Source organism: Protomyctophum bolini (assembly GCF_963924005.1).
Source record: "Protomyctophum bolini genome assembly, chromosome: 4".
Taxonomy (NCBI): domain Eukaryota; kingdom Metazoa; phylum Chordata; class Actinopteri; order Myctophiformes; family Myctophidae; genus Protomyctophum; species Protomyctophum bolini.
The window spans coordinates 45,275,211-45,396,203 of record NC_137865.1 but is presented as its reverse complement, the minus strand read 5'-3'; the positions used below and the strand labels follow the sequence as shown (position 1 = coordinate 45,396,203).

General features: G+C 43.7%; 1 protein-coding gene across 1 annotated transcript; it reads right to left on the bottom strand.

Annotated features, from left to right (window-relative positions):
- Positions 1-13,000: 13,000 nt before the first annotated feature.
- spon1b (spondin 1b) lies at positions 13,001-84,548 on the bottom strand. Its single transcript, XM_080761553.1, has 16 exons — positions 83,683-84,548; positions 81,762-81,868; positions 70,019-70,152; positions 65,098-65,171; positions 63,621-63,740; positions 63,049-63,197; positions 34,236-34,300; positions 30,103-30,304; positions 24,734-24,874; positions 23,547-23,622; positions 22,043-22,228; positions 20,605-20,775; positions 19,819-19,986; positions 19,069-19,227; positions 17,548-17,844; positions 13,001-16,313 (listed from the first exon to the last, which is right to left on the bottom strand). Exons 1-16 carry the CDS (start codon positions 83,909-83,911, stop codon positions 16,159-16,161), a joined length of 2,433 nt encoding a protein of 810 aa, XP_080617679.1. The 5' UTR covers positions 83,912-84,548; the 3' UTR covers positions 13,001-16,158.
- Between the last annotated feature and the right edge of the window lie 36,445 nt (positions 84,549-120,993).

The window sequence follows — 120,993 nt, the reverse complement described above, 5'->3', positions numbered from 1 at the left end:
ATGAAAACCAAAAAAGAAAAAATCAAAAAAAACAATTGACCACATTCTAAAGTACATTCACGCCTAACCTTTTTAACAGCATAGCCAAGATGTTTGAAATAGATTAAACTAACAGTTGAGTTGTCTTTGTCCAACTGCAGTACGCAGACCAAAATGTTGACTTTGTCGAGTGTGTGTGAAGCTTCAGTACTGTAACAGTCGACTCTGTGTGAATATGTAGATAGATCCGCCTATTAGACTAACTAACAGATTTGATAGACAGGTATAGAATTGGGATGGACAGAATTGGACATTCCTGTTCAAATCAACATTGTTGAAATAGTTCTTCGTCTGGTGCACTTCAGATCAGTGTTGATTTCGACGACTAACAGTAGACAAAGAATGTCCATCGACAGTACATCTTTTTCACTAAACTAAACTAAACTAAAACTATATGATGACTAAAACTACATTTATTGAGAAATTTGTCAACAATTAAATAAAATATTAGGAAGGTACTAGTGGAGAAGAGATCCAGTACAACTAAAAGTCATTTTATTATATAGGTTGTATGCTGAAAATAGCTCATTAGGCAATGTGAGCTTTTAGATCGGATATTTTCAGCATGCAACTAAGCCTTAAATCATCCATTACGTTACGACGCCATCAAGGCCTGCCAAAAATACATTCTAGTCGACTAAATCAACTGTATATTTAGTCGACTAAAACTAGACTAACTAAAAACATTTCAGATGATTAAAATGGGACTAAAACAGAAAGAAAATGTATTCAAAAGACTGACTAAAACTAAATCAAAATTTTGCTGTCAAAATCAACACCGTTTCAAGATGGCTGACACAGAATCCCAGCTAGCGCTGTCATGGAAATGTACGGTTCCAAATCATCGCTGTCAGGCAGAAACCTTGTATCTCCATATTTAACCCATTCTGACCTGAGATCAGATTCATACGAGGTTTCCACTGGGACACACACTGGGTCTGATTAACCTATTCTGACCTGAGATCAGATTCTAAAAATGTCAGTCGTTCTTTGATTTTTCAAAAATAGCAGACCTACAAGCTCATAGCGCGCCACTCGGTGGCGCGCTATGAGCTTGTAGATCTGCTATTTTTCAATAGCTAAAGCATGACATGATGCTAGAACACCAAAATGGGTGCCCGTTCAGAATGGGTTAATCTTTATGTTTTCTTAGTGAATAAATGCCATACTTTTGTCATACAAGAGTGTCGTACAAAAACAGTTAAAAAAAGTAGCAGAGCCGCAAGCTCAAAACGCATCGTGACATGCTGCGAGATCTGCTATTTAATTTTATTGGTTAATTATTTGGTGTGTAGATTTCATTAATACTTTTTATTGGTTCAATATTTAACATTGGATCCATTTGGAACGCAGGTTACTTTTTTTTCCCCATTTCCTGAAAAGTAACAAATGAGGCCCCCAGAGCGGCTGGCCAACGCTGAAGCTGCCAAATTATACTGCAAGCGGGCGTTTTTTTGCCCGTGCATGTAGGCCTAGTACAGCACGAGCTGGGGTTTAACACGGAGAGCTCGTTAGCACATCCGCATTTTGGCCACCAAATGGTCATTTTTTCACAAAAAAAACGGGTCCTTCAATCGCCACCGAGCAACTTCCATTGAAATTAATTGTGGGGGTGGCGCTGTCCACTCTCTCTCTAGCTTATATACGACTCTCTGGGTGAAAAAAACGTTTCGATGCGTGACCCTCAGGACGGCGTGTTGCCATAGTAGCAAGGTCACCATTTCACTGAACATTCCAGTGGCTGGTTGTGTTGGGAAAGAATCCTTTCCAGCTCTCCAGAGTCACACAAATACATGTACGGTACAGTACGTGTGACCCCAAGCGACGTGCTGTCATAAATCAAAGTAAGTAAGGCAGCATTATTAACCCATTCTGACCTGAGATCAGATTCATACGAGGTTTCCACTAGACACACACACTGTGTCTGATCAACCCGTTCTGACCTGAGATCAGATTCTAAAAAATGTCAGTCGTTCTTCGATTTAAAAAAAATAGCAGACCTACAAGCTCGTAGCGCGCCACTCGGTGGCGCGCTATGAGCTTGTAGATCTGCTATTTTTCAATAGCTAAAGCATAATATAATGCCAACACCAAAACGGGTTCCCGGTCAGAATGGGTTAAGTGTACCAAAGGAGCACACTTGCTATATACTGTACAGAGACGGACCGTTTCTGTGCATTTTTCTAGTCTTTGTGCGAGGCTCCTCTCACTGAGCCGTGCCCCAAGGACACAGTGAGGGGGAGTGTGTGAAAAGCTGCTGTTGTTGTTGGGATGGGAAAATGGTCGGACAACATGTTTTATGTGTTGCATGTCAATTCGTCTTTTGGTGATTAAAGGGTATATGGACAAAATAAGAGAAAACACTGGCAGTATAGTTTATACCGATTGTCTTTTTGCTCTGTAGCGGTTTGGCGCGTTGCTTTTTCCTGAAAGTTTCATTCTTCTAACTGCGGAGGACATCATTTGTATAGTCTAATGACATTTTGACAAGCAAGCAGTGCTTTTGAATGATTTGGCGTTATGAACCACATTATGTCCCTAAGCATCCCTATTCGTCACAGACATGATAATATAGGCAAACATTTGCCAACATACGTATAACATATACAGTACCAGCTCTACAAGCTCACAATGCTGCAATGCACAATGCATTGTGAGCTTGTAGAGCTGGTATATGTTTCCCAAATGTTCGTTGACTTGTAGTGAGCTCGTAGATTGGATACTGTATTTTCGGCAAAAAGATTTTGAAGCCGATACTTGTGTACTTTTACTCAAGTAAATGTTCAATTCCGTACTTTTACTTGTTACAGAGTATTTCTATACTGCATTATTGGTACTTTTACTTAAGTAAAAATAGTGAGTACTTTTTCCGCACCACTGATGATCATTATGCTCCACACAGAGCACCAAATGAAGACTCATGCCCTTTTGACTAATGCGTTAATGTTCTAGAACCCAAAACCCAAAATGTTCAGATAAATCCCATTAAGAAGTCATTTACATTCGTGTAGGGTGCAATTGATTTGACTGGACCGGATCCTTGCTGATAACCCGGGCTAGATCGGTACCAGTTCACTGAAATGTATTTAAAACAGTGGTTCTCAAACGTTTTCTTGTCAATATGCATTTGGCCGCAGACCCCCAACGGAAACCATTTTGTGCCAGGGACCCCCACAAGAAAAGATTCAATTAGGCCTATTAAAAAATTATTATTTGGGGAAGGGGAAATAATTACATTTTGAGAATCACTGCATTAAACCATACCTAACAAACCATTTATTTTGAGGACAGAGGAATAGCGGAAGGAATTTTATAGTATTATTTGAATTTCAAGATAACACCAGATTGTTTTGACTTTGTATTGCAAATTATGATTTGTCCTGTGTTCCTCTTTACAGTGCATGCGTCATTTTTGTTGTGAGATGTTGCCATTTTTAAAGCTTTTCTTTGTTGTGAGATACTGTACTAATCCTATTGTAAACACAAAATGTATTATGAAACCATGGCAGACTGTGTAAATTGTCTATTCAGATGTTATTAATAAATATTTCTATATATAGTACCGACTCATTTTATATTAAAAGTGTGTGTGTGTGTGTGTGTGTGTGTGTGTGTGTGTGTGTGTGTGTGTACACTGTGTGTGTGTGTGTGTGTGTGTGTGTGTGTGTGTGTGTGTGTGTGTGTGTGCGCGCGCGCGCATATCTGTTTGGTATTGAGAGTGAGAGAGAAATTTCACAAGAAGGAAGGTACAAAAAAAGGGGGAGATCCAGTTTTTTCCAGTTTAAATGTTAGTTTAAATGTTTTTAAAACATGCACTCGTGCAGGCACATACACACGCACACACGGATTCCCGCACGGGCAACCAAACATCTACCTGCACTCAGACTCAGCCAAAGAGCCTGAGTTATCAGTTCCTGATAACTGTTTTTTGATGACTCATTTTACTCCAACACAAGACAATAGCTGTTGTGGACAGCTATTGTCCACAAGTTTCAAACTGATTCATTTAACTCAGACAAACAGAACCAATTATGAACAAATTACAAAATATATTTTCATAATTGTATGATCCACATGACATTTCATGAGAACTAATGTGAACTAAATAGTACATTTTAATAACTACGACTAAGTACTTCATGGGGAGGTGAAAGCTTCTGAGCCGGTGGCCTCAAACGATCTCATACAGGTTATTATACAGGCATATAAACATGAGTCCAAAAGAGCAGTGTCTATTGTGTACAATGCCTTGGTTTCAGCTATAGGACTAACTCCACAGAGTACATTAAAACTAATTGGGAAAAAGAGTTGGAGATTACCATCACTACAGAGGAATGGGTAAATATGTGCAAAACACAAATTACGTCTACAAAATCAAGAATGTGGAGAGAATTCTGTTGGAAGACAGACACCTAAATTAAGTCAGTACAATTGAAAACAACAATGTGGCCACAAGGAGGCGGGCCACGCTCATATATTCTGGACTTGTCCCAAAATTCAGAAATACCGACAGGATATCCACTCCACCTTGGAGACCATTCTGTGTTTTTAAGATACCTCAGACTTGTTCCTTTTTATTGCTGGGAAATATCCCTGAAGAGTTTCTAATACATGATAAATATTTAATCAAGATCCACTTAGAAACGAGTAAGAAAGCGATCACACGACACTGGTACCAACAGGACCCACCAACGAAAGAACATTGGATGGACATTACTGAGGAACTGTACGTTATGGAAAAATCCCACACGTGTGAACTGACTCACTGAGTGGTGCAATTCTCCCCCCCCCCCCCCCCCTCCCTCTCTCTCTCTCTCTCTCTCTCTCTCATTAGAGACACAGCACTACCCCTCTCTCTGTTTATGGCACCCCCTACTGGTATAAATAAGTCACATACTCATGCTCATTTACACAGGTACACAGGTACACACCGGACATTGCTGGTTGTAGGAGTGGTTGCACCACTCAAAAACTAACATTCATACTTAAGACTACAAGAGGATAAGTTCTATAAAAAGTGCGAAAAGTGGGATCTATTCTTTCAGCCTATAGCGATAATGTATGAGGATTTCAATGAATGTACCCTGTAATGTGAAAAATGCAGCCTTGTTTTAGTTTTTTCCTTTTCTTTTTTGTATTGTCTTTTTTTTGTTGTCCTTGTCTTTTCATCAATAAAAAATAAGTGAAAAAAAAAATATATATATATATTTGACAGACGGTGTCACTCACAGAATATAGCCGATCTCACAATGCATCACCTATACAAAGAAGTGAAAGAGTTGAAGATCAGTATATGGAGAGCGCATGGCAAGAAGTGAAAAGGCTGATTCAGCATTGTGTCATTACAAATCAGCTTGTAGAGCACAGGATTAGAACTATGGTGACTCTGAATAGACAGACATGGGAATGGAGTGCATGCATAATTAATTAAATCAAATCCACTTCTGCTTGTCATAAATACCTTGTTATGAACTTTCATTATTTTTTCAGTGCCACTTAGCTGCTCTTTTCATAGCCTCTGACCTGGACATGCATGGGCCTCTGAGAGAACTTCTGGGAGACCCACCCCTGTGTCAATTATCTAATGTGATCCTGGGCTCTACACACCCTCCACCAACCTGGGGAGAGCAACGGACTTGAACTCATGCTTCCTTTAATGTACGAGTGTCCAAGTTGCTCCTTTACACCTGACAGGGGGGAGTTTCCCTGGTTGGACATATAACGCGTGGAGGGAACACGTTATTCCAACCAGTTCCTTCCCCCTCCATCAGGCGCCCCGGCTGGCCAGGGGGAGGCAGTTTAGAGACTAGGATTACTGCATGTTTTTTGTGAGGGTACCTACCCTGGGGGACACGGGGAGAACACGCAAACTCCACACAGAAAGGCCCTTCCGCCAACCCCGCCTCGGGTATGGGCACTGATGACGCGGAGGAGAGAACACGCCGCCAGCACCCACAGCATCCCCAGCGGGAATCGACTGTGCCACCGTGCCCCCCGGGAGACCCTTTTCTAATCACTCAAGAACATTGACATTTGGGGCCTTATTTTAGTACCTTACCCCTTGGGCCCTTATCCCTAGATTTCTTTGCCTTTTTTTTTAGCCCCTCCTATATACAGGTTTAATGTTTGTTTTCAGTTCAATGTTCGTTTTAAAAACACCATTGACAATGAAGGGAAAATTTACGTCATCTTGTCCCAAACACAAACATTAAATCCCATTAACAATAAAGATCATTTAATATTTTAAAGTTTGACATCATCATTACATCACCTAATCATAGCATGATGAGACTCAGAGCGCCCCTCACTTCACACGGGTGTGATTTTGTTTTTACTATCTTGAAAAACATTTTAAAATTGTTCAAATCACTGCCGAAAATAGGGCCATTGGTGTATTGAGAACAACTACACTCAACATTTTACATTTGCAGCAAATACATTTTTGCACTATTCAGCGCTTGTGCATTCCAGAGACCCGCTGCAACATATCACTTTGATATAGGCACTCATCTGAAGATCTGCTCCATGGAACAACAACTGAATGTGTGTCATTATAGTTAATTACAGTTAAATTAATACAGCACTGTTTCCAGTCCAAATTGAGTAACTCAAGAGGCAAGAGGCAGCCAACATCAGAGCCTTAAAACTGTGTTGTCTTGTGCCAGTTTAGTTAACAAAATGTAATGATGGCATTGGAAATCCAAAAGAAACAAGACCAGCAAGACCCTAAACACTATAGGGAGTAAAGTAAACAAATTGCATAATAGTATCAAACATTTAAGCGTTTAACCTTCTTCTCTTTTCTCTGATCATTCGCCCAGTTGACTAAATAGATCTGCATAACGCTGGCGGTGAATTAACTGTGACGTGTGCTGCCTGCATCGCTATGGATATTTTCCACACTTAATTGTTTCCGATAGCGGCTGGCTGGCTGGCTGGGTGCTAGAGAGCCATTACAACCAAATGAATCTCATAAAAAAGTATGCACAGGATCCCAAGATGTGCTGCAGCACGTTGCCATGAGACACATTCATTCAATGGAAGAAGTAGCAGCTGCTCTTCTTCGTACTTCTCCACAATGAGGAACACAAATGAAATGTATTCACATATCACCTAAGCAACCAGAAGGTAGGTTGCTTAGGTACTGCATGTATAGACCGCATGTAAGACTGGTGTGAATGAGCTATTTGAGACACATAAGTCTGGTCTAGACACCTTTTCAGTTTTGCTTTGACATGCTGAAGAAAAGAAAATATAGCTGCCAGTGTAGCTCTAATAATGCAGGAGATGAGGACAGACATGCGGACGGTGGTACTACAGCACAAAAGGGACTTTACAATGGCCGTCCAGGTAGATGGAATCATCATAGTGCATTTAAGGATTCATTTGTGGTTCAGTACGTGCGTTGGCTACGCAGTGTTGCACATTGTGTGTGAAACTGGAAAGCTGTACTGTACCTAGGAAGTCCAGGTCAGGAGACATTTAGGCCAGGTTATAACGAGGAGGGCCCGGGGATGTTAAAGGAGAATCTACTGTAGTGTGTAGACTATGGTCATCAGCTGCTGCTTATTATGCGGGGCATGTGAAGAGTGTGCGTGCGTGAGAGACAGACAGAAAAGACAGAGATGTTAAATTCTATTGAATGGAGAGAGAGAGAAAGAGAGAGAGAGAGAGAGAGCACAACCGAAAAGACAGAGATGAATGTATGAGTATTATTTTGAATGGCATGATCATAATAAAATGTTAATCAGGGTGGATAGAGTACCACAATATTCCAGTCAAGTCGAAGTACTTGACTTAGTTATTACTCAGTCAAGTAGAGTACGTTTCACTGCTGTTGACTTCTACACAATTACTACCTGGAACACAAATGGGAAACAAGACTAATAAGGTCTAATAAGGGATGCCATTAACTGAACAACCAATGAACATGGAGTGTGAAAGTGGTGTAGTAGTGTGAGAGACACACACACACACACACACACACACACACACACACACACACACACACACACACACTCTCTCTGTGTTGGGTTTTTCTGTTACTTGTATTGGAAATTAAAGAGGCCTATGCAAATCACAGAGGCCACACACACACACCCCATGTTTGCACGGCGGCAGAAGCAGCAGCAATAAACAATAATTTATGTCTTACCTATATTTGGGAGAAAGTGACTTAATTCCCTTTCCCCATGAATTGATCCAACCGGTCAATAGTTCATTAAATGAGTTACACACACACTCTCCAGACTCCAGCTCAAATATGGTGCAACCATTAACATGTTCCTACTTCCTGTGTCACACTTCCTGTTACAAAGGTTCCTACTACCTAAGCAGTGTACACTTGTTTAATACTAGACAAAAAACAAAACAAAAACAAAAAATCTATACTGGCCACTGCCACTACTAAAATCCCTCCTTATACAGTACAACTCTTGATAGTGGAAGTAGAATTACATAATTCATACAGAAATATAAGGGTCGTCCGGCAGTAGCGTTGAGCTGGTGGAGCAGAAGTATACTGTTCGTGGCCTTGAGCAACACACTTAACCACTACCGATGATGTTGGTGCCTTTACATGCACTGTGGTGGGATAAAATAGACCTTTTAACGTAAAGTACCATTACTTATAATAGTGTACTGCAGCTGGGCTGGGCTGGGCTGATTTAAAAGAAATTGAAAATGAAATTCATCTTTTGTTTTACTGCCCATTATATGAAGAATTAAGACATGTATTATTTTGTAAAATGACAACCATCTGTGCTGACTTTTTCTGGTTGGACTATGAAAAACTGGAATTTTGTTTTAGGAAAGGTACTTTTGCTTTGGCAGACTTTTTATGCAGGGCGTGGGAAATAAGGCAGAATGTTTTGTTTGTGTAAAAAAAAAAAGAAAAAAAAAGAGGGGAATATCAACAAAACATATCTGTTTATTGTACACAATGCAATATTGAATGCAATGATATGGTGTGTCCTGTAAGCCCATGTGGGCTGGGCGCCTTTGGTGCATGACACAAAAATAAAGAAATCTATCTATCTGTGCAGTACACTAGGTCATATGCCAACGCTGCTTTGATATAACAAGTGGTAAGAGATAAGAACTATAGAATTCTCCAGGACAGACGAGCCCTCTGTCCTGCTTCGAGGGGCGTCCCGACCAACGAACTGATGTGATCGAATTTGATTCGTGATGTAACAGGTCGTATTTGCTTTTATTCATATTCTTATGCTGTTCTTATTCATTTCAGGGGTTATACCCCCCTAACCACCAGCTCAGTGGCCTTGTGGTTGGAGTGTCCGCCCTGAGACTGGGAGGTTGGGGTTCAATCCCCGGCCGGGTCATACCAAAGACTGTAAAAATGGGACCCAATGCCTCCCTGCTAGACACTCAGCATCAAGGGTTGGATTGGGGGTCAGTCCCTGCGACATACTAGCGTCATGTCCTGTCAAATCTGTGACTTGTACATCAAGCTGCCTCACGCTACAGAAACAGGAGATAGGCTCCTGCCCTATGGGCCTCATGGCTCGGCAAGGCTACTTACTTTACTTACCCCCCGTGTAGTCAATAAATCTATGCCAGTCTGAGGCTAATCTGTACCCCTGAGTTCTGCCTTTCATTGTACTATAGAATGATTGAATAGATGCAAGTCTTGGAGTATTGGGTAATCTCTGTATATGTATTTGCCACTGGACCTTAGGATAAACAGAACACACTCCCGGTACCGGTACTGGCACATCAACTGTCATGCAGGTTTCCTCCACAATCAGTGTATGAATGTGAGTGGGTGACTGGGTGTGTGAATGTAATTCACATTCTAAAAGTGCGATATTCATGCATTTAATTGTTTTGCTGTTAACTTGTTAACTCCCTGTTAACAAAGAGTTAATATCTGGCTTTGTTTGTTCTTTCCACTCATGCTGATGTGTAGGTGGGTGGCAGTGTGAGCTAATTTAAATAACACTCCCACACACTGTTGCTTTTTATATCTCCCGATTCCCGTTACCTCATTTTGCTGTTACACAAGCAGAATGAAAGATTTGGGTAAGGCCATGTTCTCCTCATTGAAATCAACCTACAGTTTAACCAATTTAAACCAACAGCGCTATACTGTGAGTCTAAGGAGGACAGAGACTGCTGGTCAAAGGGACATGTGTCCTCCTTGCCCAGAATGTTTGCCCTGTAATCCAGGCAATAAACCGTAATCAACGGGTTACGGGAAGATACCTTTCATCCATCCATGATCCATCCATTAATTCTTAGTTCACTTTGTCTGAGAACTCATTAACAAAGAATGCAGTGCTCCACGCTGCTCCACTTTCAGAGTCTCATCTTAATGGAGTCCAGTGTTGCCAGACGCCGGGAGAGAAATAAGCAACCAGGTCTATGAAAACAAGTTCAACGGAAGAGACTGGTTCACACACCTTAAACCTATACATACATTGGCTATTTGAAAATAGCCAACCTCCAAGCTCACAACGCGTCGCAACGTATTAAAAGGTGGTGAAAAAACAAAAAAACGAACAAAAAAAGCTGCTTATAATAAGCCGACATGGCAACACTGGTCTATTCCCTGTGTGTGTTTGATCTGTCTCTGATTTACAGCCAGGCAGAATGAGATGGGGGGTGGGGGTATTGAGTTCACTCCTCTAGCAAGAAGCAGCACTTAGTTCAAAGAGCGGCAAACAGGGTCACTTAGTCTCCAACCACAACACCGCCAGGGGATTCCACCACGCATCGCACAAACACACACGCACAAACAGGAGCATGCATGCGTGCGCGCGAGCATGAACGCACGCACGCACGCACATAGCTGCTCTAGCTGTAGTGTTGCATGCTAATGGTATCACCATCTAGCTCTATATCCTCTTCCTGTCACACAGTGAGTTATGGACTTGTTTGTGATCTGCAAATGCCCCCCCCCCCCCCCCCCCCCCACACACACACACACTAATACGTCTCCCCCACTTGAAAGCCCAGGCGATTCTTTACAGTAGGGTCTAGCTCTCGGTCGGTCCATAGCTCTAATGCGTTGCATTTACGCATTAGAGCTATGGACCAGAGCTACTGTACAGTAGGGGGTCTAATGCCAAGGGTCATCTTCTCTCATGTCGTCCCTTTGTAGTCTCAGCAAAATATAGACACTGTGCAGTGGCAGCGATAGATGTACTGTAGGGACCGGGCCGACAGATGAATAGGAACCGGGCCCCGGACCACAGGAACCATGTAATGATGTGAGGGAATTATGGAAAGAGGACAGATCCTGCTGTTCTGCTGTACCTCTGGGTACAGCAGAACAGCAGGATCTGTCCGGGAACTGCCCATAGATCCGAACTAGGACTGAGACAGTGATGGGTGCAGAGAGTAGCCTATTGGGGGCGGCAGTGGATCAGTGGGTAGAGTGGCCGGTAGAACAGCCGGATGGGAACCACAAGGTTCCCAGTTCAATCCCGGCTGGGCTCCCCCAGAGTTGGTGTCGAAGTGCCCTTGAGCAAGATGCCCAACCCCTAATTGCTCCCGAGGTTGGTTCCTTGCATGGTTTCCTCTGCCGTCGGTGACATGTACGAATGTGTGTGTGTGTGTGTGTGTGTGTGTGTGATGCACAATCTATGTAAACTATCTATGTATAGCGCTTTGGATAAAAGCGCTATATAAATGCACCATTTATCCTTTTATAGCTGTGGACCTGTGGTATATTGTATGAGCATAATTAATGACCCCATTTGCCATAATAGTCACCTGCAGGTTGCAGTGCACCGTTCCTTATAGAGCGCCGAAGTCCTGACGTCACTCGCTCATCCCCTGGTTCACGGAAGTAATCTCACTACGGAGAATAACACAGGGTCATCTTAAAATCACCAAAAATAAACAAAGTGAAATTGTCGGGGAGGTGGCTCTGTGTCGTTTATGAAAGTTTTCTCCGTTTTTCAGTTCTGATTCTTCATTATCCATATGAGTGAAACGGCCGGGATGAAATGTTAATTTTTCAAACACAGTTCTTATACGAGGCGATCTAAAATCCTCCTATGGGGATTATAATGCAAATAATAAAGTACATGAACCCGTGGACTTGTGCCCTCTACCGATATCGACGTCAGACTTGGGTGCTCTATAGTAGAAGCGAAGGAGTGACCTATACTGAGGAGGCACAGACAGTATAGGTCAGTACATAGACAGAGAGAACGGCTGATGAGACAGTGACACTGGACAGAAAACAGATGGCTAGGCAGGCAAAGAGAGCAAGAGAGACACACAATCAAATCAATATCTCTAAAAAACATTACTTCATAAAGTCACCGTCTAGCTTGTCCCGAGGTAAACCTTTGTCTTATAGCTCTTGGTGTAGCAGATCCCAGATCACAGTCCCAGAGAGCTGCTTGTGCACGAAGCCGTTTGTTGGAGAAATCAATGTCTAATTGTGTGACTATTGTATCATGGTGACATTATGCGCTGATAGTTCAATCCACTACTCAGCGTGCTGCACAGCATCATTCATAATTGATCGTTAGTAGATAAAAAGCTATTCCCCTTTGCTCTGCATTCATTATTCATGATCACACTGTACACATAATACAGTCTCTTGAAAAGTATCCCCTGGCTGGCTGTCCATGCTACACGGCATGTTATGGCCTCCTTCTCTGACACACAGCAGATTATTTAAAACCTAAGAACACGACGTACCCCAACACAAATAAGCACACCAAAACTGTTTCATTCCTGAAACACAGCTATTGTGTTGTTAATCTGTTGCCAACAGCAACACAGCCAGGAGTGCCCACCCCGACCGTGCAAAGGATATCTCACACTTTTGTCTCCATCTAGTGGGAGCAACGTGTAATCACAACAGAAGCACTGTCATGAGAGAACATGTGGCCGTGGCGAAGTCCTACAAAAACATGGACAGCCAAGGTGTTTTACAACTACAGTAATGCTAGAACATAGCACAATGTATTGTCCAAAGACATTATGATTCTCACATTTACCTGTTTATTGTAAAGACTGTTGAATACAAAAAACAGAAAAAAAACATGGTCAACATGGTACAGTATGGAGGCTAAGAAAGGTAAGAAAGGAATAGGCCTGGGAACATAAAAAGGGAAAAAAGTCAAATGTACTAAACAAACAAAGTGAAATTCTTATCAAAATACATACATAGATATTACAGTATAATATGCAACCTAGTATTTGAAGGGGAAAAAATGTCTCGTCTGCGAAGCACTGCAGTGACGACAGCTGAAGAAACAAGTCACTTTGTCTCCAAACAGTAACAAAGCTCAGAAACATCAAATGGTACGTAATGTTTTTTTTTTTTTTTTTTCACCCAACCAAGTCAGCATAAAACAGTCTACTCTATTGTCAACTTGATGAATTAAATTCACAACATGTTTCATTACAGTCAGCCTCACTTCACATTCTCAGACATTACTGTGCAGTTCAGTTAGCCTGGAGGATGTGGGAAGTGTTTATACAATATAACACATTCAGGCCCATTTTCCACCAGGGTTGAACCATTTTGGTTATTTTTTCCCCCGCCTAATATTGAACAAGTTCAGAGTGTTTCCACTGAAAATGAATCGGTTCAGAACGCTAACAGTTGGTTCGGAACTGGAACCCCAAAAAATGGCCGCCGCCGCCGGTTCCATGAGAGCACCAAGGTTCCAAGAATCTAGAATGGTTTAGTCAGTGGAAAAGGGGCCTCAGTGTTGGAAAGTAAACCAAGTACATTTACTCAAGTACAGCACAATAAGTACAAATTTTTAGGTACTTTTATTTTACTTGAGAATGTCCATTTCTCAATACGCTACATCTCAGGAGGAAAAAAATATGGTACTTTGTACTCCATGGTATTTGAAAACTTTTAGTTACTTTGTAGATTTAGGTTAATAATACAATAACATAACGTATTCCGAAATAACTGCTTTGCAGATCAGCTATTACGGAAAAGGTTGTAAAAAATGTGTACATTTACTTGTAAAAGAGTATTTCTACGTTGTGGCGTCGCTACTTTTACTTTTTACTAAAAAGGGTCTATTGGTTGCTGTTCCATTGTAGCAAGTGCACTAGCACTTGCCTAGTGACCTTGAAAGGCATCATAAACAAACAGGCTCAGGGCCGTGCAGAGAGCACTTGAGCCCTCTCAAGTGCCGTTTATGATGCCGACTTTTGGGTTTGATCTTTTTGTGGGGTCCGTCGTCCCTTGTGCCATTTCACATCATAAATGTAGTGGGCCTACACGTTGGATGTGTAATACTAATGGAGCACGAGCCATTAGCATCAGACACAATAACTTGGCCCATGTCACTAAAAAAAAAAGCAATATGTTCTCATTACAATGTCTTTTTGTAAACATTAAAATATATTATATTGATATTTCTTTTACAGCCTGCCATTTGTTTTTTTTTGGGGGAAAAAGGGTCACTTTGAGGCAAAAGTGGCTTCTGTACATCATCTTTCAGCAGTCGGCCGTTGTGTAAGACAATTATGTCTATCTGATTGATGAGCCGAGTGAGACGGCTATCCTAAGATTAGTGCTACATGAGCTGAAACAACAGGGACACAGTAGTACAGCATATAGTATTAAGAAATGTATAAAACACATGTATTTCATTATATAGTATGTCTGAGTATTTGTGTGATAGTGTTTTAGTAATTACACAGAAGTGCCATTTAAAAGTGTTGGTTAGAATAGATAGTATAGTTATACAAACTTCAGTCTTTTGAGACTGCTAACTTATGCCTGGTATATATTATACAACTTTACGCCAGAGCATAGTGTTTAAACAAAGCTGAAATCTGGAATTTATTTTAATGAGTAAAAACACTGTGACCAATTTGTATTGTATATTAATATAATATCACTAGCACATAATGCAGTGGTCTCCCTACTCTTTTGTTTATACCCTGGTGTCGGGTAGGCCACCTGCTTGGTGGACAAGTAGTGTTGTCTTTAAAAATCTATCTATCTTCAAAAGTTCAAATCCCAGGTGTTACGGTTTCACTTTTCCAAACTTATGGATCACAGCTTTACGAGGTGCGACTTCTGAATATCACTGCTCTTTCTGTTCCTAAAGGGTGTGTCTATAGCTAGGCAACTACAAATCTCAGGGAGGGACTAATCATTTCAGGACTCCCTCACAACTTTTCACGATTCCAACATCTCCGACTGATGAGTGTACCATGAGGTCCCTAGTTTTGGTAGCCAATCAATCTGTAGCACACTGAAATAAGTGTGCTGGTGGCTGGCTCTGGCTGGCACGGCTCAAGTCGGCCTTGTTGAGGTACCAAAAACAAGCGCTTGTCTTCCACAGCCATAGTAGGGAAAACAATACTGGTGCCTCAGAGCTCTTTGAGGGGGTTCCAGGGGGTCCCTAAATTATTGATAGTTATGAACCAAATGTACCCTTACAGGTTACAAGAGTTATGGGGGTCCGTGGCCAAAAGCACACCAAACCGGGGGGTCCTTGATATTAAAAAAGGTTGACAACAACTGATATAGTCTATAGTCAATGGGTGGTGATTTTCTTAAATTATGTGAATGGAGGCAGAGGAAGAGTTGCAGTCGTGATATTACTCTAGTCTAGTAAATTATCTGCGACAATAATCTCTGTGTGTCCTCTGTTGTCCCTTTTCCATATCCCATTGTAGAAACTAATTTAATCTCATGAAAATATGACATGTACTTTCCTGAAAAGGTGCCAGGATTTTTTTGCAGGTCACTATTTCTGGGCTATTTCTGCTCTGGACTGTAATTTCTATAATAGTTTGAGTAGACAACAATCTATCGCAATTAACTTCCTCCCTTTTCCTCATTACCTTCCATCTTTAATCATCTCCTCCGGTCTTCTCTGCACTCCTCTCGTCTCTCCTCCATGTTCCAATGCTCAGCAGAGTCACTGCAAATCCCCCATTAACCTGGTGTCAGGTTCATTTGCTCCCCAACCGTTTACCTGGCCTTAAAACACAACTGCATTATCTTCATCATCACTCTCATCATCACCATCATCGTCGTCGTCGTTTTAACCACATACTTTTGATAACTCATAATCATATACAGTAATATAAGAACCCCCCCCCCCCCACACACACACACACACACACACACACACAACGGAGTGGCTCTTCCTAGCAGGGATGCACATTACAGGCACGGATCTCCTTCCTGTCCTTGCAGACCGCCGTCTGAGCTCTTTTCTTCACCACCATGAAGCGCTCCTGGATCCCCCCGGAGCAGGGCTTGGTACAGTCCGTCCAGCTGGTCCACGGCTGCATCCTGCAACCTGAGGGCGTACCAAGAACGCCGCTGAGTTAGTAGCAGTGGTCCAAAGTCACTAACTACATTTACTACAAGTAAGACGCGCAAACGCGGGAAGCGAACGCAGCTCGTACATATTTGGGGTTTTTTAAGATTTTTTTTTAAGTTAATTTTTTTTTAAGTTAAGTTTTTTTTAAGTTAGGTGTGTATGTGTGTGTGTGTTTTTTGTTTGTGATACAGCTGCGCCCTCTGGTGGCGGGCAGGTGGTGTAACAGCGGGACAGACAGACAGACACACAGACAGACAGACAGACAGACACACACAGACAGACATGATCTGCTAGATCTCATAGTTAGTGCTCACTGCGTTCGCAACAAGTACTGTACTTACGGTACAGTACAATTTTGAGTTATTTGTAATTTTAATTATTTATATTATACTTTTACTCCACTACATTTATTTGCACAGCTTTAGTTACTAGTTATTTTGTAGATTTGGATTATTACTACAAAAACCTACCTCAGCCACTTCAGCCCGATATATGTACATTTCGGGCCATTTGAAAATAGCCGATCTACAAGCTCACAATGCGTCGCATCATTTAACATTTTATACATTTGAAAACTTGCGAAGTGGGACCTTTTGCATAATGAGTACTTTCTACTTTTCGTACATTTTGATACCAATACTTTTGTACATTTACGTATTTTAATTTACTTTTAATTGTAGTATTTCTACATTGCAGTATTGATACGTTTACTTAACCCATTCTGAACGGGAACCCCTTGCATCATGTTATGCTTTAGCTATTGAAAAATAGCAGATCTACAAGCTCATATCGCGCCACCGAGTGGCGCGCTACGAGCTTGTAGGTCTGCTATTTTTGAAAAATCGAAGAACGACTGACATTTTTAGAATCTGATCTCAGGTCAGAATGGGTTGATCAGACCCAGTGTGTGTCCAGTGGAAACATCACATGAATCTGATCTCAGGTCAGAATGGGTTAAATAAAGAATGTGGGTACTTTTTCCACTACTGTGAGTTAGTAGGGACACAACATTGAATGACAGCAACGTACGGTAGGTATCACTACAAACAACATATTTCATTTATTTTCGTCAATCAATCTCTATCAAAGTCTAGAGTGGCCGCTATACAAAGTTATGTTTATCACGAAGACAGGAGATCAATATAAAAAGCAATCAAATCGCTAGTAAAAAAAAATATTGTTATAACATTATTCATCACACAACACTGACCTGGCTGCGCCTCCACAGCAGCATCTCTCCCCTGCTGTTTACCCCTTCTTCTCCTTTTCCCACCTCCTCCTCCTCCTCCTCCTCCTCCTCCTCCTCCTCCTCCTCCTCCTCTCTCCTCTTTGGTTTTTGTGCGGCACTTCCTGAGCTTGCATTTCTTCCTCTGGACCCCCTCGGGACAGGGGCTGCCCCCGAACCCGGGCTCCAGTTTCACCATGCGGCTCCGGATGGCGTGGCCCTTTCCACACGACTTGTTGCACTCGGACCACTCGGACCACTCGGACACCATGCAGTCGACGGCTGTCCGGGAGGCAAAAGAAAGTAAATAATAAGGCCTGATTTATGTTTTGTTTTTTGCACACTGGTGACATGCATCCGAAAATAGGTTATCTGTTTTCTTGCAACAGTGCAAAACTGTTGCACATTATAATTAAGCACATTGAGTGCCGCCTGGTGGACATAAGTGGTGGTGCTTGGGTGCCGGGTGATTTTAGGCTATTCCACTATGACGCATCTTCCATCAATGCTACCGAGCTAAAATGACATCCACCCTTGCTCTAGAAAACACCAATGTTCCCATCGCGCTCACCGGATAACCAGAAAAGACCTCCGATCTGTTCAACACCACGGACAGCGCATTAGTTTCTGAGAAAAAAGCGTGCAAAGGCGTAGCCTAAAACAGAAGCTAAGGGCTATTGAGAAAAAAGCAGTGCGGGGGCGGGGCCCTGGCAACCGTGCATAGCAACCGGAGCGGTTCCAAAAATGAATCACAGTGAGGCAATGCTATAGCGAACGCCTTAAGACGAGCCTGCTCGTCATCTGTACCCAGTCATTAATTTATAGGACAGGTAACATAATTATACTCCTTTGTCCATTCTATCGTTTCATTGATCCGTACGTGATTTGGAAAATATTAATAAAGAAACTTTGAGAAAACAAAATAATAATAACTTAAGGGACACTTCACCCTTTTTGCAAAAAGATATATGTTAATGACGTTTAGAAGCTTTAGATCACTTTCCTGGGGGTATTTATGTGTGTAATATGTGGTTTTAGATATTTTAGATTGTAGCAGTGAGCCTGTTGTCTCTGATGTCATGGACACTGGTCTCACTACCTTCCTGGACTACAATTCCCATAATTCTTTGGTGCACTGCTCCTCCTTGTTGCTAGGGGGGAGAGCTGTCTTACTGAGTCAACATGTAGTCCAGGAAGGAAGTGAGTCCAGTGTCCATGACATCAGAGACAACAGGCTCACTGCTACAATCTAAAATATCTAAAACCACATATTACACACAAAGACCCCCAGGAAAGTGTTCTAAAGCTCCTAAACGTCATTAACATATATTTTTTTGCAAAAAGGGTGAAGTGTCCCTTTAAGCATATAAGTGGTAGCCATATGGAGGACGATGAGAAAGAGGTCTTAAAACAGGTCAGTAGTAAAAATCAACCCCTGTCTTTTACCGAGTACGAGATCTCATGTGGAGTCACTTACGACACTCGGGCAGCATGCATTTCACTTACGACACTCGGGCAGCATGCATTTCTCCGTCTGCTCCAGCTCCTCCGCGCAGTCCGACGCCTCCGACTTCAGCATCCTCTGCCGCCTGCGCATGCCCACGCCGCACGTCACGCTGCACTCGCTCCACTCGGACCACGGAGAGAGCATGCACGGAATGGCGTCTGCAACGCCAGGCAGCGCATGACGTGGATTGAATGTATGCATGAAAACATTTTCCTTTACCCATTCAGGACGGGAATGTTTGAAGCATTATGTCTTTAGCTATTGAAAAATAGCAAATCTACAAGCTCATAGCGTGGCACTGAGTGCCGCGCTACAAGCTTATAGATCTGCTATTTTTGAAAAATCGTGAAAATGTCGTGGTTATCTTGGAATATATATTCTTTCAGAGCAAACTTTTTTTAACTCAGTGGCTGGATGTTAACCGCAAGGTTGCCAGCTCGAACCCAGGCTCCCTCAGAGATAGTATAGAGGTGTCCTTGAGCAAGACACTGAACCCCTAATTGCTCCCGATGTGCAGGTTGGTACCTTGCATGGTTTTCTCCGGCATCGGTGTACGAATGTGTGAATGTGTGAATGTAATGCACAATCTATGTAAAGCGCCTTGAATAAAGGTGTTATATAAATGCACCATTTACTATATAATATGCACCATGCATTACTCCTTGAACGGTCACATCAGGGTTAGTTTAATACGTTGGTTCCCTGGCAATGGCGTAGTAGTGAGTGATATCCAATGAATGTCTACTCACGACAGTCCGGCATCATGCATTTCTCCACGTCCGTCACCTCAGCTTTACACATAGATCCATCTAAAGGAGGCATCTTCACCATGCGCTCACGCCTCCGCATGCCCAGGTCACAGGTCACACTGCAGGGGTCCCACTCGCCCCACTCCGTCACCACACAGGTACTGGGTGCTGTCGGAAGGGCGCGCACACACGCACGCACAAACACACACACGCACAAACACACACACACACATATGTCAACTCGACATATTGAGCAACAGAGGGAGAAGGAGAGAGAGAGAGAGAGAGAGAGAGAGAGAGAGAGATGGATAGATCATAGATAGATGCAGTGGTTTCACAGCAGTGGTTATAATAATAATAATAATAATAATCATCATATCACCCTGACAAGCACTTGGAATTGTAGGAGTTGAGGCAATACATTGCGTTTTAATAGATAAATATTGCGAAAATACTTTTCAACTTTCTTATATTATTTGAACATTTGGCCAATGTTTGACCATGTTTTGTTGATTACTTTTGATGCAATGATGGTCTTATTTCATTTCTTTCAGTTATTAAAATGGTCTTAAAAGTCCTTAAATTATCACTTCACTGTCACTGACACCCCACCCCCTAACTTTGAGAACTAGTGGTTTACAGCATACAGTATCTGTGTGTGTGTGTGTGTGTGTGTGTGTGTGTGTGTGTGTGTGTGTGTGTGCGCACGCTCGCGTGCAAAGAGGCATGCACACATCTGCGCAGACACTCACACGACAACGACACTGTGTATCCCCAGTAACTCACAGCATTCGTCGTTGACCACACACTTGTCCGTCTCCTCCGTGTGGAGGTGGCAGAGGGAGCCGTCCTCCGGGTACTGCTTGATGTAGCGCTCTCTGGACCTCATGCCCATCCCACAGGACACGCTGCACGCAGACCAGCTGATCCACTCGGACATCATGCAGGTGGACGGCTCTGCCCGCACCGAGCCACCGGGGGGGAAAAGAACATTGGACATTTGAACAACAAAAGAAAATCCATTTCGACTTTCAAATTGGCTTCTTGTTGTTGACATTCTCCACTCAAAGCTGTGACCGAGAAAAAAAAGACAACAAAAAAAAAACACAAAGGGTGAATCCAAATTTCACTTGGATTTTTAATCAACATCAGTGGGTCAAACCCCCCCCCCCCCCTCCCTCCCACTCTCTCTCTCTAGACTGAAATCTCCAATGCTTACGAATGGTGGCATACTAAAGCAGAACTAAGTGAATAATTAATAGGAGTTTAATACAGTTAACACTGCCCCAAATTAATATTAATTGACCATTATATTCTCATGATGATCAATCTCCCAGTGCAAGCTATATGAGAGCACTTAATGAAAGCAAAGTCTGTCTCCGTTGTGCATCTTCTCCCCCCATTTGCCCTCCTTTTTTAATGTCTCCACCAGGCCGAAGGCATGGGGAGAGAGTATGTTTTGCACTCCGTCTGTGTGTGTGTATGTGTGTGTGTGTGTGTGTGTGTGTGTGTGTGTGTGTGTGTGTGTGTGTGCTTGTGTCTGTCCGAGTGTCCGTCCGTCTGTTATCAGCTAATCTCCGGCAACATTAACCCAGTCGATGCCAAATTTGCCTATCAGAGTATGGGGTCAGAATCCCATTGGCTTAGGCGGCGATTCAGAGTATGGGGTCAGACTCCCATTGGCTTAGGAGTAGCCAATCATGACTACGTCGTTGTTAAAAACTGGGCTGTTGAATGCCAGGTTTTCACCTGGCAAAAAGAAATACAGTAAAATGATGCATGTTGCGACAATAATAAGAGTGCATGGATGGGTGTGTGTGTGTGTGTGTGTGTGTGTGTGTGTGTGTCTGAGAGTGTCCTTGAGCAAGAATAAATAGTAAAGAAGAGTCAACATGGACCCAGCCAGGTCCCAATTAGCCTGGGGTCCACCTATGCTTTCTATGGCATAGGCAGCTCCCGGCAGGATCCTACGGGATAATCTAAACGCAGCTGTGTGACATGAGACTAATTAGTTGGGAGCGACAGAGAGAGAGAGTGTGTGTGTACGTGTGTGCGTCAATTTAACAAAGGTGCAGACGATCAGAAATCAGCAGAGAGAGTGATCAACGTTTGCGCTACTCTATGCCCGAATTGAAGTGGTCTCAGACACAGACTTTTAATTTTCTCTCCCTGGAAATAAAAACGTCTGGGTTTCGGCTCGGCCAGGTCCCAGTGGGATGCTTACCGTCCTCTGCGCTGCAGCCGGGGCCCATGCATGGCTGGAAGTCCTGCGTGTGGGGGCAGGGCACGGTGAGGTCCAGCTGGGCTTTCAGCATCCTCTGCCTCATCCTCCGGCCTTTGTCACACGTGGCGCTGCTGCACGCGGACCAGGGAGACCAGCTGGAGTAGATGCACGTCTCCGGTGTGTCATCTGGGGGGGAATTGTTTCATTTTCTTCAATTAAACTGAAAAGACAAAACTGAAGTATGTTTCTGGAGCCATGGGAAGACTGAAAAACTGTTAAAACGTTGGTCATCATCACAGAACTGAAAATAAAATGTTTGATGAATGAATGAATGAAACGAGAGCAAATATATATATTACCGGACGAAAAAAGTACATTCGTCATGTTCAGTAGACTACTGTAGCAGACTAGCGGTGTCTTTATAAGTCTCTCTAAAAACAATCGATCAGACGACTGCAGTTGATTCAGAGCGCTGCTGCCGGAGCTATGGGTCTTTACACTGGCTCCCTGGATCGACTTCAAAATACTACTGTTGGTCTATAAAGCTTTCAATGGTTTAGGTTTAGGTCTGCTTTCCGTCCCTATAGAATCAAAACTAAGCGTGTTCAGTTTTTATGCACCATCACATATCGTGAACAAACTGCCAGGAAATTGCAGGTATGCTGCAAAACTGTTCTTTTAAATCACAGATGTTTTCGGCTGCCTTTCATTGAGATAGTTTTTTTTTTGTTATTCTTCTGCACTCATTCTTCAACTCACAGTTTTTTCTTTATTTTATACTTGGTTCATAATTGGTTCTGTGTCCTGAATAGACACTTTATTAAGGAGATAATGCATTTCACTTATTTTTTCCTTCTCTTTCTTTTTACTGAATTCAAATAATGTGGTATAAATGTAATTATAGTAGTAGTTGTAGTGTAATCTATTGAGAAAGTAGGAAGACAGAGACAGTGACCGGGAGAGGTGGAGGGAGGGGAGCTGAAGTGATGTGACCAAGGTCCAAAACCGTTCATCAGTGAAGAGGACAATTTTTATGAGACGAGGGACCAAGGGAAAGAATTCTGCAAAAAAATACAAAAAAAAAACCCTGGCAATTTCTTGCACCACAGCCCAGGCTTCTTAATAATAGTAGACACAAGCCACAAAGGTACAAAGAAAGACTGCTCCATCACAATTAAGGCCACGGACTCAATTCCTGCAACCAATAATTACATGTCAATCAATGGTGTACTATTATAGTGCCCCGAAGAAAGACCCAGACTCCATTAGTGTTGAAGTCTGGGATAAGAGACCCTCCGCTCTAAATACCTATGATGTAATTATGGATGCTTACAGCATTATACAGAATACGGTAACAAACAGTAAAGTATAAACACACACACACACACACGCACGCACGTAATTGCAGGATGTGGTTGGTTAGTCAGACAAACATCTTATACAATAATCTAGGGTGTGTGTGTGTGTGTGTGTGTGTGTGTGTGTGTGTGTGTGTGTATTGTACCGTCCTCCTTCTGCTCCTGTCCAATGTCGGCTACAATGTCGTCCACTGTGTCTGGCACCACATTACACTGCTCTCCCTGGGAACGAGCGAGCACACACGCACGCACACACACACGCACATTTTATTAGGCACGACTGTCCAACTGCATGTTAATACTTTCCCCCCATTCACGAGTTAATTGATTGGAGAACAGCTTCCCTCCCAATAACGAGTTACACAAGTTACGTTTTCATTGTTTAATTCGCGTTTTTAATACGTTTTAAGACATACAGTACAGGGTTTCCATCGCTTATTTTCCAATGCCGGAGCGGTTGCGCAAAGACCAACCCGGCAGCACTGTTTAATGCAATTTATTTGTGCATGTAGTACGTAGTATTTTTGTTGACAAAGTTGTAAATGTCAACAGTATGTATATCCATAACATAAGCAAGCTAGCAGACAATACACTAGTTCTGTCTTTCATTCATGTTATTATTATTATTTTACCTGATCATCTTCTTCATTAAATACACTATAGTTTAAGCTCGTCACATGAAACTCTATACCGTCATATGCATACATCTGTTGCGCGAATTATCAATTATCATCATGTGTATCAGATTGTGAAAATATAATAATAATAATAATAATAACAATAATAAAATGATTGAAAGACAGAACTATAGTGTATTGTCTGCTAGCGTGCTGCTATACTGTTGACTTTTACAACTTTGTCTTAAAAAAACGTATAACAAACACAAATATATTGCATTAAACAGTGCAGCGGACAAGCGATTACACCATTTTAAAGCAGATTTTCATGAAAAGGAACGATGACGTTGGCGTGGTCGTTCTTGGAAGCTTAGTGAAATCCAGGCAGTTAACGTGGCATTGCGATGTCATTAATTCCGCAGTCAAACTGTAGAAACGTACATTTCTACTCAGCCAGTTGCATGGCAGCAGCTCAATGCATTTAGGCATTCATGCATATTCAAGACGATCTGCTCCTGCAGTTCAACCCGAGGATCAGATTTGGGACGCAAACTGATTTAAGTGACTTTGAACGAACGTGGGATGGCTGTTGTTGGTGCCAAATGGGCCCTACAGCAGCAGACTCCTAGGTGGGGTTGGCAATGTACACACTATGCACCCACCCACACACACACACACACACACACACACACACACACACACACACACACACACACCTTCCTCGCAATCCGTTCCACCAGCACCCTGGCTAGAGGAGTGATGGGCCCTCCTTCGCGGTCATAGAAAGGGCTCTGTGGATGATCCAGACTGGTCAGCGGTCTGATCTTCTCCTGAGGATTGGTGGGACTGTTGGGGGCCTGAAAGAGACATGCAGGAGTTGTTGATGGTAGGGCCTTTTGGCTTCACAGTTCAAAACTTCAGAGATGCACTATACCTTATAATTTATTTTTCATCCCCAGGACCCAAACTAGTGAAAATAGCAGATCTACAAGCTCACAACATGTCGCTTCGCGCTGCATTGTGAGCTTGTAGATCGGTATTTGCACACTAGGCTACTACTTAAACATTTGTTTTCTAATTTGTTGTAGTAGAAAAGTGGAAAAAAATGGGATCCCACACACTGTCTTCACTTACAGCATTTTATTGAGCAATGTTTCGGTCGTTCGGACCTTCATCAGGCCTGAACGACCTTGAAATCTTGAAATGAAAATTTTAGATTTTTTTAAAGTTTTGAAATAATAATAAATAAATAAAAATAAAAAATAATCTCCGCGAGTCACAAATTGGTCCCGACCCAATGTTTGTGAAACAGTGATATAGAGACTATACTGAGCCATCAGCCATCTGGTCAGGGACCTCTCATCTCTTTGATGTCACTATGCATAATGTATCCAACACGGATACATTACTCTTTAACCCATTCTGACCTGAGATCAGATTCATACGAGGTTTCCACTGGACACACACTGGTCTGATGAACCCATTCTGACCTGAGATCAGATTCTAAAAATGTCAGTCGTTCTTCGATTTTTCAAAAATAGCAGACCTACAAGCTCGTAGCGCGCCACTCGGTGGCGCGCTATGAGCTTGTAGATCTGCTATTTTCCAATAGCTAAAGCATAACATGATGCTGACACCCAAAATGGGTTCCCGTTCAGAATGGGTTAATAAGAGATTGATGCCATTGTTTCCTGCATGATGTGTGAATGTGCATCCCCCCCTCCCTCCAATCATTAAGCTTTCAAACAAACTCTACGGGAGACGGAAACAACAAATGGACTACTATAATTAGCCATTCTCTTTAAAGCCCATTCAATTCTTTGTTGTTGCAAGTTTTAGATCCAACTCTCTGTTTAATATATTCAGCAGCACCAAACTATGAGAATCTGTCATTTTACCCAACCATGTAAAGTGTACACTAGACTCAGGGGTGTAGCACCACATTCTGGGCCCTGCAGGGACAAGGATTCACGGTGGCGGGGTTGGATCGGAGGTTCTGGACAACTGGATAGCCAAACTACTCGCCCGGCAGTCCCTCGAGTTTGAAGTCAGTCGGTCCCAGATATGCACAACATGCCATAATATGAGCATTAGTGGTCAGATCTGTGGCTCTGGACAATCGGATCTCTGACTCCATCAGCCCTTGTCCCTATCTCTCCATTTATAGAGGCCTTAACAGACGACGTCACACTGATAAGCATGCGCGTGCAGGCCGGCAGCACAAGAACACCACCTCTCATAAGATGCAATGGAAAAGTTCTAGCTCCACTCTTTTATCGTATTCTAATTTCTCTCACGCTTGAAATACTGTATATAATCCATTGGTTTCTGTTGTGTGTGAACAATAATAGCAATTCAAAGCAGTTGTCCTCAAAACCACACCTCCAGTCGCTGTCACAAGAACGGGAGGTGCGCTTATGATCACGGACGGCAGCAGAGCCTATTTGTGCACGGCTGCACACACACCTGCAGCCCAACAAGTATAATTTATGTTTCGTCCCGCGATGGTGTCACGCACGCAGACCTCTACGCTCACAACAGTGGCATCCGCGACGCGATGTGAGCTTGTATATCAGCTGTTCTCTGCATGCAATACTGTTGCACAATGAAGTATAAATGTCTCCTAGGGTGCACCTCACTAACGACACACAAGAGGAGGTTGACTGAACTGAAACCAGCGCTCCCCTAAACAACAGGTTTGGAGATCTGTTGGGAATTGAAACACCCGTGCAGTTTCTAAACAAATAATTGGTCTATAATACAATAATGAATAGGAACGCCACTCTACATCTACACCAGTAGATGGCAGTCATTCAATGTCTTGCACACCGTGTGCAGTCTACACTAACATACATCTATGTGTCGCTTGCACAGCCACAACAGGCATAAAGAAGTGGCAACAAATGATGGATCTGTAATAACTGTACTCTATTAGAAAAAAAATCCACTTTCAGAAATACATGAAAGGTTCGTGTGCATGAGGAGTGGGAAAATTACAGTTTGCATGAGGAGTGGAGCATTACTAGCCTGACACTCAGTACTGAATTTTCATTTCGGTTCACAATATATTTTCTTAATGGGCTAGCGATTCAGGGCTGGAGGCAGGCTAGAGAATTACAGTTCTAAAATGTCCCATTATGTTGTGAAATTAGGTTGGATTGACATTGACAAGTTAAAAGCTTTCTTAAAATGTAGTATATGACGGTCTCAGACAAAGAGACAAGAGAACATGATAAAGTAAATGGGTTTCTATTTGCCGTTTGTAGATTTGTGCTTTGAATAACCTTTCCAAAGCCAGCTGGTTCATGTGGGAATTCTGCATATATCTTCTATCTATAAATGCACCAAGTCTCTGTCTGTCTGTCTGTCTGTCTGTGTGTGTGTGTGTGTGTGTGTGTGTGTGTGTGTGTGTGTGTGTCTGTGTGTGTAATCCACATAACTCGACTTAGCCCCACCGGCTTCAAATTCGACACGCGCGTTCCACACCACAGCAGGGGGTGCAGTGCCCGGTATCGAGTTGGTCGGACCCACGATTGTCCATAATGGAGCTGGCCTGTTCTGACCTCACAACACTCCATATTTGGGCATGCCTGACACAGAACTCCATAAGCTGGCTGCATATACTCCATATTTGGGCATGCCTTACAAAGAACTCCATATGGGCATAAAAAGGGAGACAGACATAATGTCTGGGTGGGGCATTCATTTCCAACCTGCATCGTTCCAAGTAGGCCAGTGCTACCACGGGCACCGCTCTCTTTTTAATCAATTCACAAAACACAACATGTTCCATTGTTATCATGTACCGGTAATGCAAATGCCTCTTTAGAAACCTCAATTTATTGTACTGACGATAACCAGTAAGACGCGCAAACGCGGGAAGCGAACGCAGCTCGTACATATTTGGTTTTTTAAAAGATTTATATAAGGAGTCCCCAAAGCAGCTCCATATATGGGCACAAGTTGGACCACGCCATCACAGTCATGTCACCATGACTCAGCCATAACCATATAAGGAGTCCCCAAAGCAGCTCCATATATGGGCACAAAAGCGTGACACACAGACATACAGACACACGGACGGACACACAGACATGATCTGCTAGGTCTCATAGTAAGTGCTCTCTGCAATCCGCAATAATTCTCTTTTCATCTGTTATTATTTACCGTTCCAAATGTAGAAGGCAGAATACCCTCTCCTCCCCTATCTGTTCTCTAGTTCCTGCTGTCCATGTCTTTCTGTCTGACAGTCAAGCTCTCTCTCTCTCTCTCTCTCTCTCTCTCTCTCTCTCTCTCTCTCTCTCTCTTTTCCACATTTCCACCATTCCTTTAGTGGTGGTGCAACAATACTGCACGGCACTGCACTGTATAAAAGTTGACATTTTGTACACATTTTTGATTTGAACAAGAGCAGAAAAAACATTGGATAAGTACCATAATGTAAATATTGCAACTGGAGACTCCAGGGAGACACGGTGTCCTGCATAGTACAGCGCAGTGGTTGTTTGTTTTTACATTCCAAAATATATTCCAAAAATAACGTGCATATTTCCTGAAAGAGTAAGGTGCGACCCATGACTACTCACTCTGAATTCCAAAGGGAACGCAGTGCACTAACCCAGGTTGCCTTCAGTATAGAGTACAGAGCACACAAGGCTAGTCATGGAGGTGTAAACAAACACATCCATCTTCGTAAAATGACAACTGACACATTGAAAGAGGGGCTTTTATTTTCCCCCCAATGCCTGAAAAGTATTTACTCTCTCCTCAAGAAAAACTGTGTCATGTAGCTATTTATTAATGGCAGTAATCTCAAAACAATTGGCAAATATGGAAGACCGTCTTCCATTCCAAGGACCAGACAAATAAAGATAGATTGTGTGGTAGAATTGTGCTCGCTTGCAAATCAGGGCAGGCAGAAAAAGATCTTTCAAGTTTAAGAGTATAGTGGCCTAGAACACTAAACCCAGATTCACCCAGACAATTATATTTTTGTAATTGTCTCCACCAGGCCGAAGGCACTCCGTCTGTCCTTCCGTCCGTCCGTTATCAGCTAATCTCCGGCACCGTTGGCCCGATCCATGCCAAACTTTGCACACACACTCCCTGGATGCCAACGACAAACCTCTGCCCCAAATATTCCTCAACGACCTGTTATAGCGCCACCAGGAGGCCACAACCTGACCTGCCCTGGTGGAGACCTGTGCCGATTGGCATTATTTGGCATTATTTGTCGATTGGCATTATTTTCATAATGTTGCTGATCTCTGATCGGATGGGTCCGATGCAGTGACATCATAGAAGGTAGGTTTGTTTTCCTGCCCACTTCCCTGATTTTTTTCTACAGGCAAGTGTTCGGGTGAATTTCACCTGCGTTTAGTAATGGAGTCAAATCCCATACACCAGTCATGATGAAATATTAAAGAAGAGTACCTCAAGTTGCCGTGTATATATTTTAATGAGAAATGTTATTAGGGAATATATCACATTGGGTTTGACAAAAGTTAAGTTTTTAGTGTTCTAGGGTTAAAGGGAAATATGCAGATATAATTGTGTATACAGATGCCCTTGGCACCATCATTGTGTGAGCAGATTCAAATTTTTGTTTTGTTTTACAAAGATTCTTGTAACCTTTCTTTAACACCAATTCAATTCTATGTTCAATTGTTCATAATTAAACACTGACTTATCTTCATATAATTGGTCCTCACTAATGTTCACGATAAAATACCACCATTGTTTTCTACTCAGTCTGTGTCTCATGGCATTTTATCATGAACATTAGTGAGGACCAATTATATGAAGGTAGGTTGAAAAGTGGTGAAGTGGTCCTTTTACTTAACAAAAAAATATTGCAACAATACATTCTTAACAGAACTGTATTGCTTACTTTTTCATCACCATTATCTTGGTTATAATTAGCATGTCCAAGTGCAAGTTTTCATAATTGTTTTACTGATAAACTTCCGAGACCAGCTCTTCGGCGTCAAGAATAACACGATTTTAGGGGGCATTTCTTAGCGCTAGAGAGCGACAGTCTGATCCCTGAGCTGGTAAAACAGCAGGTTAAATGTAAACACAGTACCTCATATGTGACGCCACTGTCTGTCCCTGCGTCCCAGGGTATGAGTTCTGTCTCCAGACGCTGGACCCAGCCACACTCCTTGGTACAAAGATCCTCTCCGGACAGCCCCACGTTCCAGTCAGGGCTGGGCCCCAGCATGGTGAGGAAGGACATCAAGTGACGGCTGCGGTCCACGGAGAACTCTGCAGAGGGAGCCGCCCGTCTGGTGACGGTAGCGGTGGGGGTTCGGGGTACAGAACAAAATGGTAGAGGTTAGGGTTGGGGGTACAGAACAAAATGGTAGAGGTTGGGGTTGGGGGTACAGAACAAAATGGTAGAGGTTGGGGTTGGGGGTACAGAACAAAATGGTAGAGGTTGGGGTTGGGGGTACAGAACAAAATGGTAGAGGTTGGGGTTGGGGGTACAGAACAAAATGGTAGAGGTTGGGGTTGGGGGTACAGAACAAAATGGTAGAGGTTGGGGGTACAGAACAAAATGGTAGAGGTTGGGGTTGGGGGTACAGAACAAAATGGTAGAGGTTGGGGTTGGGGGTACAGAACAAAATGGTAGAGGTTGGGGGTACAGAACAAAATGGTAGAGGTTGGGGTTGGGGGTACAGAACAAAATGGTAGAGGTTGGGGTTGTGGGCACAGAACAAATGGTGACGGTAGCGGTGGGGGTTGGGGGTACAGAACAAAATGGTAGAGGTTGGGGTTGTGGGCACAGAACAAATGGTGACGGTAGCGGTGGGGGTTGGGGGTTGGGGGTACAGAACAAAATGGTAGAGGTTGGGGTTGTGGGCACAGAACAAATGGTGACGGTAGCGGTGGGGGTTGGGGGTACAGAACAAAATGGTAGAGGTTGGGGTTGTGGGCACAGAACAAATGGTGACGGTAGATGTTGTCACTGAAACGGTTGACGGCGTGATGTTCGGCCACAACGTCACGTCACCCAATAAAGTATGGCACACAGATGATTAAGAATATAACAATACTACAGGTAAAATATATCATATTTATCATAAGTATCCTATATTGTGAGTAGATATTTGGAATAATAAGAAGGAGGTACCTAGCTAAAACACTGGGCTCAAGTTACAAACCATTCACAACTCCCTCCTTGGTGCTACAGTAGGACAGACAACCAGTTGTGTTGACTCAATGCGTCAACACCGCCCCCTCCTCGTCTAAATACCTCCTAAATATAATCGTTTTATATGACCTCCTAAAGTGGTTAATGTTAGGGCTGAGTTGCACCTCCTTACTTAGTCCGTTCCACAATTGGACTCCACAAACTGAGATGCACATACTCTTCGATTTTAATTTAACACAGTGTACTTTGAAGTTAAATTCTCGTCTTAAATTATAACCCCCCTCTCTATCACTGAACATTTTTTGTAGATTACCTGGTAAAATATTTTTCCTTGCTCTAAACATAATTAGTGCAGTCTTATATTCAACAAGGTCCATTAACTTCATGATGTGTGATTGTAAAAATAGTATATTGGTGTGATCCAGATATCCTGCCTTGTTGACTATTCTGATAGCTTTTTTTTGGAGGATGCATAGTGGTTTTAGATTACTTTTATAGGTGTTTCCCCAAATTTCTACACAGTAATTGAGATATGGTAGGACAAGCGAGCAACATAATAAATGTAGTGATTTATGATCATTACTGATTAGGCTTGCTAATTCTACTGCTTTGCTACTGGAAAAGAAGTGTCCAGCAGATGAACTCTAATCAGGGAATCTGAATATAATTAACATGTGTGTTGTTTGTGTTGTGTTGTGTGTGTGTGTGTGTGTGTGTGTGTGTGTGTGTGTGTGTGTGTGTGTGTGTGTGTGTGTGTGTGTGTGTGTGTGTGGTTTGTGGTATATGCAAGAGAGGGAAAGAAAACATGATGAATCAGTAATTGATTCATATCTACAGTACTTCATAGATGGGGTTATAGGGTCCTTTCCACATCGTATATATGAATATTCAAACAATGTCATTATAGAATAACAAAGAGGAAGGTGTTGCACAAGTTAATCCTAAAGTTATAATTAATTCACTGTTGCATTCAGAATGCAAATTATCGTTGAGTAAAAAGGGTGTAACATCATCATAATTGAGACTTCAACACCACTGATTTACACTTACAGATCTCACATAATCGCAATTATGTTTGTGTAATATAGTCATAATCGTTTAAAAAAAAGAAAAAAAGCTGGAATAGCAGATCAGCAGCTATTTCCGCTATTTTCTAATCTTTGGGAAAGTATAGAATTATTAAATGTGTCTGTAGGAGCCATGAATTGGTTATTATGTTTGGTCTATGAAATGAGTGGGCTGTCACTGGTGATTAACGTGGATGATTGACGGGCATAGGGGCAGACCCGATTCATTCAATACCTCACCTACTGCATAGTTAACCTGCTTCACACACAGTGAGAGAGAGGGGGTGTGTGGGAAGCCGCACTTTTGTTGACCACTTTATACCGCTTATTTTGCTTTCTTTTATTTACTTTATTTACGTTTGATCGCTGTGACTACTTTGCTTTATGTTTTTTGAGCACCCTTTGAGTTATGCACCTTGCTTTAATAAAACAACTTGAACGCATTGCTTTGGACCCACAGCGAAATCCTTTTGTTTGCGGAGCGCGTCTGACAACCTGGCCCATCCCATCGCCTCTCAGCCACTTATTCATACATTAAGGCTCCTGTAGTCGCTCAACAGTGTCAGTGATTTCTTTGTATGTTCAAGTTATTGGTCATTTGCCCAGTGCAAATTATGAAGCCTAAAAAAAAACTAACAGAAATTACATTTGTATTCTGTTCCCATGTTCAAGGCCAAAAACACAATTAAACTATTGTCACTATGTGTGACAGTTAATCGTCAACTTAAGTTTGTAATGGTGACAGCCCTGCTGTTAGTCCAACTGTCACACAAGCTTTGAGGTCTGGTCTGATTGGCCAGATCTCAACGACCTCTGCCATCGGACAGGAGTCCAGCTAAAATGGGCAAAAAATGTGCCCATCTCTTTTTATTATTATTAATTCTTTTATAGTTTTTTATTGTTCATACCAGCAGCAGATGGTCACAAAAAACAGTATCTCGCATAAGGGAGAAGACAAAAAATGAGGGGGTACAAACATATTTCCTCCTCCTGCCACCCACCCATCCCCCCCCCCCCCCCTCCGCCCAACAGTGACACTGATGAGTAATTGGACAACAAAAAAATAGTACAAAAATGAGAATAGAGTTAGCTTTGTTCTTCATAGGCACTCCTCCCAGTATACCCTACCTACAGCCTCCATCCGCCTACACTGCGCATGACCAAACCTGCCTCAGACTAGAGCACAGGCCCATATGCATATTTTCACCTCAACCTGCAGTCAGTGGGTGAACACTAAGCAGTGAGTATTAGAGAAAGAGGGGAAAAGGAGAGGGGAATGAATAAGTGGATGTATGCAGATGTAGAGAATAGGATACGAGCCTGGTCTGCTATCCTATTAGCAGACCAGGAATGATCCTCCATTCAATTCAATGAAATTCATTGAGGGCTTATGGTACGGGAAATAGCCAATAATGCGCTTTTGCACAAAATAACACCTAGACCTCTTTGTTGGGGACGTAACGACTACAAATAAAGGTAAGAAAGCCTTTCAGTATGGAGTTCTCCTTTAATGCGTGTGGGTGGTATATGCAAGAGAGGGAAAGAAAACATGATGAATCAGTAATTGATTCATATCTACTGTACTGTACATAGTTGGGGTTATAGGGTCATTTTCACACCGTATATGAATATTCAAACAATGTCCCTCATTATAGAATTACAAAGAGGAAGGTGTTTCACAATCCTAAAGTTATAATTTATTCACTGTTACTATCTACAAGCAGATCAGCTATTTCCGCTATTTTCTAATCTTTGGGAAAGTATAGAATTATTAAATGTGTCAGTGATTTCTTTGTACAGTATGTTATACAAAGAAATAAGTTATTGGTCATATATCTGCCCAGTGCAAATTATGAAGCCTAAAAAAAAAACTAACAGAAATTACATTTGTATTCTGTTCCCATGTTCAAGGCCAAAAACACAATTCAACTATTTGTGTGACAATGAATCGTCAACTTAAGTTTGTAAGTCCAACTGTCACTGAGGGATACTCACAGGTTGAGTGGCTGCCATGCTGGCCACTGGGCCTTGGTTTTAATGACCGTCAGCACTTCCTCTCCCTGCAGAGAGAGAGAGAGAGAGAGAGAGAGAGAGAGAGAGAGACGGATAGAGAGACAGAGAGAGAGAGAGAGAGAGAGAGTGAGAGTGAGAGTGAGAGAAAAAATAAGAGAAGAAAATCAAGAAATGTACATCAATGCGATAAAGAATACAGGCATAATTAAAGGGCCCAAAATGGCACATTGCCATGACACGGTGATCACTGTAATTACAGGACACCAAACTGTTGTCTACTTTTCAAAAGCCAGAGAGCGCATGCAGGGAAATTATATCCATTATCAACATACTGTATACAGTTTCTGTGTCATAATGGCCGTTGGTGTGTCTCTCCAAAAGAGAACCCAGCTCTCTAACAACACACAAACGTAAGCCACTCCATTGCATCTGCCTCATGTGAACACTTAGACTGCGTTGATTAAACTGCCGTGTTTCAAGCCTCCCTGCTATTTTTAAGTTTCCTTTGAACAGCCACTGCACCGATCGCCGAGTTGTTGTTGTGAAAATCCACTTTAAAAAGTATTCCATAGAGGTCACAACAACAGACGGGACAGCGCACGGCTTCCTGCACGCCTCATATCCCATTCTGTCCGGTGGAATGCCCGTATGACTTAATAAAACTGATTATAAACGTGGATTAAACAATGAAAACATAACTCGGGCCAACTCGTGAATCGCAGTGAAGCCATTCTACAATTAATTAACTCAGGCAAGTCGTGTTTAGAAGTCAAAGTGTTAATGGACAGGCACACAAGACTTTATATAAGAATGCCGTGGAAGCACAGTGCTTATTTGCTCCAATAGCAGGGTGGTAAAATGATGAATTCCGCAAAAGATCTGATTAGAATTTATTCAATTGAACAGTCTGAATATAGCCCTTTCTAAATAAATGAGGCCCCTCCACACACAGACAAAACTGGCAGATAAGAGACTGAAAAACAAGATACAACAAAGACAAAACATTTGATGGTCGCGTGCGCGCACACACACACACACACACACACACACACACACACACACACACACACACACACACACACACACACACACACACACACACACACACACACACACACACACACACACACACACACACACACACACACACACACACACACACACTTTTGCTTGATTTGCATCAATACCTTTTCCTGAATGCTTCAGGACATAATCTGTTGTTCCATCAAGAAGAGATGGAAGAGGAAGGCAAGGGAGCAGATAGAGTGAGAGGAGAGAGAGAGAGCGAGGGATGACAACAAGAGATGGAGATGAAACAAAGGTTAGGAACGAGGAAGGAAAAAAAAATGATAGGCACACGTCCGCATCAAAAAGGGAGTGAAAGAGAGGGATGAGGGGAGGACAAATTGAAGAACGGGCACAAGCTGAAAAAGCAGGGGAGAGATATGGACGGAGGGCAGAACAGACAAAATGAAAAGATTTAATGAAGACCACAGAGACGGCAGGACGGAGGACGGGGGGGACGGGGGGGGGGGGGGCGCTGGGGGGAGGGGGAGGGGGAGGCGCAGCGGGGGAGAGAGGAACGCGGATGCGGAAAGTTGATTAGAAGGAGAAAAGAGAAGGAGAGGACATAACATAGGAGGAACCACGCACGCACGCATCGAGCGGGGCGGGCAGGTCGGGACAAAGAAGACAGGAGCATGCTGTGCTGCTGGAGTGATGTGCTGTAGATGATAAGAGGAGCCAGTGAGATTCTGAAAAGGTTAGAAGAGAGGAGCGATGGGAAGCTGAAAAGGTTAGGAGGGGAGGAACAATCTAGTTCGAGCTTAGTAACATGTCCAACCTACAGCATGACCTGCACGCGCACGCACGCACACACACACACACACACACGCACACACGCACACACACACACACACAACCACCCCTCAGTGTTCCTGGTACAGTAATTGGATTCCACTGTGGTAATACTCCTTCATACTAGAGAGAGAATATTTGGTCGTTAGTGAGTTTTTTTTTTCTCATTCTCTGCGGGGTGTAAAACATCCGCAGCAGCCGACAATGGAATACTACAGCAAACTACACTCCTGCGTGGAAAGAGAGGCAAACACAAGTACTGTACCAATCAACAGTACGTTGATGATACTGTATGGGGTTTAAGATCCTAGAGTCAGTGAAATGAAGTCACCCGTTACTGCATCTGCCAGTAGGATACAGACAGAGAGAGAGAGATGTAGTTGCTAACAAACCTATGCCGTCGGCCGACTGCTTCAAATCATATCACCGTGCCATCATGAAGGACCGCCCTAAAGTCTTAAATCTCCCAAATTGTTTCCGCACAGTTTCAGCAATAACACCGGCGGATATCTCAGATTGTCTGGAGCGTGAGACACAAGTGAGATACAAGAAGATTGAGAGGCAGACAGACAGAAAGACACGCACAGTTAAATCGAGAGAGAGAGAGAGAGAGAGAGAGAGAGAGAGAGAGAGAGAGAGAGAGAGAGAGAGAGAGCGAGAGCGAGACATATATAGAGACAGACAGAGAGAGAGAGATATCCAAATCCCTCACTGATCTCAGCTCTACCCAACGTTTCACTCCATCACTTTGGAATAAAGTTGTGCCTGGAGGGACGTGGCCCACACATCATTGTCTTTCTACACCCATCCTAATGAAGGCTAATGATCCTGTAGTAGACTTTGGGGGAAAGAGTTTCTAATGTCTAAATGCGATTACAATTACACAGACGCTATGGGACAGATGGATGAATGAGCTACACCACTGTAACTTGGGGAGATATAGATCAAATATAATATAGGCAAAGACGAATGGCGCACGCACACACACACACACACACACACACACACACACACACACACACACACACACACACACACACACACACACATTATTGTAGTCTATGACATAAACCCTTCAGTATAATGTGCTCAGTTATACACTCCCCTCAGGCTGATTGTTGTAACTGTGATGAGTAAAATATCAGTTTATGTCATTCTATATACAGTAACAACATCATAAACATCCTATCCCCACTGCAGAGCAACACATTGGAGTGTGATATTTTCATTTGGTTTCAACCGGTTAATTGGCAGTAAAGGGCTTTGCTGTCTAAATGTTCTATTATTATATTAAAAAAAGAATCATACCGTAGCCAAGCAGCTCAATAAATCCAACACTTTGTGCATTGGTATGCTTAATTTACACTCCTACGACTTTGTCACACACCAAAAATAGCAGATCTACAAGCTCACAACACAAGCCTGTATATATGCTCTATTGTGTGTCTATCTGAGTACTGTGTCCGAGTATTATCCTCACCAGACATCGTCATTTTTGGGAAGGTGCAATGACTAGAAGGTGGGCCACTACGCAGACCGTACACATCTACAGTACCAAACACCAATTTAAGACCTCTTCAATTAGAAGGTACTGATTTTAAAATGGTGCTTTCTAAGGCTTTTTGTGCTCATCTTGTTTTCCACTCTTTACTGCCAATTATTTTCTTTTTTTGCTCCCTGAGATGCAAAGGTATCTTTGCATCTGCGTAGACAAGAGTTCCACCTCACTGTTACCTGTAATTGTGTTGTGACAATAAAGTTGATTGATTGATTGATTGATTGATTGATTTGCCCATATACTGTACTGTGTGTGATAATAAGACATGGTTTGTGTTGCGTCTGTGACCCTGGCTACCTGTGTCCCTTTTATGCATAATTGGAGACCTCTGTATTGTTAGTCCTTGTCCCTTTTATGGCCGTTTATTATATATACAGTATATAGAGTGAGTGCCAGTGCGCCAGTGTAGGGGTACAGTACATAGTGTAGACAATAATGGTGACGGGTGTTATGTTTAGCCTATAGTATGCATGTTAAATTAGATGACATTGCGTTGCCGTAATGTGTGCGCGGGTGCGTGTGTGCGTTAACCTGAGGCTGCAGGTAATCCATCACACCAGTGTCAGATCATAATGGGTGACATATTCACCTGGGGAGACACTGTCCCATTAGTCAGCATGGATCACTGACTGCTGTGCTTTGTCTCGTCAGAATTCTCTTCACGAATGGAAAATCATGAGAATTATCATGGAATAATATGAGCCTTAATTAACTGTTATTAACTGTTCACTCTGTCCGTGCAGAACATGTCACATACACTGTATGTATTTTTATCCTATACTGTATCAGTATGCATAGTGTGTGTGCTTGACACATCTTTTCCTATGTGCAACCATACGTACTGTATGCACACTGTAGGTATCGATAATCACTTGTATTTGTTTGTCAGGGAGTACACTACACAGGAGCCTGCCTCCTTTTGTGTGTGTGTGTGTGTGTGTGTGTGTGTGTGTGTGTGTGTGTGTGCGTGTGTGTGCATGCACACATTAACCTGAGGCTCAGGCAATTCATCACACCAGCGTCAGATGTGACACTGTTTCCCCAGGTGAATATGTCACACATTACATTAGTCAGCATGGCTCACTGAATGCGTTTTGCAAAAATCCACCTATAACACGTGCTACATATAACAGGCCAATGGGAAAAGGGTGCGATATATTCCTCAGCCTATAGTAGGAAAGTCCGTAAAAGATTTCACGTAAATTGCACACTCATGATTTGAGGCTTTTTGATCAAAACGGGCCAAATCCTGCAAACTTTGAAAGCCAATGTTAGCCAATTAGGATGGAATCTGAAATATCGGACAGATCCGTCTTGAACACATGACTATAGAGATAGTCATGTGTTCTTCTAACGTCGGCCTCCTGGTGGCGCTATAACTGGCCGTTCTGGAAAATTTGGGGCAGAGGTGAAGAGAAGAGAAGAGAAGAGAAGAGAAGAGAGAATTTGGGTGTAACAGTGAGAAATAATAGCTGGAGCAGTGAGACGGGGGGGTGAGACGGGGGGGGGGGGGGGGTGGGTGACAGTGAGTATATAGCAGTAGAGTGGAATGGAGAGGGTAGAAAAGGAGGTGGGGGGGTCAGAGTGTGAGTGAAAGTCCAGTAATTGCTTTGCCCTCGGGCCGAGCTGGGCGGTCGCTCAGTCAAAGCTATAGTGATGAATTCCATGCCCCTGGTTCTGCCCTGGGAATAAAGTTACTCTTCACAGGGATTTGTGTTTATGACCGCTGGAACGAACCAAGAAAGAGGCTGCAAGGACTGTTTAGAGGATGGAGGGGCGAGGAGGCGAGAGAGAGAAAGAAAGAAAGAAAGAAAGAAAGAAAGGGAGAAAAACCAAGTGCTAAGCGCCTCCCAGAGCTGCTGTTAAATGGATGAGATGAGCCGGAGGGGATGTTTGGACAGAGAAAGAGGGAAAGACGGGCGAAGTGGGAGGGGTGGCGGGCAATGCAGCCAGGGCAGATGAGTTCCATCAAGACCTCTGACCTGTCAGTAACACATTGCTGACAGCAGTGGATAGTTTAGCTGGCCCCGAGGGCCCGCCGAGGGCCACGAACGTGACACTGGTGAAGTCTGAGGGAACTGATATTACAGTGTCATTTAAGTTACAATTGGATAAATTAAAGCAACAACAGATCATTTTAAATGACGGAATAAAAAATATATAAGAAAAGGGCACATTTGAGAAATGTCGGAAAATACAGCTCCAAGCAGCGCCAAGGTAATACATCCATTTCTTATTAAAAACCGAGGAAACAAGGTTTCCAGTCCAGAGGTAACATGAATGAGTTCGAATTACCAATGTATTTAGGAGAGAAAATAATCACGAGGCAATGTACAAACAAAAGTTCCTTTCTCTCTCACAACCAAATGACAAGCTTGGCATAAGAAATGGCATAATTATGCAGATCAGGCGTGGAGCGAATCCATATAAGACACAGTGACACACATCCTCCGGCCAGGTGGCTTACTCTGGCATATAATAATGTTATATACATTTTGGAAATGTTGTTTCCACTTTCCACCATTTCCCATCTACTCAAAAGTTGTTACTGAGACATTGACTGCATGCCACGATTGTTTCAGTCTCTGTCCGTTCATTTATTTATGCCACGGGTATTTTAAAGTGAGTTGTCTTATTCAAGGGGCAGAAATGTACCCTGGGCCTTAACTGGAAGATAGCTCACAGAAAAGCAATCCTATCACAGACCGCGACCAGCGACGCAATCAGAATCGGACGTAAATAAAGCTCATTTTGATTAGAATCCGAGATAAAAGGGTGTTAAGATTTCGGCTATCGATCAAGTCAACGAGGGGGGAACCCTGACGGACCAACCACTTCTGGTTTATTTCCTAGACGCACGCATGGAATCCTCTTCGCGTTTGAGTAAGGACGCTGTGTGATTGTCCAGTGCAAGGACGCGCTTTTAATTGGCCTGCAGTAGCCACTTTGAGTGGCGGCCGCAAACGCATGATTTACTATTCTGTCCATATCTGTTCGCAACTCGAATGGGGCATCATCGGTGGTGTCTCTCGTGGCTCAAGTTCGCTTTATCCCCTACTACTAGTAGGGGATTTACTCAAACACGAAGAAGATTCCATGCTAGCCTCCTAGACACGGACAGAGACACTGATAGACAGCTGATAGTAAAGCATGATCTCAAACTGAATCAATATAAACCATTAAAAGACAGAGATCTCCGTCCATAGCAGTTGGATTTGGACTGTGTAAAGGACTAAACAAACCTTTAAAGGGGGTTCATAATAGCCATACAGTACTGTACCGTATACACTTCTGATATTGATTATGTGCTAGCCAAGCATTCCCTGTACAAAGCCAGCCCACAGACAACAGAGTGTATCAAAGCAGCCTTGGAAAATATTCATTACAATGATGGAACAACGTACAGTATGGTATATAATGTAACTCTAGAATACAAGCTCCTGTGGATTTCTTTGGTTCATTCCTGGGCATCTGGACTATAATTATCTTGTCACAGGACATGATTGGTTATGTTGATAAAGTAATTGTTTACAGTGACATTGTACTGCCCCGAAATATAACTGCATCCAAGCTCTGTAATGAAGAGGGACAGTATACTCGCATTAAGACGCAGCCAGCGATATGGTATAAACTCACATATCAATAATGAGCAAGGTGAAGGTCCATGTCCTGATGATGCCTCATCATCCACAGACTGTTAATCAAAGGAGAAGTACGTGGAAGATAAGGAGAGGTTGTCACGATGGAAGGCGTTAAGGTTAACGCATTTTGAGCGGGAACCCCTTTTGGTGTATATAATTTAGCTATTGAAAAATAGCAGATCTACAAGCTCATAGCGCGCCACCGAGTGGCACGCTATGAGCTTGTAGGTCTGCTATTTTTGAAAAGTCGTTAAAATGTGCCTCAAATCTTTCAGAAAATTGTCATGATTTAGAAAAGTATTTTTTTTTTTTAATTTCAACGTCAGAAATGAATGGGTTAAAGTGGTATGAAGAAAGAAGGCAGTAGGAGAAAGAAATGGATCCATCGAGTGTGATTCATAAGAGGGTAACTAACAGCGTAGATTGGTCAGGGTGGTCGTAGTCTACTCATTTGTTGGCAGTGTAGAACTGAGGAACATCAAGAGGTTTGGCTCCTCGTGGAAGGAACCACCTCATTACAAAGACGCCATTGTTAAGTCACCTGATGGCAGTGATGGAAAGTAACTAAGTACATTTACTACTACGTACTTAACCCATTCTGACCTGAGATCAGATTCATACGAGGTTTCCACTGGACACACACTGGTCTGATTAACCCCATTCTGACCTGAGATCAGATTCTAAAAAAATGTCAGTCGTTCTTCGATTTTTTTCAAAAATAGCAGACCTACAAGCTCGTAGCGCGCCACTCGGTGGCGCGCTACGAGCTTGTAGGTCTGCTATTTTTCAATAGCTAAAGCATGACATGATGCTGACACCAAAAGGGGTTCCCGGTCAGAATGGGTTAAGTACTACATACTTAACATTTTGAGGATTTTTTACATTACTGATGTATTTCCAATTTCCAATACTTTTACTTACTTCTCGGATCCAAATATGGTTTTACTCCACTAGATTTATTTGACAGCTTAGTTACTAGTTACTTACTAATGTGGATCATTATCACAAAACATACAGTACATGTAACCACTTCAGCCCTATACAATATTTTAAACATTTGAAAACTTGTAGAGCTTGTAGATCTGCTTTTTTTTGTAATTGGAATCCTGAATTATTTTCACCTATTTTTGAATTGGAATCCAGAAAAGTAATCTTTTTTTTAATTTAATTTCAAATACATTTATGTGTTATGTTAACTTTATGATTATGAACTGAAATGCAAATATTGGACATAAAAAAAAGACTAGTACTAGTCATTAAGCTACTAATAAAGACTGAAGTAATTAAAGCGGGTCATGTTTGCATGTTTGGAATTGCAATTGGAACAGCTGAAATCAATAACATATCAGTATTCTGATATTAACCTGCAGACCACAAGTGAAAAGTATATTGACGTTGCGGTCAATACTTGGTCTGGGCTACTTTTGAAGAAAGTATTTGTGCTTAACTGACCAGCCAACTGGCCTGACCTGAACCCTGTAGGACGGTTGTATTGTCAAGAGGAAGGTGTGAGACATATAAGGGCCGATTCATACTCCTGTTTCGGCGCTGTAGTGCCGAAATGATTTCGGCTCGTCAGAAAATTTCAGTAGCACCGAAGAGACGACTTTAGGACGGTACCCGCCCCCCCGAACCTCAAATGACGTCACATTGTAGGCTCTACAGCGCCGAACCGACTTTTATTCGGCTCTAAAATAGGAGTATGAATCGACCCTAAGACTGAACAATATAAATGAATTCACAGCTGCAAATCTGGACTTCCATAACACCTCAACACCTCCATGCCACACGAACGATATTCTAATTGGAGAGCCATGATGTACAGTAAATTGGTCATTATTAAGGAAAGACATGGCTAAATATAACTACCAGCTGTCAACAAAAACAGCAGGTGTGGACACACGTCTTAGCAACTATTGAGCACAGTTAATGAATACAAATTCACAATTCTTGCCTTTGCAACACAGCCTGTGGGTGATGTCTATTTCATCTAAATATACCTATTTGCATCAACTTCCATAAGTAGGCGAGCGAGCGAACGCACACACGCGCGCATAGACATAGTTGAACTTGTCCATGTCCATCTTCAGACGGTAAACAACACTGACTCTAAACAAGAAAACAACTTGGCCTTTACTGTCAAGATGACATCACTCCACCTATAGTTCTTACGGTGTTAATTAAACATTCTACATCATCAGTTCAAGAGTCCATCCTTTAAAAAGCCAGGGTCGCTTACAAGGCACACTAACAAAGTACCTGGTCCTGGATAGATTGGTTTCACTTGAGGCCAAAGTTCTCCTATCAGCAAGTCAATAAAAAAGAATGAAACTGCAGTGAGACTGTTTGATAGGCTATCTGGCAGCTTCTGTACTTGTCTTTGTTTTGTCTGGTTGTTTTACGTTGTCTTAGATTTTCCCTGCAGAGTGGTGGAGCCATCTTGTGTTCCAGGAGTGGTTCCCAAATGTTTTAGCGGGCCGTGACTCAAAAGAGGATTTTGTTGTCTCCCCGGGACCCAAACTAGTGAAAATAGCAGATCTATAGATGGGCTAATTTCACTACTTATACTTTATGGAATTCCTTTGATTTCTCTTTTATATCTTCGTGAAATTACTGAAAATAAATCATAGAATCATTAATGTCTTTTTGCAGTTTTTAGAATGTTTTTGAAAATGTTTCACTTTGATGAGGGCCCAGGTAGGGCCGGGCCTTCATTTTCGGGCCTGTTGAGCACTCTAGTTTTCGTCGGCTGCCGGGTGCGGCTGCACTAATAACTTTGGGGCTTTGGGAAAATTTGAATGGACAGGTATAAGTCAAAAGGGAGATATCGAAGAGGAAGGATGGAATGGGAAGGATCAACATATGGAATGTCAGAGCAGGTTCTGAAATATATCCATATATGGAGATCTAAGGGTTTGAGGTCAGTGGTTCTGTAGAGTTGCTGGCCAATAGTGATGATATCAGGGATCTCCATATATGGGATTAACTGCGACAGCAGGTCGCATTTACTATGACATCCGGGTCTCCACATCTCCATCGCCATCCCACGGACCCAGTGTTTGGGATCAGTGTTGTAGAAGATGGAAAAGGGGACAAAACTTTTGATATTCATTGCAGATAGCTACGTAGTAAAACACCAATGTTTATCAATGAAGGACATTGAGGATAGGAAAAGAAAAGGAGCAGGTGTGTTTGTATTGAAGGTCAGCAGCCAGTCCTTGTGGTCAGGTGGTGCATGTCACTCTTGACCCAAACGAAATCCAACTACAAAGTAAAGCCTTTCATCATCAGATGAAAGAATGAGAGTTGAATGATAGCCATGGATGCACTGAGACATGTGTCTGCATCAGGGGCATCAGGGGCGGGGCAACACACTTTGTCTGTGTCCCTTCCCGGCCGAGGTCTTTTCGGCCGGATATCTTATTTTGAAGACAAACAACTCATTGGCCTACAACCGGAAGCAGTGACTCCGTCAGGACGTGAAAAGACATTTATTTATTTATTTGGGGACTCACATTGTTGTGTATTAGCCCGTCTGACACCTTGATTGAGTTGAATAACATGCAGTTACTGCACGTATGCAGCCAATACACGACTATTGCGCAGGGAAAAAAATGGAAACGGTGCTACGTAGCATGCACCAGACCCATGACCCCCCTCCGGCGCCTATGACCGGAAATACATTCAGCTAGGCTATGTTAGCTGCAATCTGTTTATAAGTCACCCAAAACGTAATTTTTTGTAACCAGCGACGCATTTGTTTTGAGACATGAACATCGCTGTTTTGATCAGAAACTCAATCTGGTAAAAAGAATCATGGAAAAAAGGGTTTACATTTTTCAGTTATTAACATTGAAGTGGATGGAGGGGAACCTTTTCCCTGACGGACCATTCCCTGTTTATCGACTGCCTGGGAATGGAGACGCTGCCAGATGGTGGTCCGGTCTGGACAGCGACCTCACTGAATCAATACAAAGCCCCACGAGTCATTAAAGTCATCCTTGGCAGTTGGCAAGGACGACATTGGCATTCATAAAAGTAAATGCCCAGAGGAGTATGAAAATAAAATAAAATAATAATAAAAAATTGAGGGTTAAAGGGTTTTCATTCTTCAAAAACATTGAGTGGCTACAGTATGTTCTATAAACACATTGCTGCCCACCTTATGAATATCATTAGTTTGGATGGATCCCTTTTCAGCTTTCAGTCTTCTCATATGTCAGCTTCACGTCAGTGGTTTCAACTTTAGACCAAGCCCCCAGAAAGGCTGGCCAGAGGCGGTTATTAGCGCTACGAAAACTACGCAACTGCGTAGAGCCCCGACAGCTAGAGGCCCAGAGAGCTCTGTATATTGCAGCCCGTTCTGTAGCAGTAGATTTGACCTCTATAGTAAAAAGAGTATGTTGGTCAACGTGCATGTTGCAAAGCAACAACATACAGCCTGCCCTAGACTGTAAGCGGAATATAATATAAACACAAGACCTTGGCGCAAAACTTAATATTTACCCTGCTATAAACCAACAAAAGTGTGTTCTTTATACATCCTCCATTTCACGATTTCAGCACTCAGGTGGTGAGTGAATTAATTTAATTGCTTTCAGTGACGTTGCGCCCACAGCGTTTTGTTTGCGTTGTCGTCAATGAATCTACATGTCTTTAAAAAAGTTCTAATATTAAAATATAGCATATTGGCATTGTCTCTCGGTGCACAACCGTTATGTGGACCATGTAAGAACATGTTCAACAGCACTATTTGCAAATGTAGGCTACATTTGGTCACAAAGACAAAAAGATGCTGCTGCCTGCTGAAGTGCTGATGAAGGAGCTTGTAGAGCTTTTCGGGGAAAATTGCAGATAGTTCTCCTGGCAAAAATTATTGATTAGGTAATTAATACCAACTAAAATTACAACAAACAGGCTTCCTCTATATGTCATTACATCAATAAAGTGTTCAATGTCATGTAATGAATTGCATTTTTATAGCGCTTTTCCAAGTGCTCAAAGCGCTTTAGACATGATGTAGTCATGACCAGAGAAGAGAATGTGCTGCACCAGAAGGCTAATGTGCAAATGAGAGTGAGGTTGATTCTGAGGCTGCAACTAGCCTACTAGTAGGTCGACCACAAGTGAGGCTTCTGCTATTGGTACTAGTACTACAAATCATGCTTGTTTTGGTCCAAAAAGAAGAATCTGAGATATTACGACCCTAAAAACTGCGTTCCCATAGACAGCATAATTATGCCAGCAGAATTTGAGTGCGTAGAGAACACAGTTGTTGTGAACCGTAATCAATTGATATTAAAAAGGCGTGAAAAGGCAATCTCGGCGGTAAATGAGTGAAACATTGGTTCACTGGTGGTCACTTGTTGAATAAAATGTCTTTAGCTACATAAAACAGATAAGCGAAGACAAAAGTGAATTGGTCTATCTATCTAAAAACAAGTGTGGCAGCTTACGTATGATTCATGATAACTATTCTTTGTATACGATGTCTTTTTTGTACTTGCTTAATGTAATGTCGCTCTGTATTAAGAGCGTCTGCTAAATGCCTAAATTGTAAGGAGCTTACTTCTTAACCAATCGTTTCAATGTTGACCCCACATCCAGTAGATAAAATTACCAAAAGAACAGGAAGAAACACACCATGTAGAAAATGCACTGCAAGAGAAATAATATATTGTATGTGTGTGTGTGTGTGTGTGTGTGTGTGTGTGTGTGTGTGTGTGTGTGTGTGTGTGTGTGTGTGTGTGTGTGTGCGTGCGTGTGTGTGTTTGTTGTTCTCTGGCACGTTCTAAGCTTGTAGTATTGTAGCTTTATGAAAATGTCAAAACATTTCAGGTCCTCAATAGGCTTAGCTCATACATGTAACGACACTGAGCAGGTGGAGGATATTGCAATGTTAGGTATTCTAAGAACAAGCTTGTAAAAATGCGATTTAACGGAAACCTTGAAGGAGAGGAAAACTAACTCTAGAGTAGCCTATGTGATATGTCTGACGTTCAGCCAGCTTACGTAGCCCACGTGAAACAGCAGCAATGGACACATTTACTGTTTTTATGTGGCTGGTTGTAAAACTGCCATTTATGCATGCAACTGCATTTGGACGGCAACTAGAAGACCCATTATTATACCAGTCAGTTTCGGGGCTCAAACTTTGCAAGCGTATCCATTTGTGGGGGTAATAATAAAACCCGTTTCACTGGAGGTGCCTTGTTATACGGAAATAATGGCTACAGCCCCCCCACAGCCAATGTGATTTGAGCATTCAACCCATTATATAAACTGTTATGACTCCATTTTGAGTCATTATAGTTGACAACCGTGCACCGTCTCAGTTCAACAGGATGGAACAGAGCGGAGCGGAGCAGAACAGGCATGAAGTGTGGATCTGTGCTAGTGGCATCCTCCTGACTTTACAGCAGTAACCAAGTAGATTTACTTAAGTACTGTACTGTAGTATTTGTACTTTACTTGAGTGTTTCCAATTTCCAATACTTTTACTTCTACTCCACTACACTTCGGATATTGTACTCCCGCGCAGGGCCGGATCTACCATAAGGGCACTTTGGGCACGTGCCCAGGGGTCCTGGGCACCAGGGGGCCCATAAAAAATTAAAAACCTATTTGTTTATTTTTAGCTCAACAGAAATGTCCCCCCACCAATAGCCATGAACAGGCTAATATTACAGCATAAAACCGCCCCAAAAATGGCCAAGATGGTTCGCACATGCATGTGCAGGGGGGCCCCTTCGAGGTTCAGTGCCCAGGGGCCCTCAGAGGTGTTAATCCGGACCACAATTATTTGAAAACTTTAGTTACTAGTTACTTTTTAGATTTTGATTATTATTATTATTACACAACATATTTTAAGCACATCAGCCCATTATATACTGTATATTTCAGCCATTTGAAAATAGGCCATGTAATTATCCCATGATTTCTGTAACCCTTTTTTTTTTTTTCAACCAGTGTCAATTGTACTCTTAATGTAATCCTGGGCGTTACACTCCCTCTGCCAACCTACAGAGGGCAACAGACTGAACTCATGCTTCCTTCAATGCATGAGGAGCCGAGACTTTTCTCTTCACCCGACAGGGCGAAGATTTAAATGGGACATTCTGCATAATGAGTATACTTTTACTTGTGGTACTTTAAAACCCATTCTGACCTGAGATCAGATTCTAAAAAATGTCTTTACATCTACAGCCTGACAGTGTTCTGAAAAAGCTATGTTTCTATGTCAAGTCGTTCTTCGATTTTTCAAAAATAGCAGACCTACAAGCTCATAGCGCGCCACTCGGTGGCGCGCTATGAGCTTGTAGATCTGCTCTTTTTCAATAGCTAAAACATAACATAATGCTAACACCAAAAGGGGTTCCCGCCCCAAAATGGGTTAAGTACATTTTGATGCCATTTCTTTTGAACTTTTGAATTCCATAATGTTACTTAGTATTTCTGCTTTTCCCACCACTGCTTCAGAAGTTCAGAGTGAGGCGGTGCGGCATGTGTTCTCTTCATGACCTCTGACCCCGTCCTGTGTTTGTAAGCATTCTTCCATCCTCCCCATCTCCCTCCCTCTGTTGGTTCAGTACCCTGCCTCCCCATCTCTCTCCCTCTGTTGGTTCAGTACCCTAACCCGATGGGCCTGGGCCGTGGCTCAGCGGTCCAGGCACCTTGGCTGGTAACCCAGTCTGGCAGTGTGCAGCCGTGGGTTCGACTCCCGATCTTGACGGCCTTTACTGCATGTCTTCCCCCCCATCTCTCTCTCTCCCCATTTCCTATCAGCCTACTGTCTGTCCCTCCATAAAAAATATACTGTAAAATAAAGGCCAAAGCCACAAAAAAACATTTACAAAAAAAAAGAAAAGTACCCTGCCCGATGAAAAATGTTCTGCTCTGTTCAGTACATTGCCCGATGAAAAGGTTCTGTTCTGTTCAGTACATTGCCCGATGAAAAGGTTCTGTTCTGTTCAGTACCCTGCCTGATGAAAAGGTTCTGTTCTGTTCAGTACCCTGCCTGATGAAAAAGTTCTGTTCTGTTCAGTACCCTGCCTGATGAAAAAGTTCTGTTCTGTTCAGTACCCTGCCAGATGAAAAGGTTCTGTTCTGTTCAGTACCCTGCCTGATGAAAAGGTTCTGTTCAGTACCCTGCCTGATGAAAAGGTTCTGTTCTGTTCAGTACGTAGCCTGATGAAAAGGTTCTGTTCTGTTGCCTGATGAAAAGGTTCTGTTCTGTTGCCTGATGAAAAGGTTCTGTTCAGTACCCTGCCTGATGAAAAGGTTCTGTTCAGTACCCTGCCTGATGAAAAGGTTCTGTTCAGTACCCTGCCTGATGAAAAGGTTCTGTTCAGTACCCTGCCTGATGAAAAGGTTCTGTTCAGTACCCTGCCAGATGAAAAGGTTCTGTTCTGTTCAGTACCCTGCCTGATGAAAAGGTTCTGTTCAGTACCCTGCCTGATGAAAAGGTTCTGTTCTGTTCAGTACGTAGCCTGATGAAAAGGTTCTGTTCTGGACCCTGTTGTAAACAAGTGTAAGGCTTAATTGGGTCGTCCACTCACAGTTAACAGTCTTTGTATTGAGTTTGTGCTTGAAATGTACTGTAATTCTGCAAACTGTTAATAAAGATTTCAATCAATCAATCAATGTTGCCTGATGAAAAGGTTCTGTTCTGTTGCCTGATGAAAAGGTTCTGTTCAGTACCCTGCCTGATGAAAAGGTTCTGTTCAGTACCCTGCCTGATGAAAAGGTTCTGTTCAGTACCCTGCCTGATGAAAAGGTTCTGTTCAGTACCCTGCCTGATGAAAAGGTTCTGTTCAGTACCCTGCCTGATGAAAAGGTTCTGTTCAGTACCCTGCCTGATGAAAAGGTTCTGTTCAGTACCCTGCCTGATGAAAAGGTTCTGTTCAGTACCCTGCCTGATGAAAAGGCGGCCACACATCATACAAATAGAAAAAAAGAAGAAGAAATGTCTCGTCTGCCACTACTCTCATCTCCAGCTCTGTGGCCAGCTTCCTCCCTCCGTTTGGCCTGTATGAACCTTTCAGCCAATTAGAGTTGGCTGTGAGGGTCTGTCCATCTGTCATCCGCCTAAAGCTTTCTGAAGTGTGTGTGTGTGTGTGTGTGTGTGTGTGTGTCTGTGTGTGTGTGTGTGTGTGTGTGTGTGTGTGTGTGTGTGTGTGTGTGTGTGTGTGTGTGTGTGTGTGTGTGTGTGTTTTGTGTGCGTGTGTGTGTGGTGTGTGTGTGTGTGTGTGTGTGTGTGTGTGTGTGTGTGTGTGTGTGTGCACGTGCGTGTGTGCGTTGCGGTATGTTGCCCTTTGGAACTTCCAAACTCAACTAAATCATCAGTTTCTTACAAGCACAACTCTTGATGGATAGCACTACACTATAACTCCCCAACGTACAAAAGTCTCAAAGACACAGGCTCCCGTCACACAATTACACAGAAACACGTGTGCGTGCATGCACACACCACGCATCAATATATATACCGGTATATATCAATATATATATATATATCTCAACACTAAATTGACCGAGCGCTCTCTGTTCTGTCATTCTGTCTGTACACCTCCTTAGCACAGAGCAAGACTGCTGCTCTCTTCGGATGCCTTCTCAAAATGCCACGACGCACGGTCAGCCTCAAGGAACCTATAGCGCCACACAGCTCTGTCCTTCAGCCTCAACGTGCCCTGCTTTCATTACAAACACCAAAGCCAACCTCCGAGTTTAATAGATTATAATGCATCTCTACGGGCAGCAGACGGTTAGCTGAACGGTTAGGGACCATCTACCAAAGTGCAACACTGAACGTGAAAATATTCAATAACTTCATTTAGAATCTGAATTATTCCCCCCCATATCAGTAATGTCCTCTATTACATCGCATTACCCACACTGAACATCATTTGCTGTTCATATATTCAGAATGGGTAAGGACTAGTACGTATATATGTATATATATCAGATCTTTTTCCTATTTTCCATCTACTTTCTGCTCCACACAGTGAAATCCTGAGTGATATAATGTAACCTACAAATAGATACATTTTATACAGTGAACACATTTTTGTGTGTGCACTAAAAGACGTCTTATGCGAGTGAAACACCAGTACAAACCTAAAGGTTTAAAGGCCAATATATTCCATACTATTTGGAAGATTATTGGTATAATAATATGATTAAAAAAAAAGACGCCTTCTGGCAGAGAGAAAACGCAATTTGGCATCAGCTTCATGTACAAAGACGCTCTAAATCCACCCAGACATTCACAGCTATGATAGACATGGAGATAGGAGTTGAGGTGTGAAACCCCTCATCGTTTCCTGTACGATAGTCTATCACACAAAAGCGCAGCGAGCAAGTCATTACAAATGATACCACCGGTAGCTCTAGTTTCCAAATAGATGAATATATACAAAGGATTATTAAAATGTAAATGCTCCCCTCTAGCCTCTTCCTTCTGTCCTCTTTTAAAAGTGAGATAGGCAGAGAGTTGCTATAAACTATAAATGTGTATGTGTGAATTCAATAACCTGCAGGTGACCCGATGAAGATGTAATCTGACATTGAAACGTTGTCGTTTGTTTATGTGTTTAGTTATTAGTTACCCCCGTTATTAAAATAAAAAGGCTCCAATGCTCCAGCGCCTTCCTTAGTCAGTATAGGGGTGTAACGATACATTTTAAGAGCGATACGATTCAATGATTTAAATTCGATACAGTAACTATTAAGCAAAGACTTATAGTATTAAGCAAAGATTTAGTATTGATAGTTACATTATTTGCATTGCAAAACGATTCAATACCGATTATTTTCATTTCAAATACGATACCATACGATATGAGTATGAGTTTCCATTTCAATATACTTGAAATTAAAATGGATCTTTTTGATGCAGTTACTATTATATACACCCCCTATTATTCAGCTGTGTGTGTTCGCTCCTGAGACGCACGGGATCAGCCTGATTTCGGCTCGAGGCGCGTGGAATATCCCTTTAATCCTGTATCCGTGGAGGTGCAGGTATTGTTAAAGCCAGCACGATAATAATGTGAAGTTATGTGCATGATGCGTTGATGTGTCCCTGAATGCAAATGACAAAACACAAAACACAGATAATATTATTGCAAAGTATCTGCTATCTGCCAAGCGAATGGAGTAGCATTTTTCCGACAAAGAACAATGCTATACTGTTGACAACTGCAGCAGGTGAAAAAAAAACAATCCTTCACAAGGATGTTGACTCTGTGATAGCTTGACAAAATGGTTCTAAGCAAAGCACAGATGCTTGAAGAGCAACGCACACAGAGAGAGAGAGAGAGAGAGAGAGAGAGAGAGAGAGAGAGAATGTTTCTCTTAGCACTACTTCCTTCCCTCTTAATCTGACAGGTGGTGTCAGGAATGGGATTAGATGGTGCGTGCGTGCGTGTGTTGGTGTGTGCGTGCGTGCGTATGTGTTTGTCAAGCCAGTGTGTGGGCGATTGTCTGCCCGTTTGAGAGAAGTCTGCAGCATTTTCCTGTGAAATGTTTTGAGCTCAAAAATGAATAATAGTTCCATTGACCACCCCCCCCCCCTCCTCCCTGAAATGAGGTCTTCAAAACAGATAGAGAATAAACAATGAGATAAAAGCTGTCAATGTATGAGAGGAGTCAGTCACTCACGCAGCTGTAAAGATGTAAATGAGGAATGAAGGGGGAGGAAATGGACAAAGAGGGAAAAAGAAAATATGGAAATACTGTAGTATAAGAGCTCCGGCGAAGGTCATATAGCGACATATTTTACATTTCCAACACTGCCGCATAGCAACGTGGCTCCAACAAAAAGCTCTGACCGTAAAGTACAGCACATACAATTACACCTGTAGGACTCCCCGGAGAAGCATGATGGGTATACTAGCCCGGGGGAATATGGCTGGGCTCAGACCTAATGCATGCACCCGATGACACCCTGAAACATCTTGTCCTCCTCACCGGGCAGGATGTGAGGGGGGTGCTGTGAAGCGTGTAAACCAGGAAAGTATAGCCGGGCCAAACCAGATGACCAGAGGGGTCAAAAAGACCTGCATCGATTGACCTCCAGCTGGCACCAGTGTTCAATCATAGACTGTCTCAAGAGCAACCCGGTCTCACCCAAACGCGGTGAAATAGCATGGATTGGCAATTCCGTACATACAGTACACACCTATAGAAAAGAAAAAAAAATCCGTACATATTACACTGAGGGGCACCACGGGTTCCCGCGAGTTGCGAAGTTCGGTAGAGCCGACTCCGAGTTGACCTATCGCATAGCACTTTAGGCGCCTGCACTTTGATGGTTGTGTGCACCTCTGTACTCTGGTATCCGCTATGTGAACTGTTTGTTTGTACCGTTTCGTTTATTGTTTGGTGTACTGTCTATGCTGCAGCCCAGTTTGCCCTTCGGGGACACTGGATAGACTTTAACCTTGAACCTTGAGTTGTCACCCAATAGCACAGAATCATAAATACAGTAATGTCAAACCCGATCTCAGCCAAACACGGTGAAATAGCACCGATTGTCAATTCCTTACATACAATACTAGTGAAAGCTACGCCTTCATCGTGGCGAAAATAGTAATAAGGTAATACTGTATGTATGCGGATTTGGGGTTTTTCTAGGTGTACGGAATTGCCAATCTGTGCAATTTTACCGTGTTTGGGTGAGATCGGGACCGAGAGACGATTTAGTCTACATCAATGCAGCATACTGTACTTTATCACTTGGCACACGTTTCTCATTTTAAACTCTTAACCACTTAAAGCCATTCTGACCCGAGATCAGATTCATACGAGGTTTTCCACTGGACACACACTGGTCTGATTAACCCATTCTGACCTGAGATCAGATTTAAAAAATGTCAGTCGTTCTTCGATTTTTCAAAAAATAGCAGACCTACAAGCTCGTAGCGCGCCACTCGGTGGCGCGCTATGAGCTTGTAGATCTGATATTTTTCAATAGCTAAAGCATAACATGATGCTAACACCAAAATGGGTTCCCGTTCAGAATGGGTTGAACCCTCTGTTCTTTATAGGCATGGGACGATAATCGCTGATATCGCGGAGATTTTAATTTATAGTGAAATTCTCCTCCGTCATGCACTGGAATGAATTGGCTTTTGTTTAGCTGCAAACTCAGCACCACTTAAACCCTCTATTTCATAAAGCGGACATGTAAAGAACGCATTTGGTATGCCCATATTTCACTTTACACAAATCGATTCACCAAAGATAGCAATAGTAAAACGGTGCTTTTTACAGCGCTTTTTTCCTCCACACCAAAGTAGCCGATCTATACGAGCTCACAATGCGATATGATATTTTAGTCGAATGTTCCCCGCAGAGGAGGCAATAGGCATGCTGAGGCTCAAGTGGATAAACACAAAGAAGAGAGAGAGGAAGGGTTTTCTTTCCAAAGGTCAAGTCACAATAGATATTTCCCAGAGGAATCTTTACCCGAGTGACGCTTTTGAAAAAGTAGCTGTTGGATGCATGACGAAAGGTTAGTTATGGCATGTGAGTGGTGGCTGCGGGTGGTTCAAAGTACACCGTGGAACTTGTTCTAATGCACCTTTGAGGTTTTATGTTGTGAGCCGTCACATCCGACTAAACTCATTTTACAAGTTAATTGAATCAACCTATCAACACACTTTTCCTCTTAAAAAGCAATCTGCAGTGCTCTCCGGCCGGCCACTCTTGACATTTTGCCATCTCTGATCATGTAAGATCACACGTGGCTGTGTGGTATGTGACATTTCAGAGCAAGTTATAATTAGGTGTACCACGGATGGATTTTCTTTTGTCCCTGCTCTCCGTCAGTGTGCCATGGTATTATAAAAGGTTGAGATTTTACTCCTTGACCACACATTTCACTATACCTTGACTTTTACGATATTCTGGTCTGTGTGACATTTCACAGTAATTAGACATGCCATGTAACTGAGTGTGCCATGTAATTTAGTGTCCCTCCCGTATACAATAAGCGGGCTGTGACATTAGAAAGGTGGAATTTCACTGTGCTGGGTGGTTCTTGGGCGTTTCCCCTAAATCAGTCAGCTGTACTGGCTGAGAACAGTGCACTTTTAATCTTTACTTGCCAATACTGTGCACTCTATGTTCCTAAGTGATATTACAAAAATAGCATTACTGGCACAAAAATAAAACTCAAATTGTATTTATCTTTACAACGTCAAGTAATACGTAATCAGTCTGTGCACTTCTATTTTATTTATTGTTGTAGGCACACTTTACTTTGGCAGTCGTAGTGAGCTGACTAAATTACTCAAGCACTTTGGCATGTCAAAACCTGTGAGTGCCGTTTAGTGCCAGGACTTAAGAGAGAGAGACCATGACTTCGAATTAAGGCAGAACTGTGGTTATCAACTGCTGGGGTGGGAGTGGAGTAAGTTCAGCTGTGCCTGGAGGATTTGCTCAAATGAACTTCATCACACATACTTTTCCACAGGTTTTTGCATGTTGAGCCTTGTCCAGTTGCTCTTTGTACTTCCATTTGCTACCCTCTTACAGAAATGATGCGTAGCCTGCGGGATAGGTTGGGCATATACACTAGTAGAGAGGTTTACACGCATGTGCAGCTCTATGTGGGCGATGTACAGTGTGTGGCGTGTCAAGCAACTGATCAAATTGGCCATTTACTTAAAGGACCACTTCACCACTTTTAAACCTATCTTCATTATGCTGTAGTAGGTCCTCACAAATATCATGAAAAAAATGGCTGTGGGCAGTTTATCATGATTATTAGTGAGGACCTATTATATGAAGATAGGTTGAAAAGTGGTGAAGTGGTCCTTTAAGGTCAGCTGAATCTTTAAATGTCCTCTTGCTGCCACTGGATGTTGCATGCACCTTGTTTCTCCTACCACCACCCCAGGGATACCGGAGAACTCCCCAGTTTACCAAGTCAGGGGTAGAGTGGCTGGATGGCAACCGCAGGGTTGCCAGTTCGAACCCGGTGCTCCCCCAGAGTTAGTGTCGAAGTGTCCTTGAGCAAGACACTGAACCCCTAATTGCTCCTGATGTGCTGGTTGGTGCCTTGCATGGTTTCTGCCGCCATCGGTGTGTGAATGGGTGAATGTAATGCACAATCTATGTAAAGCGCCTTGGATAAAGGTGCTATATAAATTTACCATTTTATAGTTCATTTCCAAGTGATCAATGACAAGTAGGCCTACCATTTCAGGATATTGTTTACTAATGAATTACATTGTTTCGGTACTTTGGTGTTTAAACTTTAGCATTCCTACTTTCTCTAGTGTCAACTGAAGTTAAATGAAGGTGAAGTCAAACTAAAATGCACTAAATTACGGCGACTTGGTAAACTGGCGAGTTCTCCGGATACCCACCCCAGCCAGCACCACCAGTAAGCTCTGCTGGAAGACGAAGCCGAGGTGTCTAATCATCCTGAAGGGCATTATTTCTAAACTACTGCTGTCGTGTCATACATTATCCTGCTTATTACACGGCTACTTTATTCATAACCAACAGTAACAACAAACTAGGTATTTCCTTGCTTACAGTAATTCAAGTATTCCATAAGTATTGTGCGCTGTCCGTCTGCCCCCAAGTGTTGATCAAATAGTGTTGATCAAATAGAATCCATTTCCGCTTACTGCATCATCTATTTCTCGCTTCAAATGTTTTCAAAAACATTATTGAGAGCAATGTTTGGCTGAAAATGAGTCGATTGTGTGTTTGTTTACATTGCTGTCATGTTGGAAACAGAATCAGAAAATCCACAGCCAGGTGCTCTGGGGCTTTGATTAGACAACGGTCTGTATTATCAAGAAATAATTAACACACCGCTGAATTCAGCGATTGATCTCCCTGCTCTTAAATGGTTGTCTGCTAATGTGCTGAGCAGAGCTGAGTAATAAACTGAACGCCAAGATCAAATATAATATTAAAACTTGTTCTCAAGCTATTTGTGAGTTATCAGACTAAACTACTACTTGTTCAGTCGTGATGTTTCTGACTGAACAACGGGTAAAACATTTTTTTTTTAAACATTTAAAATTTGGATTCTTATCACAGACAGATTGGTTAGGTGACTGCCAAGCTGCCGTCGCCCACTGCATGATTGTGTATCTGCCTGCCTGCGTGGCTGTCTGTCTCTCTGCCTTGTGTCAGGGCTTAGGCTTATAGGCCGTTAGTAGTTAGGAAAGCAAAGGTTCAAGCTTGTAATTACAGAGGTATCTCTTAAGGCTTTGTCCTCACATCACCACAGCTGATCGCTGCCCCGGATGGTTGAGATTCTCAGCTAAGACGGGGATTATTGACCCGTGTCAACTTTCTCTGCTCCAGCTTTACAGCAGCCTCTTGCCAATTAAGTGCACGCTGACTGAAGCTAGAGTAAATTGACGGAAACATACAATAGTGTGTTTCTTAGCAGTGCTTACACAGAAAACATGTTCTGTATCACCTTTTATGCACTGTACATGTGTGAGATATCAGTTGCTCTGGTATTATTCCAGTATACTGTAAGTGGAGATCATCATGTACCACTACTGTAAGATTACTATTCCCTACTGTATATATATTTAACCAGTTGAATAACAAGACTATCTTCAATATCACTATTATTATTCATAATTATGGCCCACTCAGTCTAAACTTGGCGGACTGTCCATCTAATTAAAGTGTGTTTTCTCTTTGATCGTTAACTAGTCCACACACACACACACACACACACACACACACACACACACACACACACACACACACACACACACACACACACACACACACACACACACACACACACACACACACACACACACACACACACACACACACACTTTTTTTTCTTCTTTTTAATAGCCAACATTCCATAGTAGAAGGCCTACATGCCAGTGAGTCTACGGCGCAATGGCTTTACATTCCAGGCTGCAGAGTACACTCGTGAGCCCTCTCTCTCATTCCACAGAACGTTTCCTTTTGTGTCAGAGGGTAGTGTTCTACTGCCAGTAGCTGTATGCACCACCACCCCAGCACCACCAGCAACAAGCTCTCTCCGTAGACGTCTATTCCACTAGCCTTCTACTATTCCATAGTAGAAGGCCCACTCAAGTCATGTCAGCGAGTCTACGGCACAATGGCTTGCATTCCAGGCTGCAGAGTACACTACACTCGCAGACCTCTCTCATTCCACATAACATTTCCTTTGTGTCAGGGTAGTGTTTTAGTGCCAGAGACAAGACAAGGCCGGCCAAGAGAGGAGTTAGGCCTGTCCTTCAGCCTCCGATGTCTCCATATAACAGCCCAAACTCAAACTGACAGGCAAACACCCAACTGTCAGACCTCTAAGAACACACTATTGTTCAACTATAAACTGCTATGATGCACCTTTCAGCACTATCTAGGAGAGAGGGTGCCGCAGAGCAAGCACGCAACCCCCCCCCCCCCCCCCCCTTACACACACACACACACACCAACCCCAGCACCCCCACACTACTTTTTTTAAAGTTTATGTATTTGGGCAGTTCAGGTTATACAATACACACTTAAGTCATTCAATCATAGTGTCGCCCTTTTATGAGTGGTGCCTTACGGAGCTATGTGTGTGGGTGGGAGGCTGGGTGGGTCTGAGCACGAAAACAGCATGGTTGTTTTCCACCACCTGAGCACACACACACACACACACACACACACACACACACACACACACACACACACACACACACACACACACACACACACACACACACACACACACACACACACACACACACACACACACACACACACACACACACACACACACACACACACACACACACACACACACACACACACTTTACCAGCTACAGCAACTATATGCAGCATGCTCAGTCTAGATATGCATTTTGGTTTAATGAAACGTATAATGAGGTGAAAGGTACAAGAAAGAACGCCCACTCTCTGTATGTAAATGCCTGGCCCCCATACTGTACTGTTTGTGGAAATGGGAACTTTCACACCATCCATTAACCCATTCTGAACGGGAACCCATCTTGGTGTTCAGCATCATGTTATGCTTTAGCTATTGAAAAATAGCAGATCTACAAGCTCATAGCGCGCCACCGAGTGGCGCGCTACGAGCTTGTAGGTCTGCTATTTTTGAAAAATCGAAGAGCGACTGACATTTTTTAGAATCTGATCTCAGGTCAGAATGGGTTAAATCAGACCAGTGTGTGTCCAGTGGAAACCTCGTATGAATCTGATCTCAGGTCAGAATGGGTTAAACCACCATTGTTGTGACAAGAGGAAAAATAGAGCGTGCGAGAAGAACGGATATATGTACAGTACAGTACATGCAGATGCACGTTTGCCACAATTTGCATTCCTCATTTCATCAGAACCCCTCATTAACCCATTCTGACCTGAGATCAGATTCATACGAGGTTTCCACTGGGACACACACTGGTCTGATTAACCCATTCTGACCTGAGATCAGATTCTAAAAATGTCAGTCGTTCTTCGATTTTTCAAAAATAGCAGCCCTACAAGCTCGTAGCGCGCCACTCGGTGGCGCGCTATGAGCTTGTAGATCTGCTATTTTTCAATAGCTAAAGCATAACATGATGCTAACACCCAAAATGGGTTCCCGGTCAGAATGGGTTAACTTCAGACCGTGATGTAATGGCTTCTGACAACACACATTAACAGTAGATGGAGGGACCCAGCAAGCAATAACAATCATCATACCTCAAGTCTCTATACGCACTGACAGGGATGAGAAGAAGCGCAATGCAGATATACCGTGCTCTCTGACTTTATCTGAAGACATTTTTGCTGCTCTTCTCTTGGGCTCAGCATATTGTTATTTTGAACACTGCGCTTATTTTTTTATTTAAATTTTTTTATAGTGCAGGGATTGTCACTACAGTTGAACTCATATTACAGACTGAAATGCATCTAATCCCAACCTTTCAGAGATGGAAATTATGCATTTACATGATACTGACATTTACAATAGCCCTGTGGTTGTAAAAGGTTGAATTTCTCAATGTGACAGGAATCAATTTGTTCTTGTGAGTCGGTTAACCCATTCTGACCTGAGATCAGATTCATACGAGGTTTCCACTGGGACACACACTGGTCTGATTAACCCATTCTGACCTGAGATCAGATTCTAAAAATGTCAGTCGTTCTTCGATTTTTCAAAAATAGCAGACCTACAAGCTCGTAGCGCGCCACTCGGTGGCGCGCTATGAGCTTGTAGATCTGCTATTTTTCAATAGCTAAAGCACGACATGATGCTAATACCAAAATGGGTTCCCGTTCAGAATGGGTTAATGGGAATGTATGGGCTGGCTGCGTGGCTGGTCTATACAGCCAGATAATATTACTGTCATTTAGGTTAGTACGGATTTGTCTTCATTAAAGAATATTATAATAATGGGAATTTTTGCAAAGACTACAGAACAGCAGTCCATGATACCTTGGTGTGGTGCAGTGGCTTTCTAACTTTTTGTGGCCAAGGAAGGCGCAACAACCGGCATGTCAAAATCTCAACGCACACATTCTCTATACTCATACTCTATTTTTATGTACCAATAATAAAAAGTACTTATTTACGCAGTACACATTATCACATGGCAGGTCCATGATGTCAGTGCCATGGCACTGACAGGCACTGACATCATGGACATGGCAGTGCCATGATGTCAGTGCCATGGCAGTGACATCATGGACATGGCAGTGCCATGATGTCAGTGCCATGGCAGTGACATCATGGACATGGCAGTGCCATGATGTCAGTGCCATGGCAGTGACATCATGGACATGGCAGTGCCATGATGTCAGTGCCATGGCAGTGACATCATGGACATGGCAGTGGCATCAAGGATCTCCATTATATAGGAACAAATCTGCGGTATTGCAGGTGGTCCATTAGCCTGCATGGCGTGGCCAGACTCACGGGGGATTCACTGACGCTTCCTCCCCGCAAAAGAGTCTGTAGTCGGGCTCATTGGCAGAGAGTATGCGGAAGCTGGAGAAATCAGAAAATGACCGGGGCCAATCAGTGACTGCGTTTCAACGGCTGTCCGTAGAACAGTGAAAAGCAGCCTCTGGGGGGGGGGGGGGGGGGGGAGTTCCAGACCCACAGGAACGCACCCAGGGTGCCGGCCCGATTCCAGCGAGCCACCCTGCGTCCGAGATATTATACATTTAATGCTTCCATAGTGAAAATCTGTAGACAAATCTCAAGGCCCACGTTTATTATTATTACGTTCATTTTACATCTGTGTGGATGCAAACCAACTATTATTAAACCGACAATAATTTATATCGGTTCTCCGAAACAATCTCCCTCCATCTCAAAGATCCATCTCATCATTTAGTAGTTTCAGGACTTCCTTATATTCACATCTAGACTCAACTTGTCTATGCTTTTTTTGTATTTTGTCTGTTTATGGGTCCCTCTTGAAAATGAGATGCTGCATGTCAAGGGGCTGTCCCTTCAATACAAATCTGAAATCAGAAATCTGAAAATAGCTACAAGCTCACGGGCTGCAGATAAGCTATTTTCGGAGAAGAGATTTATAGACATTATGTGCAAATATAAAATAGCTGTGATACTTGGAAGGAAGTGGTTATGGTGAAATAAACCATTAGCACTTCATGAACAAATGTACAAACAATATTAAAGGCTTCCCTTTACACTACAGGTCAAACCATTCATTCACATGAAAAATACACACATTAATAAATAACCATTAAGCAATTAATACCAGTGAGCTGGTGGTTATGAAAGGCTCGGCATAAACCTGCATCATTTCAAGTAAAAAAGAACGTATTGTCAAGGAAATGTGGAATGCTTGTACATTTAAGGACGTCATAAACCAAGCCATGAGAAGCTGTTTTCTGTGACCTGTGACATGTGTGGTCTGAAGGTCTCTGATGTCATGTGTACAAGACCCACCCACCCCTGGGTTGGAGGGTAATAATGTATTTAAGCTGAAGCCTGACTGAGATGTGTGGAGTCAGTACGGTGTTCCATTGTAACGCTCCACTGCTGTCTCCGTATTCGAATACATTCTATTCCAATACTCTGAAACTCTGAATTGTGTCTGTCTCATTATTGTTGTTTCAACTATGTTATAAGTGCTCACCGACAGATTTCTATAACAGTATCATGTTGCTGTAAAAAGCCGGCTGATCATGGACGCAGCCGTCAGTTGTTTTGGAGGTGGAAAGCCTGGCGACGTGAGATTAGTTTGGAGGGGGCGAGGGGACTAATGGTGTCACTGTTTCAGCAAATAGGCGGCATTTGTTGTACACACGGAGATGACAAAGTAGCGCCCCCTGAAGTTTGTCACTCTGGGAGTCGGTTTAAAAAAAGAGCCAGTTCCCCAAAACGCCGTCTCCGTGTGGCAGAAAGGGCAGATCAGCTACAGTAAGTACTTGTGCAGGTAACGCAAAATACCCCGATACCCCTGATCTAGCTTAACCCATTCTGACCTGAGATCAGATTCATACGAGGTTTCCACTGGACACACACTGGTCTGATGAACCCATTCTGACCTGAGATCAGATTTTTAAAAATGTCAGTCGTTCTTTGATTTTTCAAAAATAGCAGACCTACAAGCTCGTAGCGCGCCACTCGGTGGCGCGCTATGAGCTTGTAGATCTGCTATTTTTCAATAGCTAAAGCATAACATGATGCTAACACCAAAATGGGTGCCCGCCCAGAATGGGTTAAGTAAGGTCTTGTGTTACTGACCTTCTGTCGAATCTCTTCTTCCATCTTGACTGGAGAACCTAGCTCGGCCACCTGGCGGACTCCTTCGCTGGCATAACCACCGTATTCCCACAGGACGTAGCTTCTGGAATGTGACCCTCCAATCAGAGCGGACCAGTGGTTAGCTCGTCCTATAGGACACAAGGAAGGACAACAGGCCTGTGTATATAACTTAGAACGCAGAGAATCTTCTCAGTATGCTCCCTGCAAACACCACTTACTGCTGTTTCTGTGATACATAGTCAATTCAATTCAATTCAAAGGGCTTTATCGGCATGAGAAAACATACGTTTACATTGCCAAAGCAGAAAGAACAATACAACGATACAGCAATACAATCAGAACAAAAATTATGTACTTTGAAGGTCAGAATCTTCAATAGATCAACTTCTGTGTACCAAGATCACTTGATGCAGGTATAGTGCAGGAATATACACTATATACATAGTCACACACACACACACACACACACACACACACACACACACACACACACACACACACACACACACACACACACACACACACACACACACACACACTTTTGAACTCACTGGGGTAATCTCTAGGATGAACTTTCTCAGACCAGTTGCCCAAGAAGGTGAGCCTGTACTTGGCGGTTCCACAGGCACAGCAATCCAGAGGACTCTCTGTGGCCGCGCCGAACACAGGCTCTATAGAGAGACGAGACAACACATGAACACACAATACGTACTTATAGGCACTGGAGCCTACTGGACATTTCCTACATATTGACGTTGTCGTCAGCCACTGTCCGACGTCGCGTTTGGCACGTTGTCCTACTACTACCGGTAACCCTATTACCAGTAAGACGCGCAAACGCGGGAAGCGAACGCAGCTGAGACCCTGCAGATCATGGCTGTCTGTCTGTCTGTCTGTGTGTCTGACCCGCTGTTACTGTATATGTGGACCTGGCCCCTTTTGTGCCCATATATGGAGCTGAGTGGACCTGGCCCCTTTTGTGCCCATATATGGAGCTGAGTGATTGCTGATGCAACACATTCCATATTTGGATAGCGGGAAAGACACACAGACAGACACACAGACACACAGACATGATCTGCTAGGTCTAATAGTAAGTGCTCACTGCATTCGCAACTAACCCTAACCTTAACCCTAACCCTAACCTGAAAAAACGTTTTTTAAGGTCAACCACACCAATGCAACTCCTTGAAACTCAAAAAGTTGCATTGGTGTGGTTTACCTTAAAAAAAACTTTTTGTCCCCGACCCGACCCTTTGGTGTGGTTTGTGCTTTAAGTAAACAAAAGCGCAGTTTCATGATGTTTTTGTTTTTCCGGCAGCAGTAATTTCACTCTGTTTCCTAGTCGCCTAGTAGCTCCGTAATGAAGTGGTTGCACCACTTAAAAATGCATCGTTAAATTGATCTAAGAACAGAATGCCAAAAACCATGCGTAATGAGATCAGATGGATTGGGTAAAGTTGGCCAGAACTCCAAAACGGGGTCAGCTTCGCTACAGCTTCCACAAAACCGCAAAACTATGTTGGATTGGTTAGAGAAGGTTCCTTGAAATAAAAGGGTCCCTCAAGGTACAGTGTGCTTGAAAACCGGTGGTGCGAGAACATTGCAATGCCTCAGTGATTGTGAGCAATCAGTGTGGGTAGCTGGAAGTGTTCTGCTGCCACTCTTTTGTGTTTATCCGAGGAGCATGCACATCTCCAATGCTGACGTGGTGTTTCCCTCCGCTATAAAATCACAGGGAACATAAAAGCATTACTGCCGCACCATGCGGTAGATTCATTGTGCTGTTTTAAATTCCACAGAGCACGCAAAGAGATCTATAGCCCTCGTTGCATTTTGTTGTCGACTATGTAATTCTTTCTTTGTTGCTTTGGAGACATTCGACACTTCCTTTTGAAAACCTACGTATATGTGAAATGGTATTAAAGAAAGGGATGACAGGGGGATAATGGACAGATGACAAGCAGACAAAGCATAACACTGAGGATAGGCGACGATGGCAGGTGGATGACGGACGGCTGTCGTTACCTTTCTCACACAGTGGGATGGTGAGGGAGCCCTCATCCTGGAAATAGATGATTCTCTTCTGGACAATACTGGCCCTGGAGACATGGACGGACAGACAGACAGACAGACAGACAGACAGACAGACAGCATGAGAAACGAATACAGGAGAGGGGTCGAGGAGGGGAGGAATTAAAGGACTAATACCATAGTTGTTGTTTCACCACCACCACCACCACCACCCCCCCCCCCCCACCCCCCTCCATTCCAGAAGCATGTTTTTTATCACAGACTACCAAAGGTAATGGGTTCCTTGGGGTATCCTAATGGAGTTGGAGTGCACATCTTTTTTCACAGATGCCGTGTGGTATTCTCTGCCCCCTCGTGACACGCCATCACGCAGCTGGGACATAAAACGTAGCCGATGTCCGTGCAGCAGAGATAGGGAACGGAGTGAGGAGGGGAATGTAGGCATTACAGTACCTAGGAGGTAGGTGTTATATGTGTGGCATATATGGTAACATCTTTTCACATCAGACTCCAAAATAGAACTAAATACGTTTTAGTTCCATTTGGAGTCTGATGTGAAAAATGCCCTTTTGAGTCTCAACATGGCCATTCTTCAAACAGAAACTGGTTAAAACAAAAGGGTATTTCATTCCGTGTCTTCCAGGGTAATTTTCTCGCCTTACAACTTAAATAAAATTCCTGTAGTAAAATCACAAGTCCGTAAAGAGGGAGTGAATGTAGGATCCTCCTCAGTGACTCTGAATGGTGCACAACAGCAGTGGTGGAAAGTAAATAAGTACATTTAATTATTATTATTTAATTAAGTACTGTACTTTTTGAGGTATGTGTACTTTACTTAAGTTACAATTTCCAATACTTTTACTTTACTAATCCACTACATCCCAGAGAGGATGAAGGGGGTATATCACCTTGTTAACCGTTGTACTGTATCTTGTATTGGCCATATGAATCTTTAACAGTCTCTAAGTGGCACAGTGTACACAATATGTTGACTGCTTGGCTATGAGATTGAAGAACACAACTGATGTACATTATATACAGTAAGTCCTGGAAATACAGTTACTGTATCTGTCTGTGTGGGTCACATCATTCTTATTTTTTGTAGTGATCCACCTACACGTGTGCACGTGCACGCGCGTTTGTGTGTGTGTGTGTGTGTGTGTGTGTGTGTGTGTGTGTGTCCGTCCAGTGCTGTCAGTAGGCCAAGGAAGTACCTACTGTAAGTTGGGAGAAAAGCATTAAAAATAAATTGAGAAAAAGAAGAAAAAACTGAACTATCTTACTAGGAGAAAGTAATGCCTAATTTATGCAACGCATTGTTTGGGTGTAGATCTGTTATTTTGGCAAGTGACACCATATGTGGGATGGATTATAAATTAAGCCTAAACCTCCTTCCAGACAGTATGCGCCGTGTTCTTGTTGCTCAATGCCATTGTTCGTGCTTTTTAATGCAACAGCATCTCACAATACGGCTGCTCAAATGAAATGAGGCTTCCAAAAATGAAAGAAGTCCTGGAAATGTACTGTCAAAGAGCATACAGTATCAAAGTGACTATAGCTGTGCCTGTCACAATGGGAATAGAATAAGTGCTGAGCCTGTGGTAGAAATGTTTTGTAGAGATTCCAGCAAATATACCTACAGTAATGTTCAAGTCCAGTCTACAGGATTTATGCAAATCCACAGAATTATGTGAAAATGATAAATTAACTCTTTGCTTATTTGATGGTTTTGTTGAATACTTGAGTTCTCAATGTTCAATCAAGACATATTATATGGTCTGCTACTTATGACAGACCATTGTCCTCCTGTCTCAGAAGCTTGTAAGGAAGCTTCTAGGCCAATAGTCATTGTTTAATGAATTCATTTGTACAGTAGCCGTGTAATAATCAGAATAATGTACTGTAAGGTGGACATTATTGGAAAAATAAATCCTTCAGGGTAAAGCAGGACCTCTGCTCCTTCTCGCATGTCTTGCTTCACCTAGGGATTAATTATTCTTAATAATGAGTCTGACGTGGTGGTCAGACTCACGTTACACATTGTCCCAAACTAATGAAGCTCAGAGATATAAGGTAATGAAAAACTATGTTATGTTTCAGTTATGTTTTCTCACTTTAGATGGTCAGTATTTTTGAAAATGAAATCAATAAATACAATAAAATGCAACAGAGATGAAAACGCAACTCGAACTGTGGATTAAAAGAGTGCAGTTATAACTAAGACGCAATTGACAAAGAGCACACAGAGGCTGAGAGGTAAACCAACAAGATGGCTGCCGGATCCGGAGAGGTTCGGAAAGGAATTAAAGTATAAAGAGATGGATAGATCTGAGGCACAACAACACTGAGATTGGACTGTGTGTGTGTGTGTGTGTGTGTGTGTGTGTGTGTGTGTGTGTGTGTGTGTGTGTGTGTGTACACACACACACACACACACGTGCATATGTGCGTGCGTGTGTGCATGCACATGCACGCTTGTGTGAGTGTGTGTCGCTCTGGGGAAACATTCCTAGACCCTAGACAGAGGCTTTTCCGGAGATCAAAGATCAGATTTGGCCTGAGCTCATCAGACCTAACACAGAATGGATTACGCACACACAAAGTGCACAAGAGCTGTCAAATCACCTGCGTATGCACACAAGTACATTTAGAGTCACATCATGTACACACAAGAGTTCCGTTCAGATCAAGATTTCTGTTCAAAATAAAGCAAATGTGTTTTTAATGAAGCGATTATCACACTTTTTTCTTTCAAAGAAAACTTGGTCTTTCACTTATTGATGTTTTTACAAATGTACGATATACTAACATTAATTTGGGGTATGTTGAATTTATATGTTTGCATGTGCCAGCATGATGGTAACATGAAACACACCCACAACTAATGCCATTACCTTCCGCTGTGTTCACGGTTTATCCAGTCAAAATGTCTGCTCTGAAAAAGGTCCATTTACAACCTGAAGGATTCCTGCGATAAACCGTCATGTTAAATATATAAATAACCCAAAATGACAAAGCAACTGGAGTCAGACTTTGACGTGTCTGGGACTAAGCTGATAAACGCTGTATGCTTTACGATGCGAGAGACAAGTCTGTCTGTTAAAGAGTGCAGGCGAGGGAAGGCAGAACAACAGGGAAGAGGCAGTTGACCTGAGAGACAGAGAGAATGAGAGTGATGGATCGAGGGAGCTCGAGAGGGAGAGAAAACCAGAGTGAGGGATTGAGGTATAGCCGGAGAGACCGAACATGAGTCAAAGAGAGAAGAAGAGGTTAGAGAACGTACTGCTCACGAACATGACAGCAATATGAGCCGAATTTGCATAGCAGATGTTCACCCGCGCGGGTCTAGATTTATTTGAAAAACAAACTGGCGGAATATGGCTGTATGCCATCTGCGAGACAGCCCGCGTGGCAACCAAATATTATAAATAACAGCTGTCAGTATGTGTCGTCAAAGAGCGGAGGTATAAGTGAGAGTCAGGAAGAGTTACCGTGTCTAACGAACGATGAGGTTATTCCCCCCCGAGGTGTGAAATGAGAAGAGAGGTGTGAGATAGACCGAGGAGGGAGATAGTTTATTGTATACAGGGAAGAAGAAAAATAGAGTTTTCAGAAGGTCTTTCACTGAAGTACAGTATTTCATGTTCACATCTTGTATTCAAGGCTATACAGCCTGCAGTAAAAGTATAAGGGAGAGCCTTGCAAGCCTTTTTTTATACCTAGTGCCATGGTGGCCTGAATTACACTTACCGGTATATATTATATTAATAAAAGAAAGGCAATCGTAGCACAGCATCTAATTGCTGTTGGTGTTATGGTTGTACAATCATAAATCATTGTCATCGTGAATAAAAATCAATTATTTACAAGTACCAGTGTCAGTATATCATTTAATCTGCTATGCGTGCGTGCGCTCTCTCTCTCTCCCTCTCCATCTCTCCCTCTGGATTTTCTTTTTTAATTCCACAACAACCCGAGGCGTTCTTTGTAAGAACAACATTAAGAATTAATGTGTCCAACTGTCCATCATACCATGGCCGTCAAGGTATTACGGGGCCAGGGGCTAAACACACAAGTTCACTCTGTGAACCGTCTGGGCCCACTGGCGTATGTTTTAAAGGGGACATACGCCAGGTTACTGTGGCAACTTTCGAGAAAGGAATGAAATAAAACAAAGGTTGCGCGCGCGCGCACACACACACAAACACACACACACACACACACACACACACACACACACACACACACACACACACACACACACACACACACACACACACACACCCCTCATCAAATTAAGCAGTGTAATCACACCTGCTCCACTTCAAACCCCAAAATGCTCCGCAATGTATGCATCACTCTTTGTTTTAGTTCCAGTCCTTTAACAGAGGTTCTGGAGAAACACCTGGTATTAGTTTCCTTAACTCCTTGCCCACCACCACTAGATGGTGCTCTTGGCTATCAGAGCGCCATGGTTTTCAGGCCGGCCCCTATTTGAACTTAAGCGACACCGGGGCACACAGCAGATACTTCCGTTTTCATCATTAGCGCTGAAACGGACCCGCGAGGTCGCAATGACTTTTTATTGACCTCCAAAAACACGGATGTTTTGTATGATCACCTCAATCTGAGCTCAATTCCAATACAAAACGTTTTTTGGATCGCCGCAAGCCCAACGATGTCGCCAACGCGGAAGCGAAGCGCTGCCTGTCGACGATGACGCCAAGAGCCGGTACACATCAGTTAATGTCTCGACTATAACCAATATAAAATAAATTAATAAAATAAAAATAACTTTGACTGGTGTACTTTTGAGGAGAGAGATATACATTACATACATACTGACAAATAAAAAAACATTTGAAATTAGACTTTAGTTGCTATCCAAATTAAGTAAATAAAAAAAGATGCCCACTTTAGTATGACACAACCGGTCCCAGTGGGCGGGGCTGTCCAGAACACCTGTATCCGGGTGCGCCTGCGGGGGGTGCTTTCTGTCACAGCAGGGGGGCAGTTGCTCATGAACTGGGTGTCGTCTTCATCAATGATCTGGGGACAGAGAAGGAGGGACAGGTTCAATTCATTGATTATTATTATAGGCTCAAGAGTGCATTAAAAGCGGTCAAATTGGCCTGACAGCGCATTGCATGTTCGAGTCCTGTTCATGACGACCCTTTGCTGCGTATCTCTCCCCTTCACTCTCTCCCTCTTTCCTGTCTATCTTCACTTGATACTATCAAAAAAAAAAAAAAAAGAAGCGGTCAAATTAACACAATTAAATATCATGATCAATAGTGTCAAGTCAAGTTCAACAAAACAAGCATGGAAGCATCTAGTTTATGTTTGTACAATTGTGCATTGATTTGTTTTCTCTTTTTCTCTCTCTTTCTTTCTTTCTAGAAGAGGCTGAACACAGTCAATCTTAAAATAATTAGGAATGATATTAGGAAGGACATATTAAAATGGAAAAACAATTAAGAGGCAAGTTGGCAACTACCTAGAACTCATCTCGAAGAAATGACTAGGCAGTTTTCCAGTATTATGGCCTATTGTGGAGAGGAGGCAGACCCTTCTATCTTTTCCACAGTTTGCCTGGTCTCCTTTGGTGAAAACAGTGGCACCGCTGAACTCAGATTAAATGTCCTCCTCACCTCATGAATGTCTCAAACAAGGTCATGAATATGGTGAAAGAGCTCTATATAAATGGCATCCCTTCAGGCCCAGTGGATTTGGCATTGCTTAGTTTCTTAAACCTCTTAAACCCCAGGGGGGGGGGGAATCAAAAACATCAGAGTTGGAACCTGAGACCAATTGGTCTCCATTTCCCCGCTGAGAGCTGTTCATGAGGTGGACAGCCGCTGGCCCCGCCGGCGGGGGATTGGGGCGTAATTAAGAGGCCATAATGTGCGCCATAGTGCGGTACTATGGGATTCATCTCAACAGTTGTGTTATGGGGTAATTGAATGCCACATTTGTCCTTCAGTGGCAAGCAGAGGAATCCATCCACACTGACAATGTCTCCATACCAGAGTCCCATATTATTTGAAGCACAACAATAGAGCTACAGTATAGGACAACATGTACGGCTTAGGTAGTCACGAAAAGTAATTTGTTGACATCATTGTAGTATTATGTACACTTCCTGACTATAGGGATGGAGCTTGTTAATTTGTAATGATAATGAGCACCTTATCAATCCTGGCTTTTATCGAGCCCACTACTGAGCGTTTTCTAATATTTAGTGGAAAGACGACAGATTCTGAACAGAACTGCTATCTTTCTTTTATTATTGGCCAGCTGTGAGTGACTGTGAGTTTGTGGCTGACCACCATCTAAACTTAAATGATGACAAAAGTTACAAATATTTCATTCATTATTTTACTAGTACAAACATATTCGTACCCCATTTTTGGATATTACTTCTCCAGATTCGGTCCAAAAATCCCACAAATCATTATTACACATTATCTTCTATCTCATGTGTTTAAGACGGATCTGTCCGATATTTCATATTCCATCCTAATTGGCTAACATTGGCTTTCAAAGTTTGCAGGATTGGCCCGTTTTGAACAAAAAGCCTCAAATCATGAACGGAGCGTGCAATTTACGTGAAATCTTTCACAGACTTTCCTACTAGGCTGAGGAATATATCCCACCCTTTTCACATTGGCCTGTTTTAGCACCACCAACAGGTGGATTTTTCCAAAAGACATTTTTGGAACAAAATGCCTCAAATCATCCAATTGCCATCCAAGGCGTAAGAAGAAATGTCACCCTTTTCACATTGGCCTATTATAGCGCCACCAGGAGGCCACAACCTGACCTGCCCTGGTGGAGACCGGTGCCCCGAGGGGCACATTTTCTAGTTAGATTTAATTATTGATCGCCTCTCGTCTTGATTGTTTAACCATGACGTCATGGCCTGCAATGCTCGATAGCAGGCTCGACAAGCCCAAAGCTTATCGATACCGGGTACTCAATAAATGTGTTAGGGGGTTTGTAATGGGCTTGGGTTTCATTCCTTCCTGGTCCCACTGACTGTGTGAACAGAACGCAAGTCTGATCCATTGGTTTAAGGAGCAGAATTATGTTAACTTTATAATCAGGCCCGGATTGGACAGTCAGATTGGACTGCCCAGACAAAAGGGCCAAAACAAGAGAAAAAGAGAGAAAAGAGCCAAAACTAAAATAAAAAGTAATAAAAAAGAGATAGTAGCGTCTTTGAGCAGTCTTTGGGCCGGTGAAGACCACAAACGCCAGGGCCGATTTTCCGTGCCAGTCCGTGCCTGTGTACTGTGCCTGTGTGCCTGCATAAAAGGCACCCGGAGGCCCATGGCAGAGCAGCAGTGATGACAGCACTTTGATGGGCACACAACATTGTTGCAATGCTGACGAAGACTTAAGACTATTATTTTGACTAGACTAAGACTAAAACATTTCAGATAACTAATTATTAGGACTAAAACTAAATTATGTTTTATTGAAAAGACTAAGACTAAATCAAAATGTGCTGTCAAAATTAACACGGCGAAGGACTGAAAGTAAAGTAATCACGCTACAGTGTTGTGCTCAGCCCATATATGTGTGACTTTGGATATAATATATAGCCTGGTACATTTAAAAACGTATCAAACTCATCTCTGTCTCAAACGCATCCTTGTCAGACAAATAGTCACACACAGTCACACACACACACACACACACACACACACACACACACACACACACAGTCACACACACACACACACACACACACACACACACACACACACACACACGCGCGCACACACACTCCACTCAATATGCTCCAGCTGCAGTCTGACAGGATATAAAGACAGAGACAACAGCTCTCTCTAGACACTTATGTGACTCACAAAAAGATCCCTCACTTCACACATTCCCCTGTCACACATTGGGGCGCACACCCACACCCACACACACACACAATCTACTTCTTCCAAACTTCATTATTCACTTCACGGTTTACGCCTGTTTTGCCAAGACTACGTACGATTCTGACAGCTAAGTCTAGATGCAAACACAATGATGAGAGATGACTTAATGAGCAGAGTCAGGCAGGCAGGCAGAGTGAGAGAGAGAGTGTGTGGGAGAGAGAGAGAGAGATGTGAAAGACGCACGCAGAAATAGAATTAGATTAGAGTCAAGATATGACAAATTGATAGGAAACCAGCCCAGTGAGTGTAAAGAGCTTTTTTCAAAAGGGGGCCATATTAGAAAATATTAAAACACCCAAGGGCCAACTACATAATGTACCTTCGGATTTAAAAGATTCTATTTAACTATCAATATTTAATATCAATGGTCTTTTGTAAGGTGTGTGCTGTGAACAAAAAGTGTATCTCAGCCTTTGTTCAGCCTTATGTCACATTAGGGCAAGCAAGCAAGGTAAAAAAATAAAGAAATATAAGGAACAACAAAGGAACTGACAAACTATATACTCTGTGAAATGCCCAGGTTAAACAACGTTAATGTAAAAATGTTCCATACTGTTGGGTGGGGTGCTCATAATGCAATTTAGGTATGAAGCTGCATACCGTATAAAATTCGCCCCCAGGGCCACATTTGGCCCGCGGGCCGCACTTTGGACCTGTGACCTACTGTATACACTTTGCATTACACACAAGCATTTAGCTATTGAAAAATAGCAGATCTACAAGCTCATAGCGCGCCACCGAGTGGCGCGCTACGAGCTTGTAGGTCTGCTATTTTTGAAAAATCGAAGAACAATATAAATATATAATATAATATAAGAATATAAATATAGCTTTTTCAGAAAACTGTCAGGACGTAGAAGACATTTTTAGAATCTGATCTCAGGTCAAAATGGTTAAGTTTCAGTCCCTAAAGTTTGGTCTCTGAACATCTGGCAAGACAGCGAGTGAGGGTTGAAGAGAAGGCAGTAAACGCACAGCATGGTTAATGAGCCTTTGTTTTAATTGCGACTGCTGGAATGTCTGTGTACGTGCGTGCATGTGCGTGCTTGTGGCCAGAGTTCATCCCACCGTCTTTGTCAGCGGAGATGGTAAACACAGATGTCTGCTAAAGCAAATGCAAAAGCACACACGACGACAGAAAGAGGGAGGGGGAGATGGGACAGAGTAAAGATCTCTGGAGAAAATCAACAATTAGAATAATATTAACTTTGTGTGTGTGTGTGTGTGTGTGTGTGTGTGTGTGTGTGTGTGTGTGTGTGTGTACGTCCGTGCGTGTGTGCGTGCAGGCAGGCAGCACATACATTGCAGCTTTGTATTTATATGCGAAGTCGTTTAGTTAGGTTGTTTATGGCCGCTCTGTGACCGCGGAGAGCAAAGGTCCGTTTCTCAATGGATTTGTCATCTAGGAGGGTTATTAAACAAATTTGGCCGGGGTGTATTTAAAATAAAATACATAATAATGTTTAATAACCCTCCTAGATGACAAATCCATTGAGAAACAGACCTTTGCTCTCCGCAGTCACGGAACTGCCATAAACGACCCAACTATAGTTAACCAGCAGCGAAACCTCTGGGACCCAAGTGCGGATTGAAACTTTTGCTGACGAACACACGTATACAGACAGACGGACAGATTGAAATGTCACGTCAACATTTGAAGACACACGTAACTCATAAAGTCAGAGAAATCTCTTGTCTTGGTAGAAGCCTCCGAGTAGGAGGCAAAAACAATTTTCCCTGAGCAATCTATCAATTGTATCAATCAAAGCTGTATAGATCAACACTTTAGATCACTGCTGAGATCTTGGGGCCACCTTATTACATCATATAAAAACTGCCCAGTTGAGGTGGGGTGTAGAGGCTTTTTGGCCAGATCTACCACCAGGCTGCAGACCTGGGGGAGTCAGAGGCCAGACTCAGCGCTCAGCCATCAAAGCTGCACCGGAGGCAGACCGAAACCGAAAGAAGCTCAGGCTTGACTCAGGGAAAAGGACGCCCTTGCATAGACCCACGGGATGCCCTTCAACATCAAGGCGACTCTCATGACTAATTGGGCACGGGACGCAAGCTCAGGTCTGATCACCCTGCAGCTGGCTGCCTTAGGGGAGGGTGTAGTGTTAAAGGCTGAAACAGCCTCCAAGAACCAAAAGGGAACACTACTGATGTTAGTTTTTATTTGTTGACGGAATTGTCAATACATTAAGTCTATATATACTTACTTTTAGTCGTCATAGCTTCGTTTTTATTTAGTTTTCGTGAGTGAAAAATAGATAGATGAAAAGACTTTTTCATCTATCTATTGTATCCACTCATCACCATGACGACAGCGTCATCATGAGTCATGTGTGCTTGCACAAAGGAAATCTACATCTTATCCTGTGTTTCATGAATGCGTGGGTCTCATCAAACACAAGCTCACTAAAATCAAGGGCAACAGCTTGTGTCATCCATCCAATGAGTACAGTAGCCTTACATTACATCTCCTAAAAGCCTCCTCCTAGAATAATCTGTAACTGTGTGGATCTATTAAAAATAATCCTTCATTCTCTAATGCCTTCTGGCTGTCAATTTAAAAAAAAAAAGGGAAATTTTTTATGTAATTATATGGGACAAAGCTCATTAATCAAAAAATGTTTTTTTTGTTTTCACCTCAATGTAAATAAGCTTTGGCAGAGTTAGCCAAACCTAAATTTCATCTGTAGTCCCTGAGCAGGCTCTTAAAAAATGAATGATAAAAGAAAGACAGAGTGTATAGTGTGCCAGCACACAACAGTGACAACACCGTTGATGCCATGTGTGCATAAGCACCCAACACTATATCCATACAAAAACACAATACAATACAGTACAATACAGATCAACATGGTACAGGGGACAGAACAACTGCAAAGTGAAGTGAAAAATGACACCAGTGATGAATACTAAATAGTGCTGATAGTTACTCATTATTACAGATTTAAATTGTTTTTAGATTTGAATTGCGTTTGCTCGTGCACACGCAAATCTTTAGTTCCAGACTCTCTTTTTTTGTTTAGGCTATTGTCAGATAGAACAGCATGAATGAAAAGTGTTGACAACTTGCTCAGACTTTGCAGTCCAAAATGATGAAAGCGCCGTGACCTCCAGACAGACGAGAACAAATTACATAACTGTAAGAACAAAACTATTGTATTCTTCACAGCCCTTTCAATCCAGTTCACTTAAGTGCCACGTAATTATTTCATCACACAAAGACATAACATTCATCCCAGATTCCCAACAATAAAATGAGTCTACCATGCAAGTTACACATTGAAAGCACTAGCACAACTAGATTGCTGATCCTCTTGTCTTTTTCACCACAAAGACACTGCAAATAGCTACTAAAAGTAGAGTTACACATTGCTTGTCTGAATATAAAAAACGTGTCCATGAAGGACAAGGAGCAGTAAATGAGCATTGGATGGCGATGTCCTATTTTGTGTTTGATTGGTGCTAAATCTTGGGGTGTTTATCTCGGAGCTGGAACCTGGGGAATTGGGCTGCGTATTGTTTGAGAGCTATTGTTGTATTGGCACACAAGGTCACGGTCATTTCAGCTCTGCACACAGTGCATTCAGTCTTTTTCCTTAAAGATCCTCTCGGCAGCAGTGTATGTGTACTGTATGTGTATATATATATACACTGTATATAACCAGTAAGACGCGCAAACGTGGGAAGCGAACGCAGCTCGTACATATTTGGGTTTTTTTAAGATTTATTTTTAAGTTATTATTTTTTGTGTAGGCACAAAATGTAGGCACAAAATGGCCTAATGACCACACCATCACACTCATGTCACCATGACTCAGCCATAACCATATAAGGAGTCCCCAAAGCAGCTATACGTCCAAATATGGAGTGTGTTGCATCAATGACAAACAAATCACTCAGCTCCATATATGGGCACAAAGGGGGGACACACAGACACACGCACGGACAGACATGATCTGCTAGGTCTCATAGTAAGTGCTCACTGCGTTCGCAAACACACATATACCTGTATATATATCTCTCTCTCTCTCTCTCTCTCATTGCTGGGCTTATTATGCAATAGTCTGAATCTCTGAAAAAGTACGGAACGACTTCAGCTTAGGCACTTCAAAACTGATTGTGTTTGTTTATCCGCAACTAAACTCAGAACCCTACAGTATATAGCCTTAAAAAAGTTAATATCTGATGTGTGCTCATCACTCCACTTAACCAAACAAGCTCCGTTTTGTCTCCCTGCTGGGCAATAACATGTCACTAGCCTAGATAAATATGACCCATGTTCCACTCAGTCCGAAGTAGCAAGACGATGGCTGGGAAAAACACACATCTACTCCACTAAGTATGCACGAACGCACACATACAAGTGCACACACAGGCCTATAAGGCATTAAACAAGTCTTATAATGGCTGAGTGAAATAGAGGGTGAACATAGAATAAAGCAGGAACTCTCTATGGCTGTTAGAATTATTGTGTGAAAAGCTGTCTTCTATTTTTTTTTCTTTCTTTTTTTTGCACCTCAGTGAGACAGCAGGCGGGAACATTCCAGAAGACATGCCAGAAACAACTGAAAAACAGAAACCAAAACGAGGGGAGAGCAGGACTTGGAGCTTTCCAACCTACAAGCTCCTCTGTACAGTGTAGGTCTACACAGTATCATGACACTGCAAAACCAGACGAAGATTCTTTGGGGGAAATACAACCTTGAATTTTTGCGTTAATATCATTACGCAATCCTCTCTGATAATGCATGTGGAGTTTGATGGATTGAGGTCATTTAGGTAAAATCCCTGCAGTCACTCATATCATGCACATAGCAACGCTGCCACTTATTGTTGATCCACTATCAATCACTGGCAAACTAAATCACTGCATTATTTTTTTATACAAGAAATTAAGAGTTCATTCCCAAACCTCAAACCCATATGGGTGAAGAGTAATATTACTCTTTTCCATAATAATTCTAAAGAAAAGCAGAAGAATTCAACGACGTAATATAGCTGACAATGGTAAATTATCAAGAATTTGAACAACTTACTACTGTAGTCATTCCCACAGTTCTCAACACTCGCGTGACAAGTCCACCTATCACACAGACAGAATTTCAGTCAAATTTACCTTTTTTTCCTACTCTAGTTAGTAACACAACTACAGTATGTATACACTCCTTTCCCTCTGTTTGACAGAACACCTCATCAGTGTTGCGCAGTTTTGAGTTTCTCCCTGTAGATAACTTGTAATAACATTTACTGTGTCCACCCGAGTCAAAAAAGTTAATCTCTAGGTATTTGAAAAATGCTTGGGAGGAAGAACTACTGTAGGTAGGTATACAGATTGTTCTTTTTGTATTTGTTTATGCTCTCACTATTTTAATTCCTTCGTCCGTCTACATCTACTGTAGTCATTCCAACAGTTCTTAAGACTCGCGTGACGGCATGAAGTCCTCCCATCACACAGACAGACTTTCGGTCAAATTGCCCTTTTTTTCCTACTCCAGTTAATAACACAACACCTTTCCTTCTGTTTGACATAACACATCAACAGTGTTCTACAGTATTTCATGAGATGGAATACCGAACACCTCAGTTAGAGTCTTTTGGGAGATGGGATACAGAACACTTTGTGGATTGTATGTAATTAATAGTACACAAAGAAAACTCATTAAAACCCACGCTAGTCAAGTGTCTGCCTGCGTGTGACTCATTCTCAAAGGAGGCCCGCTGAGATATACAGGGACTGGAAATCCATTTGAGACAGAGTGGGCGGACATGTTTGTTATGGATTAAATTAGTTAAATCAAACCAGGGGGTTTGCGTTGCTGATGTGACAAAGTGGATGTTCTAAAAATGACATGTCTGCATTCATACAAAAAAGACATGCTTGTTGTTGATCAACACCAGCTGTGTAGCAGCAGGGGTGTAGCACCACATTTCTGGGCCCTGGGACAAGGATTCACTGTGGGGGCCACCATCAATATTCTTTGATGGGGGGGTAAGACTAAGAACCCGTCTTTTCTTTATTGCCATCTTCATGTCATTCCTGAAGATTTTTTAAACTTGTTCCACAAAGCATTATACACTGGATTTGTACTAGTGCTACCCGGTCATTGATGAGCTTCCAGTTCTGGCCATGCCTCTTGTTAACATGCTCAACCTCCCTGATCTTTTGGGTAAGCTCCTGTTGTTCCAGTGTCACATGCTGTACACTTGGAATAGTTCCTCTTTTATCTGCTTATAGTCACCTCCCTCAGATGCTCTTTTTACCCGTTTACAAATGGATAAATGAACTCTGAGGAATGGATGTTACTGTGTTCAGTCAAACACAAGGAGTATAAACTGCAGTAAAGAGATCATGAAGTAGAGTAGCAGGATAAAAGATTATGTTTTAATAATAAGATATAATATAATAGCGACTGCAGGTCGCATTTACTATGAAATCATGCATTTCCGGCCAGTCAGTTTGTTTGTTTGTTTGTTTGGTTGGTTGGTTGGTCACCCCAGGCATGACCATACAGTATGGCCATGCCTCGTGACATCATCAGGGATGGAGATCCCTGATGTCATCAATATTAAGCCCATATATGGGAATGCCCATATATGGAGTTCCCTGTCATCAATATTGGCCAGCAACTGTATACATCTGACCCCAAACCCTTAGAACTCCATACGGAGCTGACCTGTTCTGACATTCCATATGTTGATACACTGAGCAAGTGCAGCTCAAAGGCTGAGCTTCAAGATGAATGGGTTGAATAATGACTCTAGCATTTGATGTCCATTCTGTATTAGGTGCATGTTCCGTAAAGCCATTATCGAATATAATATAATCGAATCAAACTAATGCTCCAATCCATCGCCCTCTTGAAGTTGTTGGCTACAGAGGCTACATACTGTACAGAGGATTGCACAGTCTCTCCTTGGTATGGATCTGGTTAGTGTCAGGGAGCGGAAACAGCTAGAGATGTGTGATTCTGTTTACACTGCAGGAGGTAATTGAGGAAGTCTGTCTCTCTCCTCAGGAGCTCTCCAGCGCAGTAGGAGCTGAGTTACTACTAGTCAACAAAATACATCACATCCCCTCTCTCTCTCTCTCTCTCTCTCTCCCCTCTCTCCTCCCTTTCCATATCACTCGCTCTCGTTTCTCATGCCTTTCTACAACTCTCCCCCTAGGCCTACCTAACTCTCCCCCTACCTACCAGCCCACTCACCCACCCTTGCTCGCTCGCTCGCTCCTCCGCTTTCCCTTGCCTTCACTGGAGGGAATATGCGCTTATCCGTTGGAAACATGTCATGTTTGTGTCAGCCCAGAAGAACTCAACAAATGAGAGAACTAGTTTCTCTTTTTGCAACAGAACTATGTAGTCTATCTCTGGGAAGCTTCTTCCTCCCTCCTGCAGAGCTGTCTGTGCAGCAGCAACTCCTTCACCCCCTGTATGACTACAGGAAGCAGCAGAGTGGAGTCCCGTGTGCATTAAAACATGTCAGATAAACGACTCTGCTGCATATCAGGTGGGTACACACTACAATGGGTTTATTTATTTCTCGAAGCACAGCCTGTCCCTGCTGCGTTATGGTTCTCTCTAGATGGTAGGAGGGTTGCGAGGGTTGTGGAGCTTTTCTCCCATTAAAAACCTCATGAACACACCGGAGAAAACGGACGCGACTAGTCTATACTGGATTTTACTTTGTTTACAGTCTGCTTTAAATAACTTTAAACCGTTGTCAACAAGTAGTCACGCTCCACACGCCTGGCGTTCTTGTACACAGACAGTATATCCACTCGGAGCATTGGATATATGTTATTGATAACATGAATGTGTTCATCATTGCACTGATGAAGGCCAATTAGGCCAAAACGTTAGCATTTGTTGTAATGTTGGTGAGTGCTATACTGTACCATGCATCTTTACATGTCTGGTCTTTTTGTCAGGTGAAACATAGATTGTGCATTACATGCATTACATTCACCTATTCAAACACACATTCATACACCGATTGCGGCGGAAGCAATGCAAGGTACCAACCAGCACATCGGGAGCAATTTGGGGTTCAGTGTCTTGCCCAAGGACACTTTGACAAAGGGTGAATTGGTGTATCCCTCGTACACAATGTAAGCTACACCAGTAATTGTGACCGTAGGTAGCATTTACTATGACAATCTCCCGCCCGTCCGTCCGTCCGTCCATCTGTTAGTTAGTCACCCACGACATCAGACCCTTAGATCTCCATATCTGCATATATGGAGCCGGCCAGCAACTCTACATCTGACCTCAAACCCTTAAATCTCCATAAGCTGTTCTGACATTCCATACGGTATGTTGATCCCTCCCCACCCGTCCTTCCTGTTTCGACATTCCATATTATGTTGATCTGACCTCATCAAATCCTGTACACTCAAGAGCGGACAGCCCCGCCCCCCCAACATTCATTTCAATGGAAGTTGCTCAGTGGCGATGAAGAACCGGAAGAGCGCTCTACTAGAGCGCTCCGTGTTTCGTGTTACTATACTACAGTAGAGTTTGGCGGCTTCAACGTTGGCCAGCCGCTCTGGGGGGCTCCCTGGAAAAGATGGAGGCCCCGATGGAACACCGTACCCAGATCTTTACCCGAACCCGAACCATACCAAACTCATGCCCAACAACTCTTTTATAGGGTGACCATATTAGTAACAACCATTGTGTTATTATTCCCTACCTGGAACTGGCCGGCGTAGTCGTCGTCTGTGGTTCCCTCCTTTCCCTCCTTAAGAGAGATGAGTGTGAAACCTCTGAAGTAGTTAGGACTGGAGGCCAGCAGTGTCACTGTGTGGAGAAGACATATACAGTAATAATGTTACTACATTAATGGCACTGCATTATTCAGCACACACACTGTAGCGTGGGTCCAATAAAAGGTTGTCTATGGATCCAGGGCCTGCTCTGTGTGTGTGTGTGTGTGTGTGTGTGTGTGTGTGTGTGTGTGTGTGTGTGTGTGTGTGTGTGTCTGCGTGTGTCTGCGTGTGTCTGCGTGCGTGCGATTTTTATTCACAGTATACATTTCAAACGTAAGCATGAGTCAAACAAAGCTACGAGGATAAAACCATAAGAAGCACTAAGATTTGTTTATACCAGGGTCCTCCATTTTCAATTCATCAGCATGATGCGTGCTTACGCCGTATGTGTGCGTGCATGTGTGTGATACAGTGGGTCACTTTGTTGGATGCAGGGTGACACCATAGATCTAGATAAGTAGATAATAGCTTTATCCCACAAGGGAAATGCCATTGTCATTGCAGTAGTGCAGGTAAGAAACGCAGGACAGATACAGTCTGTATCCGACTGTCCTGTGTTGCGTTTATTTTATTATTACCGTTGTGTTATATCTCTCTGACGACATTCCCATGCGTCATGACGTTCACACCATTTGAGTACTTTCTTATAACAGGCACTCAGAACCTCAGACATAAGGGTGACAAGAAATCTCAGTCTGTTGCTGTATCTATAGAGCTGTAAATTGAGTGTTGATTTCACTCAGAGTATAAAAAATGAATTTAATGAAATGTTGATATGCCACACCCCGAGAGCTGCTCACGTAGTGAAAAAATATAGTATAATTTTACAAAATAGTATTACATTCTGACTAAAGACTTGTGGAGTAAATGTGTGTATTTCACAGATATTCAATGTCAATTGTAAATTGTGTTGAATAGATTTAGCCACAAAGATTGACGCACACTGTCACATGTTCATAATCTGGACACCCCAATGCAGAAATATTATTTTAATAATCTCCTTGAATTCCTCATCGCACCAGCACCGACTCACTGGACTTAAGAGATGTTGCACTTCACTGAGTTTTTAAAACAAGACTTGACCACAAGACTGTATGTGTGTGTTGTTCAAGTTGAAAAAGTTTTCAAGCTCAAGTCCAACTTCTTCACCCACTGACTTAAGGGAATAAAGAGGAATAAATTAAGAAGAAATATAGGTCAGAAATGCTATCACAAAGTGGCTCCTATCAAGGCCACACCCCTCCCTCCCTGTAGGGAGCATGAGGAGGAAACCCAAACAAACAGAGAGAAAGATAAAGACAGGGTGACAGATAACATCCTTCAGCTGCTGTTACAGTTAGCAACATTTTTGCATGCACACATTAAAATTTAAATAATTTCATAAATTAATGTGTACAATCAGCAGCTCAGCACTCTAGTGCAAATTAGCCTACAAATCAAGTAATAATGTTACACTACCAAATGGACGGGTGATGATATTTAATGTAGACCCAAGTAGCCTACACTAGTCGGTGTTAAATTAACTGATTGGCAAGGCAGGCAAGGCAAATTAACTGATTGGTTGGTTCTGGTTGGTTGTTTGATTGAATACTTTATTAACAGTTTGCAGAAAAAAGCACAGGAAAGTACAGTTCAATACAAGGTCTGACTCTGCCCAGAGGATTTAAAATCACCCAAGAAAGCACTTGGCTTGTTTTCTATTGGGATTCTTCATAATCATATGCCATGAGGTTGTGCATTGTGCAGTGCATTTTACAAAGACCCCATGCCAATTTTTTTTCTTATTTTTTGTGTGCAATTTATGTATATTTATGATTTATGAGTATAAATGTAACTTTAGCCTACCCCTGTAGGTGCTCCCGGGCTGGTAGGTCTCCGGGTCCCCCTCCACTCGGAGCCTGAACTCGTGGTAGCCGTCCCTCCGGGTCCCCTGTGTCTGCGCCCGCAGGATACGACCGCAGTACCCGTCCGGTGATCTGCCGGCCGGCGCCTCCTCAACGAAAGCGACCGCGTTGCACACCACAAAACTCGAGACAAAACACTGCAAAAGCAGTAAATATAGGTATATTCCCATTTTGTAGAACCTCGAGTCGAGAGGAGTCTGTATCAATTCAAATAGAACTCCCCCCCGCCGCCGGAGAAGAAAGAATGAACGCTCGACCAAATCTACGCCAAACAGATATTCATTGAGACATTACTCGCACCAAACTAGGCTTCTAATGTTACTCGACAGTTCGGGATGAAGAGCAGCTGTGGAACCATTCTGATGAGATGAAGCAACCGCGGAGAGGAGTTGCAGGCAGCGCGTCTCAAGTTCAGTGGCACAGCACGGCACACGCGGTAGTACAAATAACTTGAAGCATAACGTAATATAGCGTACACGCGGACTGAAATGCTGTTCGGTTAATCTGTCACTCACTCAGCGTGTCCCGTAATCTGTCAATTGCTCCATAAATTGTTCCGTAATCTATCAATTATGTTTGATATGCATATAGTGTCTGTCAGCGCAGCTGGCGTTCAGGAAATAACGAAGTTCGACTTTTTCGGGCACTGGTGTTTCCTCTCCGTTGGACAAGGGAAGGTCTAAATTGGAGTCACGAAAGAAAGAGGCAGCTCATCTGTGGACTTTTAACAAAAAACAGACATTTCCCCCCCTCCTGTTCCTGTGAGCGCAGAAGCAGCTCTTGGGGAAGCTTCTGTCTGTCTGGCTGTCAGACCAGCAGCAGGGGACCATCATTCTCACAAATCGCGCCCAGTATTTTACTTCTCCACACAATCGCAGTATCACACCACACGCACTGTGCGCGCTTTACGCACGAATTGGTGTCAGTTTCTTATAGTGTGGTTAACAAATTAACAATGGGAACTAAGAAAACATTTAATTGCTTACAGGAACGACTAATTGGCATTATGTATACATAATGTATGTTCTCTCAAGAATAGAGTGCTTTTCAGGTTTCAATAAAATATGCAACCAGTTTTCTGACTAATCAGATTGCCCAGATGTGCCCAGCCCCAGAAATGAAAGCTGGACGATACATGCAGCCATAACTATTGTAGCCTAGTTTACCTACTTTATGGTTGCATAGCTATAACGAAACCCAGACATGGTTCTCAAAATGGGATCTGGTTCGCAGCAAAATTGGCATCAGTTTAACCTCTGATTTAACCTCTGTTTAACCTATAAACATTGACTATTTGAAAATAGCCGATCTACAAGCTAAAGCACATCCTAATGTGATGTGTTGTGAGTTTGTGAGGGGCGAAAACACATTCTGTGCTCAGCCAATCAAATCATAAAAAATGTCATTCCGGCCAATCACTTGACGTCTTCACTTTTCTGCCCTCACTTTTTACCCTCAATATCCAATCAAATCATCGCTATGGGGTGGTAAGCCAATCAAATCATCGTGTTTGTGTTCACACAAACAGACAAAGCTGGTCATAGGAGGGGCTAGTGGCCCTTAAAAATCGCGATTTGGGGGGTCCGCTGGCCAAATGGTCCAGGCACAACATGCCACATATCGGCTTTGGCCTGACAGCACGTCGCATGTTCGAGTCCCGTTATAGGGGATCTCAGAGTTATACTGTACTAATACAGTAGCTGATCTACAAGCTCACAAGGCCACTGCGAGGCGTTTAAACAACACTGATGACTATAGTACTGTCCTCATGATGGCCACTGGTCACACAGTACCATGCAGGGGCGCTAGATAGCCCCTCCAATGCATGGCTTTTGAGTCATATGGCAGCCAAGTCTATATGGGAATTGTTTTACGGGCACTTATGACGCAAATCGTTTGCCAGCCAAAAGTCTATGGACTTTGAGGATATTACAATGTCCCCTTGATGTAAATCATTTGTCAGCCAAGGAAATGAAAGAAAAATCACACATGAGGGAAGTTTAAGTATTTTTCCTCTCTTAATATACATCAGGTGATGTATCTTTTTTGGCCTCAAGCCTAGTTCTGCCATCCATCAGCTATGTCATCATGTCTGTGGAGGACATTAACCAGATGTCCGTGTGTACACAGGGTGTCTCACACACACACACACACACACACACACACACACACCTATCAATTGTACTGACAATGTCTGACAATTACAGCACGGCAGACTGTTCTCGTTTGAATGCATAAATCAGCCTGACGATTGCTTGCATAAATAGATAAGCATGCAAACAAACCTATCTCCATAGTCACACTATAACTTCTTGTGTTGTTTTTGTAAATGAATGCCCTACTTGATCATATTATAAAGCGTCACACAAAAGTATCAAAAGTAGCAGATAGCCCCCTAGCTAGGCTCAATGTAGCCTGACAGAACTTGCTTGCTCGCTCGCACACACACATACACAGTTTAAAGTTTCTCTATACTGTTGACGGATGTTCTTACTGGGGCATGACACGTGCGGTATAAATTTTACGGAATTGTCAACACTAAAATGCATCAGCATCCTCCAGCAGAGACTAGGGTAACAAATAATATGGAATCTGGACATTTATTTCAAAGCATTCATCATGCATGTATCCATCCATCCCTGCATTAGACCCCTGAAATATTTAAAAGGTTCTTGAGCCATCAATCACAAGTATAAAGCAAAATGTGATTTGTACTCGTCCTAAAGGCTCCAAGAGATGGGTCAAATGCGGAGAACAAAATGTATGTGACAAATAGTAGGACTTTAACCTTTTAACCTTTACATGAGCCGTAGTCCAACAGCCTTTGGCGAGCTGAAAGCTAATTTATTGATATTACTTTCATGCAATGCCCATGCAACGGAGATCCCTGTCTCCATTTCCAAGCCACAGTGCCCTCCCACTGCCCTCTCAGTCAGTCACCATGTGTATCTGGTTCTGTCAATCAAATTTAACAAGCTAGCTGGTAGTGCTGGTGGCGGGGACTCTGTCATGGCAGGCTCTGTGTTCAGTCAGAAAATCAGGAATTCCTGATGAGGAGTGGGTCAAAGAAGAGAGAATGTGAAGGTTTCAAACCATGTCTCGAGTTGATTCTCTGGGCATTGTCCAGACTCCAGAGTTGGCACTGTATGTGGAAGAGCTCAGTTCATGAACCCTTAAAAAATAAGAAATAAGCGTATAATGTTCATTATATTGTGTCGATGCGACAAAAAAAAAAAAAAAAGCTTTCACTATTTCCTGGTCCATCTATGTCCCCAGTGCGCTACCAATGTCAGATGTCGTGTTGGAAAACTCGACCAAAGAAGTGGTGTAATGGTGAGTATATTTCTTTAGACTTTGATGACTCTGAAGTGTTAGCGATGACTTGGAGAAAATACACATGCAGAAGACACTTATTTATTTGGAAAATACTTAATGTGTTTAGAAGTCAGTGGACCTGGATGCTTTATCAACCACTATGACAGTCAGCATATGGTACCGTTTTTCATGGCAAAACAAAAAACAGTTGGAAGGCATTTCAATTATTTTTTGTTGTTGTTTTGTGTCAAGTGTGAAATCATGGCATTTCTTTCAAGTGACATATGACACTCATGGCCACTGAACCATAAATAATCCTTAGCTATAAACTGAAATTGGGAAGAGCAGGTGATATATCGGAGCATATCTTATTCTCAAATCATTCTCGATTTAAGATACGCTGTGTAGTTTTCATAAAAAATACTTTGTCCATGCCTCTCTTCTTCAATCTCCAGACCAAGGAGCTCCTCATAACCCCCCCACCGGAGGAGGGATGACCTCGGTGGGGAGGTGGTGGAGACGGTCGGCAGCCACAAATATCTCGGGACCACTATTGACAGTGGGTTGACCTTTAACGACAACACACAGGCCATCTTCGCAAAGTGCCAGCAGCGGACCTACCTCCTACGGAGGCTAAGATACATAAATGCTGCCCCCCCCCATCCTCCACAGCTTTTACATCTGCCATATAGAGAGCATCCTTACCTTTTATTTCCTGGCCTGGTATGGAGGGCTCTCAGAGGCTAAGCTGCGGAGGGTAACCCACGTGGGGTCTAAACTCTGTGGGATGCAGTGCTCTGCCCTTCAGTATCTCTACGACCAGAGGACAGTGAAGAAAGCAGGAAAGATCGCGAGAGACCCGACTCATAACCTCAGCACCTGCTTCAAGGTCACAGAGACCCGACTCATAACCTCAGCACCTGCTTCAAGGTCACAGAGACACAACTCATAACCTCAGCACCTGCTTCAAGGTCACAGAGACCCAACTCATAGCCTCAGCCCCTGCTTCGAGGTCACAGAGACACAACTCATAACCTCAGCACCTGCTTCAAGGTCACAGAGACACAACTCATAACCTCAGCACCTGCTTCAAGGTCACAGAGACCCAACTCATAACCTCAGCACCTGCTTCAGGGTCACAGAGACACAACTCATAATCTCAGCACCTGCTTCAAGGTCACAGAGACACAACTCATAACCTCAGCACCTGCTTCAAGGTCCTGCCCTCGGGTAGGCGATACACTGCATCGAGATTCAAGAAGGCAAAGGGCAGTGCCAGTTTCATCCCCTCTGCCATTAGGCTCCTTAACAAACACAAACCCCCAATAGACAAATTCACAGAGCCTTGCCTGAGTGCGGCCATTACTGAGGTGTACCATTAAGCGCAGCAGTGATGATTAGCTACACCTGGCCTACGGAGCACCTGCACACACACACACACACACACACACACACACACACACAAAGGCAGATGAACTGGACTGAGCGCTGATAATGGACATGCACGCACGCGCACACACACATTATGAGTGTTTCATGGTGTGGAGAGAGACTTTGCTATATTTTAAATAGCTTTAAAAGAAATTGAATTATTTTACTAGTACTTTGCTGGGTGTTTTGTTGTATTTGTATAATTATTTATTGTCCTGTATTGTCCTGAATGTATGCATTGACCTGAGCAAAACTATTTTCTCTTGTGGATAATAAAGACATCTAATCTAATCTAATCTAATCAATTCAGCCTGCTCCTGTCTATTGAACTCGTATTGCATTTCATCTTCTTCCCTGCTATCTCATCACCTTCAACCTTTTGTGTGATTCTCATTCTGGCTTAGATTCAGACTCGGAGCTAAAACTCTTAGGACAAAGGCTGCTCACTTTGCAAATGTGTGGAAATAAAGTTAGTTAATGGGTGCATACCACATAATGATGGACATTATGGAGAAGGTGTTGCAGGCCCTATTAACACCTGGAACTCTGTTCCGCACAGGGCCACTCTACCTTTTTGAGCTCACCTTTTGCCTGGAGGCAACCAGCTGTTTGTGTTTATTTGTTTGTGTGTGCGCGTGCGTGTGTGCATGCGCACCTGGTTGACCTTCTGCAAATGTCAGTCATCATCTCTTCGAAGGTTCACATCAGCAGCCTGTTGCCTGCTCAACTCTGAATAACAATTGAAGGAACTGTGCACAGCACAGTGCCACGCCTCTCTCTCAAGTCAAAGCTTGTATTTCGAGTGAAATTGCCTCTGCATATAATACCTACTACTGTACGTTCATTTGTGGCGTTTACAGCATCAGGATTTATTATTCAATTATTCTAATTGTACACTGTTTATGCCCCGGAATCTTTCAAAATAAATAAGAGTGCCCAGCAGATGAGGCAGATTTTACTCTGAAAAGCCCCGCCTTCCATTTACACATGGCACCTCCTTCTCCACACAGACAAACTGCCTATAACAGACGAGACAGAACAGTATTTGGCAAGTTGTTTGGCTTTGCTTTATGTCATGCCAGCTATTCTTAGTTCCACTCATGGTCAGTTTATGCACTTGGCCCAGGCTTCCGAATATCAGTATGGCAAATCTACAGCGATACCCCAAGTTTGTTATGCTTCCAAGTAATGGTTGATACTTAGAATATTTATCTTGGAATGCCTGGTCCATGTACAAATGAAAGACACAGCCCACCTCCAGAATCAGGACCTCCTTGTGTCTGGTGTCAACAAAGACAACATCAGGTGTATTCGGGATGTTAGCAAAGACATTGCATGCACAGCTAAACCAATCTGGTAACACTCTTGAATGTTTATACATTGCTGCACTAGATGGCACATACTTTCGAACTGCATCAGACACTAGGTCAACAAGTTATGATTTTTATAATATATATTTTCCACAAAATATTGTAAAGAACTGATTTTGCAATGCACAGCATATCATTCGTTTATTTGAACTGATATAATTGTGCTGCGTTTTAGCCGAGGGGTTCACTATTCATTGTTGCAGTAACAGAAACCTTCAACCTGGCTGATGTCATTGGAAAAACGTTTTAGTTAAAAAGAGGCAGAAAAGCTTGGTGGTCAAATGCACCTGGGGAATTAACTGACATTCTAGAAACCTTTTCTCATTTGTGAGCAAACATATCTTGTGCTCAATTATTGGTCAATATTATTCCTTTCGGGTTGCCGTGGTCCAATTATTTTAGCCCACTGTCAGGCCAAAATGTCATAGCACACAATATTATATCCCGTAGGAGGCAGATGGCGGGATGAGCTCTACAGATTTTGGTGACCCCATGGGGTTTCCTCTATTGCCTATAACCTCCTTTGTTGATTATACTATACAATATGCGTGTGTGTGTGTGTGTGTGTGTGTGTGTGTGTGTGTGTGTGTGTGTGTGTGTGTGTGTGTGTGTGTGTGTGTGTGTGTGTTTGTCTGTGTGTGTGTGTGTGTTGAGGTAATCACAATCAAGGAATCTGTGAAGGGCCTAAGCCTTTGATATGCAGCCTTAAATTGCCCTGTGTCATTCCTGTGCAAACTCATCTGTTTTGCTGCATTTATTATCATATTTCTAAATCCATCTGTCTCAGAAGTAATTGACCACTCTGTGCAAATTAAACATCAAGGATGAACAAGGATTCCCATATTGAAATTCTGTCCACCATGGTCCAACTCAACACACACACACACACACACACACACACACACACACACACACACACACACAAACGACCTGAATTATAGAGTTTTAAACGTGACAATTCTGAAATCTCAGGTGTACAGACTTTCTCATATGTATGTTAATGAATTGCTGCCTCAGCGAATGTGCGCCAAAGGAACCGTGCGAGTTTAAAGTCCAGGAGCTCTGAATGAACCTCAGTGTCCCAACAGGCTCTCTTTCAAGACAACTTTCTCCTCTCTGCACCCTGCTGACATTTTTGGAGACAGGCTTAGCCCACTAGTTATTTCCCATGTCAGCATTTGCAACAACAAACTTTACTCATGCTTCGCTCAGCTCAAGGCAGTGTGTGGCGCTGTGGCTGTGGCGCTGTGCGTGCATATAGTCCCCAGCATGATTGGAATCTGACATTGTGATATTCTGTATAATGCCGGCTAAGCACATTGTCATAAAGCACCTTAGCGTCTGTCAGTGTGAAAAGATTTGGTTAAAACTGTTACTAACTTGGAGGGGAGGGACCAGTGACCTTGTGATTACCACTACTATAAGCTCCCCATTGGATACGTAATATAAATGATAAAAGTAATGTTTGTTTTGTATCAATATTAACCCACACATATCTGTGTGGGTTAAAATTGGTTTTAGTTTGGCTATGGTAGCTGGTAAAATCTGCCTTTTACAACATTACTGATTTGTTTATAAAAAAGGTGTCAAAAAAGTGTCAACACACACACACACACACACACACACACACACACACACACACACACACACACACACACACACACACACACACACACACACACACACACACACACACACACACACACACACACACACACACACACACACACACACACACACACACACACACACACACACACACACACACACACACACACACACACACACACACACACCAAAATAAAGTAAAAGACTCAGACAGGTATTGAGCCAGAGAAAGATGGAGAGGCAGAGATGGCAGGTTGCAGGGTGAGGTAAACCTGGCCCACCATGTCAATAATAGAGACCCCTTCATGTCACTGAGGTGAAAGTGATGGATATTAGTTGTGAAGTGAGGATGAACTCCAACTCTCTACTCTGTCTTGGGAGTGTGGGTGTGGAAAATGGAATCCTCCATTTGTTAACAAAAGCCATTACACACTTTGTTAATCATGGATCTGTGGGGAAAGGCAAAACACCACGTGACTGGGCCATGCGTCATGACACACGGCCCAGTCGTCACGGAAAGCAGGCGGGTGTCGCGGCGAACGTCATGGCAACGTCATGGCATTTCGTCGGGTCGAGAAAAGGATCCTGCCCCTGCTCCTGGACTTGACATTCAGTAGTAGGCTAATTGGGTCTTATGATCAATATAAGAACATTATAAATGTGTAAAAATCTATAATCTAGATAGAGAGACAAAGAGACACGTGTGACAAGAGGTTTCAGGAGGTTGCAAGATTGCAGAAATAACACAAGGCAGTACAGCCTCATCGTGCCATATTCCTTTCCTCCTTTAAATTGCCTGACAAGGAATGTTTTTAATTAATACAGCAGTCATCCAGTAAGTGAATAATGGCATATGGTGTTGTTAGCTACCTGTCTGGGAGTCACAGAAGGTCACTCCAATTAGCTTAATGCAGAAGAAGAAAACCTTCTGCTATGACAAGGTGTTCCTGCAACTTCGACACATGGCGTTAGAGGTTAAAGTGTGCCAAAGTCTGTGCATGTGCGTGCGTGTGTGTGTGTGTGTGTGTGTGTGTGTGTGTGTGTGTGTGTGTGTGTGTGTGTGTGTGTGTGTGTGTGCGTGTTCGTTCATGGTTGTGTGCACGCAGGCACAGAAGTATTGTGCACGCAGGCAATTTGACGTTTGAAGTTGGTTGGTCCCATATATTCACATGATTGACCATACTGTATATGGGCATAGCGGTCTAATCTGTGGCTCTGAACAACTAGATCGGCTTTGTTTATGGTTGACAGTGGTGTATGCAGGAATTAATTATTACCGTGGCCTGGGAAAATGGATTTAATTAATTAATACCCTCATTTTTAATTAATTAATACTCATGTTTGCCTTCAATTTCCTAAAAATATTAAGTCAGGTGTCTTAGAGATTGACAGGTGCATGTAATGTCAGGCTGCTACAATTAAGACACTTCATCCCATCATGTTCCCAAATGTAAACAAAAAATCGCACCTTCGTCTTCAAATGTTTGTGTTTACACAATGTTTGTGTTTACACAAACCCTCAAAGCTGGCCATAGGAGCGCTCCTCAACAACCATAAAACAACAACATGCACACTCTCCCAGGCAGCCTACTAGTATTGAAGTAGTGTTGAGTATTGAAGACTGCAGAGTGTAACAATTAACAGCTATAGTTTCTTTCAACTCACTTCCAAATTACAAATTAGCAAGATAGCACCAGCACCCCATAGCATATAGCAGCAGACAACATGGGCACAATCAGTGAAAATCAATTCAGCAAACATTACAATTCAATTCTGACCTTTTATGTCTTCAAACATGTAGTAATCCATAATCAAGGGCAGACGCTGTTGTGGAGTTTCCCAGTAAAACTGAAGTCCTCAGGATACAACTGTTGTTTGTAGGCCTACAGTAGGCTAGCTCCTCTATAGGGACTGCTGACTTCCTTTCTTTCCAAAAACTTTGCAATAGACGTTTGGCATTGTGAGGCTAACATTTAGGATACTCTCAGAGAGGCTATTCATTAATATTTAATCATAAACAAAGAGTTTATGGGGTGTTTCTGGGGTGAAGACAAACAAATCTGCCACATTCTAGAAACAAGCACATGATGTCAGGCATCAGGCAGGCATGAGCAATCAATCCATGCAAGGTACAGATGGACAAACTAGGCAGTGCCAGTGGATATATACCTAGAATGCCTGTGATCATTTAATAATACACCCACTGCCATATTCTGCTAAATTGAATGCAGTGATTGCATTCACATTAAGTTACGCAATGAGCCGGCTCTCTCTTTATTCTGGGTGATCCATCGCCACTAAAACACCTCCCTGCACCTCTAGCTGACTGGATTCAAACAGCATTAATGGTGGGTAGGAAAATCATTGTTAAGGAATGGAAGTCTGAGGTTTTACCTCCAGCACATGTATGGTTCACTCAGCTCGGTAGTGTGGCTGCTTTGGAGAGGTTATCCTTTAAGATGAATAATCAGTTGGGTAAATATGATCTGAAGTGGGACGTGTTCCTCAGTCATGTTGCAGGTCCCTTGGTGTGATCCATGGTCAGGCAATGCCCTCTTGATTGTTTATTGTATTACTGCACATTATGATACGGTTGATGATGCTGCGTTTGGTCGTGTAAATAATGTAAACTATTTTCACATTTTAATTTTTTTTTTTTTCTTTTTTCTTTCTATTTGTTTATCTCATCTATCTTGCCTGTCCATGAATACGTACTCTGCTGTTGTTGTTTGTTTTGTATTTTAAGTTCTCTGTTTTATGTGTTCGTAAAAAATCTAAAATAAAGTACTGATCATAAAAAAAAAAAATTATGCAATGAGATCATATATACTGTCATCATATATTAGGGGGGAAAAAAGAAAAAAGTTATTTTTTATTTTTTGCTGGGCCGAGTTTGGAAATACCTGGGCCTACAGCAGGCCCAAGTAGGACCAGGTGTGGATGGATACGCCCCTGATGTCTGAGTGAGTCATTGTGACTTAGCTGTGGTCTGCCGCCCTCCCATTGGCCAATTATAATTGCGACCGTAGATCGCATTTACTATGAAAACCTGCGACAAACCTGTGACATCACGTGACATCATGAAGACCCTTAGATCTCTATATGGCCGTCAGTCCGTCACGCCTCGTGACACGCTCCATACTGTATGTCAATCTGATTATCAAACCCCCTATACTGGATAACCATACATGGAGAAGACTATATCACCAGATCTGCATATATATGGAGCCGGCCAGCAACTCTATACATCTGACCTCACTTACTTACTTACTGCCCTTTATGCCGGCTGGCATAAAGGGCAGCAACAAAGGATCTCCACTTCAGTCTGTCCTGGGCCTGCAGCGTCTTTATAGAACCCAGGTGTGATGCAGGGTCTTCAACTCTCCCTCCACTGTCCTACGCCAGGTGTTCTTGGGTCGGCCTCTTTTGCGTTTGCCCTCTGGTGTCCAGTGAAGTGCAGTTTTGGTGATGTTGTCCTGTTCTCTACGTATGACATGCCCAATCCATTTCCATCGCCTTCTCATAAGGATGGTATCCATGTTTTCTTGTTTACAAAGATCAAGTAGGTGTTGGTTGGACACCTACTTGATCTTTGTAAACAAGAAAACATGGACATCTGACCTCAAACCCTATATAATTATCGTGGACTTTCCTCAGAGCTCCATGCACCGCCAGTGGGGCTCAACACATTATATCAACACTGGTGGCATTTTATATTTTGTACCATAAGCCAATAACAAAGATAGGTGTCAATGAACATTGTTATATTTCTTGAATTACACCATGCCCCCAGCGACCCCACATTTCTGGGAAAGAAAAACAAATAAAACATTTTACAATTGCAATTATTGTTTATGTATAGCCTATATCTATCGTGCGTGCGTGTGTGTGTGCGTACACACACACACACACACACACACACACACACACACGCGACATCAGCGGTCCCTCATGGGAAAGTAAAACCAGCGAGGAACACGTGCCTCACTCTCATTCAATGTTATTTTTTGTTTAATGATGCTATTTCATGTGCGAAAGAAACACAATTATATACAATCTGCAAGCAATTTGGCTATAGGCTTGTTAATCCAGTGCAATTATTTTGTTTGAATGAGGCTTTTTTCTTTTGCCTTGTTTCAAAACGGGGACATATTTTCTAGCCTGGATTCAGAAAAAAACACTTTGTCGATGATGAGTACTGCCATAGCCATTGTAATAACTAATAACGCTTCTCGCCCTCAGACGTCTTACTGGTATTTGCCCAGTTTGAAATCAGTCAAACAACAGTTAGTCAACGAGAGATGAGATGAGATGTACTTTATTATCCCCGCAGGGAAATTGATACGTTACAGCAGCATAATGTAAAATGTAAAAGCATTGAGGGGGAACGTTCTTATGTGTTGTATAGTCTTATGGCGGTTCACGGTTGGCAGGAAGGAGAGTCTATACTGCTCTGTGTTCATTATCGGAGGGAAGGTGAGCCTATAACTAAAGGTACTCACTCTGTCCTGTAAGTCACCATAGAGTGGATGTGAGGGGTTAGCCAGCATGGAGATCAGTTTGTCCATGATTCTCCTCACTGCTGCGGCTGACTGCAGCCCCTTTATCCTGAGGCCCACCACAGAACTGGCCTTCTTTGTGATCCTGTTGAGCTTGTTCAGCTCCCAGGACTTAATGCCCCCACCAGCATACCACTGCATAAAATAGAACGCTAGCTACAACGGAACTGATAGAACATTTTCAGTATAGCCTGCTACACACATTAAAGGACTTGAGCCTCCTCAGGAGGTACAGTCTGTTGTTCTGTCCCTTTTTGTAGACAGCCTCCAATCCAGGTGTTTGTTCAGGTGGACACTGAGGAACTTGCAGGAGTCCACAATTTCAACCTCTTCCCCCTGGAGGGTGATGGGTATACTGGGGTCGCCTCTTGTCTATCACCACCTCTTTGGTCTTCTTGATGTTGAGAAGAAGGTGATTTTGTTCAGGCCAGCTGATGAAGTTCTCCACCACACCTCTGTACTCTGTGTCATTGTCCTCAGATCTAGATTGAATGTCACAACCTTGGTCACGTTTTGATTTAGAAGTTTGCAATTTGCCTCTGTAATTCTTTGAATCATTTTACTTTACCACACATTTTCATTTCCTTTTCAAAACTATTACACAATTTAACTGCTTCCGTAACTGTAATACAGCTTCTTTCTTTGTTGTTCTGATCTTTGACATTTTTTTATAAAACATCATTCCTCACTTGTTACTATTGACACCAACACCCGAATTTAAAATCCCATACAATGTTCAAAGAATTTCAAAAATACTGAAAATAAGCTAAAAGCTGCACAACTCATTGCTCATGCATCTGTCCTGTTTTTACCACCTTAATGAGCTCTGCTTGCTATATAAGCTCAGATTTACACACGCTACACTGCTAAGAGCTGAGGCAGCAGAATGTCCCCTCATCAACCGTTCTGCTTTCTGCTCAATAAAACAAGGATAACGCCTCAAATATTCATCCCAGCAGTATTTTATCCATTAAGGAGGGAGGGAGGGAGAGAGGGAGGGAGGGAGAGAGGGAGGGAGGGAGAGAGAGTGCATGTGTCAGAAGAACAAGAGAGATGGGAACAAAGAGACACAGGAGAGAGATTGAGCAAGGAAGAGAGAAAGATAAATACATGTAGGAGGGTACATTAACCATTATAAATGACTACCTCGTTATAGTCGTTACTCCACTCTATTCAACGAGAACAGATTTTTATAGCATCCCATAGTGCTGACTGAGTATTTTGAGTCACTGATGGCTTATGTGTATACTGTACTGTACTGTACTGTACTGTACTGTACTGTACGGTATTGTACGCACACGGTGAGAGTGGGTGTATAGCCTACTGTAATTGTTAAGAAAGGAGTACCGGTAATTCAATCGGGACACATTCTTTTTTCCATCTGCACACATGCAGGTTTGGCTGAGAAGTGAGATAATTAATATGAACTCACATGTGGGCACACATATACAGTGCCCTTGCACAACCACGTGCACACACACACACACACACACACACACACACACACACACACACACACACACACACACACACACACACACACACACACACACACACACACACACACACACACACACACACACACACACACAAAGCAGGGCATGGGAGGGGCTAGCGAGCCTCAAAAAGTGAGGGGCGCTCTTCTCATTTTGTAACTGAACGATACATTAATTAAATAATCGATTTAAAATAATATTAATAATGATTGAATAATAATAATGAATAATGAATAACCTGCCATAAAACGATTCAGCCCTTTAATCAATACCAGATCAATATATTATGGAGGTGTTTTTATTGGACGCCAGACGTTCTAACTGTGGTTTTCCAGAGTGACACAGATCTTCCCTGGTAACATCTTCAGAGACTTATCATCACCATAATTACCATTATACATGTATGGAAACAGTGTCTCAGTGAAGGTGTGTGTGAAGGTGTGCAGGTGTGTGTTAGAATCAGGATCAGAGAAGGACAGCTGTCCTCTGTCCCAGTCCAGCTGGACTCTGATCCTCCGGGCTTTCTGATTCACTGAGAGAACAGTTTTCTGATAATCATCATGTCCTGATGAGGACCAATACCATGCTGTGTATTTATCATCATAGATCTCTATACTCCAGCATCCACTCCCTGTGTCTCCCTCCCTGTGGTACGACTCCTCACACACACCTACCTCCCAGCCTGTATTGTCTCCAACCTCAACATCCCAGCTGTGAGACCCTGAGTCAAAGCCCTCAGAACCCTGAACACTGAAGTCGTGGTCAAACCTCTCTGGGTTTTCAGGAAGCTGCTGTATCTCTTCTACACGTCTCACACTGGTCAGATCATCAGAGAGCATGAGATCAAGACCAGCAGTGTTGGGGTCCAGGACGACAGGAGTGTAGGAGACAATGTCCTTCATCTTGTCCCAGACTCTGAAGGTCAGGTTCTTCAGGTGTTTGGCCTGGTCTATCAGCGCTCCTCCTGAGAGCGGCGGTGGGTCCTGCAGGGTGAGCTGGACTCCCTCCATGGTGGTCTTGTAGTTCTGCAGGAAGGAGACGTGGTCGTCGGCTCTCAGCTGGTCCTCGGCAGCTTGGATTGCGTTGGAGAGGGTTTCCATTTCTCTGCTCAGAGCCTCAATCCTCTCCTTCATCTCCTGACTCTTCTGAGCCTCTTCCTCCCGCAGAGCGGCCATCCTGGCCTCCTCTTCCTCCTGTAGGAACCGACGGAGATTCTCAAACTGTTCCTTGATCTGCGTCTCTGTGTTCCTGGCCTGATCCTTCATGTGTTCTTCTGTTATGTTGTTATCCATTTTAACTCTTTGAGAGTTAAGCTCTAAGGCCATCAGTTTCCTCTTTAAAGGCTCCTGCAGTGATTCCTGGACCTTCCGTTTGCAACGTCCAGACGCTTCGTCCACGGGTAAGAACTTGTGTCCGGCGTGTTTCTTTGAGTCGCGACACACGAGACACGCCAGCTGTTGGTCGTCCAGACAGAAGAGCTTGAGCTTCTCGCCGTGTGCGCTTTAACCCATTCTGACCTGAGATCAGATTCATACGAGGTTTCCACCGGACACACACTGGTCTGATGAACCCATTCTGACCTGAGATCAGATTCTAAAAATGTCAGTCGTTCTTCGAATTTTTCAAAAATAGCAGACCTACAAGCTCGTATCGCGCCACTCGGTGGCGCGATATGAGCTTGTAGATCTGCTATTTTTCAATAGGTAAAGCATAACATGATGCTAACACCAAAATGGGTGCCCGGTCAGAATGGGTTAAAGATGCCACTACACACGAGACAGTACAGATCCTCTAATTCCTGACCAGTCAAACGGGAAGCCATTTTGGTCTGACGCTCCCCGACGCTCCCCGATCTGGAATGTTCTCCGAGGCTGTCGTTACACCGGAGGAATTCTAGACAAGACAAAACAACAACCGTAACATTATGAGTATCAATAGTAGTAGTAATAGTATTGGTTGTAGTATTCGTATTAACATTAAAGATGGAGTGCCGTGAGTTTTGTATTTGTTCCAAATGAAAAGAATAAAGGGAGAACGATTGCAGTCGTCTGTAGGTGGTGCCCTTTGAGGGATAATCTAGGGATAATAATCTTTCTGTTCTTACCTCAGTGGAGATGGTATCAGATAACAGTCTGTCGGTCTGCCAGGGTGTCTAAATTATCCTCCGTCTATTAATTAATGGATCTATTTATTTATTGATTGATCGATATTTGTCTCTCTGATTTTTTTCTCTGTTTTTCGCGTCTCAGTCTCTGACGAGAGAATTTCAGTCTGAGAAAAATGCTGAGACGACTATAGAAGGAAACGGACTTTGATTCATGCCCGTCTGATAAAAGGAACGACACACACACACACACACACACACACACACACACACACACACACACACACACACACACACACACACACACACACACACACACACACACACACACACACACACACACACGTCGCATTGTGACAGTGGTGTACAGTGGTTCTACTCACTGCTTTATTTCACTGCTTTACTAGTTAATATAGTTACTTTGCAGATTTCACCCCAGATGAGTTTTTAAAAATTGTTTCATTATATATTTACAAACTTGATATAGATGACACACCTCATTCTGTATAGACCATTCAGCCTCCATTTTATCCAAATTAGACTCATCTAAACACATCATCCCTGCATAGTTCTGCTGACTGATGTCCAACTTTTGGATTGAAGGAGATATACTGCACAATGTGTCAGTCCATTTAAGTAGGCCTGGCTACTAGTTGACATAAAATACTAAATTTGGAGGATAAACTGAGAGGATATGGAAATGTAACCGATGAAATATCTTCAAAAGGTTGTGTGAGAGAGTGCGTGTGTGTGTGTGTGGTGTGCGGTGTGTGCGTGTGCGTGTGCGTGTGTGTGTGTGTGTGTGTGTGTGTGTGTGTGTGTGTGTGTGTGTGTGTGTGTGTGTGTGTGTGAGAGAGAAATATAAAGTCAGAGGAAAACCTTTCACTTTTGTTGGGGTTTTTGTTTGAGTCCAGTCTTTGAAAGATCAAACTCCACCAGCACATTGCCAAGAATACGTCCCTGTTTCAGGAAATCATTTCATGTTGTCAGTGTTTGTGCATCTTTACAGTGCTATGAAAAAGAGAGAGAGAGAGAGAGAATTTCAATCACATTTCTGAATATATTTAGTATAATATAATACTTCCAAAAGGGCTGATACTTTATTAACAAACAAAAGTCTACTCTACTCTACTCTATATATTTTGTGAGACTTTACTTACTTACTTACGCCTGACACCCCTACCGGGGTACAGGCCGTCGACAAGGATCCTCCAGAGTTCTCGGTCACTGGCATTCGTCTCTATCTGCGACCAGGTGCATCCCAGCCTCTTGGTGTCTGGTCTCTATCTGCGACCAGGTGCATCCCAGCCTCTTGGTGTCTGGTCTCTATCTGCGACCAGGTGCATCCCAGCCTCTTGGTGTCTGGTCTCTATCTGCGACCAGGTGCATCCCAGCCTCTTGGTGTCTGGTCTCTATCTGCGACCAGGTGCATCCCAGCCTCTTGGTGTCTGGTCTCTATCTGCGACCAGGTGCATCCCAGCCTCTTGGTGTCTGGTCTCTATCTGCGACCAGGTGCATCCCAGCCTCTTGGTGTCTGGTCTCTATCTGCGACCAGGTGCATCCCAGCCTCTTGGTGTCTGGTCTCTATCTGCGACCAGGTGCATCCCAGCCTCTTGGTGTCTGGTCTCTATCTGCGACCAGGTGCATCCCAGCCTCTTGGTGTCTGGTCTCTATCTGCGACCAGGTGCATCCCAGCCTCTTGGTGTCTGGTCTCTATCTGCGACCAGGTGCATCCCAGCCTCTTGGTGTCTGGTCTCTATCTGCGACCAGGTGCATCCCAGCCTCTTGGTGTCTGGTCTCTATCTGCGACCAGGTGCATCCCAGCCTCTTGGTGTCTGGTCTCTATCTGCGACCAGGTGCATCCCAGCCTCTTGGTGTCTGGTCTCTATCTGCGACCAGGTGCATCCCAGCCTCTTGGTGTCTGGTCTCTATCTGCGACCAGGTGCATCCCAGCCTCTTGGTGTCTGGTCTCTATCTGCGACCAGGTGCATCCCAGCCTCTTGGTGTCTGGTCTCTATCTGCGACCAGGTGCATCCCAGCCTCTTGGTGTCTGGTCTCTATCTGCGACCAGGTGCATCCCAGCCTCTTGGTGTCTGGTCTCTATCTGCGACCAGGTGCATCCCAGCCTCTTGGTGTCTGGTCTCTATCTGCGACCAGGTGCATCCCAGCCTCTTGGTGTCTGGTCTCTATCTGCGACCAGGTGCATCCCAGCCTCTTGGTGTCTGGTCTCTATCTGCGACCAGGTGCATCCCAGCCTCTTGGTGTCTGGTCTCTATCTGCGACCAGGTGCATCCCAGCCTCTTGGTGTCTGGTCTCTATCTGCGACCAGGTGCATCCCAGCCTCTTGGTGTCTGGTCTCTATCTGCGACCAGGTGCATCCCAGCCTCTTGGTGTCTGGTCTCTATCTGCGACCAGGTGCATCCCAGCCTCTTGGTGTCTGGTCTCTATCTGCGACCAGGTGCATCCCAGCCTCTTGGTGTCTGGTCTCTATCTGCGACCAGGTGCATCCCAGCCTCTTGGTGTCTGGTCTCTATCTGCGACCAGGTGCATCCCAGCCTCTTGGTGTCTGGTCTCTATCTGCGACCAGGTGCATCCCAGCCTCTTGGTGTCTGGTCTCTATCTGCGACCAGGTGCATCCCAGCCTCTTGGTGTCTGGTCTCTATCTGCGACCAGGTGCATCCCAGCCTCTTGGTGTCTGGTCTCTATCTGCGACCAGGTGCATCCCAGCCTCTTGGTGTCTGGTCTCTATCTGCGACCAGGTGCATCCCAGCCTCTTGGTGTCTGGTCTCTATCTGCGACCAGGTGCATCCCAGCCTCTTGGTGTCTGGTCTCTATCTGCGACCAGGTGCATCCCAGCCTCTTGGTGTCTGGTCTCTATCTGCGACCAGGTGCATCCCAGCCTCTTGGTGTCTGGTCTCTATCTGCGACCAGGTGCATCCCAGCCTCTTGGTGTCTGGTCTCTATCTGCGACCAGGTGCATCCCAGCCTCTTGGTGTCTGGTCTCTATCTGCGACCAGGTGCATCCCAGCCTCTTGGTGTCTGGTCTCTATCTGCGACCAGGTGCATCCCAGCCTCTTGGTGTCTGGTCTCTATCTGCGACCAGGTGCATCCCAGCCTCTTGGTGTCTGGTCTCTATCTGCGACCAGGTGCATCCCAGCCTCTTGGTGTCTGGTCTCTATCTGCGACCAGGTGCATCCCAGCCTCTTGGTGTCTGGTCTCTATCTGCGACCAGGTGCATCCCAGCCTCTTGGTGTCTGGTCTCTATCTGCGACCAGGTGCATCCCAGCCTCTTGGTGTCTGGTCTCTATCTGCGACCAGGTGCATCCCAGCCTCTTGGTGTCTGGTCTCTATCTGCGACCAGGTGCATCCCAGCCTCTTGGTGTCTGGTCTCTATCTGCGACCAGGTGCATCCCAGCCTCTTGGTGTCTGGTCTCTATCTGCGACCAGGTGCATCCCAGCCTCTTGGTGTCTGGTCTCTATCTGCGACCAGGTGCATCCCAGCCTCTTGGTGTCTGGTCTCTATCTGCGACCAGGTGCATCCCAGCCTCTTGGTGTCTGGTCTCTATCTGCGACCAGGTGCATCCCAGCCTCTTGGTGTCTGGTCTCTATCTGCGACCAGGTGCATCCCAGCCTCTTGGTGTCTGGTCTCTATCTGCGACCAGGTGCATCCCAGCCTCTTGGTGTCTGGTCTCTATCTGCGACCAGGTGCATCCCAGCCTCTTGGTGTCTGGTCTCTATCTGCGACCAGGTGCATCCCAGCCTCTTGGTGTCTGGTCTCTATCTGCGACCAGGTGCATCCCAGCCTCTTGGTGTCTGGTCTCTATCTGCGACCAGGTGCATCCCAGCCTCTTGGTGTCTGGTCTCTATCTGCGACCAGGTGCATCCCAGCCTCTTGGTGTCTGGTCTCTATCTGCGACCAGGTGCATCCCAGCCTCTTGGTGTCTGGTCTCTATCTGCGACCAGGTGCATCCCAGCCTCTTGGTGTCTGGTCTCTATCTGCGACCAGGTGCATCCCAGCCTCTTGGTGTCTGGTCTCTATCTGCGACCAGGTGCATCCCAGCCTCTTGGTGTCTGGTCTCTATCTGCGACCAGGTGCATCCCAGCCTCTTGGTGTCTGGTCTCTATCTGCGACCAGGTGCATCCCAGCCTCTTGGTGTCTGGTCTCTATCTGCGACCAGGTGCATCCCAGCCTCTTGGTGTCTGGTCTCTATCTGCGACCAGGTGCATCCCAGCCTCTTGGTGTCTGGTCTCTATCTGCGACCAGGTGCATCCCAGCCTCTTGGTGTCTGGTCTCTATCTGCGACCAGGTGCATCCCAGCCTCTTGGTGTCTGGTCTCTATCTGCGACCAGGTGCATCCCAGCCTCTTGGTGTCTGGTCTCTATCTGCGACCAGGTGCATCCCAGCCTCTTGGTGTCTGGTCTCTATCTGCGACCAGGTGCATCCCAGCCTCTTGGTGTCTGGTCTCTATCTGCGACCAGGTGCATCCCAGCCTCTTGGTGTCTGGTCTCTATCTGCGACCAGGTGCATCCCAGCCTCTTGGTGTCTGGTCTCTATCTGCGACCAGGTGCATCCCAGCCTCTTGGTGTCTGGTCTCTATCTGCGACCAGGTGCATCCCAGCCTCTTGGTGTCTGGTCTCTATCTGCGACCAGGTGCATCCCAGCCTCTTGGTGTCTGGTCTCTATCTGCGACCAGGTGCATCCCAGCCTCTTGGTGTCTGGTCTCTATCTGCGACCAGGTGCATCCCAGCCTCTTGGTGTCTGGTCTCTATCTGCGACCAGGTGCATCCCAGCCTCTTGGTGTCTGGTCTCTATCTGCGACCAGGTGCATCCCAGCCTCTTGGTGTCTGGTCTCTATCTGCGACCAGGTGCATCCCAGCCTCTTGGTGTCTGGTCTCTATCTGCGACCAGGTGCATCCCAGCCTCTTGGTGTCTGGTCTCTATCTGCGACCAGGTGCATCCCAGCCTCTTGGTGTCTGGTCTCTATCTGCGACCAGGTGCATCCCAGCCTCTTGGTGTCTGGTCTCTATCTGCGACCAGGTGCATCCCAGCCTCTTGGTGTCTGGTCTCTATCTGCGACCAGGTGCATCCCAGCCTCTTGGTGTCTGGTCTCTATCTGCGACCAGGTGCATCCCAGCCTCTTGGTGTCTGGTCTCTATCTGCGACCAGGTGCATCCCAGCCTCTTGGTGTCTGGTCTCTATCTGCGACCAGGTGCATCCCAGCCTCTTGGTGTCTGGTCTCTATCTGCGACCAGGTGCATCCCAGCCTCTTGGTGTCTGGTCTCTATCTGCGACCAGGTGCATCCCAGCCTCTTGGTGTCTGGTCTCTATCTGCGACCAGGTGCATCCCAGCCTCTTGGTGTCTGGTCTCTATCTGCGACCAGGTGCATCCCAGCCTCTTGGTGTCTGGTCTCTATCTGCGACCAGGTGCATCCCAGCCTCTTGGTGTCTGGTCTCTATCTGCGACCAGGTGCATCCCAGCCTCTTGGTGTCTGGTCTCTATCTGCGACCAGGTGCATCCCAGCCTCTTGGTGTCTGGTCTCTATCTGCGACCAGGTGCATCCCAGCCTCTTGGTGTCTGGTCTCTATCTGCGACCAGGTGCATCCCAGCCTCTTGGTGTCTGGTCTCTATCTGCGACCAGGTGCATCCCAGCCTCTTGGTGTCTGGTCTCTATCTGCGACCAGGTGCATCCCAGCCTCTTGGTGTCTGGTCTCTATCTGCGACCAGGTGCATCCCAGCCTCTTGGTGTCTGGTCTCTATCTGCGACCAGGTGCATCCCAGCCTCTTGGTGTCTGGTCTCTATCTGCGACCAGGTGCATCCCAGCCTCTTGGTGTCTGGTCTCTATCTGCGACCAGGTGCATCCCAGCCTCTTGGTGTCTGGTCTCTATCTGCGACCAGGTGCATCCCAGCCTCTTGGTGTCTGGTCTCTATCTGCGACCAGGTGCATCCCAGCCTCTTGGTGTCTGGTCTCTATCTGCGACCAGGTGCATCCCAGCCTCTTGGTGTCTGGTCTCTATCTGCGACCAGGTGCATCCCAGCCTCTTGGTGTCTGGTCTCTATCTGCGACCAGGTGCATCCCAGCCTCTTGGTGTCTGGTCTCTATCTGCGACCAGGTGCATCCCAGCCTCTTGGTGTCTGGTCTCTATCTGCGACCAGGTGCATCCCAGCCTCTTGGTGTCTGGTCTCTATCTGCGACCAGGTGCATCCCAGCCTCTTGGTGTCTGGTCTCTATCTGCGACCAGGTGCATCCCAGCCTCTTGGTGTCTGGTCTCTATCTGCGACCAGGTGCATCCCAGCCTCTTGGTGTCTGGTCTCTATCTGCGACCAGGTGCATCCCAGCCTCTTGGTGTCTGGTCTCTATCTGCCGACCAGGTGCATCCCAGCCTCTTGGTGTCTGGTCTCTATCTGCGACCAGGTGCATCCCAGCCTCTTGGTGTCTGGTCTCTATCTGCGACCAGGTGCATCCCAGCCTCTTGGTGTCTGGTCTCTATCTGCGACCAGGTGCATCCCAGCCTCTTGGTGTCTGGTCTCTATCTGCGACCAGGTGCATCCCAGCCTCTTGGTGTCTGGTCTCTATCTGCGACCAGGTGCATCCCAGCCTCTTGGTGTCTGGTCTCTATCTGCGACCAGGTGCATCCCAGCCTCTTGGTGTCTGGTCTCTATCTGCGACCAGGTGCATCCCAGCCTCTTGGTGTCTGGTCTCTATCTGCGACCAGGTGCATCCCAGCCTCTTGGTGTCTGGTCTCTATCTGCGACCAGGTGCATCCCAGCCTCTGGTGTCTGGTCTCTATCTGCGACCAGGTGCATCCCAGCCTCTTGGTGTCTGGTCTCTATCTGCGACCAGGTGCATCCCAGCCTCTTGGTGTCTGGTCTCTATCTGCGACCAGGTGCATCCAGCCTCTTGGTGTCTGGTCTCTATCTGCGACCAGGTGCATCCCAGCTGTGGGTGAAAACAAAGAAATTATGAATAGAAGGAAGTTCAATAAGGAACCAAAAGTATGAGCTTGATTGAAAAGTGAAATTGCTTGCAATTGTTGCGAGAACACTTATATTCAAAATGCAAACCATATGAAATGTGCAACAACACTCACACCCACATATGTATAAAACCTCAGTCTTGAGCCTCATGCTGCATTCACACACAGTAGAAGTGATAAAAGATAAGTGTGATCAGCTACACTGTCACTGCCGTTGAAGTGTATAGGCCTACTCCTCAACACGCTCCTTGATATGTTATTAAGCATGCGTCGTGTGTGGGAGCAGTGAGAGACACACATAAAGGCGTGGGGTAAAAAGAACAGCGGGGTGGCCAGAATGTTTTTCCTCCATTACAAGCAAGAATTGTGTGGAGACTGGAGAGAGAGAGAAGGGAGTGGAAATGGTGTACAGTAACAATAGCATATTGAGACTTGAGGTTGATTTAACCCATTCTGACCGGGCACCCATTTTGGTGTTGGCATCATGTTATGCTTTAGCTATTGAAAAATAGCAGATCTACAAGCTCATATCGCGCCACCGAGTGGCGCGATATGAGCTTGTAGATCTGCTATTTTTGAAAAATCGAAGAACGACTGACATTTTTTAGAATCTGATCTCAGGTCAGAATGGGTTAATCAGACCAGTGTGTGTCCAGTGGAAACCTTGTATGAATCTGATCTCAGGTCAGAATGGGTTAAACAGTATACTTTCAGGACAAAATGTTTCAGCATTGTCTTATTTATACAGTGGTGGAAAAAGTACTCAAATGTTTTACTTGAGTAAAAGTATCAATACTCTGTTACTTGTAAAAGTGGAGTAATGGTGCAAAAGAATTCGCATCAAAATGCACTTAAAGTACCAAAAGTAAAAGTATTCATTTATGCAGAAATGTCCCATTTCAGGTTTTCATATAAAGATATTTAGAAAATGGCAGCTCTACGTTGCGTTGCGACACAACGCATTGTGAGCTTGTAGATCGGCTATTTTCAAATGGTCTAAAATGTATATAGGGTTGAAGTGGGTAATGTACCCACAAATGTTTTGTAATAATTAAAAGCTATAAAGTCATTAACTAACTAAAGTTTTCAAATAATTGTAGTGGAGTAAAAAGTACAATATTTTCCTCTGAGATGTAGTAGTGGAGTAGAAGTAAAAGTATTGGAAATTGTGAAATTAAAAAAGTGAAAGTACAGTAGCCTACTTACTGTAAGTAAATGTTAATGTACTTAGTAACTTTCCATCACTGCTTATTGTTTAGTATGCTGAAATATCCCCTTGTGTGTGGTGCCATTATAGTCTGCACCATACTGTAATGTCTTCATTTCTTTGTTGTTTCATTTTAAAAATGCCATTTTGATATAATGAATAATTGTTCAGTTTTGATTGCAGTTTATAATTTTGACATATAAGCGAGAAGTTTAAAGTATATTGTGTCTTACTTGGCTTGTGTGCATTCGTTTTGACAAAATGACCAATTGTTTAAGGCAAGCAGTTGCAACAAATTGTAAAGCCTTCAAACAGCAGTCAGAGATGCTCAGATCATGTTGTTTTGAGCAGTTTACTCAAATGTGTTGATCCCCCTGCCACTTCAAACTGTCTTCAAAGGAGCATTGTGGTTTAGACTAGAGGACTCAAGAGGAGCTAATGAGCTCCTTAGCAGTTGAGTTTATTTTATTTTATTTTTTTTACATTTTGTCAAATTGAATGTGCGTGCACATGCAGGCATGTGTGAGTGCCTGTGTGGTTTCAGGCTAATCTATGTCCATCTGGTCTTGTCCAAGCTGTCAAAGTGAATTTACAATGTGTTTTATGTTGTGATCAATAAGAGTCTTTGGTTTCTTGTACGTGTTTATTAACACTTTCTGAAGTCAGGGTTCATTCATGACTCTGTAAACACCACAGTATAATAAGAATGCCGGTCGTCTCACGCATGCGCACATACAACTCTACCTATAGTATGGTGGCTGACAGGTAACAAATGCGTATGAACAATGCATATGTCTACATCTCTCCTCTTTAGTTTCTATGCACATATAACAACTTGAAATAATGAATACCAAAGGTTAGTGTAACTGAAATCTGACCAAGGCACATTTGGTGAAAACAACAAATCCTGTCTGTCTTGTGAGTCAACATATAAACAGGTGAATTACAATATGTAGTGCAATACTTGTTCAAGCATGTCTTTTTTTTTTTTTTTTTTTTTTACAACTGGAAATAACAAGAACACCATAACAGTCAACAGTCCAGCAGCAGTCCCTATACCAATCAGTTCAGCGGAATGTCTCTGTGACAGTCCATTGACCATGCAGCGGTCACTGCATGTACTTACGGTTGGGCCTGCAGACACGTCCCGCTCGTGAGACGTACAGATCTCCCGCCGGCTGTGGGGGGGGTGGCGCAGGCCCTTGAACCACCTCGCCATCACCGATGACGCCTCGGGCCCTGGCTGGAGATGCAGGTGCTTCACTCTGCGACAGCTCACTGGTCGGTGGAGCGACCGCGGCCTGGTCACTGTCGTCCATCCGAGATGCCGGTGGCGGTGGCGCTTCCAGGACGGGCAGGAGGTGTCTCCGGTTCCTCCTGTAGTCGTGTCCACCCGATTCGACGATGTAGGACCTTGGTTCCTTGCAGATCCGCTTCACTGTCGCCAGACGGTCATGACCACGCTGAGTTTGCATCCGCACGACCTGACCTTCTGCGAGGGGATGTAGAGGCTTGCTCGTCCTGTCGTACCACGACTTCTGATATTGTCGCTTTCTGGCGAGTTGCGCTTTGACAGCACCACCGCTCTTGACAGCGGGAGTCAGGAGTGTCTTGCTGATCGGGAGAGTGGTGCGTGTTTGTCTGGACATCAGTCTTTGAGCTGGTGAGCCAAGCGCGGCGTCACGTGGAATGTTCCGGACGTTGAGCAGGTTCAGGAAGACGTCTGTGCCGTCACGTTTTGACTTTTCCAACAGCTTCTTTGCGCTTTGGACGGCCCTCTCAGCCAGTCCATTAGCCTGAGGGAATTCTGGGCTGCTGGTGACGTGGACGAAGTCCCATGCAGAGGCAAAGTCTTTGAACCGCTGGCTTGTGTACTGGGCTCCGTTGTCTGAAAGAAGCAGGTGGGGGCATCCGTGAACTGAGAAATGCCTCTGTAACCTCGTTATCACAGTGGTGGAGGTCATGTCACGTAGCAGGTCTATCTCAAACCACCCTGAGTATGAATCTACCAGCACCATGTAGTGCTGGCCATTCCACTCAAACATGTCTGTGGCCACAGTTGACCATGGCAGGTCCGGGATGGGGTGGAGTTTGAGTGGTTCCTTCTGTTGATGGGGCTTTGTGCTGTTGCAGACTGAGCATGACAGAGTCTCCCTCTCAATGTCCTTCGACATGGATGGCCAGAACACAATGTCTCTGGCCCTGCGTTTTGTCGCTTCAGTGCCAGGGTGACCTCTGTGCATTATTGTGATGTACTCACGTTGTAGGGACTGCGGAACGACCGCCTTGGGTCCTTTCATGATGACGCCGTCTTCAATTGTCAGCTCATCTCCAAACGTGAAGTACTGGCGCACGCCTGCTGGCAGGTTGACTTCACGCTTAGGCCATCCCTGTTGGATGATTTTGCAGAGCGCCTGCAGGTCTTTGTCTTTCGCTGTGTGATCTCTGAGCTCTTCAAGGCGTGAAGAGGAGATGTGTTGGATAGACATCACCTCAAAATTGGCCTCCTCATTGCTGTGCTGTGCTGTAGTCTTCATTGGAGCACGAGACAGCGTGTCCGCCAGGTACATGTGCTTGCCTTTCTTGTAGGTCAGCTGGAAGGTGTACTTTTGCAGGCGTAGCATCATGCGCTGCAACCTTGCCGGGGCTGTGTGTAGGGGTTTAGACAAGATGGTGACTAACGGCTGGTGGTCAGTCTCAATCTGGATGTGCTTGCCATAGATGTAGTCATTGAACTTGGAACATGCAAATACAACGGCCAAAAGTTCTTTTTCAATTTGCGCGTAGCGCATCTCGGTCGGTGTCAAGGTGCGAGACGCATAGGCGACGGGTGCTCCATCCTGCAGACATGCCGCCCCGAGGCCATGCTGGGAGGCGTCGCAGGTGAGTGTTACAGGCTTGTGCACGTCGTAGTACCTCAGCGTTGGCGGACTGGCAAGCGATCGCTTGAGTGTGTCGAAAGCATTTTGGTGTTGTTCATACCAGCACCACTCGCAGTCCTTGTGTGTCAGCTGATGTAGGGGAGCCGAGACCTCACTTATGTTCGGAATGAAGCGGGCCATGTAGTTTATGACGCCGAGGAAACGCCTTAACGCTGCGACATCGTCCGGTGCTGGCATTTCTTCAATTGCTCTTGTTTTGGCCGGGTCAGGCTTGAGACCCTCTCTTGTGAATATGTGACCGACATAGCCGATCTCACTCCGCTTGAATTTGCACTTCAGTGGGTTGAGTTTTAGGTTAACCTGGCGAGCTCGATCAAGGATTTTCTTCAGGTTCTCGTCATGTTCTTTTTCTCCATTACCTCCAACGATGATGTCATCGACGATCACTGCACATGGGTAGCCGGCAAAGATCTGCTCCATCGTGTGTTGGAACACCTCGCTGGCAGAGCTGATTCCAAATGGCATTCTCAGGAACCTGAATCTCCCAAATGGTGTGCTGAATGTTGTCAGCTTGGAAGACTCCCTGTGTAAGGGAATCTGCCAGAAGGAGCTCTTTGCGTCCAGTGTGGAGAACATTGTGGAGTGTGGCATTTGTGCAGCTACGTCCTCCACGGTGCGCATGGGATAATGTGGCCGCTTGAGTACTTTGTTTAAGTCCCGTGGGTCGATGCAGAGTCGTATCTCATCAGAGTTCTTCTTGTGGACCGCAACCATGGCTGAGACCCACTCACTCGGTTCTGAAACTGGAGCTATGACACCTAGGCTGGTCATCCTGTCCAATTCCGCTCTGACCCTTTCACGCATAGCGACCGGTATGCGACGTGCCGGCCTGACGACAGGTTGTGCCTCAGGATCCAGTGTCATTTTGTAGGTGATCGGGAGCGTGCCCAGATCATCTGTGAAGAGGTCAGCATAGTCTTCAAACACCTGGTGTGAGATACGAGGTTCTTCCTCTAAACGAAGCTGATGTACATCCTTGCTGAAGGTGACTAGACCCATACGGAGGCTGTCCCGCAGGCCAAGCAGTGGCTGTACGTCCCGCTCCACTACCTGGAACCGTAGGTTGTATGGCTGACGTGCTGACTGGCAGGACAGACACACTGAGCCGGCTGAGGGGATTTCATCGCCTCCATATGCGACAAGCCTTGTCCTCCTTGAGGTGTCCAGTTTTTCTCTACATCTTACTTGTGCCAAGAGGTCACTTGAGAGCACGTTGCACTTTGCCCCAGTATCCACCTTGAGTTCCAAGGGCTTTCCATTGACATAGACAGTGCAGAAAATTTCCTCCTTTTCCTCGTCTCCCGCTGTGTCAATCACGTCAGTGGCTATGGAAACTCCATCGACATAGTATGACTCATCACTGCTGCTTGAGCCTTGGGCAGTATCAACTACATTAACCGCTTTCCCTTGTCTGTGCCTGTGGGTGCTCTGGGTGCTCTGTGTCGATCTGCAACATTGCTTGAAGTGGTTCCATTTGCCACAGTTATGGCATTGCTGGCCAAATGCAGGGCATTTTCTCCTGTCTGAGTCATGTTTGTTTCCACAGTTGCGGCAGGGAAAATTGGGTTGCGAGCTCTCACTTTCAGTGTATGTCTTTTGTTTGAATGGGCGTGGCTGTGATTGCTTTGTCTTGAAACGTACCACGTCCACATTTGTTGTGTTTTGTCTTGGTGCAGCAAGGGTCTTTGTGTGTTGTTCTGTTAGCTCATGAATTTGACAAATTTCAATTGCTTTTGCCAGAGTTAGCTCACTGTTGCGCAATAGAATCTTTCTCACACTGTCATTATGTATGCCTGTGACAAGTCTGTCCTTAACCAGCTCGTCCTGTAGATTTCCGAATCTGCATGTCTTCACTTTAATTCTTAAGTCACTCACATAAGCTTCCACACTCTCACCTTGCTTCTGGTTCCTGGTAAAGAATATGTGTCTTTCCATGGTGATATTCGTTTGCGGATTGCAAAGCTCACGGAATTTCCTTTTCAAGCACTCAGGGTCTTCTCTTGTTTCGGCGGCGGTCACCTCGTTTGCGTCCGCCCCCTCCCCTTCGTAGACGGCGGGGGCATATACGAACGAGCGTTCACGTTCTATGGCTTCCGAGCCTGCGAGGTTTAGTAGGATGAAGGCTTGTGTACGTAGAGGTTTGTCTGAACATGCTGCCGCGACGAATATGTCGTATTCCTGCTCAAATACCCTCCAGTTTTCCGCGATGTTGCCGTCAAACACTAGCGGGTCTGGTTTGCGGAATCCTTCTGCCATTCTGCTCCTAACGTTAGCACTCACAGCAAACCACGGGGAAATGTCCGGTCCATTCACTCGTCCGAGCGGTCCTCCGTCTTTGGATGCGACAGGTCCGATACTTCTGACATCATGTTTTATGTTGTGATCAATAAGAGTCTTTGGTTTCTTGTACGTGTTTATTAACACTTTCTGAAGTCAGGGTTCATTCATGACTCTGTAAACACCACAGTATAATAAGAATGCCGGTCGTCTCACGCATGCGCACATACAACTCTACCTATAGTATGGTGGCTGACAGGTAACAAATGCGTATGAACAATGCATATGTCTACACAATGCATGCATGTGTATATTTGTGTGGATAAATGGTAAATGGTAAATGGTGCATTTATATAGCGCCTTTATCCAAGGCGCTTTACATAGATTGTGCATTACATTCACACACCGATGGCAGCGGAAACCATGCAAGGCACCAACTAGCACATCGGGAGCAATTAGGGGTTCAGTGTCTTGCTCAAGGATACTTCGACAGTAACTCTGGGGGAGCCCGGGTTCGAACTGGCAACCTTGCGGTTCCCATCCAGGAACTCTACCCCTGAGCCACCGCCGCCCCGCCCCGCCTCGCCCAAGGAACCTTGGGATACATCACTGAGGATACGTCCCAGGTGCATCCATGTGATGTTTTGTGTTATAGAGGGTATGCGCGTGACATCATCATCATATTCAGAAGTTATGCGGGAACGCCTGCTGAGTGGCAAAAAAATACTTTCTGTCCTTGACAGCCCATACCTCCAAACAGAAAAGTCCTATTTGATTGCATTAAATGACTTTAAACAACATTAAATTCACTTTGTCACTCGATTTGCCATTCACTTTATGCATGAGCATACCCTCTATAGGTCACCATCAAATTGGGGCTCCCCATGCATGCAGCCGTCTTGGACATTATTGACTATTGGTCTTGGACATATTATGCCCAAAACACGCCCATGACTAATACCAAGCTTTGTGCCGAAATAAGATAATAACGTATAGTGAAATCCTCACAACGCATTTTGCAGCCTGCGTTTTAGACCGTGCGCCATACAGTATATCGTCTAATAAGGCCCTCAGTCATCATTGCTTTTTGTTAACAGTTCATTTGTTTAAACATTGAAAACACAATAACTAAACGTAAACGTTACAGCAAACTGGGGGAACTCGAAATCCAATTCATTCCAGATCCACTGTGTCACACTTCTACAGCCCTTCAGTAAATCCTGTATCTGAAAGTGAATGCCTCTCACACAGCATTCATCCAGGCAATAACTCTCTCTGTTACTCCTGCATCACACGGTTCTGAGTGTGTTCCTTTATGTCTTTCTGCATTTTATGTGCCTTTTACTTTTTCTGGCTCTCATTGTTCCGTTTCTTCGTTCTGTCCACACTTCCCTGGCGTCTCTATAGCTGATGCCTGTATAGGCAGTGGTGGAAAAAGTAATCAATTTCTTTTGCTTAAGTAAAAGTTTCAATACTGCAATGTAGAAACTCTCTTGCAAATAAAAGTCCGGAATTCAAAAGGTACAAAGGTATTGACATCAAAATGTACTTAAAGAGGGAGTGCCGAAATGTTTGTATTTTTCCAGTTTTTCATGTGTCTATGAGGTGACAGTACTTCATTAGACACCCTGGAGTCGTTTGTGTGCAATGGTGTATTAACTTTGTATTTAGGGTTTCTTCCTGGAGGCTGAAACCTTGACAGTCAAACGGGCCAATGGAATAAACAGTAATATTATAGTCACACTATCAGCCCCTCCCCTAACCCCTTTATCATACACCTACAGCTGTGGCTTTTTAAATAGCAAATCTACAAGCTCACAATGCGTCGCATCATGTATATGTAAGGTTGAAGTGGTGGTTTGGGTGGGGGAGGATGGCAAATGAATGAATAGCCCCAAAAGACCCATGTTTGGTCTGTCGTGAAGCAGAACAAACAAAGTTGGCCCGGCCTTGGCCGAGAGATCACAGTTGTATTTATACTGTGGTGATTGCAACAAGGTTTGGCTGTGGCGAGTGGAGGCAGGTGTAGTGGATAAAGGTGATTGTGAATGGGGAGTGGCCATGCACTGAGTGAAGGCAAGTGGGGTAGATTGAGAACGGGGAGTGGCCGTGATAAGCAGAGGGTGGTCTACACCTGAATCTACATTGAACATAACTACATTAACATTAATCAATATCACATCATTTTGATGACATCAGGCAACTCCATACAGTATCTCAATTTGTGAATATATCAACATTTATTTTACAACCGCCGATCTGACCAACATCGCATTCTGCGATTGCGAATCACTCCCTATAGATCTGGTCCTCGGCTCTCACAAAACGATTTCAGTCTGAGAAGCATATCCTTGTGGGTGGACGGTGGATGGACCATAGACTGGGGTGGACAGTGGGCAACTGGGCATCACCTCACAAACGGAACATGATCACATATGGAGACCACTTTAAGGCTCTGTTACTAAAGTACTAAACGGTTCTGAATCTTTTGTTGAAGCATTCACTTTCAGAGTGTGCACAATCAGCAAGAACTGTATAGGTAAGCAGCTTTAAGATAAGATACTATAGGATAACAGGTTATTGATCTCTGCTGGGAAATGTAGTGTGGTAGTGGCAACATCAGTGAGCATGAAACACAGAATAGGCACAGGTCAGAGTACTGTAGATGAACCAGATTATAGTCGTGTGCTGAATACGCATTGTGAGACTGTACAGTAGACCTTCCATTTTCGATACCGTCGTACAACAGAGGAGGAGCACATGGAATGGTTGTGGAAGTGGAGGCAGGCAAGTGGAAAGGCTTAAACATTTTCCCGAAAGAAAGTTTAAAATGTCCTGGATTTACAAAAGTCGTTGTATAAATTAAGTATAAATGTTCAAGCATCAATGAATACACTCGCTGCTTAAGGGTTCATTTGGTTCCTATAATGCCTACACTCTCTGAGTTAAACTAACACAGTGTTAAAATAATTAACACCAGATCCTTACTGTATAACTGGGTCCAGTAGTATTAATAGACAGCGCAGCACGTTTTAATCCTGCACGCCAATTCGTAGCAAATTCATGCAGGAAAAGCACTTTTCCTACAGGAATTTCCATTTTGAATAAAGCATGCATAAACTCATTGTGGCAAATCAATACAAATTATGGAACAAGGCATCACCCTCTGAAATAGTTATTATGTAATGACCTCATTATGGCTATATGCGGACAACAGTCTGCAGACTGACACAGCTGATTTTCTACAGTAGGCTGTTCATTCTGACCAGCAGGGCACAGGATTGATGCTGTTCTTAACTCATTCTGTAGACTACAGGATATTATCGACGCATATTGTAGACGCACTTACACACGTGGATGCACTCTCTCTCTCTCTCTCTCTCTCTTCAGGCTCGATTTATAATGTCCAAGATAACTTTCCCATAGTCCAGTGCCCCTCTATAGTAATTTAATTTCAGGGAAATTAAAAACCGATTGCAATGGGGTTTTGATCTACCTCACTGACATTGTATTCACACGCACATGGGTGCTCGCGCGCGCACGCGCACACACACACACACACACACACACACACACACACACACACACACACACACACACACACACACACACACACACACACACACACACACACACACACACACACACACACACACACACACACACACACACTTAATTAATAATAACTTAAAAAATAGCATAAAAAGCGGATGTACAAGCTCAACTCATCATGGTGTGACACATTTTTTGGAGGGTGCTAGCCCGACCTATGCCCAGTTTTTGGTGTCTGTGTAAACGCAAACATTGAAGCCAAAAGTCAGGACTGAAAAGTCAGGACACAATTTGTGATTGGCCGGAATGACATTTGTGATGATTTTGATTGGCTGAGGACAGAATGTGATGTATAACGACGTATGATCATAAGAGCGCCCCTCACTTGTTTATTAAAAACAAAAATAAGGCATATATTAAGAATGCTTTGAAATAGCCTGCACGGTGAAAGTTATATCCATCAAAGTGAAACACATTACCAAAGATAAGGAAGGGTGAAAGGGTGTTATACAACAGGGGTTCTAAACCCGTGGGTCGTGACCCCTCTGGGGGTCACCAAATTATTAACTGAATGGCTAGAAAATGGAAATGAAGAGTGTACTGTATATATAGTACACAGTACATCCATACATACATACTTTCCTTAATGTTTATATCTAGTTTCAGTACTCATTTATGATATATTTGTTTATAAGGTTATTTATGCAGTCAGTTTGTATTGGCGGTGGGGAGGGGGGGGGGGGCGGGACAGGGGTCGCGAGACATGGCCAAAGTATTTCCGGGGGTCCCCGGCCGGCCAAAAAGGTTGAGAACCCCTCCCCTGCAGGTATACAGTAGCAGAAGAAAAGAAAGACAGATGGACAGTGCATGAGAGATCAATACGCTGGGAGGATTTCTCTCTGCATGACAAATGTCAGACATTTGTTTGACTGATTGAAGATTGATTGAAGCATTATGTTAGGGGTATAATTTCTTTTACTTCAGCCGACCTGCTGTTGGCTTCAAAAGGTTTGTGTTATACGTATGCGTGTGTTTGCATATGTGCACAAGCATGCAAATGGTAACACGTGTTTGTGTGCAATGCCATTTAGCAACTATTCTAAGTCAACAAAACCTACTGTAGGCCTATACTGTATGGTGTGATTCAACTAGCAAGGGTATATATTTTCTAATAAGCTGACTTCAAACCATGTTCCAAGATAATTCATGCATAATGTATCCACATAGCTATTATGTCAAAGCCATTATGAATACTGAATGGCTAGTTGTTTTGATTATATAGTGGAGATCTATTGAATTGAAATGATGAGCCGTATTCAGGAAAACAAGAAAGCACAGATTCAGTGAGATTTGCATAATGACATGTCATTAAAAGGAGCATTCAGTGATTTGGGTGATTTGGAGAAATAAAACGGTCCGCCCCGGGAATAAGATATGCACATGCACACGCTCTACAGTGGGGGGACACGCAACAGGCCAACAGCACACGCACCAAGGCCCGCCCCACTCGATCCTGATTGGAGGAAAGACCCCTCTATCCTGATTGGATGAAGGCTTTCTCACCCACCACAAAAGCCGAAACTAGGATTTTTTGGTTCACTGGGGATAGGGAGGAACTAATGATATGGTCAGCACACTATAGTAGGGAGGATTATCACAAAAATATATTTGAATTAAGTGAAATAACTGAATATACCTTTAATATTGAAAAGTACAATATAATGATGCCAATAATTATGCTTATTTGGAACAACTTGTGTTTATGTATGTGAAGGCACAGTATTACTTTAGATGCACTTATTTAACCACATTAACGTACGGGGGCCCTCAGGGGCCCCCTTCCTTTTTCCCCTTTTTACACCAAATCTCTTCTGCAAATATAAATATATATAATGTCTTTGTGTTCTTGTAGATGCTTAGAAGATTTTGATTTATATTGGGATAAATTTGCGCGACTGTAAAGACGAAACGGAAGTGGGGAGGAGGCTCCACTTCCGCTTTATATTTTACTCGTGATAGAACTTCCGTTGCTCCAGACTGTAGCATTTGGAAATTGCAAGAGGCAACAGTCTGGCAATGCGAGACTAAGGACAAGCTGAACCATAACAAGATAGACTTGACCAAAACAATAGCTATATGGCCTATAGTAGAGATGCTCTTACAAGCTAAAATATCATAAGGGTAGCCTATTTTAAGTATAATACGTGATGGTAAAATATAAAGATTAGCAGATATAAGCAACCATGTATGATGAATAATTCTTCTGCAAGAGAATACCACACACTATAAAGTGGCATTGAGATTAGAATTTCAGCACTGCTTGTTGAAATATCTATAATGCTGCAACACAATGTACGTTTACAAAGAACTGAAGGACAAAATGTCACTGACTGCAAGTCAGCCTAAATCTTTATCTTTTACATAGGTTATATATTATTCAAACGTTATCTCTAGCGTTGACAAGAGTCAGTCTATTTAACTGTACAGAATGAAGGGATGCAGTATAACAAGATTGAATGCCAGTGTCAGCCCTATTTTACGGCATGGACTGAAGTATATAGTACCCTCATGAACGATAATCATGTTCAAATGTCGGCCGTTTCTGAATGGCCATAAGAAAAAGTATGGTCAAAAAAGTGTGAAAAGATATTTCTTAAATGCCATTCTTTGTGGCTTTTCAAGCAGGGCAGGACCTAAGGAGGCGGTTTGGGACATACCTGGGCAAGCAGTCCTGGAGACCATGTAAAGCTTCATTAACACATTCTGTACAAAACACGTCTGGAAACGTCATAAGGATCAGAAACGAGTAATACCTTAGACGTCTGTGGACGTCCTAGCGACGTCCAAACGACGCGGGGCGAGATAATAATAATCAGAATTATTCCTATTTTTTTTTTTGGCATTTCGCTTTTCGCTTGCCGTATGCTAACGCTCTGTGCAAGTATTAGCTTGTCATTGACTCCCATGTTAGCGCGGCGGAAAGAATGACTCGTATCTCCTCATCCAGGGCGCTCTCCGTGGTGATGAATGGATCGATATGCTGGCGCTGCATTTCTGCTCCTCATCCGTCTCTCCCGCAAAATATGAACGCTTTTTGGAGTTTATATAAATATATTAAGATGATCGGGGATTATGAGCTCACTTTGTCAAGTCAACTTTTTTAAGAAAGTATTTCCGGTTCTTGGCTTTCAGAGTAAATGCGATCAGACTACTCTGGCACTATAGCGGCCTTTATTTTGATGCACGTTGGCGTACTCAATGTGTTAACAAGTAAAATAACTTTAAAAATCAATTCTCAAAACAACAATTAGAGCTTGTAACTAAGAGCCGTATAACTCCATTAGTCCATTGGAACAGATATTTATAGAAGATTTCCTCCCGACAGTGACAATGTGAAGCTCTCAACCAAGAAACAGGCGGTAGACTGATCGTTTCAGAGTGACCGAGCGTAAACTCAGATCTGTGAGGGAAGAAGCCAGACATCGCAGGTCTGATAATTTGAGGTTTAAACTGAGAAGTTGTAATGACATCACAGACTATGTCCCACCTCATTTTACATTGGCAAATGAGCTCACAGTACCTGCTACCGCAAAGAATGAAGAAAAATATCAAACCAAGCCTGTTGCAGGTCTTAACCACACAGCTGTGTATTTACCATGGCAACCGCTATAGAGCGTCGCAGTCCCGCTCCCTCGAGAGACCCGGAAAAGAAATCCCCGTTTTCCTCATAGACTTTTCAGAAAGTATTTATTAAAAGACGTTTACGCCGCAGACAAAGCCAACTCTTATCGTGACAAATCATGCCAAACAAATCAGGCCAAACAAAGAATTAGAAAGTAGACAACACTTTTTTTGTTGGTTTTCTTTGTAATTATTTGTAATTATGTGTGTGTTGTCATGATTTGTCACGACAAGAGTTGGCTTCGTACGACGCTTAAAAGGTCTTTAAATAAATACGTTTTGAAATGTCTATGGGAAAAATGCACTGGGATTCATTTCCTGGGCCAGGCGTCTTCATGAAAGGGGGCGGGACTGCGACGCTCTATAGAACCCAATTTATAGTACGTGGTGCAATGGCATTACGTGCCTAGAAATGGCAGGAAATAGCAGATCTGCAAGCTCACAATGCATCGTATCCGCGTTGTGAGCTTGTTGGTCAGTAGGCTACTCTCGGTGCGCAACGTGGTTTACTGTGAATCTGGTCTTACTCATCTCTGTGGCTGGAGCTGATACACAATACAAGCACACACATTGCACTGTCGCACACGCACGCACGCACACACACATTGCCATATTGGCCTTGCAGACCCCCCCCCCCCCCCCCCCCTCACACACACACAGGCACTAATTTGCATGTTCAGCCTTGGCACACATATACACAATCATGCACCCACAAGCATGTGCACACAAAAGG

Bases quoted from the DNA above. Each gene is read 5' to 3' on its own strand.
- spon1b (XM_080761553.1), bottom strand. From the start codon at position 83,911: ATGGGAATATACCTATATTTACTGCTTTTGCAGTGTTTTGTCTCGAGT. The intron at 63,741-65,097 runs GTAACGACAGCC...GTCTCTCTATAG, and splicing joins CATCCCACTGTGTGAGAAAG to AGCCTGTGTTCGGCGCGGCC. The intron at 23,623-24,733 runs GTGTGTGTGTGT...GCTCGTTCCCAG, and splicing joins TGGAACGGATTGCGAGGAAG to GGAGAGCAGTGTAATGTGGT.